This window comes from Myxine glutinosa, chromosome 13 (assembly GCF_964187855.1).
Source record: "Myxine glutinosa chromosome 13, kmMyxGlut1.1, whole genome shotgun sequence".
Taxonomy (NCBI): domain Eukaryota; kingdom Metazoa; phylum Chordata; class Myxini; order Myxiniformes; family Myxinidae; genus Myxine; species Myxine glutinosa.
Genome location: NC_136273.1, coordinates 9,296,435 through 9,440,613, shown reverse-complemented (window position 1 = coordinate 9,440,613; position 144,179 = coordinate 9,296,435). Strand labels below are relative to the sequence as shown.

At 44.5% G+C, this 144,179-nt stretch overlaps 4 protein-coding genes and 1 long non-coding RNA gene across 18 annotated transcripts in view; 2 read left to right on the top strand and 3 right to left on the bottom strand.

Moving 5' to 3' along the window:
* NEXN (nexilin F-actin binding protein) overlaps nucleotides 1-13,701 on the bottom strand; it is a 93,056-nt gene extending 79,355 nt beyond the window's left edge. For 5 of the 7 annotated variants that reach the window (XM_078767056.1, XM_078767062.1, XM_078767064.1 and 2 more), the window contains exon 1: nucleotides 13,312-13,662. The gene's annotated coding sequence lies outside the window, so the exon portion shown is untranslated. Of the gene's footprint in view, nucleotides 1-13,311 lie in introns of all 7 variants that reach the window. The other 2 variants (XM_078767058.1, XM_068133731.2) reach the window with 2 other exon arrangements.
* Nucleotides 13,702-37,633: 23,932 nt separating this feature from the next.
* ASCC2 (activating signal cointegrator 1 complex subunit 2) lies at nucleotides 37,634-91,239 on the bottom strand. 5 transcript variants are annotated; one of them, XM_068133715.2, is made up of 19 exons: nucleotides 90,974-91,239; nucleotides 90,750-90,847; nucleotides 86,949-87,107; nucleotides 76,297-76,464; nucleotides 75,811-75,940; nucleotides 69,694-69,761; nucleotides 65,911-66,024; nucleotides 61,591-61,703; nucleotides 61,402-61,467; nucleotides 61,109-61,216; nucleotides 60,855-60,923; nucleotides 58,752-58,826; nucleotides 50,627-50,810; nucleotides 43,206-43,429; nucleotides 42,772-42,912; nucleotides 42,407-42,664; nucleotides 42,162-42,327; nucleotides 41,865-41,944; nucleotides 37,634-38,044 (listed from the first exon to the last, which is right to left on the bottom strand). In XM_068133715.2, the coding sequence occupies exons 2-19, from the start codon at nucleotides 90,843-90,845 to the stop codon at nucleotides 37,867-37,869; spliced, it is 2,397 nt and encodes a 798-aa protein (XP_067989816.2). In that variant the 5' UTR covers nucleotides 90,846-90,847; nucleotides 90,974-91,239; the 3' UTR covers nucleotides 37,634-37,866. The 5 variants fall into 5 exon arrangements, with proteins under 5 accessions (XP_067989816.2, XP_067989818.2, XP_067989817.2 ...); XM_068133717.2 differs by having other exon boundaries at nucleotides 90,721-90,847; nucleotides 90,974-91,231; XM_068133716.2 differs by having other exon boundaries at nucleotides 91,032-91,231.
* Nucleotides 91,240-91,319: 80 nt separating this feature from the next.
* Nucleotides 91,320-114,745, top strand: DOLK (dolichol kinase). 2 transcript variants are annotated; one of them, XM_078767050.1, is made up of 7 exons: nucleotides 91,322-91,345; nucleotides 91,450-91,476; nucleotides 94,057-94,387; nucleotides 95,648-95,892; nucleotides 98,764-99,005; nucleotides 112,897-113,336; nucleotides 113,607-114,745. In XM_078767050.1, the coding sequence occupies exons 3-7, from the start codon at nucleotides 94,087-94,089 to the stop codon at nucleotides 113,915-113,917; spliced, it is 1,539 nt and encodes a 512-aa protein (XP_078623176.1). In that variant the 5' UTR covers nucleotides 91,322-91,345; nucleotides 91,450-91,476; nucleotides 94,057-94,086; the 3' UTR covers nucleotides 113,918-114,745. The 2 variants fall into 2 exon arrangements, with proteins under 2 accessions (XP_067989833.2, XP_078623176.1); XM_068133732.2 differs by having other exon boundaries at nucleotides 91,320-91,476.
* Nucleotides 114,746-123,511: 8,766 nt separating this feature from the next.
* On the top strand, nucleotides 123,512-134,143 carry GLUL (glutamate-ammonia ligase). Of its 2 annotated transcripts, none has more exons than XM_068133714.2 (8): nucleotides 123,512-123,646; nucleotides 126,236-126,403; nucleotides 126,787-126,948; nucleotides 127,220-127,366; nucleotides 131,351-131,478; nucleotides 131,897-132,096; nucleotides 132,536-132,716; nucleotides 132,853-134,143. In XM_068133714.2, exons 2-8 carry the CDS (start codon nucleotides 126,238-126,240, stop codon nucleotides 132,994-132,996), a joined length of 1,128 nt encoding a protein of 375 aa, XP_067989815.1. In that variant the 5' UTR covers nucleotides 123,512-123,646; nucleotides 126,236-126,237; the 3' UTR covers nucleotides 132,997-134,143. The 2 variants fall into 2 exon arrangements, with proteins under 2 accessions (XP_067989815.1, XP_067989814.1); XM_068133713.2 differs by having other exon boundaries at nucleotides 123,512-123,660.
* Nucleotides 134,144-139,415: 5,272 nt separating this feature from the next.
* Nucleotides 139,416-140,588, bottom strand: LOC137438425 (uncharacterized). Of its 2 annotated transcripts, XR_010986690.2 has the most exons (3): nucleotides 140,372-140,588; nucleotides 140,004-140,189; nucleotides 139,416-139,816 (listed from the first exon to the last, which is right to left on the bottom strand). It is a non-coding gene; the product is annotated as an uncharacterized LOC137438425 (long non-coding RNA). The 2 variants fall into 2 exon arrangements; XR_010986689.2 differs by lacking the exon at nucleotides 140,372-140,588 and having other exon boundaries at nucleotides 140,004-140,216.
* Between the last annotated feature and the right edge of the window lie 3,591 nt (nucleotides 140,589-144,179).

Here is a 144,179-nt window from a genome sequence, read left to right as displayed (position 1 = left end):
TATCCCATGGACGTCGGTTGTCTGACATTGCAAGTGACTAAATGTCATTTTGATGAAATATTTCATGATTTAAATGGATATCACCAAGAATGTGTAAACATCAACTCAACCTGTTATAGTCCTGCCCATCATTTGTACACAATGAGAACAGGTAACGTACCTGCACTACAGACTCTTGTAATGATGTGGAATGTCGTCCTTTCATTTAATCTTTCACAAACACAAAATAAATACTATTCCCTCAGTTACACATCTTGACCACTTTAAGCAATGATTGCCTTCAACATGCAGGATGTTATATTCAACCAACATCCATCCAATTTGCACAATGGGTTTTAACATTTTAAACCAACCAGGACATTCCATTTAATCAACATCTATTCAATTTAAACAATGAGTTAAACATTTTAAACCAACCAGGATATTCTATTTAATCAACATCCATTCAATTTAAACAATGAGTTAAACATTTTAAACCAACCAGGATATTCTATTTAATGAACATCTATTCAATTTAAACAATGGGTTAAACATTTTAAACCAACCAGGATATTCTATTTAATCAACATCCATTCAATTTAAACAATGAGTTAAACATTTTAAACCAACCAGGATATTCTATTTAATGAACATCTATTCAATTTAAACAATGAGTTAAACATTTTAAACCAACCAGGATATTCTATTTAATGAACATCTATTCAATTTAAACAATGAGTTAAACATTTTAAACCAACCAGGATATTCTATTTAATGAACATCTATTCAATTTAAACAATGAGTTAAACATTTTAAACCAACCAGGATATTCTATTTGATCAACATCCATTCAATTTAAACAATGAGTTAAACATTTTAAACCAACCAGGATATTCTATTTAATGAACATCTATTCAATTTAAACAATGGGTTAAACATTTTAAACCAACCAGGATATTCTATTTAATCAACATCCATTCAATTTAAACAATGGGTTTATACATTATAAAACAACCAGGATATTCTATTTAATCAACATCTATTCAATTTAAACAATGGGTTTATACATTATAAAACAATCAGGATATTCTATTTAATCAACATCTATTCAATTTAAACAATGGGTTTATACATTATAAAACAACCAAGATATTCTATTTAATCAACATCTATTCAATTTAAACAATGGGTTTATACATTATAAAACAATCAGGATATTCTATTTAATCAACATCTATTCAATTTAAACAATGGGTTTATACATTATAAAACAACCAGGATATTCTATTTAATCAACATCTATTCAATTTAAACAATGGGTTTATACATTATAAAACAACCAGGATATTCTATTTAATGAACATCCATTCAATTTAAACAATGAGTTAAACATTTTAAACCAACCAGGATATTCTATTTAATGAACATCTATTCAATTTAAACAATGAGTTAAACATTTTAAACCAACCAGGATATTCTATTTAATCAACATCCATTCAATTTAAACAATGAGTTAAACATTTTAAACCAACCAGGATATTCTATTTAATGAACATCTATTCAATTTAAACAATGGGTTAAACATTTTAAACCAACCAGGATATTCTATTTAATGAACATCTATTCAATTTAAACAATGAGTTAAACATTTTAAACCAACCAGGATATTCTATTTAATGAACATCTATTCAATTTAAACAATGGGTTAAACATTTTAAACCAATCAGGATATTCTATTTAATGAACATCTATTCAATTTAAACAATGGGTTAAACATTTTAAACCAACCAGGATATTCTATTTAATCAACATCCATTCAATTTAAACAATGGGTTTATACATTATAAAACAACCAGGATATTCTATTTAATCAACATCTATTCAATTTAAACAATGGGTTTATACATTATAAAACAATCAGGATATTCTATTTAATCAACATCTATTCAATTTAAACAATGGGTTTATACATTATAAAACAACCAGGATATTCTATTTAATCAACATCTATTCAATTTAAACAATGGGTTTATACATTATAAAACAATCAGGATATTCTATTTAATCAACATCTATTCAATTTAAACAATGGGTTTATACATTATAAAACAACCAGGATATTCTATTTAATCAACATCTATTCAATTTAAACAATGGGTTTATACATTATAAAACAACCAGGATATTCTATTTAATGAACATCCATTCAATTTAAACAATGAGTTAAACATTTTAAACCAACCAGGATATTCTATTTAATGAACATCTATTCAATTTAAACAATGAGTTAAACATTTTAAACCAACCAGGATATTCTATTTAATGAACATCTATTCAATTTAAACAATGGGTTAAACATTTTAAACCAACCAGGATATTCTATTTAATGAACATCTATTCAATTTAAACAATGAGTTAAACATTTTAAACCAACCAGGATATTCTATTTAATGAACATCTATTCAATTTAAACAATGGGTTAAACATTTTAAACCAACCAGGATATTCTATTTAATCAACATCCATTCAATTTAAACAATGGGTTTATACATTATAAAACAACCAGGATATTCTATTTAATCAACATCTATTCAATTTAAACAATGGGTTTATACATTATAAAACAATCAGGATATTCTATTTAATCAACATCTATTCAATTTAAACAATGGGTTTATACATTATAAAACAACCAGGATATTCTATTTAATCAACATCTATTCAATTTAAACAATGGGTTTATACATTATAAAACAATCAGGATATTCTATTTAATCAACATCTATTCAATTTAAACAATGGGTTTATACATTATAAAACAACCAGGATATTCTATTTAATCAACATCTATTCAATTTAAACAATGGGTTTATACATTATAAAACAATCAGGATATTCTATTTAATCAACATCTATTCAATTTAAACAATGAGTTAAACATTTTAAACCAACCAGGATATTCTATTTAATGAACATCTATTCAATTTAAACAATGAGTTAAACATTTTAAACCAACCAGGATATTCTATTTAATGAACATCTATTCAATTTAAACAATGAGTTAAACATTTTAAACCAACCAGGATATTCTATTTAATGAACATCTATTCAATTTAAACAATGAGTTAAACATTTTAAACCAACCAGGATATTCTATTTAATCAACATCCATTCAATTTAAACAATGAGTTAAACATTTTAAACCAACCAGGATATTCTATTTAATGAACATCTATTCAATTTAAACAATGGGTTAAACATTTTAAACCAACCAGGATATTCTATTTAATCAACATCCATTCAATTTAAACAATGGGTTTATACATTATAAAACAACCAGGATATTCTATTTAATCAACATCTATTCAATTTAAACAATGGGTTTATACATTATAAAACAATCAGGATATTCTATTTAATCAACATCTATTCAATTTAAACAATGGGTTTATACATTATAAAACAACCAGGATATTCTATTTAATCAACATCTATTCAATTTAAACAATGGGTTTATACATTATAAACCAACCAGGATATTCTATTTAATCAACATCCATTCAATTTAAACAATGAGTTAAACATTTTAAACCGACCAGGATATTCTATTTAATGAACATCTATTCAATTTAAACAATGAGTTAAACATTTTAAACCAACCAGGATATTCTATTTAATGAACATCTATTCAATTTAAACAATGAGTTAAACATTTTAAACCAACCAGGATATTCTATTTAATGAACATCTATTCAATTTAAACAATGAGTTAAACATTTTAAACCAACCAGGATATTCTATTTAATCAACATCCATTCAATTTAAACAATGAGTTAAACATTTTAAACCAACCAGGATATTCTATTTAATGAACATCTATTCAATTTAAACAATGGGTTAAACATTTTAAACCAACCAGGATATTCTATTTAATCAACATCCATTCAATTTAAACAATGGGTTTATACATTATAAAACAACCAGGATATTCTATTTAATCAACATCTATTCAATTTAAACAATGGGTTTATACATTATAAAACAATCAGGATATTCTATTTAATCAACATCTATTCAATTTAAACAATGGGTTTATACATTATAAAACAACCAAGATATTCTATTTAATCAACATCTATTCAATTTAAACAATGGGTTTATACATTATAAAACAATCAGGATATTCTATTTAATCAACATCTATTCAATTTAAACAATGGGTTTATACATTATAAAACAACCAGGATATTCTATTTAATCAACATCTATTCAATTTAAACAATGGGTTTATACATTATAAAACAACCAGGATATTCTATTTAATGAACATCCATTCAATTTAAACAATGAGTTAAACATTTTAAACCAACCAGGATATTCTATTTAATGAACATCTATTCAATTTAAACAATGAGTTAAACATTTTAAACCAACCAGGATATTCTATTTAATCAACATCCATTCAATTTAAACAATGAGTTAAACATTTTAAACCAACCAGGATATTCTATTTAATGAACATCTATTCAATTTAAACAATGGGTTAAACATTTTAAACCAACCAGGATATTCTATTTAATGAACATCTATTCAATTTAAACAATGAGTTAAACATTTTAAACCAACCAGGATATTCTATTTAATGAACATCTATTCAATTTAAACAATGGGTTAAACATTTTAAACCAATCAGGATATTCTATTTAATGAACATCTATTCAATTTAAACAATGGGTTAAACATTTTAAACCAACCAGGATATTCTATTTAATCAACATCCATTCAATTTAAACAATGGGTTTATACATTATAAAACAACCAGGATATTCTATTTAATCAACATCTATTCAATTTAAACAATGGGTTTATACATTATAAAACAACCAGGATATTCTATTTAATCAACATCTATTCAATTTAAACAATGGGTTTATACATTATAAAACAACCAGGATATTCTATTTAATCAACATCTATTCAATTTAAACAATGGGTTTATACATTATAAAACAATCAGGATATTCTATTTAATCAACATCTATTCAATTTAAACAATGGGTTTATACATTATAAAACAACCAGGATATTCTATTTAATCAACATCTATTCAATTTAAACAATGGGTTTATACATTATAAAACAACCAGGATATTCTATTTAATGAACATCCATTCAATTTAAACAATGAGTTAAACATTTTAAACCAACCAGGATATTCTATTTAATGAACATCTATTCAATTTAAACAATGAGTTAAACATTTTAAACCAACCAGGATATTCTATTTAATGAACATCTATTCAATTTAAACAATGGGTTAAACATTTTAAACCAACCAGGATATTCTATTTAATGAACATCTATTCAATTTAAACAATGAGTTAAACATTTTAAACCAACCAGGATATTCTATTTAATGAACATCTATTCAATTTAAACAATGGGTTAAACATTTTAAACCAATCAGGATATTCTATTTAATGAACATCTATTCAATTTAAACAATGGGTTAAACATTTTAAACCAACCAGGATATTCTATTTAATCAACATCCATTCAATTTAAACAATGGGTTTATACATTATAAAACAACCAGGATATTCTATTTAATCAACATCTATTCAATTTAAACAATGGGTTTATACATTATAAAACAATCAGGATATTCTATTTAATCAACATCTATTCAATTTAAACAATGGGTTTATACATTATAAAACAACCAGGATATTCTATTTAATCAACATCTATTCAATTTAAACAATGGGTTTATACATTATAAAACAATCAGGATATTCTATTTAATCAACATCTATTCAATTTAAACAATGGGTTTATACATTATAAAACAACCAGGATATTCTATTTAATCAACATCTATTCAATTTAAACAATGGGTTTATACATTATAAAACAATCAGGATATTCTATTTAATCAACATCTATTCAATTTAAACAATGAGTTAAACATTTTAAACCAACCAGGATATTCTATTTAATGAACATCTATTCAATTTAAACAATGAGTTAAACATTTTAAACCAACCAGGATATTCTATTTAATGAACATCTATTCAATTTAAGCAATGGGTTAAACATTTTAAACCAACCAGGATATTCTATTTAATGAACATCCATTCAATTTAAACAATGAGTTAAACATTTTAAACCAACCAGGATATTCTATTTAATGAACATCTATTCAATTTAAGCAATGGGTTAAACATTTTAAACCAACCAGGATATTCTATTTAATGAACATCTATTCAATTTAAGCAATGAGTTAAACATTTTAAACCAACCAGGATATTCTATTTAATGAACATCTATTCAATTTAAGCAATGGGTTAAACATTTTAAACCAACCAGGATATTCTATTTAATGAACATCTATTCAATTTAAACAATGGGTTTATACATTATAAAACAATCAGGATATTCTATTTAATCAACATCCATTCAATTTAAACAATGAGTTAAACATTTTAAACCAACCAGGATATTCTATTTAATGAACATCTATTCAATTTAAACAATGAGTTAAACATTTTAAACCAACCAGGATATTCTATTTAATGAACATCTATTCAATTTAAGCAATGGGTTAAACATTTTAAACCAACCATGATATTCTATTTAATCAACATCCATTCAATTTAAGCAATGGGTTAAACATTTTAAACCAACCATGATATTCCATTCAAACAACATCTATTCAATTTAAACAATGGGTTAAACATTATAAAACAATCAGGATATTCTATTTAATGAACATCTATTCAATTTAAACAATGGGTTTATACATTATAAAACAACCAGGATATTCTATTTAATCAACATCTATTCAATTTAAACAATGGGTTTATACATTATAAAACAATCAGGATATTCTATTTAATCAACATCTATTCAATTTAAACAATGGGTTTATACATTATAAAACAATCAGGATATTCTATTTAATCAACATCTATTCAATTTAAACAATGGGTTAAACATTATAAAACAATCAGGATATTCTATTTAATGAACATCTATTCAATTTAAACAATGGGTTTATACATTATAAAACAACCAGGATATTCTATTTAATCAACATCTATTCAATTTAAACAATGGGTTTATACATTATAAAACAATCAGGATATTCTATTTAATCAACATCCATTCAATTTAAACAATGGGTTAAACATTATAAAACAACCAGGATATTCTATTTAATCAACATTTATTCAATTTAAACAATGGGTTTATACATTATAAAACAACCAGGATATTCTATTTAATCAACATCCATTCAATTTAAACAATGGGTTAAACATTATAAAACAACCAGGATATTCTATTTAATCAACATCTATTCAATTTAAACAATGGGTTTATACATTATAAAACAATCAGGATATTCTATTTAATCAACATCCATTCAATTTAAACAATGGGTTAAACATTATAAAACAACCAGGATATTCTATTTAATCAACATTTATTCAATTTAAACAATGGGTTTATACATTATAAAACAACCAGGATATTCTATTTAATGAACATCTATTCAATTTAAACAATGAGTTAAACATTTTAAACCAACCAGGATATTCTATTTAATCAACATCCATTCAATTTAAACAATGAGTTAAACATTTTAAACCAACCAGGATATTCTATTTAGTCAACATCTATTCAATTTAAACAATGGGTTAAACATTTTAAACCAACCAGGATATTCTATTTAATCAACATCTATTCAATTTAAACAATGAGTTAAACAAGTACACATACATTCAATGTACACCGCCCCCATGCCAAATAACTAAATATCCTACAGCGCGGCATTGCCGGGGCGCCTCCGGCGCCCGGCAATACCGCAGTGCAGCTCATAGAGGCATGCTTTGGGAGGGAGAGGTGTATGCTAATTCATTGATTAATTGTATAATTAAAATCAATAAAAGATTATCACAAATTATTTTCTTAATCAATTGGCTAATAGCATAACTAAACCACTCATGATTCATCCGAAGATGTATCTTTTAGAAATTTAATTAAATAAGTCATTAATAATAAAAAAAATAATTAATTGATTCACCAATAAATAATTAATCGATTAAATGATTAATCAAGAAATCAAAAATATCCTTGATAGCCACATCACTTGGTCACTGCCATGTCCAAATATTAGCTTCCCAGCTCAAAAGGTGCCTGAGATATTGGCCAAATGAGAAAGAAAATAAATAAATGATTAATAATGAAAATAAATAAATAATAATCATAAGAAAATTAAATTATTAAGCAATTCGGTCAGAGAACACATGAACCACCACCATTTCATCAGAATCTGTAACTGAAAAAAAAAAAAACATTTTAGTCATTAATCAAATAATTAAATAATTAATCGATTAATTGATTAATTAATAAATGAAAAATAGCCTTTGCAGCCAAATCACCTGGTCATTGGCATGTCCAAATATCAGCTTCCTAACTCAAAAGGTGGCTGAGTTAATGGTCAGAAGAGAAATGAAATTTGATTAATTAAATAAGTACTTAATTAATCGCTAATAATTAAATAACTCATCAATTAATTGATTAATCAAAAAACAAAAATAGCGTTTTTGACAAAGGACTTGCTCACTATTGTGCCGAAATTTCAGCTTCCTAGCTCAAAGGATGGCTGAGATATCGCCCGGACAAAGAAACGAACAAACAAACAACCAAGAAAACAAACATCCAGAGTGAAAACTGAGTACTCTCTTTCAGCGTGCGTCACTGCCGAGCCCCCTTCGGTGCCCGGCAATGACGATTTGCAATGCCTGGAGATGGCATAGGAAAGGTGCGGTGTACAACATTTTAAACCAACCAGGATATTCTATTTAATGAACATCTATTCAATTTAAACAATGAGTTAAACATTTTAAACCAACCAGGATATTCTATTTAATGAACATCTATTCAATTTAAACAATGAGTTAAACATTTTAAACCAACCAGGATATTCTATTTAATGAACATCTATTCAATTTAAACAATGGGTTAAACATTTTAAACCAACCAGGATATTCTATTTAATCAACATCCATTCAATTTAAACAATGGGTTAAACATTTTAAACCAACCAGGATATTCTATTTAATGAACATCTATTCAATTTAAACAATGGGTTAAACATTTTAAACCAACCAGGATATTCTATTTAATGAACATCTATTCAATTTAAACAATGGGTTAAACATTTTAAACCAACCAGGATATTCTATTTAATCAACATCTATTCAATTTAAGCAATGGGTTAAACAATTTAAACCAACCAGGATATTCTATTTAATGAACATCTATTCAATTTAAACAATGGGTTAAACAATTTAAACCAACCAGGATATTCTATTTAATGAACATCTATTCAATTTAAACAATGGGTTTATACATTATAAACCAACCAGGATATTCTATTTAATCAACATCCATTCAATTTAAACAATGAGTTAAACATTTTAAACCAACCAGGATATTCTATTTAATGAACATCTATTCAATTTAAGCAATGAGTTAAACAATTTAAACAAACCAGGATATTCTATTTAATGAACATCTATTCAATTTAAGCAATGGGTTAAACATTTTAAACCAACCAGGATATTCTATTTAATGAACATCTATTCAATTTAAGCAATGAGTTAAACAATTTAAACAAACCAGGATATTCTATTTAATGAACATCTATTCAATTTAAGCAATGAGTTAAACATTTTAAACCAACCAGGATATTCTATTTAATGAACATCTATTCAATTTAAGCAATGAGTTAAACAATTTAAACAAACCAGGATATTCTATTTAATCAACATCCATTCAATTTAAACAATGAGTTAAACATTTTAAACCAACCAGGATATTCTATTTAATGAACATCTATTCAATTTAAGCAATGAGTTAAACAATTTAAACCAACCAGGATATTCTATTTAATCAACATCTATTCAATTTAAACAATGAGTTAAACAATTTAAACCAACCAGGATATTCTATTTAATGAACATCTATTCAATTTAAGCAATGGGTTAAACAATTTAAACCAACCAGGATATTCTATTTAATGAACATCTATTCAATTTAAACAATGGGTTTATACATTTTAAACCAACCAGGATATTCTATTTAATCAACATCCATTCAATTTAAACAATGAGTTAAACAATTTAAACCAACCAGGATATTCTATTTAATCAACATCTATTCAATTTAAACAATGAGTTAAACATTTTAAACCAACCAGGATATTCTATTTAATCAACATCTATTCAATTTAAACAATGAGTTAAACATTTTAAACCAACCAGGATATTCCATTCAAACAACATTTATTCAATTTAAGCAATGGGTTAACAATTTAAACCAACAACAATATTCTATTTAATGAACATCTATTCAATTTAAACAATGAGTTAAACATTTTAAACCAACAACAATATTCTATTTAATCAACATCCATTCAATTTAAACAATGGGTTAAACATTTTAAACCAACCAGGATATTCTATTTAATCAACATCTATTCAATTTAAACAATGAGTTAAACATTTTAAACCAACCAGGATATTCTATTTAATCAACATCTATTCAATTTAAACAATGAGTTAAACATTTTAAACCAACCAGGATATTCTATTTAATCAACATCTATTCAATTTAAACAATGAGTTAAACATTTTAAACCAACCAGGATATTCCATTCAAACAACATTTATTCAATTTAAACAATGGGTTAACAATTTCAACCAACAACAATATTCTATTTAATGAACATCTATTCAATTTAAACAATGAGTTAAACATTTTAAACCAACAACAATATTCTATTTAATCAACATCTATTCAATTTAAGCAATGGGTTAAACATTTAAACCAACCAGGATATTCTATTTAATCAACATCTATTCAATTTAAACAATGAGTTAAACAATTTAAACCAACCAGGATATTCTATTTAATCAACATCTATTCAATTTAAACAATGAGTTAAACATTTTAAACCAACCAGGATATTCCATTCAAACAACATTTATTCAATTTAAACAATGGGTTAACAATTTCAACCAACAACAATATTCTATTTAATCAACATCTATTGAATTTAAGCAATGGGTTAAACATTTTAAACCAACCAGGATATTCTATTTAATCAACATCTATTCAATTTAAACAATGGGTTTATACATTATAAACCAACCAGGATATTCTATTTAATCAACATCTATTCAATTTAAACAATGGGTTTATACATTATAAACCAACCAGGATATTCTATTTAATCAACATCTATTCAATTTAAGCAATGGGTTAAACATTTTAAACCAACCAGGATATTCTATTTAATCAACATCTATTCAATTTAAACAATGGGTTTAAACATTTTAAACCAACCAGGATATTCTATTTAATCAACATCTATTCAATTTAAACAATGGGTTTATACATTATAAACCAACCAGGATATTCTATTTAATCAACATCTATTCAATTTAAGCAATGGGTTAAACATTTTAAACCAACCAGGATATTCTATTTAATCAACATCTATTCAATTTAAACAATGGGTTTAAACATTTTAAACCAACCAGGATATTCTATTTAATCAACATCTATTCAATTTAAACAATGGGTTAAACAATTTAAACCAACCAGGATATTCTATTTAATCAACATCTATTCAATTTAAACAATGGGTTTATACATTATAAACCAACCAGGATATTCTATTTAATCAACATCTATTCAATTTAAACAATGGGTTTATACATTATAAACCAACCAGGATATTCTATTTAATCAACATCTATTCAATTTAAGCAATGGGTTAAACATTTTAAACCAACCAGGATATTCTATTTAATCAACATCTATTCAATTTAAACAATGGGTTTATACATTATAAAACAATCAGGATATTCTATTTAATCAACATCTATTCAATTTAAACAATGGGTTAAACATTTTAAACCAACCAGGATATTCTATTTAATCAACATCTATTCAATTTAAACAATGGGTTTAAACATTTTCAAACAACGCTGAAATTATACAAGGTTAAATGTCAAACCTTGTTTTTCATGCTGTACAGGTTTAGTGTTTGTAATTACTGATTTGGAGTTTGTAAATACCGGTTTGGGGTTTGTAAGTACCGGCTTGGGGGGTTTTAAGTACCGGTTTGGAGTAAGTACCTGTTTTGAAGTAAGTACCGGTTTGGAGTTTGTAAGTACCCGTTTAGAGTTTGTAAGTACCGCATTGGAGTTTGTAAGTACTGATCTGGAGTTTCTAAGTACCTCTTTGGGGTTTGTAAGTACCCGTTTAGAGTTTGTAAGTACCGCATTGCAGTTTGTAAGTACCACTTTGGAGTCTGTAAGTACCGGTTTGGATTTTGGAAGTACCACTTTGGAGCTTGTAAGTATACCGGCTTAGAATTGTAAGTACTGGTTTGGAGTTTGTAAGTACTGCTTTGGGGTTTGTAAGTTCCGGCTTAGAGTTTGTAATTATCAGTTTGGAGTTTGTAAGTACTGGTTTGGAGTTTTTATAGTACTGGTTTGGAGTTTGTAAGTATCGGTTTGGAGTTTGTAAGTACCAGTTTAAAGTTTGTAAGTACCACATTGCAGTTTGTAAGTACCACTTTGGAGTCTGTAAGTACCGGTTTGGATTTTGTAAGTACCGGTTTGGAGTTTGTAAGTACCGGTTTGGAGTAAGTACCGGTTTGGAGTTTGTTAGTATCAGTTTAGAGTTTGTAAGTATCGCATTGCAGTTTGTAAGTACCACTTTGGAGTTTGTAAGTACTGGTTTGGATTTTGGAAGTACCGCTTTGGAGTTTGTAAGTATACCAGCTTTGAATTGTAAGTACTGGTTTGGAGTTTGTAAGTACTGCTTTGGAGTTTGTAAGTTCCAGTTTGGAGTTTGGAAGTACCCGTTTGGACTTTGTAAGTACCACTCTGGAGTTTGTCAGCACTGGTTTAGAGTTTGTAAGTTTCGGTTTGGGGTTTGTAAGTAGTGGTTTGGAGTTTTCATAGTACCGGTTTGGAGTTTGTAAGTACCGGTTTGGAGTTTGTAAGTACCGGTTTGGAGTTTGTTAGTACCAGTTTAGAATTTGTAAGTAGTGGTTTGGAGTTTTTATAGTACCGGTTTGGATTTTGTAAGTACCGGTTTGGAGTTTGTTAGTACCAGTTTAGAGTTTGTAAGTACCGCATTGCAGTTTGTAAGTACCACTTTGGAGTCTGTAAGTACCGGATTGGATTTTGTAAGTACCGCTTTGGATTTTGTATAAGCATCGATAAGGAAAGTAAAATGGGTACTCACGCTACTCTCCTGTTGCCCTATTCTGTCTGTGCCGTGTTGATAGACACTGTCTGGGTGACTGGTTGTGACGGCGTTGGATTCGGTGGGTTGCGATGATGATTTTCTGGTGGCGGTTACAAGAGACGTGGCGTGGCGGATCGCAGCAAGCTACTAAAGCTCTTACACAAGGCCACAACCAGCTCCCCCATCCTTTCTGCAACAGCTGTGGCACCACTTTCCATAAAAGTCTTGCTTACTGCTGCTGCCACATTCCTCCAGAGTTAGGCCAACTGCACAGATCCTTCCTTCCCTCTCATTCTCCCTGCTCTCCCTCCCCCTCTCCGCTACCTCCTTTCCCCTGTAGTTCCCCTCCTCCACCCTCCATCCCCTCTGCTTTTCCTTCATCTACTTACTTGTTCTCCCCCTCCCTCCCTTTAATTGGTTCTCCCCCTTCTTCCGTTCTGGTTTTCTACCCCGCCTATAGAATCCTTCCTTCCCTATGGCTATCTCCTCTGGTTTTCCCCTATGGTTATCCCCTCTGGTTTTCCCCTATGGTTATCCCCTCTGGTTTCCCCCTGTGGTTATCCCTATGGTTATCCCCTCTGGTTTTCCCCTATGGTTATCCCCTCTGGTTTCCCCCTGTGGTTATCCCTCTGGTTATCCCCTCTGGGTTTCCCCTCTTGTTATCCCCTATGGTTTTCCCCTATGGTTATCCCCTCTGGCTATTCCCTATAGTTCCCCTCTTGTTATCCCCTATGGTTTTCCCCTCTGGCTGTCACCTATGGTTATCCTCTATATGGTTCTCCCATATGGTTTTACCCTCTGGTTATCTCCTCTAATTATCCCTTCCGGTTATCCCCTCTGGTTATCCCCTCTGGTTTTCCCATATGATTATCCCCTCTGGTTTTCCCATATGGTTATCGCCTCTGGTTATGCCCCTGGTTTTCCTCTCTTGTTATCCCCTAGGGTTTTCCCATATGGTTATCCCTTCTGGTTTTCCCATATGGTTATCTCCTCTGGCTATTCCCTATAGTTCCCCTCTTGTTATCCCCTATGGTTTTCCCCTCTGGCTGTCACCTATGGTTATCCTCTATATGGTTCTCCCATATGGTTTTACCCTCTGGTTATCTCCTCTAATTATCCCTTCCGGTTATCCCCTCTGGTTATCCCCTCTGGTTATGCGCTCTGGTTTTCCCCTCTTCTTATCCCCTATGGTTTTCCCCTCTGGTTATCCCCTCTGGCTGTCACCTATGGTTATCCTCTATATGGTTATCCCCTATGGTTATCCCCTTTGGTTATCCACTATGATTTTCCCCTCTAGTTATCCCCTGTGGTTAACCCCTCTGGTTTTCTCCTATGGTTATCCCCTTTAGTTATCTCCTATGGTTATTCCCTTTTGGTTCTCCACCCTCCCTCCAATGTCTTGCCCCTGCTGTCAAAATCTTTCCTGTGTTTCCCTCCAGACCCTTCGTCATCCATCTTCAGAACAGCCTCAGCTGCTTCCACAAGGCCGCAACCTCGATCCCCCTTTCCCTTTGTCGTCCCAATCCCCTTTCCCATATTACGAGTCATTCGACAAACCACCACAAGGGTAACTTTAAGTAACAATTGTCAAAGTAATTATTTCATCGGCTCAGACTAATCAATTCATATCGAAGTTTGTGGATGAATTTTAACCTCGCAGATTCCAGAATAAGGTGAATGAAGAGAAGAACGAAATCCCCTCTGGTTACTTTGACGTGGAAGATTCGATTCGTTTCGACAGAAAACAATCTTGGTTATAAAAGAGTGATGGGAAAAGTTCACACTTTTCAAATATTAACACAGTTATCCAGCACAGAATTTGATATCGTTTGTAGTGACGGAGAGCAGAACAAATAAGAGAGAGAGTTGAACAATGATAAGTTTAAACATAGGCCGCCATTAAATTACCTGCACCACTGAAGGTGGACGACGTTGTGTTTTCAACTTTTCACCTTTGTCTGTCGTTTGTCTGTCCGAGTAGGATATCTCAAAAAGTTGTGAACGGATTCGGCAGAAACTTGGTGGGTGAGTTGGGTGAGTGACGAGGACGTTCTGTTTCGATTTTGGTGAAGGTTCGAATCCGGATCCGGATGCGAGAATTATTTAATTTTCTAACTGATTCTTCACTATTGAGAGGGCCGAAAATGATCTTTGTCTATCTGAGTAGGATATCTCAAAAAGTTGTGGACGGATTGGGAAGAAACTTGGTGCGTGAGTTGGGTGAGTGACGAGGACGTTCTGTTTCGATTTTGGTGAAGGTTAGAATCCGGATCCGGATACGAGAATTATTTAATTTTCCAACTGATTCTTCACTATTGAGAAAGAGCGGCCCCAAAACGATCTTTAGCACGTTATCTCAAAAAGTTGTGGACGGATTCGGCAGAAACTTGGTGCGTGAGTTGGGTGAGTGACGAGGACGTTCTGTTTCGATTTTGGTGAAGGTTAGAATCCGGATCCGGATACGAGAATTATTTAATTTTCCAACTGATTCTTCACTATTGAGAAAGAGAGGACCCAAAACGATCTTTAGCACGTTATCTCAAAAAGTTGTGGACGGATTCGGCAGAAACTTGGTGCGTGAGTTGGGTGAGTGACGAGGACGTTCTGTTTCGATTTTGGTGAAGGTTCGAATCCGGATCCGGATACGAGAATTATTTAATTTTCCAACTGATTCTTCACTATTGAGAAAGAGAGGACCCAAAACGATCTTTAGCACGTTATCTCAAAAAGTTGTGGACGGATTCGGCAGAAACTTGGTGCGTGAGTTGAGTGAGTGACGAGGACGTTCTGTTTCGATTTTGGTGAAGGTTAGAATCCGGATCCGGATACGAGAATTATTTAATTTTCCAACTGAATCTTCACTATTGAGAAAGAGAGGACCCAAAACGATCTTTAGCACGTTATCTCAAAAAGTTGTGGACGGATTCGGCAGAAACTTGGTGCGTGAGTTGAGTGAGTGACGAGGACGTTCTGTTTCGATTTTGGTGAAGGTTAGAATCCGGATCCGGATACGAGAATTATTTAATTTTCCAACTGAATCTTCACTATTGAGAAAGAGAGGACCCAAAACGATCTTTAGCACGTTATCTCAAAAAGTTGTGGACGGATTCGGCAGAAACTTGGTGTGTGAGTTGGGTGAGTGACGAGGACGTTCTGTTTCGATTTTGGTGAAGGTTAGAATCCGGATCCGGATACGAGAATTATTTAATTTTCCAACTGATTCTTCACTATTGAGAGAGAGAGGGCCGACAACGATCTTTAGCACGATATCTCAAAAAGTTGTGGACGGATTCGGCAGAAACTTGGTGGGTGAGTTGGGTGAGTGACGAGGACGTTCTGTTTCGATTTTGGTGAAGGTTTGAATCCGGATCCGGATACGAGAATTATTTAATTTTCCAACTGATTCTTCACTATTGAGAGAGAGGGCCAAAAACTATCTTTAGCACGTTATCTCAAAAAGTTGTGGACGGATTCGGCAGAAACTTGGTGCATAGGCTGGTTGTGCGACACGGACAAAATGATCCGATTTTGGTGAAGATCCGAATCCAGATCAGAGAATTATTTATTTTTTAAGTGATTCTTCACCATAAAGTAATAGGGCCTTCGCACCATCCCATCATGGGATGATAGACGGTTTAGGGTGATATTTCAAAACCTTGTGGACAGATTATGACAAAACTTGGGGGATGAGTTGGTTTGTCGACAAGAACAAGCCGATTCGATTTTGGTTCAGGTCCGAATCCAGATCCGGCCTATCAGTGGATACAAAACATCAACTTTTCACCAGGTGGAGGTATGTTCTCTATCAGGTGTCGTTCTAGTTTGTGTTGATGGCTTCACAGAGAGGTAACAAACAAGCAACCGGGTCTAGAAAGACAATGTCAATGTGAAAGTAAAGAAAATACTAAACATAAGAAGTTTTTATTATTATCATTATATGAACTCTCCTCTGAACTGTCGCGTCTGGGTTTGAATGTTTCTCATGGAACATTCTGGAACAGGAGTCTGCGCATCATTAGGGGCTGCCCTAGGCCGAGGGGGGCACCGAGCGGGCAGTGAGTGAGCAAATTGTGGGATGGTGAAACGTTCCAGCCATTCCTCGTGGAATCGCAGGCAGTTTATGCACTTACATGGTAAATTCTGCATGTGAAGTGCGCCCTGTAAAATAAATGCACAAATCTTTAGCCGTGCACCATTTGCTTGCAGTAAGCGAATCGTGGGTTTAAAATCCGCACCATGATTAACTGGTGCAGAAGAAGTTTTGAGGTTTTGTTGCTGCTTGCAGGAAGACCAGGAATGTTATCCACTCCATTTCATCCCAATGACAGCAATGAGAGTCTGGCCATGTGGACTAAATAATTACCTCTATCTGGTAAATCCATTGAGGGTTAACGACCACTTAGGAAAGAGAACACCTTTCAAACTTTCACTCCTCCAATACCTCCATCTCTGTCTACCTGGTGTTGTGCCTGAAGTCGGCTTCAATAATCCCAAAGGAGTTCTACAGCCAGGATTCCATTGGGTGGTTTGCCTTTGCCTTCCCAGTAGTAGTCAAGGCAGGAATTTGCAATTTGGCCACATTGATAAGTCACCTACTCTTCGTCAAGGACATCATGGGATCTTCAACATCCAGCAATCAATACTAGCAGGTGAGATATATGGTTTAACGTCCATCTGGTGTATGGCGCACTCACGTAACCATATATGACAATTTATAGTTGGGTTGGGAATCTAACCCAGGTAAGACAGTTCCAAGGTAAGTGCGTTACTTCTGTACCATCCTTTCATATATCATGTCTACGTCTCCTATGCAAACTCATATAATAACATACAGATGGTAAGAGTAACATATCCCCTTAGGTGCTGCTTTACTCGTGCCATTTGAGGGTGTTCAAAAACTTATGGGAACAAAATATGCACGATCGTCCAATAAGCACTTCACACATACGTATATATATATATATATGTTGTTATGGTTTTGCAATAAAAAAAACCCCTCTAGTTAATTACACAACATGTAGCCTGCAGTAGTTAGTTATATCTTATTAAATGTAAACATTAGCTCCCTTCCCATTGTTTTGTAATTAAAGCAAATATGCGTTGAGTTTAGGCAGGCTTCAAACCTTGTTCAAACCCAAACAATTCCGGGGCCCAGACCTGGAGGACATGGTCCGGAGACTTGTGGATATTGACATTACCATGGATATTGACACCTGTGGTGCTGATTGTGAAATGTAGTGTTTTGTGAGGTGCAGGAGGCAGTGGAATGGCTGGGCATGTGGTTTGTTGATAGAAAGTTGACTGAGGCACCCCGCCGGTCACTGGGAGCTCGTCGGCCAGGTAAGGCCGTAGGTAGGCTCAGGGAGCCAGTTAGGTTAGTGTGTGAGTGGGCCCGAGGATCCAGCGAAAGGACTCAGGTTGCCCAAATGCCAAGGTGGGCATCAGGTGGGAAGTGCCAAGGAGGGCCTTCCCCAGATAGGTTAGGGTGAGGAGTAGGCAAGCTCGGGAGACAGCACCGGTGGACGAGGGGCCGCAAGCAGGTAGACCTGCTGGTGAAGCCACACGACCCAGCCCCGAAATTGTGCAAGGGCACGAATAGAAAAAATCGTGGGGTGAGACCCAAATTCAGGAGGGCACCACTGTGTGGGCAATGGGAATTCGGCTTCTTAGAACCACATAGTTTAAAGAAGGCCAATTGGCAGGGTACGAACCTGGGGAGGTTACATGTTTAAATGATGTTAGAGTAGTTAGGATTTGTGAGACCCCTTCGCACCATCCACAAGGGGGTGAATTTGGCACCACGGAACTTGAAGTTTGATTGGTGAGATGCATCACGACGTGGGTACTAAACATTGTGCAAGGGCACGAATAGAAAAAATCGTGGGGTGAGACCCAAATTCAGGAGGGCACGAGCACAAGTGTGTTCATTCCACCTTTCCTTCCTGGGAGAACCTGGAGGGATTTAGGGACGAATTTGGCATTAAAGAGGGGACGTGGGGGACAAGACGTAGAGACGAATTGTAAATACAAGTAGGGCTAGGGTAGTGTTGTATACGGTGGGGTTACGTACGGTTAGGGCCGGGCTCGAGCTCACTCTGCCGGCATTCCTCTCACCCGTTCCGTTACTTTGTTGTGCATGTGCCACCGTGCCCTTTCCTTGTGCTCGTTGCACTTTGTCTTCCTCCCCGATCCAGGACCATCATGAGTACTCACCTTGCCGTCGCAGCATCTTTCTGCCATCCGTCATTCATTATGGACCACTGGCTCTGTGGCTACACCTTTCTGCTGTTGCACCTCCTGGCTGCCCCATCAGCTTGCTGGATGGACCACCTGTTGGGTGGCATTGATGCCACACATTTGGACCGCGTGTCAAGTGGCCCTGCTCATGAAATAAAAATGACCCATGTGTGGAAATGTGAAAAATTAGATGGCCTATGATCTTGCAATGGCCTTTATACCGGTCCACGCCAGCCGGTTTTGTTAGCCAGCTGACCAAGGCAAGAAGCCACAAGATGACGCCAGCAACAAGTCCTCCATTCTTTATTCCTTGAGTCCAGGTCCTGGGTCATAGTTGATGTCAATAAATTGTGTTTAGTGTTAAAATGTAAAAATGATGCCCACTGGATATGTGTTTAGTTTCAAAATTCCGGCAATACGCGAACAGCATAAGGTTGTGGGTGTGAATCTGTAAGGTAGTTTCTCAACGCATTAGGAGGGACATATTTAGTTTAAAATGTCGCACACATTGGGGTTTAGAGTTAAAATGTTAGGGGAATCACATCGACGTGTCACACAAATGGTAATGTTAAATGAATGCCCAGCTCCCCCAGCCGCTCCTCATGTGGACGACTCGGGACGAGTCTGAGTGAGAGGAGGGGGCAGTGTTGTGGTTTTGCAATAAAAAACGAACCCCCCATAGTTAATTACACGACAACATGTAGCCTGCATTAGTCAGTTATTTCTTATTAAATGTAAAGATGAGCTCCCCTCCCATTGTGTAGTAATTAAAGCAGATATGCGTTGAGTTTAGGCAGGATTTCAAACCTTCGTATAGTTGAAGGAAGACGCTGGTTCATGTGCAAGGAGGCGTGGCTACAAACACAGTCTACGTGATCAACCGCGACTGTGGTGGGCGTGGCTAAAAGATCCGCCCACATCACCAGCAGGTAACCAATGAGAGATCGTGGACACGCAAACAACCAATGAGAGATCGTGGACACACAAACAACCAATGAGAGGTCGTGTACACGTAAACAACCGATCAGGTCTGGACTCTTCCCCAGCAAACGTCCCCAGCAAACCTCGGCCAATGAGAGCCTGTGGAACATTCTAGGGAGCTTTTCGACCCGATATAAACCCATGTCCATTATACTTCAAGTCCTCTCTGCTCTCTCTCGCTGCCCTCTCGTCGTGGTCCTTCGAGCTGGTTCGTCCTTCCTGCGCTCGACCTTCGTTCGTCGTGGTGCTTCATCTGAGCTGGGTCGTTGCCTGCGCTGAATCGTTCCTCGACCTGGACAGTCGTTCGTGCTGACTTTGACGGGGCGGCTCATCCTGCGGACCTTCTGCAAGCTGCACGTCCTGAATGGCCCAGGAGCTGCGCACGGAAGCTGGTGAACCCAAGTCCATGGTTGCACGTTGCTCGGTACGAGTTTAACCTGTGCGATTCATTCCCAGTGTGTGTGTGTGCACGGCGCCCGTCGGGATTTAGATAGGTAAGAAATGATAAGTCTGCCTCTCATCCTTTTTCTGTGAATTATAAATAAAAGACGTGTACATTTTTGTTTCATTTCAACCTGTTCGTGTACGTCTTTTCCCCCATTGGCCCAGCATAGTCCGAACCGAATTAGACTCTTTAATTAGGTCCAGAAATCACGCAGCATAACCGTGATTCACACCAGCGCAAAAAAACCGCTCGGCGCACTCGATTGGAATAAAGTGTGAAATCTAGAGAGGGGATTCATTTCCCGGTGGTTCCAACAACGTGGTCTTGAAGGCATTTGGGTAGTAACCAATAACCCTTCACCCGTGGTTGGGGGATTGGCATTTGAAGTTGCTTGGCAACCCTTAGCAACACGGAAGCCTCTCCTCAGTGAAAGACACATGAAAGCCCACAGAATCTTGTTTCTCACAGTCCAAGAGTCCTTTAGGTGCTTTTTTGCAAACTCCAAGCAGGCCTTCATGTGTCTTTCACTGAGGAAAGGCTTCCGTCTGGCCACTTTGCCATAAGGCCCAGATCGGTGGGGTTGATCAGTGATGGTTGTCCTTCTGGAAGTTTCTCCCATCTCTACACAGGATCTCTGGAGCTCAGCCAGAGTGACCATCGGGTTCTTGGTCACCTCTCTTACCAAGGCCCTTCTCCCCCGATTGCTCAGTTTGGCCAGGCGGCCAGCTCTAGGAAGAGTCCTGGTTGTTCCAAACTTCTTCCATTTAAGAATTATGGAGGCCACTGTGCTCTTGGGAACCTTCAATGCTGCAGAAAATTTTTTGTAGGCTTCCCCAGATCTGTTCCTCGACACAATCCTGTCTCTGAGCTCTGCAGGCAGTTCCTTCGACCTCATGGCTTGGTTTTTGCTCGGACATGCATTGTCAGTTGTGAGACCTTATATAGACAGGTGTGTGCCTTTCCAAATCATGTCCAATCAATTGAATTTACCACAGGTGGACTCCAATCAAGGTGCAGAAACATCTCAAAGATGATCAAGAGAAATGGGAGGCACCTGAGCTAAATTTCAAGTGTCATAGCAAAGGGTCTGAATACTTAATATATAAATGTGATATTTCAGTTTTTTCTTTTTAATAAATTTGCAAAACTTTCTAAAATCCTGTTTTCTCTTTGTCATTATGGGGTATTGAGTGTAGATTGATGAGGGAAAAAAAGAATTTAAACGATTTCAGCATAAGGCTGCAACATAACAAAATGTGAAAAAAGTGAAGGGGTCTGAATACTTTCTGAATGCACTGTAAATATATATATATATACATACACATACAGTCACGTGAAAAAGTAAGTACACCCCATGTAAAGTTTTGACTTTTTCAACATATTTCAACATTCAGCTATTTGATCTTCATTTCAACAATATTGATAGATAAAGGTGATATTGAAGGAACTGCGCTCCAACGCGAGTCGAAAGAATTGACGCGACCAAAGACGGAATTCGTCCGAGTTGCTTTATTGAAACAAAACAGCTCAGGTATTCTGACAAGCCCGTTTATCGGGCAGCAATATATATACACATTTATGTCGGGAAGTTTACCCGGCAAAAGCTATACCGGGCATGCCCGGGTGTCAAGGGCGAGCCTTGGAAAGGCGAGTCTGGACCTGCCCGGGCGTGTTTGGCTGCGGCCTGGCAAGTCGAGGCTGGGCGTGCCCGGGCGCTCTGGACGAGCACTGGAAAGGCGAGAGCGGGCATGCCCGGACGCTCTGGGCGAGCCCTGGAAAGGCGATAGCGGGCATGCCCGGACGCTCTGGGCGAGCCCTGAAAAGGCGATAGCGGGCATGCCCGGACGCTCTGGGCGAGCCCTGGAAAGGCGAGAGCGGGCATGCCCGGGAAAGACGAGACCGGGCGTGCCCGGGAGGTTCGGGCGTGCCCGGGAACAGTGAGTCCGGGCATGCCCGGGAGAGGCGCGTCTGGCCGTGTTCTGGCCGGTGCAAGGCGATTGTGTGCATCCAGCGGTAACCGCTACACACGCCCCTCCAGAATGGACCTGCACCGGCAGGGTCAATTTAAGGGGGGTCCGGATGACCCGGCCGAAGCGACCCCTGGAGGGTCGTGGGGAGGGGTCCGACGTGGTGGTGGGTGGTCGAGCGGGGGGAACTGTGGACGGGGGACGGCCTCGCCGTGGAGGAAGGGCCAACCGTGGTGGTCGGTCGACGTCCATGTGCGCCGGTTTGAGGCGGTCCACAGAAATCCGGTCCGGCCAGCCGCCGAAGTCGACGATGAAAGACTTGTCGCCCCGTCGCAGGACCCGGAAGGGCCCATCGTACGGCGGCCGGAGTGGCCCCCGGTGCGCGTCATGACGCACAAAGACGTACTCCGCTGTGCGAAGCGCCGGGGGGACGTAGGACTGGGGGCCACCATGGCGGGACGTCGGCACGGGGGCAAATCGTCGGGCGGCCTCCTGGAGGTCCGAGCGCTGGCGAGCGGCGGACCAGGGACTGGTAGCGTCGGGCACGAATTCGCCCGGGACGCGGAGCGGCTGGCCGTAGACGAGCTCGGCGGCGGACGCCTGGAGGTCTTCCTTGGGGGCCGTGCGAAGGCCCAAAAGGACCCACGGCAGCCGGTCGGCCCAACCGTCTTCCTGAAGGCCGGCCATGAGTGCGGCCTTCATGGAGCGGTGAAACCGCTCGCACAACCCGTTGGCTTGGGGGTGGTAGGCCGTGGTGCGGTGCAGCGTGACCCCCAACGAACGGGCGACCGTGCCCCAAAGCTCAGACGTGAACTGTGGGCCGCGGTCGGACGAGATGTCCGCTGGTGCGCCAAAGCGCGCGACCCAGGTGGCGATGAACGCCTGCGCCACGTCGGCGGTGGTGGTGGAGGTGAGGGGCACGGCCTCCGGCCACCTGGTGGTCCTGTCCACCATGGTGAGCAGGTGGGTGAACCCCCGCGAGGGGGGCAGGGGACCCACCAGGTCCACGTGGACGTGGTCGAAACGCCGTTCAGGCACGGCGAAAGGTGCCAGCGGGGCCTGGGTGTGGCGGTGGACCTTGACCCGCTGGCAGGCCGTGCAGGCGTTGGCCCAGTCGCGGATGTTTCGTCGAAGGCCGTGCCAGACGAAACGCGCCGACACCAGCTTCTGAGAAGCCTTCCGGCTCGGGTGAGAAAGGCCGTGGATGGAGGCGAAGATGCGGCGCTGCCAGGAAACGGGCACGATGGGGCGAGGCTGGCCCTGGGAGACGTCGCAGAGCAGGACGGTGCCCGCGAAGGGAATGTCAGCCAGGCGGAGGCCCGTGTCCGCCGCACGGAGTGCCTGCACCGAGGCGTCGGTGGTCTGGTCGGCCGCCATGAACGCGAAGTCCACGCCGAGGTGGACCGCGTTCGCGCTGGCCCGAGAAAGACAGTCGGCCACGGCGTTGTCTTTGCCGGCGACGTGCCGGATGTCCGTGGTGAACTCCGACACGGCAGAGAGGTGGCGCTGCTGGCGGGCCGACCACGGCTCCGTGACCTTAGCCATTGCGTAGACCAACGGCTTGTGGTCGACGAAAGCCGTGAACGGGCGGCCCTCCAGGAGGTGTCGGAAATGGCGAACGGCCAGGAATAGCCCGAGCAGCTCGCGGTCGAACGTGCTGTAGTTTAACTCGTTCGGCCGGAGTTTCCGGCTGAAAAAAGCGAGTGGCTGCCAAACCCCGTCCACCCATTGCTCATGGACGGCGCCCACCGCGTAGTTGGAGGCGTCCGTAGTGATTGCGATGGGCGCGTTGAGCACCGGGTGAGCCAGCAGCGTTGCGTCGGCGAGGGCCCGTTTGGCGCTGGCGAAGGCCGCGTCCATGGCCGCGGACCAAACAATGTCATGCTTGGCCGGCTTGCCCCGGAGGGCCTCGTAAAGGGGCCGCATGAGCTGAGCAGCGCGGGGCACGAATCGGTGATAAAAATTCACCATGCCGAGGAACTCTTGGAGGGCCTTGATGGAACGGGGACGCGGGAACGTGGTGATGGCCTCGACCTTGGTCGGCAGCGGCACGGCCCCGGTCTTGGTGATGCGGTGGCCCAAAAAGTCAACGGTCGTCGCGCCGAAGTGGCATTTGACCGGGTTGACAATTAAGCCGTGCTCGCTGAGGCGACCGAACAGTGTTCGGAGGTGGAGGAGGTGCTCGGCGCGGGACGTGCTGGCGACGAGGATATCGTCCAGATAGACGAAAAGAAACGGCAGGTCGCGCAGCACGCCGTCCATCAAGCGCTGGAACGCCTGGGCCGCGTTCTTGAGGCCAAACGGCATCCGCAAAAATTCGAACAGGCCGAACGGCGTGATGACGGCCGTCTTCGGGACGTTGGCCGCCCGGACAGGTACCTGGTGGTAGCCCCGTATCAGGTCAATTTTCGAAAAGATGACCCGTCCCGCCAAACGGGCGGAAAAGTCCTGAATATGCGGGATCGGGTACCTGTCGGGGGTGGTAGCGTCGTTGAGACGGCGGTAGTCGCCACACGGGCGCCATCCACCCCCCGGCTTTGGCACGATGTGCAGTGGCGAGGCCCACGCGCTATCGGAGCGCCGCACGATGCCGAGGTGCTCCAACGCGTCGAACTCGGCCTTCGCCACGGCGAGCTTGGCCGGGTCGAGGCGGCGGGCCCTGGCGTAGACCGGCGGGCCCGTAGTGGGTATGTGGTGCTCGATCCCGTGCCGCACCGCGACGGCCGAAAACGTCGGCCGCGTGAGGGCCGGGAATTCCGCGAGCAGGCGAGCGAACTCGTTCGCTGCCGGGAGGGCGCACGCCAGTTCGGTCGGCGCGGAGCTGCTCATTGTGCACGCCAGGGAGCTGAAGGTCTCGGCGTGGACAAGGCGACGTCGTTTGACGTCGACCAGCAGCCCGTGTGCGCAGAGGAAGTCGGCGCCCAGCAAAGCCACGGGGACGCTGGCGGTAACAAAAGTCCATTGAAAACGCTGGCTGCCGAAGCAGAGGGTGATGACGTGTGGGCCGAAAGTGCGTATGGCCGAGCCATTAGCAGCGACCAAAGAGGGGCCGCAAACGGCGTCCCGCCTGTCCTGCTCGGAGGCGGGTATGACGCTCAGTTGGGCGCCGGTGTCACACAGGAAACGCCGCCCAGACGCTTTGTCCCGAATAAACAGCAAGTTGCCCGAGTGGCCGGCGCTCATGGCTGGGCATGAACGCCGGCCCGGCCGTTTCCCGACCTGCCGAAAGTGCACGGGGGCCGGCACGTCCGAGCCTTGTGTCCGAACCTGGCGTGGTAATAACACCACGCCCGGTCAGGTGGAGGCCCCGGCCGTCGTGTCGGAAGCGGGCGGTGCGGCGTGGCGGCCGCCAGTTGCACCGGCAGTTCGGCCTCCAACCGCGCAGGGCGCTCGGGCGTCGCCTCAGACGGCGGCGGGCTCCAGGTAACCGCGCCGATGTGCTGGCCCGCCGAGGAGATCTTATTGGCTTCCCTGGCGAGGGCGCGGGAATCCGTGATCAACGTGCCAGCCAGGGCGTGGCGTACCGGGTGAGGCAGCTGGCGAAGGAACAGCTCGCGGAACAGAAAATCCGGAGAGTGCTCACCGAGCAACGAGAGCATATAGTCCATGCGCTCGGACGGGCGCGTGTCGCCGAGCTCGGGCAGAGCGAGCAGGCGCCGTGCGCGTGCTGCCGGTGAGAGGGCGAAAGCGTCGAGGAGGACTGTCTTCAGCGCGTCGTATTTGTCAGCAGCCGGCGGGTGCTCGAGGAGGCTCAAGGCGCGGGCCGCGGTGGCGGAACCGAGCGCCGCCACAACATGGTGGAAGCTGGTGTCGTCCGCGGTGATGCCTCGCAGGGCGAACTGAGAGTCCGCCTGAGTGAACCAAACAGCCGCGTGAGCCTCCGAGAAGGTAGGCAGTTTAAGCGTCACTGCCATATCCATGTCGGTAGGTCACCAATGAAGGAACTGCGCTCCAACGCGAGTCGAAAGAATTGACGCGACCAAAGACGGAATTCGTCCGAGTTGCTTTATTGAAACAAAACAGCTCAGGTATTCTGACAAGCCCGTTTATCGGGCAGCAATGTATATACACATTTATGTCGGGAAGTTTGCCCGGCAAAAGCTATACCGGGCATGCCCGGGTGTCAAGGGTGAGCCTTGGAAAGGCGAGTCTGGACCTGCCCGAGCGTGTTTGGCTGCGGCCTGGCAAGTCGAGGCTGGGCGTGCCCGGGCGCTCTGGACGAGCACTGGAAAGGCGAGAGCGGGCATGCCCGGATGCTCTGGGCGAGCCCTGGAAAGGCGATAGCAGGCATGCCCGGACGCTCTGGGCGAGCCCTGAAAAGGCGATAGCGGGCATGCCCGGACGCTCTGGGCGAGCCCTGGAAAGGCGAGAGCGGGCATGCCCGGGAAAGACGAGACCGGGCGTGCCCGGGAGGTTCGGGCGTGCCCTGGAACAGTGAGTCCGGGCATGCCCGGGAGAGGCGCGTCTGGCCGTGTTCTGGCCGGTGCAAGGTGATTGTGTGCATCCAGCGGTAACCGCTACAATATAATATAACAAATATCATGAAACATTTACATTTTGTAGTCCATTGTATAATTTAAATAAACATAAATGCAAATTTTGCATGTGGAAAAAGTAAGTACACCCTTGGCTCTAATCGGTGGTATTGCCCCCTTTGGCAGAAACAACGTCAAGTAGGCGTTTCTTATAACTGTCTACCAGTCTCTGACATCGACTGGGAGAAATTTTTGCCCACTCCTCCATGCAGAATTCTTTCAGCTGTGCAATGTTTGAGGGGTTTCTTGCATGCACAGCTCGTTTCAAATCCCCCCACAGCATCTCGATGGGATTTAGATCCGGGCTTTGACTTGGCCATTCCAGAACCCTCTATTTCTTTCTTTTCAGCCATTCCTTGGTGGATTTACTGGTATGTTTAGGGTCATTGTCATGTTGCAAGATCCACCTTCGGTTGAGCTTCAACCTTCCGACAGATGGCCTCACATTATCCTCAAGCACCCTCTGGTACAATGAAGAATTCATAGTGGATTCTATGATGGTGAGCTGCCCAGGCCCTGATGCAGCAAAGCCGCCCCAAACCATAATATTTCCACCACCATGCTTTACAGTTGGTATCAGGTTCTTGTGGTCAAATGCTGTATTTGGTTTTCGCCAAACATGTCTTCTGGTACTGTGGCCAAATAGCTCTACCTTTGACTCGTCTGTCCAGAGCACATTGTTCCAGAAGTGCTGGTCTTTGCCTCGGTGTTCATTGGCAAACTTTAGTCTTGCCCTGATGTTCTTGCTGGACAGCAAAGGTTTCCTCCTGGCACATCTCCCAGGTAGATCAAATTTGTGCAGCCTCTTTCTAATGGTAGACTCGTGCACTTTGACATCAACAGTGGCAAGAGCTACCTGTAGGTCCCGTGATGACATTCTGGGGTTCTTCGAGACTTCTTTCAGCATCTTGCTGTCTGCTCTCGGGCTGAACTTGTTGGGGCGGCCTGGCCTGAACAAGTTGGCAGTTGTTTGGAATCTTCTCCACTTGTAGATGATCTTCCAGACAGTCGAATGATTGATTTCAAATTGTTTGGAGATCCTTTTAAATCCCTTCCCAGACTCGTCGGCATCTATAACCTTCTTTCTGAAGGCCTCAGAGAGCTCTTTTGATCTAGGCATGGTGACGCCGCACACTTCAACAACAAAGAGCAAACCAAACTAAATGTCTGAGGTTTAAATAAGACAGGTTCCTCCAAGATCCTCTCTAACGATGTTCTAATCATTTGCACCTGAGCTGGAGCACCTGATTCTAATTTTAGGTATTTGAAGTAGTGATAAATGTAGGGGTGTACTTTCTTTTTCCACATGCGAAATTTGCATTTGTGTTTATTTAAATGATACAATGGACTACAAAATGTAAATGTTTCATGATATTTGTTATATTATATCACCTTTATCTATCAATATTGTTGAAATGAAGATCAAATCGCTGTATGTTTAAATATGTTGAAAAAGTCAAAACTTTACATGGGGTGTACTTACTTTTTCACGTGACTGTATATGTATGTATATATATATATATATATATATATATATATATATATATATATATATATATATATATATATATATATATATATGTCATTACCTCCTGGGGTTATGGCTCACACTGGTAGATGGTTTGAACAAATCTTGCATGAGCAGCTAAAACAGTGTCCTGATGACACCCTATATCACTGTGAGACTGGAATGATATCGTCATCGTCTCCCACCACGTGGTATAGCTGAACGGCATCGCTAACTTTATTCCGTTTGCACTTCTCCGTGTAATGTCGGTAGCACTGACCAAACTGGAAATCATCTATGATTGTCTTGGATGGTTTCCAGTTGAAGCACTGAGCATCTTGACGAGTGATTGCCTGCCTCGCCAAAATACGGTTAGCGACTGTCGATGCGTGTAATCTGTTTTGACGTTGATGACTTCGACATCACATGAATACATTTTGCCAACCTCGTAAGGATGACAGGCTGTATCAACTCACCTGGTGTTATTTAAACGGCATGGCAGGGGCCCAAACCCAGGACCCTAATATTTCAAGGCATCCACCTATGATGTCCACCACATTAGGAGTCAGAGCGGTCTCATCCACAAAGGAGAACAAATTGTGATTCCCCAGTACATGCAAAGCTGTGTCATCCAGAAGCTCCATAGTGCACATATTGGATATGACAGCATGAAGCACTATGCACACCTGGGCAAAGTCTCCTGGCTCTCACTGAAAAATGGTGTCCGGCAGATGTCTAACAGGTGTGACATGTCCACACTTTAAACCAGAAAAGCAAAAGGAAAGGCTGCAGCCACAGCATCTTACTATGATTCAGCAAATGTCCGTCCGTTCGAAGGTACCGCAAAAACGGCTGAACCGATCGCAATGATATTTTGGGTGGGTAATCCTGGGATCTCCTGGAGTAAAATAGGCTATATTGTTTTTCCAATTTCAGCTTTGGCCTCCAGCATTTTCAGGTTTGGACTCCCACATAACGTTATTTTCCCGGGTGCCGCACAAACGGCTGCACCGATCGCTGCATGGCTGCGCTGCACAGCTGCACCGATCGGACTCGGTGACCTCGGACAAAGACCTTTTATTAAGACATGGGTTGAATCCCCGCTTGAGAGAATGCCAACCCCCTCCCCGCCATCACGGCTGTCTCTCCAACTCACAATCCCATGAGATATGTGGAAAGGACGACCCAAAACCAATTATCTTCTTTTCGATTCGTAAATAAACATCATTAAAAGTAAATAATGACCTCGGCCAAAGTTCAAACGACGTGAGTTTAATCTCTCCATGAGAAAATTCCACATAGCTATTTGGGCGGTGTATAAGCCAACAGATCGCTGTCTCCATCGATCTTGCCGAGGCCGTAACACCTATCGGCTCAAAATCCTTTTAACTGTTGACTCGGTAGTTTTTACAATGAAGGAAACATTAACAATGTTGTTAAATGTTTATTTTGTGATTAATTTGTGATTGGAGTTATATTGTTTGGAATGAAAAAAGATATCGAGTTCAAGTAAATGACGACATGCCGTAATTGTTTCAACTTTCTGAACGTGAACTTCGCGGATCACCATATGCAGATTCACCACGGACCCACGATCGATGTTTCTATACGTGAACGTACCCGTTTGGTTGCGAACGGGTACGCTTTTCATGGAAGTCCTTCACGAACTTGCTGTCCATGTCTGATGTGCAACTGAAGGTGCTACAGGAATGTGGAATTTTTTGGTTTCATTTAGCATTCGCCGTATCTGCATTGCCTGTTTGCTTCTGGCCTCCCACCCGTGTGTAGCACGGGTATCTCACTCGTCCTGGAGAGCTGGATGTTAACATCTTTGACATCTGTGGAGGAACAATATTTAGTCACAGTGGTACAAGTGCCTTCAGAAAGTATTCACACCCCTTGACTTTTTCACATTTTATTGTGTTATAGAATTTAAAATGGATTCGATTGAAATTTTTTGTCACTAATCCACACATAATACGCCATAATGTCAAAGCGGATTTTTTTTTTTAGAAACTTTTACAAAACAAACAAAAATGAAACACATAAATATAGAATTTACAAGCATTTATGTGAGTAAAATATCAACCCCCTGAGTCAATAATCGTAGAAGCGCCTTTGTCAGCAATTACAGCTTTGAGTCTTCTTGGGTATGTCTGTATCAGCGTTGCACATCTGGATTTGTGGAGTTTCTCCCATTCTTCCTCTTGCAGATTTGCTCAAGCTCTGTCAAGTTGTATGGGGAGCGTCCGTGAACAGCAATCTTCAAATCATTCACAGATTCTCAACATGGGATTCAAGTCTGGGCTTTGACTGGGCCACTCAAGGACTTTCACGTTCTTGTTCTGAATCCATTCCAGTGTTGCTTTGGCTTTATGCTTGGGGTCATTGTCCTGCTGGAACGTAAATATTTGCCGCACTCTGAGGTCTTTTGCACTCTGAAGCCAGTTTCTCCTCAAGTATTTGTCTCCATTAATTGTTCCCTCTATCCTTACAAGTCTCCCAGTTCCTGCCACTGAAAAGCATCCCCATAGCATGATGCTGCCACCACCATGTTTAACGGTAGGGATGGTGTTAGATGGATGATGAGCTGTGCTCGTTTTCTGCCAGACGTAGCACTTTGCATTCAGGCCAAAGAGTTTAATTTTCATCTCGTCAGACAACAGAATATTTTGCCTCATGCTTTTAGTATTGGACATGCCTTTGTGCAAACTCCAGGTATGCTGTCATGTGCTATTTTCTCAGGAGTGGCTTCCGTCTGGCCACTCTCCCATAAGCCTAGATTTGTGAAGTGCGGCAGAGACTTGTCCTTCCTACAGGTTCTCCCATCTCAATCAAGTAATTCTGTAGTTCTGTCAGAGTGGCCATTGGGTTCTTGGTCACCTCCCTGACGAAGGTCCTTCTTGCCCGGTTGCTCAGTATGGTCGGAAGGCCAGCTCCAGGAAGAGTCTCGGTATTTCCATATTCTTTCCATCTTCTAATGATGGAGCTCATTGTGCTCTAGGAAACTTTTTGTGTGGTATTTTGTGCAGATCAATGACAAAAATCCCAATTTAATCCATTTTCAAATTAGGCTGTAACACAACAAAATGTGAAAGAAGTCAAGGGGTGTGAATACTTTCTGAATGTGCTGTATCTCACCAAGCCTGGTCTTGGTTTAATGGTTAAGGTGGCTGGTTTGAGATCTTAAGAGTCCTGAGTTTGAGCCCCTGTTGTGACATTAACATGACACTTGGTGGATTTACTCAAGCTGTCATCCTTTTGAGGTTGGCAAAATGAGTACCAGCTTACCGGCTAGAATGAGCCATTAGAGTATCCTGCATCGGTGTGGTGACCCATCCAGGATTGTGCTCCCAAGCCAATGGAAAACCGCTACGGCAGCCATATCCGTCTGGAGACGCAAAAGGAGTCGTTATTCTTTAAAATCTCAACGCCGAGAGTTAGCAAATTTGATTGGGCGTGATGGTTTAAAATGGCGGAATTATCTTTTCCAAATTCTGTTAAACAGGAGGTTTTCGGAAGTGCCATGAAAGCGATGTTTGTTCTAGTCTTCAAATATCTAATTTAATTGAAATAAAATAAAGGTTTTAAAGACTGTAGGAAAAAAAAAAAAATCAGAACTTTTCCGCCAATGATGCACCGTCTCTTACACCACCTTATTTATCACGTTGCATTAATTCTTCGCGCGTGGTGTTTGTATCCTAACGTCCTTAAAAGTAGTAAGCTTCCTGTTTGTAATGATTTCCACTTTTGTTTGACTGGCAAACAGGCACAGAGTAAAAAAAATAGGGGCAATACCCCCGGCGCTCACCTTGTAGAATAAACGGGAAAACTACACTGACTAAAGGTATTTTTCACCAATTTGAATGGTTTCCAGAAGGCAAGGCAGAATGTAGAATCTTACCAACATAATCATAAGACTTTAAACAAACAAACAAAAAAATACCTATTTTGGGGGGCAACCCCTCCCATCCTGTAGGGCTCCTCAGACCCCAAATTTTCTCGTGCCTTGAACAAACATTGGTACATCACAGGTGATGAAGGTTGTGGTTAAGTTTCATCGAAATTGTGTATGTAGTTTCAGAGAAAAAAATCAAATACATATTTTGGGGGACAACCCCCTCCCATGTACCCCCTCAGGGCCCGATTTTTTTAAAATGCCGTGAACAAACTTTAATCACAACACAACGAATATAATTTGTCCCAAGTTTGGTCGCAATCCCATCAGCGGTTTCGGAGAAGAAGTTTCAAGTGTTTACGGACGGACAGACAACGCGCCATTGAACTTCGTTCCAGGTGAGCTAAAAATGACCTTACGACTCAGTGCTCATGCACACTTGGGACGAGACTCCATACAATTTGTCAAATTCAGAGGTAAAGTATTACTACGCTGCAGATTCGTGTTCTTCAGTGTTCAAAATATAAAATTCAGTTTAAATGAATTAGTTCCTCAATCAGACAGACAGAACCAATTGCTTAACCCCACTTTGCACTTTGCGTTTGGGGTAATAATGAAACCACCATCAACCTGTGCAATAATACGTAACTTACACACACGGATTGGTTACAGGAAAGTTTTCCAATGGAAAGACTTGTATATCAGCACGATACAGGGCGTTTCAAAAATACAGAAACATAGACTTATTTATTTTACAATTTTATTACATTAATTGCTCAAATTGCGAGTCACTGACATGCACACGCATATCAATTATTGTATGTAGGTTTCTTTGAACGTTTCTTAAAGACGAGGGTAAGAAGAGGTCAACACTCCCACCTCTGGAACAAATTCCCTCACTCTATTCAATCCCACTCCTCCCTCCAGGTCTTTAAAACAGATGTTCACCACCATCTCTTATCTTTCCCCATCCAAAACCTTGATCTTTTCTACCCCCGCTAATTCACCCCAGATCCCCTTTTTTGAAATTCCCACTTCTTTCCTGGAAGTCCAAGCAGTGTGCATGTGTTTTATACCTCTACCACCTCCACCCCACCCCCTTCCCGTGCCTCCTCCTCCCAAGCCCTCTCCCTCCCACAGCTCTCCTGATGTCCCTGTTCTCTACTGTTGTACTTGTGGGCTTCACTATCTCTCCCCATCTTGTCTCCCGCTCCCTTTATCTTGTGTCAGTTTGTCTTGTTGTGATTAATGTTAGCTCTTACACGAGCCTCGATCTTGTATACAAAAAACAAAAACAAAATAAAAACTCTGGAGCATGATTAAATAGGGTTGATAACTCACAGGTGAATGAGAATCCTGTTGTCACCCACAAGACCTGGTGAGGTCACGAAACCGATCCGGCTTCTTCAAAACGGATATTTCGCCCGATTCCAAGCGTAACCGTTGTGGGTCTAAGTTACTGTCGTTTCCGCTACCGGTGGCCCCGAGAATGTAGCCGGGATGAGGCGTTTCATGGAATTCTGTGAGTTTGACGAAATGTGAGACTCCATTATCCGCGACACATTGGTATGTGGAATTGGAGAAGGCAGACTTCAACTCGGTCTACTTTCAGAGAGGGTCCTGGATTTCAAAATAAAAAAATAAATAATTAAAAAGACTCCAATACATGTTCAAGGGAATGGAAAACTGCTCAAATTCATGCTAAAGAGTTACAGCAAATTCCCATTTCCTCATTAGTTGTACACAAGGTACAACATGGGGGGAAATCCAACTAAAGTGGGATAAAAATAAAAACACAAGATGGGGAAAAAGACTGCAAAAATACTGAGATGTTTTTTTTGTATACATGATCGAGGCTCATGGAAGAGCTCGAGCAGAATGGAAAGGGGGAAACCCCGACAGCAGAGTGGAAGTGCGAGCTCCGAAACCAATGGGTGAAACAAGTTGAAAGGTTGTGGTTGTAGTCTGGATGTGCATGGGAACCTTCCACTAATTTGGGATGGTCACCTCAAATTTACATTTTCACTTCTATATGTTATAGTCACTGGCAAGCCGTTAAAGTCCATGGGTGTGTCGGGTTCGCAGGATGGCCGAGAGGTAGGCACACTCGCCTCCATGCCATCCAGCGTAGGTTCAAACCTCGGCCCAGCTATAAACTGTCAACCTGGTGTTTCCAGAAAATTACAACTCATTCCGTGCAGCGGTTTAGGAGTTCACACAAGTCAAATAAATATCGTGCGCAAGCCAAATTATATATATCCTATCATTTCACACTAACTTTGCGATCAGTTAAATTCGAGAAATACGAGATAGATAGAATATGTTCCTGCAGAAGACGCTCCTCGTGGTAAAATAAAAACAGGGATAGATTGTTTACAAGGTGCGGATATGGAGACATTGGATGGAAAAACAACAAAACAAAAATAGGCAGACTTTAAAAAGATCAACATCAGGGCAGATGATCAATGTGACAGCAGAAGCTCGAGCTGGCTTGATGCCAACTTGAAAGCTCGAGCTGGAAAAGGAGAACCTCAGTTCTGGCTTTCAAATGGAGACAAGACATTTAATCATCCAGTGTGCATACTATTCCCGCCGAAGCTCCAATTACGAGCTCCTCTCAGGGCACGGCATCATGGGTTATGTCATCGTGTCAGATGGGGCATTCGAATGGCAAACTGATCCAGGAGCACTTGTTTGTGGACATTAAGATGCCACATAAGGCCACTGTGTGCTACAAGTCTGCTTCCTGGTCTGTAGCATTGCTCATCCCTGGTTATCAGAAATAGGGGTGCTGGTTATCAGAAATAGGCATGCTGGTTATCAGAAATAGGGGTGCTGGTTATCAGAAATAGGGGTGCTGGTTATCAGAAATAGGGGTGCTGGTTATCAGAAATAGGGGTGCTGGTTATCAGAAATAGGGGTGCTGGTTATCAGAAATAGGCGTGCTGGTTATCAGAAATAGGGGTGCTGGTTATCAGAAAGAGGCGTGCTGGTTATCAGAAATAGGCATGCTGATTATCAGAAATTAAATAGGGGTGCTGGTTATCAGAAATAGGGGTGCTGGTTATCAGAAAGAGGCGTGCTGGTTATCAGAAATAGGCATGCTGGTTATCAGAAATTAAATAGGGGTGCTGGTTATCAGAAATAGGGGTGCTGGTTATCAGAAAGAGGCGTGCTGGTTATCAGAAATAGGCATGCTGGTTATCAGAAATTAAATAGGGGTGCTGGTTATCAGAAATAGGCGTGCTGATTATCAGAAATTAAATAGGGGTGCTGGTTATCAGAAATAGGCATGCTGGTTATCAGAAATCGGGGTGCTGGTTATCAGAAATAGGGGTGCTCGTTATCAGAAATAGGGGTGCTCGTTATCAGAAATAGGGGTGCTGGTTATCAGAAATAGGGGTGCCGGTTATCAGAAATAGGGGTGCCGGTTATCAGAAATAGGGGTGCCGGTTATCAGACATAAGGGTGCCGGTTATCAGAAATGGGGGTGCCGGTTATCAGAAATGGGGGTGCCGGTTATCAGAAATGGGGGTGCCGGTTACCAGAAATACGGGTGCTGGTTATCAGAAATAGGGGTGCCGGTTATCAGAAATATGGGTGCCGGTTATCAGAAATAGGGGTGCCGGTTATCAGAAATAGGGGTGCCGGTTATCAGAAATAGGGGTGCCGGTTATCAGAAATAGGGGTGCCGGTTATCAGAAATAGGGGTGCCGGTTATCAGAAATAAGGGTGCCGGTTATCAGAAATAGGGGTGCTGGTTATCAGAAATAGGGGTGCCGGTTATCAGAAATAGGGGTGCTGGTTATCAGAAATACGGGTGCTGGTTATCAGAAATAGGGGTGCTGGTTATCAGAAATAGGGGTGCTGGTTATCAGAAATAGGGGTGCTGGTTATCAGAAATAGGGGTGCTGGTTATCAGAAATAGGGGTGCTGGTTATCAGAAATAGGGGTGCTGGTTATCAGAAATACGGGTGCTGGTTATCAGAAATAGGGGTGCTGGTTATCAGAAATAGGGGTGCTGGTTATCAGAAATAGGGGTGCTGGTTATCAGAAATAGGGGTGCTGGTTATCAGAAATAGGGGTGCTGGTTATCAGAAATAGGGGTGCTGGTTATCAGAAATAGGGGTGCTGGTTATCAGAAATACGGGTGCTGGTTATCAGAAATACGGGTGCTGGTTATCAGAAATAGGGGTGCTGGTTATCAGAAATAGGGGTGCTGGTTATCAGAAATAGGGGTGCTGGTTATCAGAAATAGGGGTGCTGGTTATCAGAAATACGGGTGCTGGTTATCAGAAATAGGGGTGCTGGTTATCAGAAATAGGGGTGCTGGTTATCAGAAATAGGGGTGCTGGTTATCAGATGCCGATAGGGTGCTTTTGTAACCAACAACCTCAGACACTCGAATTCTTTGAGGCCATGGTTGAGTGTGTACCTGCTGTTGTTGAAATAACACCAGGTGGGTTGACTCGGCCCGACATCCTTCCGAGGTCGGCAAAATTTGTAGCAGCTTCCTGGGGGTAATAGGCCATCCGAGTATCCTGCGTCAGAGTGGCGACCCGTCCAGGATTGTACTCCAGGGCCAATGAAACTGCCTCGGCAACCCTTTGTGCCTCATGGCGCGAAAGGAATGGTTATGGCCGAGTGTCCTCCTTCTCGATAAGTTGAACTCGGACAACAAATGGTTGACACATCATCAAAGCTAAACTTTTGTCAAAGTAAGAAAACAAGTAAATACTCAGATATGCGTCAGTTTTTCAAACCTGTCCCGATATTTATTCGGTAAAGTGCACGTCTGCTCTCTTTACAAATCCTCCATTCCCCTCACATGAAAGCAGCAACGACATCAACCATGTTTTATTCATTTTCTGTTAAATATCAGTGTCTATTGTTGCTCATCAATCCTAAACTCCAGGCATTCCTTGCCCTCACAATCATTCCTCTCACATAACCTCCACTTATTTTGCATCTCCAAATAAGACCTAAAACGGGATCATGCCTCTGCCACGCTTGTGAGCAGCCCTATCTCTGCGCCCGTGGTTGCCCTGGCGGGCCTTGTTTTCCTCTTTACGGCGTCTCGCCACCTCGGTATCCTGGCTCTGGCCCCGCCCTCGTGGGCCGCCACATACTGCCTTGCTGCGTCCTGCTGTGTTTTGTCCTCTGTCACACAAAACAAGGTCATCAACATGTCAAATACCTCCCAAACTTGTGCATTCGGTGTCATTCATTCATATTGTATACATATTGGGAGTCAATTCCAAGTTCGGCCCGCAGGTAGTATTATTTCTGGGTGGAGGTGACGGGCCTGACTATGCCCACTGATGCAGCAGGTTTGGCAGAAATTAGTAATTTGTTCAGGGTACAGGCAATACCTTGCCGACTCAATGTCAAAATACATCTTGGGATCTTTAATATCAACCAAATAATGCCAGCTTACCATCCATAGAAGAAACTGGGAGACAGAAGGAAACTTGATACAGAAGGAAACTCCCAGGAGGAAAACAAAAATGTAAACTTAGAAGATCGGGGTGGGGTGAGGGTGGAAATGACCTGGGATGTTGGTGAACAGCTGTCTTGAAGATCTGGAGGGAATAATGGGTTTGAATAGGACGTGGAAGTTGATTCCGCAGGTGGAAAAAAGGAGGAACGAATGAGTGGAGGTGAGCAGTGTTCCTGGATTTAGGTAGTTTCACCTGAAGGGGATGGATGGTGGACGTGTGCGTCCTGCAGAAACCTGCAGGGGAAAAAGTGTGGAAAAAAGGCTGCAAGACTAGAAAGGAGGTGGTGAAAGGCAGAGAGATCACCGACCAGTCTGCAATGGCAAAGTGATAGGCCAATCGACTCCGCTTCATTGTGGGAGATTCCAATAATCTTAAAGGCCTTTGTTTCCACATGGTCAAGCTCAGCAAGTTGTGCGGCAGGGGAGCCAGCCCAGAGAGGAGAGCAGTACTCCATCAAGCTGAGGATGACGGCCTTGTAGGTCGATGGGAGTGCAGGTGTGCCAAGGAAGGACTTTGTACGACAGAGGATGCCCATTGCCCAGTCAGTGACTGTATTTGGAGGGCAACTTTGAATTGTGGTTTGCCCAAGAAAGATCATGGGTGATATCCATGAGTAAGATCCATGAGTTTCGATGACTGAACTTCCTCAAGAGGATTGTTAAGTAGATGGCCAGGGGGTGAGGGGTGGGGAGGGGGGACAGATGGTAGACATAGGGACCGTCTGAGATTTGTCAGGATTGAAAGACGTATTCCAAGTGTTTGACCAGCTTGTGATTTTTTTCAAGGTCAAAAGAGAGGGACGAGGCTGCAACCTGCCTGTTTGAATGATGAGGGATGCCACGGCAGAGGATGGAGTCATCAGCAAATATATAAAGGGGATTTACAGAGATTCAGAGAGATCATTGATGAAGATCAGGTATAGGACCCAGGCCCAGAACACTGCCTTGGGGCACTCCATCATTGACATGGAGATGAGATGAAAGGATTACGTTGAGAGCCACATGTTGGCTATGGGAGTAGAATAAGTCAGTAAGCATTGTGTGGAGTTGGCCTTGGATGCCATAGGCAGAGAGTTTGAAGAGCAAAGCAGGATGCCAGATTGTATCAAAAGCACAAGGTATGTCCAGAAAGATGTCCCTGATGTCTTGTCCATATTCTCATAATAACGTTTTGTTGAAAATTAATGACAAAAGGTCAAATGGTAAAAAAAAAAAGAAGGTTATGGCGTGGACAGACACAGACACAGACACACACACATAAACCTTAGAAGTCCACCAAAGCAATAGCTCCATGATTTCAGAAAACATGCTCTCCTCTTGTGAAGATGTTTCAAGCCCGTTGATACTCCCAACTTTTGTTGAATTTAATTTTGATAAAGGTAATTTTCCTCTAATCAAAAAAAATAATGGCAGATATAAGAGCTCAAAGGTATCATACCTGCCTTTGAGGTTCCATTCCTGGCCTAACTATAAAGTGTCACACTGGTACTTTGCAGGCAGGCCTTGGAAAGACTGGCAGTCTCATGGACCCAGTCGAGGCACTAAAAACCTCAGAAGTCGCTACGAGAAGCTGGGTGGCGAGCCAATGAGAGTGCAGCTATGCATGGTTGTGAGGTAATAAAAGGCCGAGGGGTAGGGGAAACACAGAGTCGAGAGCTGAGCAAAGTGGTATTAACCGTACAAGTCCAGTTCAGCATAATGTATTGAACCAGACAGTTTGGGTCAAGTCCCGCAGAGCTCAGTGAGTCTGAGCTAGAAAAGTCCAAGGCGGACAACAGAGAGGGCTGCGAGTGAGATAGAAAGAGAGATGAACAATAAACTTTGACGGAAGTGCGAGCGTCAGGCAGTAAGAAGCACAGGTGTGCGTTGGCCCGGAGCCACAAGCCCAGACGTGATCCAGCCTGTCATTTCTCATCCATCGAGACCACAACCGCCAGCCACCACTGCCAGCCACCACCACCAGCCATCGCCAACCAGCCATCGCCAACCAGCCATCGCCAACCAGCCATCGCCAACCAGCCATCGCCAACCAGCCATCGCCAACCAGCCATCGCCAACCAGCCATCGCCAACCAGCCATCGCCAACCATCACCACCAGCCGTCACCACCAGACACCACCGCCAGCCATCGCCAACCAGCCATCGCCAACCAGCCATCGCCAACCAGCCAACACCAACAGACACCACCGCCAGCCACCACCACCGCCAGCAATCACCAACAGACACCACTGCCAGCCACCACCGCCAGCCACCACCGCCAGACACCACCGCCAGACACCACCGCCAGACACCACCGCCAGCCACCACCACCGCCAGCAATCACCAACAGACACCACTGCCAGCCACCACCGCCAGCCACCACCGCCAGACACCACCGCCAGACACCACCGCCAGACACCACCGCCAGACACCACCGCCAGACACCACCGCCAGACACCACCGCCAGACACCACCGCCAGACACCACCGCCAGACACCACCGCCAGACACCACCGCCAGCCACCACCACCACCAATCACCACCACCAGCCATCACCACCAGCCACCACCACCAGCCATCACCACCAGCCATCACCACCAGCCATCACCGCCAGCCATCACCGCCAGCCATCACCGCCAGCCACCACCACCAGCCACCACCACCAGCCACCACCACCAGCCATCACCACCAGCCACCACCACCAGCCATCACCACCAGCCACCACCACCAGCCATCACCACCAGCCACCACCACCAGCCATCACCACCAGCCACCACCACCAGCCATCACCACCAGCCATCACCACCAGCCATTACCACCAGCCATCGCCGCCAACCATCATCAATCAACATTAGAGAGATTATTACTATTGGTGTGTTTTGCTTCTGGTTCTTCCCTCCACTTCATCCTTTAATAAATCCCGTTTTCCCGACTGGTCTGTAAGGCCTGGTGCACGGTTCAAATTGGGAAGGGTCATTACCGCCGTGAGTCAGACCACAGCTGTTATAAATTGGTGCGAAAAACCCTCGATGGGTTTTAAAATGCAGCCGTTCGCCTGGGATTATCGCTCGGCCACCATCGCTTGGACGGCTGAACCGACTGTAGGAGGCAAATGTTGTTGGAGTTTCTGTACGTCAGAAACCGAAGGAAAGATATGTTCCGCTTTCCCGGCAGATGGCGGACGACCTACCAGGACCATCCATCGCTAAATGCTGGCCGTCCGGGTGGAAGATTTGACTACGTGTCCACCCCCGGTCAAGCGTTACATCGGTGGTCAGGATCGGGATTACAACTCTGGTCTGAATCCAACGCGTTACAATATAATCACATGCAGGACAGGGATTAGTAGACATTGCCGTACATTTACATAAATTACAAGGACATCAGTAGCCAATGGACAAATGTATAATATTCCTTATATGATATGTTAGGGTTAGGGTTAGGGTTAGTGTTCCGACTCTGAAATACAGACTCGGCTCATACAAACAACATTTTGCTCATACCTCCGCCAGCCCATGCTTGCTCGTCGCTCCTCAGCTTGTGCCCGTAACTTAGCTGGGTCTTCTAGGAACGTTCTCCGATCCTGAAGAGCAGCAACAATTTTTGTAAGCTGGAGACAAGAAGAGGAACTCGACAGGGAAAGCCAAAGTAGAGCAGAGTTGTACGTTCCGGACAGGGGAAAAAGGACCCAATTTGAGAATGCTGCTCGACGAGTAAGAAATTATTTGAGTTAAAAAGACAGAAGTATTGTGCTAGGACATGTAAAGAGAGGAAACATCGGCGCACAAGCCGCACATCACCTTAACGTCGGCCGCCCTCTCCCCGGCCTCGCCCCTGCCGGCACTCTCCCCGCCGGCGCTCACCCCCGCCGGTGTTCGCCCCCGACCTTGCCCCCGCTCTTCCTCGGACTCGGCGTCATCCTTATTTCGGCGTTTCACCTCCAACACACGGGGCGTTACAAACGGCCTGTAGAACAGAAGGTCGGCGTAAGGAATGCTAAAAGGTCAAAACAAAAATGGACAGGTAAAATGCCATTTTGACCCACCTGAAGTGCAATAAGGATGCATTCGTTTCCTGCTCGCCAATGTCTGCGTCATTGGCTCCGACACGTGCCCCGTCATAAGTGTCGTCGTATTCATCTTCGTAGGTCACACAGCAGTTCGCGTTACTATCTTCCACCGTTAAATTGTTTCCTTCGGTCTCGTTATCCATTGAAGAGACCAAAGAATATGGAGCAAAGCGATGACGGACATCAAAAAGTTCACTGTGGTCATTCATTACTTTTTGGAAAGAGGAATTATTCCTGCAAGAACAAGGCAGTCAGAAACCAGAATGTACAAAGCAAGCGGCAACATCAGATATCAATCGAAAGACAGGTAAAGACAGGTAAAATGAAAACTTTTTGTTTACCTTTTTCCTTTGTATACCCTTTTCCAATCCATGGTTGACTGGCTGAATGCGTCAAATTCATCACCATCAAAAATATTTCTTCGGGAATCCAGCACCTCATCAGTCATTTCCTTCTCCTGTTCCGTGTCGATTGTCGCTTCTCTGTTAGGAAAAAAACAACAACATTTAAGCAGACAATAGTCAACACGGACAAACTGTACGCTACCCGTCATGTGCCCTGCCTTCTACATACCCCTCAGCACAAGCAACCCACGCAACACTAATCACAGAAAAATCCATCATTTTGTCAAACTTTGTGCCTCAAATCCACATGGAAATATCATTTTAGGGCAACATAGCATTCCAGATGGATGGGAATAAGAAAACATTTCGACATTCAGAAGGAATCTCAAGAGCACAAAGGCATTATCAAATCAAAATGTGTGGATACGCACCGAGGCATGCCAGGATCTAAAGAGGCGAGGGAAGTCGGCAACGTATCCTCGAGGACGTGGCGGATTAGGGTGGCAGCGAGGTCTTCCGGGGGTCCTAGGGCTTTGCTGGCAAGGTGGCGAAGACAAGCGGCCACAAAGCCTTCGCCCAAGTGTGGAAGGACGTCACGGACGGCAGACACCAGTGACTCCAGCTGCACTTCCTCCAAAGGCAACGCAGGCATCGCCTGGCAGACAAAAAGCAATTAAAATTACAATTATGAATTAAAAGTTTATTCTGCTACTTTTGTCCCCTTCGCCTTTAGCTCAAATCAACAATGAGCCTTCAATATCCTTCATGGACGACGTCTACGTCTGTTGGATGCCTATAGGATGTAGAAGTACGCAACAACATCTAGAACGCCACTCAGTAGAGCGCGTACTCCCGCCGTGGGTGGCCGCTGCTGAGCCCAATCTTCCAAAGGTAAAAAATCCTTCAAAAAATTCCTGGATCCGGAATAATATCCTGCGCTTCACCAAAAACTAATCAATTCTTCCTTATCCCAAGGGCAATCATCCCACCAACTTTCATCCAAATCCGTCCAGAACTTTTCCAGATATCTTGTTCACGAACACACAAACACACACACGGACGGACACGATCGAATGCATTACTCCCTGGCGGGAGTAATTATTATGATTCGTACGTTTGTGTGAAATCCACATGCACCCTTTGGGTCATTTCTAAAAAAATAAAACTATTACAGGTGAGGTTTCAGGTGAACTATAAATTTCAAACAACTCATCACCAGAAAATTTTATCAGGATACAGTAACACAAGCTCGACAGGTATTTTTATATATATATATATATGTATATATATATATATATACAAGATCGAGGCTCGTGAAAGAGCTAACATTAATCACACGAAAAGTCAAACCGACACATAAAACAAAAAATAAGGCGAGCGGTAGACAAGATGGGCAGAGAGGGGGAAGGACACAAACGCAACATTTGAGAGCAGGGATATCGGGAGAAATGTGGGAGGGGGAGGGCTTGGGGGGAGGTGAGAGAGGTATAAAACACATGAACACTGCAAGGACTTCCAGGAAAGAAGTTGGAATTTCAAAAAAAAAGAAGAAAAAAAAAAGTATGTATTTTGCTCCTCCAATCAAATCCCATTATACAGCACACATTTTGCCAGTGCAATTTCCGAATACCATCTTAATAGGTACTCGGCTTGCCTATCCGTCGCTTCATGACGGGTCTAATCAAAAGGGTTCCTGCTGCCGCAGAACAAAGGATGCTACCGGTGGAACCGCCACATCCAGCTCCAAATCCCGCATCTTCTTCCTCAATACCAGAAAGAGCAGCTTTTAAAACGGGCACCTTTATGATTAAACAGGCACAATTTTTTGTTCCAAGTTAATAGATTATTGGCTTTCCAATCAAGTAAATCGATTATTAATCTCAAAATGTACCACTGCAATTATTCTGCGATTGCAGGAACCTTTTAGAACAAGCGACAAAATATTAACGCACGCGCGCGCGCACACACACACACACACACACACACACACACACACACACACACACACACACACACACACACACACACACACACACACACACACACACACACACACACCTGTAATTATGAAATGCAATGTGTATCAGTCAGTGTGTGTGTGTGTGTGTGTGTGTGTGTGTGTGTGTGTGTGTGTGTGTGTGTGTGTGTGTGTGTGTGTGTGTGTCTCCTCCATAACTCCAAACTATGAAACCCAGTGGCCCCAAACTTTGTCTGCATACTTCTTGAACTTCAAGGGAGCACATGAATGAAAACTAGGCGTTTGTGCATGTTTAAACACACTTCACATCACTGGCTTCTTAAGCCACCATTTTGTTTCGGCCTATTCAAACGTGCCTTGCCTTGAAACCATAATGACCTCTCACTGACTAATTAAAGCATATAATATAAATCTGCATTCGGATTTGAGGATCGGATTATAGACTAATTAAGTATCGAAATCTGGAGTGAAATTTTAAAAATTAATAAATTAGCGATTCTTATAACTAAGTGTATTTATTTAAGAAAGGCTGTCATCCCTCCTTCTGCTTTGTCATCTGAATTCAACCTGTATAGAGTAGGGTGTCAATTGACTGTACTGGGACCTGAAATATTTGTAGGAAACCCAAAGATATTAACTATCTGTTTTTAAAGTTTATCTATATGACGGACCCAGATTGCATCTGGGCATCCTCCGTCGTGCGAAGTCCTTCCTCGGCACACCTGAGCTCCTCACCACATACAAGGCTTTCATCCGCAGCTCAATGGAATACTGTTCTCCCCTATGGGCCGGTGCTCCTGCCTCACACCTAGTTCGGCTTCACGCTGTTGAAACCAAAGCTTTCAGAATCATTGGAATCTCCCGCGATGAAGCTATCTCCGAGGGCCTTTCACTCACTCACCGCAGACAGGTAGGTGGTCTTTCTGTCTTCTACAGACTCCTCTCCGGCCTTGCTCCCTGAGCTCTCTGTGCTTTGTCCCCCAAATATTCCTACAGGTCGCACAAGATCTGCCAGCAACCCTCTTATGGTTAAACTGCCAAAATCTCGGCTCTCTGCTCACCTTCACTCCTTCATTCCTCTTTTCTCCCGACTCTGGAACAAACTCCCACACTCCCTTCAATCCCACTCCTCCCTCCAGGTCTTTAAAATAGCTGTTCACCACCATATATTATCTTCCCCCATCCAAAACCGTGATCTTTTCTACCCCCGCTAATTCACCCCAGATCCACCTTCTTTGAAATTCCAACTTCTTTCCTGGAAGTTCTTGCAGTGTCCATATGTTTTATACCTCTCCCACCCCCCCCCCCCTTCCCATGCCTCCACCCCCAAAGCCCTCTCCCTCCCACAGATCTCTCGATGTCCCTGCTCTCAGATGTTGTGTTTGTGTTCCTGCCCCTCTCTCCCCATCTTGTCTACCGCTCCCCATGTTATATGTTTTATGTGTCGGTTTGTCTTTCTGTGTGATTAATGTTAGCTCTTTCACGAGCCTCGATCTTGTATACAAAAAACAAATATATATATATATATATATTTTTTTTTAAGTATTAAATAAGTGGGGACTGGTAGGTCGGATCTGCCAACCATTTTTGGCCATTTAAACCAGAAGCAATCAGTATTCCATCACTTGCCAAGCCAGCCGTTCCTTATCAACCGTTTGGTTGGAGTGCTTGCTTGAGTGTTTAAGCCGCTTGGCGAGCGCTCTACAATCTGCTTGGTAATGGAACACACTGCGGTTTCACCATTCTCTTACATTTCCATTTGCCTTATTTGTCGTTTTGCTAAAATATTTGTAATGACTTTGTTGCTCAACTTTGAGTAATATTCTTTGATGTTTGTTCGTTTGCACAAGAAGGGATGGGGTGGGATGAGGGATGCGATGGGGAGTGGGAGGGATGAGAGAGGAGTGGGGTGGGAGCCAAGAAGGGGTGTAATCGAGTTTGTTTGTTTTTGGATACAGAGTCAAGGCTCATGTAAGAGCTAACACATTACACACTAAAACATGCACGGACCCATAAAACATACATTACAATAAATAAAGGGAGCAGGAGACAAGAGGGGGAGAGGAAAGCATACAAGCACAACAGTAGAGAACAGGGACGTCGGTAGATCTGTGGAAGAGAGAGGGCCCGTGGGGGCAGGAGGGAGAGGAAGGTGTACACGGTATAAAACAAATGAACACTACTAGAAATTTCAGGAAAAAAGTTGGACATTGAAAGAGGTGGATTTGGGGTGTTTTAACAGGGAGAGAAAAGATCAAGGTTTTGGATGGGGGGGGGGGGGGGGTGATGGTGGTGAAGATAAGAGATGCTGGTGAACAGCTATTTTGAAGACCTGGAGTGAGGAGTGGGATTGAAGAGTGTGGGAATTTTTTTGTCGTTTTTGAAAATAAAGTTACAAATAGTTCATTCAAGACAATGTTAAGGGATAAATTAAACGTGTGTACTGTTGTCTTAGTTAAATCTGACAAAACTTTAAAACGTAACTTTCGCCTTGAGATGTGCAGTTTCACAGTGGGTACACGTCATGGTGGCAGCTGCAGTTCGAGTCACATCCCTCAAAGAAAGCCCATGTTATAGTCTCTTTTAAAATGGCATGTGCTGTTTGAAAACATCAGGTAGTATTGCTATCTGATTTGAACGGGATGTCCAAAGACGCACGGAGCAAGGTATCTATTTATAATTAAATTTATTCTTTATTCATTATTTTGCTCCTGTTGTTTGCCAAACCCTCATTCTATGGCACTGCCTTCCATTCTCCTCATGGTGCCTTCCCTTCCCCTCATGCTGCCTTCCTCCCCACTCACACTGCCTTCCCCTCTCATCACGCTGCCTTCGCTTGTCTTCTCATGCTGCCTTCCCTTCCTCTCCCCTCACGCTGCCCTTCCCCTCCCCTCACACTGCCTTCCTACCCACTCAAGCTGCCTCCCCCCTCTCTTCATGCTGCTTTCCCTTCCCCTCATGCTGCCTTCCTCCCCACTCACACTGCCTTCCCCTCTCATCACGCTGCCTTTGCTTGTCTTCTCACGCTGCCCTTCCCCTCCCCTCACGCTGCCCTTCCCCTCCCCTCACGCTGCCCTTCCCCTCCCCTCACGCTGCCCTTCCCCCTCCCCTCACGCTGCCCTTCCCCTCCCCTCACGCTGCCTTCCTCCCCACTCAAGTTGCCTCCCCCCCTCTCTTCACGCTGCCATCCATTCCCTTCATGCTGCCTTCCCTCCCCAAGCCCCTTAACCCTCAACCCCACATGCACGTCTACGGGCAGTGTCCGGGCATCTCGGGGTGGTGTTTTGTATGACCCGTTTGAACATGTTTTAATTTAACCCGTTTCGTTCAATCTTGCACTAATGCCGGCAGACAGGACCATACCACCCCTCCCCGCTTCCCCTCCCAAATCCAGAACACACCTTTCTCCTCCCTACTCTTCCCCCTCCCCCACACTTCCCTCCCCATATCCTCCTTTTCTCACCCACCCCTCCCATCCTGTCCCTCCCCTTCCTCTCCCACTCCTCCTCCTCCTCCTCCTCTTCCCTTCCTTCCCTCATTCCCTTCCTCTCACCCCCTCCCATCCTCCTTCCCTCTCTTCCTTCCCCTACCTCTCTGACCTCTCCCCTCTACCCCCTCTACTCAATGTCCCCCTCCTCTCTCTCTCTCTCTCTCCCTCCCTCTCCCCTCCTCCTTCTCCTCCCCCCCCCCCCCCCTCTCTCTCTCTTAAAATTCCCATCACAAAGTGACTCTGTGTTGCCCGGCAACGTCAGGTACCTTTCTTAGTATATATTTAAACAGTGAAAGGCAGCTCCAGTAAATTTGTGGAAGGCAATCAATCATGCCTTGTCAAAAATGGCTGTGGAATACAAAAGTGACGCGGCTTGTGTATTTTGGGTCTTTTCCCCCTTTCCCCCCCTTTTTTCTTTTTTAAATCCTTTTTTATAGTAAATGATAATCTAACCTGTGCCTTCATTTAATAATAATGGATGAAATGAGGAATAGTGTTGAATGAAGTGTGCAAGCCACCATGGGAAGCAGGAGGCAGTTACGTTTTTGGTGTGGAGCCTTTGTTGAAGAACCAAAGCTCGCCAGAAACATCTGCTTCTTCTTCTTCCCAAAGCAGCTGGGATATTACAATCAACGTCTCTTTTGTGTCCTTCCCCCTCTCTCCCCATCTTGTCTGCCGCTCCCCTTGTTTTTTGTTTTGTGTGTCGGTTTGTCTTTTTGTGTGATTAATGTTAGCTCTTTCACGAGCCTCGATCTTGTATACAAAAAAAAACAAAAAAAAAAAACAAACAAAAAAAAACGTCTTTTTGATTCCATCCATTGTTATACCTGTCTGCAGACGCAGATTGCCAAAGGCCTTCACTAGCGAGACTAGTTCTTCATTCGACCTTCATGCAAGATATCTCTTTCGAGTTAAATGTTAGCTTAGTGCTTCTGACGTTTTGTCTTTTTTTTTAATGAGTGATGGTTTACATAAGGCCATCGACCTTCTGATAGCCTTTTGGAAAGGTTATGGAAGAATGCAAGAGTGTGTCGCTTCCATTGGGCAGACAGGCTAAGACGTATTGGACTTGGCTTTGAGTTGTACAATCTCAATTTGATGAAAAACTGCCATGCTGGTTCGTCGCATCAACGAGTACACGTGCACTCAGATGGGGCATAAGCCATCTGTCCCGTCCGCCATCATTAGCTTACGGAGGGTAACGATCCACGGTACCCTTTGAAGATTATACTGGTGAAATTGTTTGCTCGATCAAATTATAAATTATTGCCTTAATATATGGCAGGCACTGCATCATCATCATCATGACGCCAATTATTTTAGCAACCAAATTGCTGCTTATGCATGAAAGCACAGATTTCACATCAAATACTTGTGTCGCAAGTAGACGTTTCACATGGCATTCGCCATGTCAGATGACTTTTATAGCAGTGCAGTGGGCAGCACCTAAGACCAGCCATAAATTGTTGTCGCCGTCTCCATTTATTCCATTCATCATGGGATTGTTGGCGTTCCATGGCCCTCCCGTACTACCAAATCCCAAATAGAACGGCACTCGGTAGAGCGCATACCTCCTCCAGGCTGAAAAGTTTACGTTTTGTATCCCACCGATAGGCTGGATCTGCATCCGGATCTTCACCAACATCGAATCAATTCATCCTCGTCACACACCAAATATGTCCACAAAGTTTCATCCAAATCGGTCCACAACGTTTTGAAATATCATGCCATACAATATCGTTTTTGGCCCGAATCTTTAAATGGCGAAGAATCACAAATACAATAAAAACAATTATTGCATCTGGATCTGGATTCTCAGCAAAATCGAATCAATTCTTCCTCGTTACACACCCAACCTGTGTTCCAGGTTTTGTACGAATTCATCCAGAGCATTTTGACATATCGTGCTAAATACCGTTTTTTGGCCTCATCTCTCAATGGTGAGGAATCACTGAAGAAGCTTCTAGTATCCGGATCTTCACCAAAATCTAATCAATTCTTCCTCGTCATACAACCAACCTGTCCACCACTAACCTTTTGAGATATTCTGCTCACAGACAAACAGACAGACAGGGGTGAAAACATAACCTCCGCCCACCTTTGGTGATGGAGGTAATAAAAGGATTTCACTTATTTCTCAATGTGAGAATTATCCAGTTGTATAAAAATACTTGCATCAAATCATGGAGTATTTTTAAACAGGTAGATGAGCTGGTGGTTTCAAAATATTAATTTTTGGTATGGTAAACAACAACAACAACATGCATTTTAAGGCCATTTTCCCTGCTAGAGCGGGGGTTAGCCCCCGCTCGAGCGGGGGTTTGGTCCGGTAAACCAGTACGCATATGAGAAAAACTAGATTTATTAGGAAAAGAAAGCCATACCTCGGTATTCTTGTTCATCACACAGTCTTGTTTATCACCACTGGTGGCTGCACCAACAATGGCCATGTCAGCACCAACATATTTCTTCACAACCGTTCGTGTGTGTTGAGATTCTGGAGCGGTGTCCATAGCAAGGTGAGCTTGTTTCACAGCTTCGCTCACATATCCTGCTCGTATTTCATCCCTGGTACAAAGGTTAAGGACCAAATTCCCACAAACTACTGCATTCCTTTTTTTAATGAACAATATTTTTAGCTCATCTACGATGAAGTCGAGACGAGCTGTTAAAGCCATGACGATGTCCTTCAGTCAGTCCGTGGCTCCATTACCATTTATTTTTCCCTACTCCTCCGAGGCGGCTCAACGGATCGTTTTCAAACTCAGCACGATGATTCATGACGTTGATGCACAAAAAGTAATGGAGACCCTTTTTGTAATTCCTATCCATATGCTGAGATAATTAGCTGACGACATTCCCATCATCTGATGAGATGTTTCGTTGTTCAATTTAAACCTCTTAATTTAATTTGACCTTAATTGTAATTTAATTCAACCTCTTAATGTCATTAATACCCTCTTGCTTTTAAAAATGAGAAGGAAAGGGGGAGAGGAGGACAGAGAGTTGGGGTTAGGGGTAGAGTGGGGGAGGGAGGGGGACAGAGAGTCCTTTCAGTCCTTTTTTTCAGTCCCTTTCAACACTTTACACCCTTTAGGCCCCAACTACTAATGGAATGCACCCTTTGGATCTTTTAGACCCTTGAGACTCATTAGATTCTAACTACCTTTGGAGCATACCCTTTAGGACCTTCGGATCCCTTAGACCCCTTTTAGAGCTTTTAAAAACTTTTAGACCACTGTAGACCCTCTTCGACCTGTGGGACCCTAACAACTTTTGGAATGTACAGTTGAGACCTTTAGACTCATTATGACCCTTTAAAAGCCCTATATCCCTTACACCTGTATACCATTTTGACCTTTATACTGTTTAGACTCTTTAGACCCTTGCAGAACTTTTAAGACCTTTCAGAACCCTTCCGACACTTTAGACCCCGACACCTTTCCGACCTTATAAACCATTTAGACCCCTCAAACTGTTTAGATGCTAACTACTATTGGAATGTACCATTTAATCAGAATCTTGGCATCATCTTTGACCAAACCCTCTCCTTCGACAAACACACTAAACAGATCACCAAGACAGCCTTCTTTCATCTGAAAAACATCACCCGTCTCCGTCCATCCCTCTCCTCCACAGCTGCAGAAACCCTCATCCACGCCTTCATCACTTCCCGTCTGGACTACTGCAACAGCCTCCTCTATGGTTCACCCTCAAATATCATCAATAAACTTCAATACATTCAGAACTCCGCTGCCAGTCTACTCACCCACTCCCGGGCCCGGGACCACATCACCCCCGTCCTTCACAAGCTACACTGGCTCCCCATCTCCCAGGGAATCCAGTACAAAATCCTCCTCCTGACCTACAAAGCCCTCCATAACCTGGCCCCATCCTATCTGACTGACCTCCTCCCCAGACACACTCCCACCCGCACCCTCCGCTCTGCTGCTGCCAACCTCCTGTCCCCCCCCCCCCCCCCCATCCGGACCAAACTCAGATCCTGGGGGGATAGGGCCTTCTCCATCGCCGCTCCCACACTCTGGAACTCACTACCTCAAACCATCAGAGACTCCTCCTCACTCACCACATTCAAATAATCACTCAAGACCCACCTGTTCAACACCACATTCAACCCCTGACCGTCTTCTCCTTCCTTTCTGTTTGGTTATTTAATTATGTATTTTTGTCTTTTTTGTCTTTGTTTTACGTACTATGTCAAAGCGTCTTTGGGTTTCTTGAAAAGCGCTATACAAAATAAATGTATTATTATTATTATTATTATTTAGATCCAATATACCCTTTATGACCCTTAACCCCAAAAGACCATTTAGGCCTTTAGACCCTTTACAACCCTTCGACCCTTTAGACTTTTTATGAACCTTTTAATTATTTTAAGACCCTTTCAACCCTTTAGACCTCTTAGAACCTTAAGGGTCTACAAGGGCCTAAGAGACCTTTCACTGGACAAAAGCTAATGGAAAGTTTTTCTTCAATTCAGGACCTGCTCATCCTACATGGTTTGCACTGAGCAAATACAATCGTGTTATCAGGCCTTTCAGTCCCATGGGCCATAATCAGCCATTAAATTAAACTGAAAATCAACTTTATCATCTTAGGCACCACAACTACGATCGCCCTCTATCAGAAGACGAACTTGGAACTACTAATCACACTTTGTGCTTTGTGTTGCACTTCAATCTGTAGTCTGTCATGGATCCTTCTAAAACACCAGTCAACAATCAAATGAAAAATCACTCCTAGAGCGACACTTGGCAAAACAGAACAAAGTAGAATGGCATTCAGTAAGGCATCCTTTTGACCTCAAAATAATTAGTGATTGAATTCAGTGACCTGATATGCAAATCGACTTCAAAGTTTAAGTTTTTTTTTTTTTTTTTTTTTTTTTTTTTTTGTATACAAGATCGAGGCTCGTGAAAGAGCGAACATTAATCACACAGAAAGACAAACCGACACATAAAACATATAACATCGGGAGCGGTAGACAAGATGGGGAGAGAGGGGGAAGGACACAAACACAACATTTGAGAGCAGGGACCGAGAGACATGGAGACATCGAGAGATCTGAGAGAGGGCGAGGGCTTTGGGGGGGGGGGGCATGGGAAGGGGGCGGTGGGAGAGGTATAAAACATATGGACACTGCCAGGACTTCCAGGAAAGAAGTTGGAATTTCAAACAAGGTGGATCTGGGGTGAATTAGCGGGGGTAGAAAAGATCAAGGTTTTGGATGGGGGAAGATAAGAGATGGTGGTGAACAGCTGTTTTAAAGACCTGGAGGGAGGAGTGGGATTGAAGGGAGTGAGGGAGTTTGTTCCAGAGGCGGGAGAAAAGAGGAATGAAAGAGTGAAGGTGAGCAGAGAGCCGAGATTTCGGCAGTTTAACCATCAGAGGGTTGCTGGCAGATCTTGTGCGACCTGTAGGAATATTTGGGGGACAGAGCACAGAGAGAGCTGGGGGTGCAAGGCCGGAGAGGAGTCGGTAGAAGACAGAAAGACCACCTACCTGCCTGCGGTGAGTGAGTGAAAGGCCCTCAGAGATAGCTTCATCGCGGGAGATTCCAATAATTCTGAAAGCTTTGGTTTCAACAGCGTGAAGCCGAGCTAGGTGTGAGGCAGGAGCACCGGCCCATAGGGGAGAACAGTATTCCATTGAGCTGCAGATGAAAGCCTTGTATGTGGTGAGGAGCTCAGGTGTGCCGAGGAAGGACTTCGCACGACGGAGGATGCCCAGTCGGCGACTGGCTTTGGAGGCCAGCTTGGAAATGTGGTTTTCCCAAGAAAGATCATGGCAGATAGTGAGACCCAAAATCTTGAGCGACAGAACTTCTTGGAGAGGATTGTTGAGAAAGTAGATGGGAGGGTTGTCCAGTCGATCTTTTCGGAGAGACATAGTAAGAGTGTGAGATTTGTCAGGATTGAAAGACATGTTCCACTTGTTTGACCAGTCTGTGATTTTGTCCAGGTCTTCAGAGAGTGAGGAGGCAGCAGACTGCCGATCTGAGGGAAGAGGAATGGAGCGGCAGAGAGTGGAGTCATCAGCAAAGAGATAGAGAGGATTTTCGAGAGAGTCAGAGAGATCATTGATGAAGACCAGAAAAAGCACGGGGCCCAGAACACTGCCTTGGGGAACTCCAGCCTGAACAGGAAGAGGAGATGAGAGAAACCCATTCAGGGCCACACGTTGACGACGACTAGAGAGGAAGTCCGCCAGCCATGCGTGGAGATTTCCATGGATACCAAAGGAGGAGAGTTTGGTGAGCAGAGCGGGGTGCCAGACCGTGTCGAAGGCACGTGATATGTCGAGGGAGACAGCTCTAATTTCTTGTTTGGCATTGAGGACCTCCATCCATTGTTGAGACAGCAGAAGCAGCATGTCCAGAGTAGAGTGACCTGGTCTGAAACCAAATTGATGATCAGAGATCAAGCCATTGGAGAAGAGGAAAGATTTCATATCCGAAGCAATGATGGATTCCATGACTTTGCTGATAATTGGGAGAAGGCTGATTGGTCTGTAGTTGCTAGGATCTGTTTTTGCACCTTTTTTGTGCAAAGCGGTGATGTTGGCTGATTTCCAAGCAGATGGCAGTTGACCTTGAGCAAAAGAGAGGGTGAAGAGAACAGAGAGAGGGTGAGATAGAGCAGCAGAGCAGGATTTTAGGACCCGTGGGCTGATGCCGTCGGGTCCAGTTGCAGAATCAGAGTCGAGGGTTGACAGAAACTTTTCCACCTTGTCAGGAGGAAAGGACACGGAGTCCAGGAGCAGCAGGGTACGACTGGGTATGGTGGGTACAGAGAGGGATGGGTTTGGGACACAAGATTTAGAGGCAAACACAGAGTTGAGGCATTCAGCTTTTTCACGTGCGGAGTCAGCTGTGTAGCCGTTTGAGGTAAGGGAGGGGATGGAGGGGGAACAAACACCAGAAACGGATTTGACCAGACGCCACCAGGATTTGGAAGAGGGAGACAGATAAGAGAGTTCGGTCTTGAGAACGGAGAGATATTGTTTCCTGGCTCTCCTGAGGGTGGACACACACTTGTTTCGGGCTTTGTGAAAGGATATGAGATTTCCTTCCGTTGGATTTGCTTTCCAGGAGACGAAGGCAAGTTGTTTCTGGGCAACAGCCTCACCACAAGATTCCGTGTACCATGGACGGGAGGAAGGGTATGACAACTGAAGACGAGATGGGATAAATCTGTGCATGAGAGAGAGCAATTTACTTTGGAAGAATTCCCAGGATGAGTTGATGTCAGAGGTGGTAGAGATGGGAGACCAGTCCAGATGATTGATGGCTGCTTGAAGACCGTGCCAGTTGGCCTGAGTGAAATGCCAGACTCGTCGACGCTGAGCAGGCTCCCTGAGGATGGTCAGAGAGATGTCCACTTTAACAAGGACATGATCAGATGATCCGATCGGAGAAGAAGAAGAGCAGCAGACATTTTCAGGGAAGTTAGTCATAACCAAGTCCAGAAGAGAAGATGTTCCGTTGACTGAGATCCGGGTCGGGAAATTGACAGATTGTGTCAGTCCCAGTGAGTCGCAGAAGTCCTTTGCTGAGGAGCCATGGCTGGTGAGAGAGGTACCCACACCCAGCCAACTGGCATGATGACAGTTGAAATCACCACATATGAGGAAGAGAGAGATGGGATGAGTAGATAGAAGTTGGTCCATATCATCAGACAGCGAGATGTAAATGGAGTCATCACTGTTTGGTGGACGGTACAACACACATATGAACAAGAGGTGGGAGCGAAGGGGAAGCCGTAGCCAGAGGTATTCCTGGGGGTGAGGTGGAGAGAGTGCAGTGCAGGGCGAGTGAGGAAGAGAGTTTTTGATAAAGATAGCAACCCCGCCTCCAGGACGAGGCTCAGGTCTATCATACCGGAGGAGGGAGTAGCCCGGGAGAGATACTATGGAATCAGAGACATCATAAAGGAGGAAAGTTTCTGTTAGGCAGATCACGTCTGGTTTGACAGAAGCAACCTGTATGGAGAGATCAGTTAAGTTTGAACGAAGGCCCCGGATGTTTGAGGTCCATACCGTTAATGAAGAGGAAGGGGGAGCATCAGATACAGAACAGGGGGGAGGAGGGGTAGGGTAAGATGTGGAAGAGGTGGAAGAGATAGGGAGAGCTGTTGAAGGTGTGTCAGAGATTTCAGAATAGCTCGGAGAAAGGGAAGGATGGGGCGGACAAAAGGTTTGATGGAGATTGGGTGAGCCACAATGAGGTGTTATTTGAGGAGGGGGAAGAGCAAGGCAGAAGGTTGGGGGAGATGGAGGTGAGAGTTTGAAGGGGGAAGAAGCGGGGAGGACGCTTTGAGGAGGGGGAGTGAGAGGGGGGAAATTGAGAAGCAATGAGGGTGGGGAGATTTGAAGGGGAGGGGTGAGGGGGGAGTTTGGGAGGGAAGGGACAAGGGGAGGGATTTGAAAGGGATGGGATATGGGGGAGATTTGGAGGGGAGGGGTGAGGCAGGAGTCTAGGAGGGGAGGGGCGAGGGGGCGTCTTGGCGGGGAGGGGTGAGGGGGTAGTTTAGGAGGGAGGGGGCAAGGGGGGAGATTTGAAAGGGATGGGTGATGGGGAAGATTTGGAGGGGAGGGGTGATGGGGAAGATTTGGAGGGGAGGGGTTATGGGGAAGATTTGGAGGGGAGGGGTGAGATTGGATTTTTGAAAGTGTACGATTTATGGGAAACGAACATTTATTGCAAAATGAGTTTCTTGTGACCTTCGAGTTAAAAATACGTTTAAGGACGCTGGATGGAGGATGGAGTGCAGGAGAGTTTAGGGAATGTAGAAAAAAGGCACTATAGGAGATGGATATTTTTTTTGGGATGAATTGATTTGGTGAGCAAGTCGAAAGCAGCCTTTTAAAGAAGAAGAAGAAAAAGGTGTTATAAAATATGACGGAATACATAACTTGAGGGGAAAGTGTAAACATTGAAGGTTAATGAGTGAAAACTATCTGGGGAAATGGGGGAGAAACACGTGGTCGAAGAACGAACGAACGAATAAGAATGAATAAACGAATGAGAACAGAGAAGGAAATGTTGTTGTTGTTGTTGTTGTTGTTGTTTTTTTTTTTTTTTTTTTTTTTTTTGAGTTGAGATTTACACAAGGAAGTAGGCTATGGGTGAAAAGACTGGGAATACAGAGAACGAAAGTTATTGGATCACAAAAGACGGACCGCTGAGAGAAAAACAAAGCCTCAAGGTTGTACAGTGCACACTGTACAAAGTGTGCACTGTACAAGGGTTAGGGTTAGGGTTACCATTTGGTAACCTCTACGATTAACTCTACCATTTGGTGAAGTTAATCGGTTGAAAATTCACAATTATAGAAATTTGGCCTATGTTGACTTCAAAAATAGTTGGTGGTTGGTTTCAGTAAACTGATATGCAAATCATATTCAGATTTCAAGTCAATCGGATGAAAATTCACAATTATAGAAATTTGGCCTATGTTGACCTCAAAAATAGTTGGTGTTTGAATTCAGTTAGCTGATATGAAAATCTCATTCAAATTTCAAGTGAATCGGATTAAAATTGAGGATTTTAGAAATTCGAAAAAACTGGTTGACCTTTGGCCTATGTTGAGCTTTTCACCTATGTTGACCTCAAAAATAGTTGGTGGTTGGTTTCAGTAAGCTGTTCTGCAAATCCTATTCAGATTTCAAGTCAATCGGATTAAAATTGAGGATTTTAGAAATTCGAAAAAAGTGGTTGACCTTTGGCCTATGCTGATCTCAAAAATAGTTGGTGGTTGAATTCAGTTAGCTGATATGAAAATCTCATTCAAATTTCAAGTGAATCGGATTAAAATTGAGGATTTTAGAAATTCGAAAAAACTGGTTGACCTTTGGCCTATGTTGAGCTTTTCACCTACGTTGACCTCAAAAATAGTTGGTGGCTGGCTTCAGTAAGCTGTTCTGCAAATCCTATTCAGATTTCAAGTCAATCGGATTAAAATTGAGGATTTTAGAAATTCGAAAAAAGTGGTTGATCTTTGGCCTATGTTGACCTTTTGACCTCAAAAATATATAGGATCTTGTCGGACCACGAACTCTACCATTTGGTGAAGTTTCGTGAATATCAGTTTAAAATTGTGACCTGTAGGCAAGTATAAGTGAGCAGACAGACAAACACACACACAAACCGGAGTGATCAACATACTTGAAAAAAATGTTTTGTTTTTTTGCCAAGTAATAATCTTCTGTGTATATATAAACTGCTTAAGTATTTCAACAAAATAATTTTTAAAATTTTTACATGACTGCTATAACCAATCACATGCAACATAGCCCCCCACCCCTCTTCATGACGCACTGTTCCTCTCCTGCTCTGCCACTCCACCCACCGTTACACCTCACTCTACCTCCATCACCCCCTTTAACCTCACCACAACCTATACCGACCCCTTCACCAAATGATATCTACAGTGCTTTCCATGTTATATGTGGAGCTTGTAGTACAGCTCTGGAAGGTTTATCGGATACATTGAGGGGCAAACAACTTGCAGGAGGTGCAGATCATCCCCTACCGGGTGAAGTCGATCCCAATCAGCAAGGAACCTGAGAAAAAGTGGAAGAAACAATAATCGAGTCAATCTGCAATACAACAGCAAGGAAAAAGTGGAATGCGCTTGTATTAAAGGGAGGACATATTCGGAATTTTTTTTTTTTTTTTGTATACAAGATCGAGGCTCGTGAAAGAGCGAACATTACTCACACAGAAAGACAAACCGACACATAAAACAAATAACATCACAATTAGTCAAATAACAATTAGTCAATAACAATTAGTCAAATAATCGGCAGAAAATATAGAATGGTGTTATTGAAAGAGGCTAACCCCCGCTCTTGCAGGGAAAATGGCCTTAAAATGCATGTTGTTGGTGTTATTGAAAGAGTAAACAACAAAATACCCAAGAAATCAAATGTTGGCCTTTGCATCCATCTAAATTCTAAATCATGCTCAGTATAGCCTGACATTAAAAAGTACCACTGTGATCACGATACCAAGTTGCATTTAGAACTTCATGATTTGTATTTGGTAGTAGTGATACTCGATCCTGGGTTCGAATCCCGGTCGATCGCTGAATTAACGCCAGGGGGGTTGACTCAGCCTGTCATCCTTCCGAGGTCGGCTAATTGAGTACCAGTTCACTGGTAATTCCCTGTTTGTCGTTAAAGGCGGCAAAAAGGGTTGGCGTCAGGAAAGGCATCCGGCCGTAAAACATTGCTTCAAAAAGGGGACCGAAAAACAACAACAACCACGGTTCCCAAAAAAGGCCAACCCCCGCTTTGCGGGGAAAAATAGCCTCTAAAGGTGGTTTTTTTAGTAGTGATACTCGAGCTGTCAAAAATTAATGAAGGATAAGGTCTCGGGTCATGCAACATGGACAGGTATGATCTGACACAGGAAACACACATTTAAATGTATCCTAGTAAGATGGCTGAGTGTTTTTGTTTTATACAAAATCTGGGCTCATGGAAGAGCAAAGTGACAGGATAAAAGGCTAACGTACTGAAAGGGAGGCACAATTGGATAGAATAAGGAAGAAAATGAACAAACAGGAAATGAGGAGATAGTCAGGTTCACTATGTCAATAAATTATATTTCGTTCAAAATCATGGTAGATTAGCAAACCTATACATTTTTGGAAAGGTTATAGCATAAGGAAACTAAAAATCAATGTTTACATTTGGAGAGATACCTGTATGGCGGCCATTTTGGATTTTCAAAATGGCCACTGTAAAATACATATTTTGTTCTATTTCTGCCTCCAATTACCCTAAAAACTTTAAAAAATATACTAAACCTATATTTTCAGGGACAAGGAATCCAATGAAAGTATCAAATTAGTGCTATGGGGAATGGTAAGACACGAATCAAAGGTTTTGAATTGCAAAATACTGTCTTTATATTCGCGATAAGTTGCATAATCAAATACATGTTATCATTTTGTACAGGCAGTTAATAACATCAAAATGTGTCACAATAATTCATATCACCAAACATACACAGGCAGTCAGCAAAATCATATATACACATGCGGTCAGTATAACTTCACATCTACACAGGCAGTCAATGACAAAATATACACAGGCAGTCAATGGCGTCAAACATACACGATTACAGAATATGCCATTTAGAGTTCGTCATCACTGTCCTGTGTGTCGTATCCGACAATATAGTCCGCATCGTTTTCACAGTCCGTTCCACACAAGCAAAGGTCGGTCAAATTGATTGGCAAATCGAATTGGTCGAATGGTCGATCGAATCGAATTCGATGAATCGAATCGAATCGATCGAATTGGTCGAATGGTCGATTGGTCGAATGGAATTGGTCGAATGGAATTGGTCGGAATTGGCAAATGTAAACATTGATTTTCAGATTTTCCATGTAATAACGTTTCCAAAAATGTATAGGTTTGCTAATCTACCATGATTTTGAACGAAAAAACATAGTGAACCTGACTAAGAGAGGTGAGGGGTGGAAACACAAAGAACGAGTAAAAGGATTGGGTGAGGTGGCACGTTTAAATGTAGAATGACAAGCACCTTCATATATTGACAACATGCAACAGCTCAGGTACCTCTTCTCATGCAGCAGTGAGAGGAATATCTGCAGGAAGTCTTCCACATGATCAGTGGCTCCCTCCTCCCTGCTCAGAGACCCAGAAAGATCCAGCCAGTGTCAGCAGCATTCCAGAAATTTCCATGAAATCATCTCAACTGTTGCTATAGATCCATTAATAAACAAGGCACGATAAATGTGGGCCCAAACAAAGAAGGTATGTTAAAGGTGACCAAGATTGAGGTTACAGGTAGACAAAGTTGAGACATTCACCCGGTCTCCAACACTGGCTGCAGACAGCAGGCAAAGACAATATCATGGCACGTCTTCAGCAAATAGTGTCGTGCGGTTGCTAGCTGCTGCCAAGCGACTTCTCCCAGCCTGGCGGTCAACAGGTGAAAATAAGAAAGGTCGAGTTGGAAAGAAAGAGCCAAAGAGAAACGAGGAAAAATGATTGTAAATATAAAAAGAGAAAGTTCAGATAACATCAGTGACACGGAAATGTACGTTTTGATTTTTAAAGAGTGGAAAAGGAGTGCTCCCACTCCGTGTAATATTAACTGCACCTCTGTTCATTCCTGCCAATCAGCACTTCCAAGCGAGGAACAGCCTGTTCGTAGAAGCTCGCAATGCTGCAAAGAGGTACCAAAAAAAGAAGAAGAAAACAGCAGGTCGTGGAGAATATCATTATTATGGTTTAAAGTAAACAAAATAATGATTATAACAAACTGCGTACGATAAGGTATGACTATCACTTGGGCAAGAAGTCTTGGCGGAGCAACAAGGGCTGAGCAGTTGTGCAGCAAGCCACGAAGGCTGAGAGAGTCACGGAGATGTCACAAAGGTAGCCCAGAAGGCCTGACAGCTCCTAGAGGTATAAAAAGTCAACACAATAATTGTGAGTCAAGGTTGGTGGTGAAATCCTCAACAGGGCCTGTCATACAATTTTGTGAGTCTGCATTAGCAGAAATTTGGTCTACAAAAACCAATTTTAGATTTTCAGATAAGTGCTGTTTAAACGTTTCCACGGTGAAATAACAATAAAGTAAAAGGTTTACAGTTTGCACCATGGGTATTTTAAACCAACTTTTAAATCAACTGGTAGAATAAACAGTATACTACACTGACTGAAGGTATTTTAAACCGGATCATGGCATTTTGAACCAATTTCAATGGTTGCTAGAAGACAGGGCAGCATGTACAAGCGTACTAACGTAATCATAAGACTTTAAATAAACAAACAAACAAAAAAAACATTGTTGGGGGGAAACACTACCCCCCATAGACGACCAAAGAGCCCAATATATTTTTAATGCCATCAACAAACTTTGGTACATCATGGGTGGGGAAGGTTGTGGTGAAGTTTCATTGTAATTGCTTGTGTAGTTTCTGAGAAAAAAGCAAATACCTATTTTTGGTATTGGCCCCCCAAATTTGGGGGGCAACCCACCCCCCCCCCCCCCCACCCCTATAGACCCCAATTTTTTAAATGCCGGGAACAAACGTTGGCACATCATGGGTGATGAACAGAATGTTGTGGTCAAGTATAATTGAAATTGTATGTGTAGTTTCTGAGAAAAAAGCAAATACCTATTGTGGGGGTGGGTGTGGTAATGGGGGGGAAACCCCACCCCAGTAGACCCCTCAGGGCCCAATATTTTTTAATTCCATGAACAAACTTTGGTACATCATGGGTGGTGAAGGTTGTGCTAATGTTTCATCGAAATAGTGTGTGTAGTTTCAGAGGAAAAAGCAAATTCCTATTTTTGGGGGGAGGGAGCGGAGGTCAAACCTGGATCCACTTTGACCCCCGGTAGACCCCCTTAGACCCCGATTTTTTTTTAATGCAGTGAGCAAAATTTAGTCATAACACAACAAATATAATTTGTGCCAAATTTGGTCACAATCCCATCAGCGGTTTCGGAGGAGAAGTTGCAAGTGTTTACAGACCGACTGACGGACTGACGATGCGCCTTCGCACAAGTTCCCAGGAACTTCATTCCAGGTGAGCGAAAAAGTGTGGAAGGATAAATTAACCAAAAAGTGCATATCTAACCCTGAATGTGACATGACGCTGACGTCATGCGCAAACGTAAACAAACACATCGCCTCCAAACTAGGATGGCTTCTTGATGTACTCAAGGCTTTAAAGGCCGCCATCTATGGGTACAAATAAATGAGTGTGGAGATGTTGACTCGCCACCATTATTATGGGCTCGGCAGGACGAAATATTGCAAAATCGTTTATTTGTGACCATGCCAGGTAGATTAAAATTGATCCTTCTCCTTCACCTCCTCCTCCTCCTCCTCCTCCTCCTCCTCCTCCTCCTCCTCCTCGTCCTCCTACTCTTAATCACCCTCCCCATAAAAAAAAATTTAAATCCCCATGTCACTCCTCTATCAAAGAGTTTCCGGAGAAAAAGACAGAAAATGTGGAACTCGAACAACAACAACAACAACACCAACAACAACAACACCAACAACACCAACTTTGGATTATCAAGATGGCGACATTCAGGATCTGAAAGAGATATATTTTGCCTTTAAAAAAGGCAAAAACAACCAAAATAAAGTTGGAGGGAGTTTGGACGAGTCGATGCAAAAAAGAACGATGCCATGAGGCCTATTGCACCACAGAAGGGAGTGTACACACCAGCACACCAAGGAGGTAGGTGCACAAAATTAACCCCTCGGCATATTTTATAATTACAGACGTTTACTAACCACCCTTTGTTGCTATGGTGACAAATTTGTGCCCCGCCGTGGCTATCGCTTTGCAAATTTTAACAAGCACGTGTCGTGAGTGCAGGAGTGACCCAAAAATGAACGCGTTTCTGCAGCACACGGACACCACTCACACCCAATCTACATTCAAATTGACATCGAGAGAGACATTATGATTCTGCACTCCATTGATTTTCTGCATAAAGCCAACATTTAACAAAAACAGATTTTTATTGATATAAAACGCAACAAATGAATGGAACAAAATCTTCACAAAACGAGCCAACAATTCTGTATTTGGGGGCTAGGATAACATGTTTATTTTTTTTCTTTAACTGCAGTAAAGTGTTTTCGTTTTTTTATGCTCCGACGAAGGGTTAACTCCCAAAACTTCAGCTTCTCCTCACTTGCCACGGCGGTTAACATACCTGAATCAACCTCCTGCTGATTGCTTTAAAGTATCCCTAACCTCTTGCAACTCCATTAAAAGTGGTGATACATACTTGCTAAAATTTTATGCAATCTCACATAATTTACGCAATCTCACATAATTTACGCAATCTCATATAACTTACGCAATCTCATATAATTTACGCAATATCACATAATTTACGCAATCTCACAATTTACGCAATCACAAAATTTATGCAATCTCACATAATTTATGCAATCTCATATAACTTACGCAATCTCACATAATTTACGCAATATCACAAAATTTATGCAATCTCACATAATTTACGAAATCTCACATAGAGTAAAAACTCTCAAATCGGAATTCCTTGGGACCGAACAGTATTCGGATTACAGAAAGTTTTGGATTTAAAGATTCCTTTTCATAACTTTTTTAAGTGGTATTTTGTGTGCCCGATGTACTTTTAAAATGTTATTTGTAAGTATAGAAGTAGAACCTTATTGAGGTCGGCCTATCAAGCTCCGTGTGAGGTTTTCCATTGAGCCATTCCCTTATTTGAATCACTATTAACATAAAACTTTAACAGATTATCACGTTGCCTTTTTATATCATAAGTGGTGGTGTTACTGGTGTTACCAACACCATAGCGCTCCCTCAGGTTCCGCACCAATACCTTCATCTAATTTCCGCATAATTTCAACTTTGTCTTTAATTAAGTGCGGGATAAATTAAAGAGAATGACGACCTACAAGGTCTTCTATCCACAATGTGATGGAGTACCTATCTGTATATCTCTATATATATCTCTTCTCTTCTCTTCTCTTCTCTCTGACACCTTGCTTAGCTTGACGCTGTGGAAACTAAGGCCTTCACAATAATTGGAATTTACCGCGATGAAGCTGAGTCTAGGGGCCTTTCACTTCACTATCGCAGACAGATTGTTGGTGTCTGTCCTGAACAGCCTCCTTCCTGGTCTTGCACCCTCTACTCTTTCCATGCTTTGTCCCCCTAATCCCCCAGGTTTCTGCAGGTCTTACACGGTCCACAATCAACCCCCTTTTGGAAAAGTACCCAAATCCAGGATCACTGCTCACCTCCACTCAATCGTTCCTCTTTTTCCCACCTGTGGAACTTGTACATTATGTACATCTTCTTCAGTCTCATTCTTCCCTCCAGAGCAGCTGTTCATCACCATCTCAGATCATCCTAGGTCCAAAACCATGATATTTTCTACCCTCGTTAGCACCCCACCCTACCTTTGGCTGCTATGGTGACACACCACCTCAACTTCTCCTCTATACAAATTTCCAGTTTTCTTCTGTATCCATCTTGTCTATCCAATGCATCATCTCCTGCCTCCAATTCCTCCCCACACCCTTTGCTTGTCCAAGTCTCCCTCTATGTTGACCTCCTATCCTGCTGTTGGCCACTCCCCCCTCCCCCCACCCTATCTTCATTGTTCCTTTTGCATCCTATTATATCCTGATCTGCTCCATGTACTAGTTCTTCCATGATCCTTGACTATGCATACAAAAGAAAAAGAAAAAGTGTAACATGCTTCCTCTTCGCACCACGGGACTCGCATGGATGCTTGTTGGACGACATTATGAGGGCAGATTAAGGGAAAAATAACAGAAATACCTTGCGACAAAGTCCGGAGTAACACCGCCAACAGGTTCAAATGAGGAAGATAAGGATGCAAAGGATGCGTCCCGTCATGGGCTATGGCAGCGCACCGTACTACAAAGCGGCAGCCCTCGCAAACCCGGACACCATTTTGCCAGGAAGTTTTAATCTACGGATGTGCTGAAGTTCGAGGTTTGTTCAGATTTTGGGATATTTCGGATTTCAAAATTTCGGATTTGAGAGTTTTCACTGTAATATAATTTTTTCAGCAATTACTCAAGAACATATACGATGCAAGGTCCAGTCATACCTCAATGGCTATTGCACCAGTAACAGGCAGGTCCAAGGATTCGAGTTTGGGCGGTGCGGACCTGGCCGACGCCTCAATGTTAGCACCACACTGTGCAGCGATTGCCGTGAACGCCTGCACACCATGGAAAATGCATACATGTACTGTACACACGTCTTCAACAAATAATGTTATACGTGACTCCAAGTTCAATATTAAATGCAACTGCACAACACAATATTACAATGCATGAATAATATGTCTTTTGTGCTTATTTTACCTAATGCAAAGTTAACAAGTCTCAGATAAAGTTTTTTGAAAGTAGAAAATCAGTAGAAAAATCATTTTCAATTTCAGTAAATTTCGGAAAGAAAGCTGACCAAATAATCAGCTGAGAACCATTGCATTATCGGCGTTTCAAATACACTGGAAAATGGCACGTGCACAACAAACTAAAGGTTGTGAATGAGCTTGATCTCAGGTTTCCTGGCCGAACATGTCCGGAAACGACATCTGAAGTATGGCTGCACCTCCCAGAAATTATTATACGAGCATATCTCGGCTCATAATCGACTCTCGGCTCAATATGCATACAATATGGAACGAGCTTTTTTTAATGTTTCTGGATTGCCTGCTTATCTTTTCTATTGATTTGCCCAGCACCCACTCAAGAGCTGGAGCACAGCAATGTTTGTTGTTTTTCGTGGGCAATGTACGTTGTTGCCACGTCAGAGTTGTCGTTATGTTCCTGAATCTTATCCTGGGCATTTCAGACTTTGCCCTGCACCATTGGTCCATACTGGGTGAGGGGAGTCAAAGGCGAAACATATGCGTTGAACGTTGTAGAGCTACTTACCTCCACCACCAAAGGTGGTTGGAGGTTATGTTTTCATCCCTGTTTGTCTGTATGTCAGTCGCCTACAGGTCACAAATTTCAACCCGATCTTCACGAAACTTAAACAAATGGTAGAGTTGGTCATAAGCAAGAAGCCCATTGTTTTTGGGGTCAAAAGGTCATTAGGTCAACATAGGCCAAAGGTCACCAACTTTGGCAAATTTCTAAAATGCCCAATTCTCATCCGATTGACTTGAAATTTGAAGAGGATTTTCATACAAGGTCGCTGAATTCAATCAACAATTATATTTTAGGTCATCATATTGAGGTCATACTTGCGAAATCCCTAAAATAAGTTGATACAACATAATAATATAAAATATATATAAAATATAATAATATAATATATATAAAATATATAAAATATAATAATAAATATAATATATAAATATAATAATATATAAAATAATTTATAATAATACAACTTATTTTAGGGATTTCGCAAGTATTGTGCTATGCTTGTTTGTTTGTTTGTCTGTGAACAAGATATCTCAAAAAGTTGTGGACAGATTCAGACGAAATTTGGCAGAGTTGTAGCGTATGTGACAAGGACAAAATTATTAGATTTTGGTGAAGATCCGGATTCGGCTATTAGAATTTTTAAAGTGATTCTTCACCATAGGGAGATCGAGTCAAAAACGATACATATCAGAATATCTCAAAAAGTTATGGATGGATTTGGACGAAACTTGGTGGACAGGTTGTGTGTGTGACAAGGAAGAATCGATTTAATTTTGGTGAAGATCCGGATCCGGCTAGTATAATTTTTTAACTAATTCTTCACCATTGAGTGATAGTGCTAAAACCGACATATAGCAGGATATCTCAAAAGTTATGTACGAAACTTGGTGAATAGATTGGGCGTGTGACAAGGACTAATTGATTCGATTTTTGTAAAGATCCAAACACGGATACGTGTTTGATTTTGATTTGACGGATGATTTTGATTAAATGTGATCTGTATTGTGATTTTCTGGTCTACTCTGGGATACAAAACGTAAACTGTTCACATGGCGTAGGTATGCTCTCTACTGAGTGCCATTTTAGTTAGGGCAAGAATTTCAAGCTTGCCCAGGGTGCCGGCATCAATGACTTACTCTTTCCAGAGACACCGTGGGAACTTTAACGTCTACCAGCTATTTATGCTGCCAGATGAGTACCCCAGATCAACGTCCCATCCGATGTCTGTCTGACATTTCATCGTGGAATCGAGTATCAAACACGTACGTGACAGCTCATGGGCAAGTGCACTTCCTCTGTACCAATATGTCGACTATACGTCAGCATACAAGTCATCGATGATGTTAAATCAACCATTATCATTATGGCAGAGAGCATATTCACCTGGACAACAGGTGGAAAACAATCTGATCAATTAATCTTCTGGCAAGTTTAACGCCTATATCAAAATAATGTGGAAATTAAAAACTCTGTTCAAGGAAATAAAAGCATGCCACTCATACAACAAAGTAGGCCAATACAATAGTAAGTATATTAAGTAGGTACTAGTGATTGGATACCCAATGACTATTAATAAATTAATAATCTAAACAAAGTATTAGATCTAAACAAATTTTTGAAACAAAGATCTAAACAAATATTAGATCTAATAAACTAAACAAAACTGCTCTCCCCTCTGGGCTGGTGCTCCTGCCTCACACCTATCTCAGCTTCATGCTGTTGAAACCAAAGCTTTCAGAATCATTGGAATCTACCGCGATTAAGCTAACTCCGAGGGCCTTTCACTCACTCACCGCAGGCAGGTTGGTGGTCATTCTGTCTTCTACCGACTCCTTTCTGGCCTAGACCCCCCCCCCCCCCCCGCCACCCCCCAGTCCTGTCTGTGATCTGTCCCCCAAATATTCCTACAGGTCGCACAAGATCTGCCAGCAACCCTCTTCTGGTGAAATGGCAAAATAAAGACTCTCTATTCACCTTCACGCTTTCATTCCTCTTTTCTCCCACCTCTGGAACAAACTCCCTCACTCTATTCAATCCCACTCCTCCCTCCAGGTCTTTAAAACAGCTGTTCACCACCATATATTATCTTCCCCCATCCAAAACCTTGATCTTTTCTACCCCTGTTAATTCACCCCAGATCCACTTTTCTGAAATACCGACTTCTTTCCTGGAAGTCCTGGCTGTGTCCATGTGTTTTTTTACCTCTCCCACCGCCCACCCCCCTTCCCACGCCTTCTCCCCCCAAGCCCTCTCCCTCCCACAGATCTCCTGATGTCCCTGCTCACAAATGTTGTACTTGTGTGCTTTCCCCTCTCTCCCCATCTTGTCTCCCGCCCCCTTTATTATGTCTTATGTGTCCGTTTTTTTATTTATTAATGTTAGCTCTTACACAAGCCTCAATCTTGTATCCCAAAAAAAAAGAAAAAAAAAGTAACAAACTTTGTTAATTGGCGGTTGATATTAGGAACATAAAGTCAACATAACGTTCATGTGATGTCAACATAACATTCATGTGATGTCAACATAACGTTCATGTGATGTCAACATAACATTCATGTGATGTCAACAAAACATTCATGTGATGTCAACATAACGTTCGTGTGATGTCAACATAACGTTCATGTGATGTCAACATAACGTTCATGTGATGTCAACATAACGTTCATGTGATGTCAACATAACGTTCATGTGATGTCAACATAACGTTCATGTGATGTCAACATAACGTTCATGTGACGTCACAGATCGACAGAGCGATTGCGAGTGCTCAGGAAATAACTTATTGACTGGCTCCTGGTCCAACATCGTAATCACATCAGCGAGATTTGTAGAGAGACGTGCGTATATGAGAGTTTGGTATTCCTCGTTCCAAGGACAGCTTTGTATTGCTCAGCATGTGGGTGGTGTCGATAGGAGTATAAAAAAAAACATTGTAAAAAACATTGTACCTGGAGAATTGTGGAAATCACGTCCTTAAAATCTTCTTTATACTCTGGTTTGTTGGTAAATACATTTCCTACAAAAAGGAAAAAGGGAATGCAAAATCTGTCAATGTAGACAACAGCACAGCTCACAATGCGAGTTAAAATCATCATTATTCTGATCTATAATTAATCATTGGAATCTACCGATATTTGATGTTACATGCCCCTGTGTTAGTGGCTTCTTGCTGTCACAATAAAACAGAACATACCAAACTGCTGGTCTCAGTATTAAATAATCAAATATATTAAAGTGAATTTGTACATATATTTGTTTGTTTGTTCATATTATTGTGGTTATGAGTTCCATATAAACCCTCCCATAATTAAGCAGCTATTTCATCATTATGTTGTTTAGTTTAACTGTTTAAAGTCCGTTTTGATAGATCTGTGTTGCGATTGTATAGTACGAGCCCCCAAATATCATTTTTATTCTCCTCAGTGAGGAAGGCATATTCCCACAGTACCACCCGCCCCCCCTCACTAAGTGAAAACCAAGGAATCCAACACGGACCTTCGCAGCGAAGAGGAAGCGATTTTTGCTCACATTACATATTAGGTGTACCGGAAAGTAATGTCGGTTTTTTTCAAAGATGAATACACAGTTTTTAAAAACGACGTTACTTTCCGGTACACCTAATATAAGCTGCAAGGATGGAGGTGATGTTCGCTGACTTCCAAGCAGATGGAAGATGACCTCAGAAAAAATTATAGAGTGAATGGAGTGAAATGTGAAATGAATCTTTGAGTGAGAATACTTCCTTTGCCAAATTTTCAATGCTCGAGTCTTATTTACCCCATCTACAATCGACATCACTTAAATCTTAATTTCTCTAATATTGTGAGATTAAGAGGTTCCCAACTCATCTTAAATATCTTTCTAATGGAGTCTCTTGCCATGGGTCTCTCGGTCTATAGGCCTTTCTCTCTCCACCAGTCTGTCTGTTTGGGTCTATGTCTGTTTGGGTCTATGTCTGTTTGGGTCTCTCTCTTTCTGTCTCTCTCTCGTGTGTCTCTCTCTTGCTCTATCCAACTGTTCTTTGTTTCTCTGATCCTCTCTCGACCACTCCCCCTCTCTCTCTATCGCTCTCTCTCGTGTGTCTCTCTCTGTGTGTGTCTCTCTCTCGTGTGTTTGTCTGTCTGTCTGTCTGTCTCTCTCTCTCTCTCTCCATCTTTTGATATGAAGGGACACTGAATCAGTAAGTCAACTAAAAAGGCCAATTAATTGTTTTCATTGCAGATGAAATGTTTGTGAAGAACAACATTGTGTCTTTTGATTAAATCGCTCAGCAAAGCGACTGGTACCTTTGCTAGTTTGGTGTTTTTTTTTTGTTTTTTTTTTGTTGTTGGTTTTTTTTTTGTTTTTTTTTGTATACAAGATCGAGGCTCGTGAAAGAGCGAACATTAATCACACAGAAAGACAAACAGACACACAAAACAAATAACATCGGGAGCGGTAGACAAGATGGGGAGAGAGGGGGAAGGACACAAACACAACATTTGAGAGCAGGGACCGAGAGACATGGAGACATCGAGAGAACTGTGGGAGGGAGAGGGCTTTGGTGGGGAGGCATGGGAAGGGGGGGGGGGGTGGGAGAGGTATAAAACATATGGACACTGCCAAGACTTCCAGGAAAGAAGTTGGAATTTCAAACAAGGTGGATCTGGGGTGAATTAGTGGGGGTAGAAAAGATCAAGGTTTTGGATGGGGGAAGATAAGAGATGGTGGTGAACAGCTGTTTTGAAGACCTGGAGGGAGGAGTGTGATTGAAGTGAGTGTGGGAGTTTGTTCCAGAGGCGGGAGAAAAGAGGAATGAAAGAGTGAAGGTGAGCAGAGAGCCGAGATTTCGGCAGTTTAACCATCAGAGGGTGGCTGGCAGATCTTGTGCGACCTGTAGGAGTATTTGGGGGACAGAGCACAGAGAGAGCTGGGGGAGCAAGGCCGGAGAGGAGTCGGTAGAAGACAGAAAGACCACCTACCTGCCTGCGGTGAGTGAGTGAAAGGCCCTCAGAGATAGCTTCATCGCGGGAGATTCCAATGATTCTGAAAGCTTTGGATTCAACAGCGTGAAGCCGAGCCAGGTGAGGCAGGAGCACCAGCCCATAGGGGAGAACAGTATTCCATTGAGCTGCGGATGAAAGCCTTGTATGTGGTGAGGAGCTCAGGTGTGCCTAGGAAGGACTTCGCACGACGGAGGATGCCCAGTCGGCGACTGGCTTTGGAGGCCAGCTTGGAAATGTGGTTTTCCCAAGAAAGATCATGGCAGATGGTGAGACCCAAAAGCTTGAGCGACAGAACTTCTTGGAGAGGATTGTTGAGAAAGTAGATGGGAGGGTTGTCCAGTCGATCTTTTCGGAGAGACATAGTAAGAGTGTGAGATTTGTCAGGATTGAAAGACATGTTCCACATGTTTGACCAGTCTGTGATTTTGTCCAGGTCTTCAGAGAGTGAGGAGGCTGCAGACTGCCGATCTGAGGGAAGAGGAATGGAGCGGCAGAGAGTGGAGTCATCAGCAAAGAGATACAGAGGATTTTCCAGAGAGTCGGAGAGATCATTGATAAAGACCAGAAAAAGCACAGGGCCCAGCACACTGCCTTGGGGAACTCCAGCCTGAACGGGAAGGGGAGATGAGAGAAATCCATTCAGGGCCACACGTTGACTACGACCAGAGAGGAAGTCCGCAAGCCATGCATGGAGATTTCCATGGATACCATAGGAGGAGAGTTTGGTGAGCAGAGCTGGGTGCCAGACCGTATCGAAGGCACGTGATATGTCAAGGGAGACAGCTCTGATTTCCTGTTTGGCATTGAGGACCTCCATCCATTGTTTAGACAGCAGAAGCAGCATGTCCAGAGTAGAGTGACCTGGTCTGAAACCAAATTGATGATCAGAGATCAAGCCATTGGAGAAGAGGAAAGATTTCATATCCGAAGCAATGATGGATTCCATGACTTTGCTGATAATTGGGAGCAGGCTGATTGGTCTGTAGTTGCAAGGATCTGTTTTTGCACCTTTTTTGTGTAAAGCGGTAATGTTTGCTGATTTCCAGGATGCTGGCAGATGACCTTGAGCAAAGGATAGGGTGAAAAGAACAGAGAGAGGGTGAGATAGAGCGGCAGAGCAGGATTTTAGGACCCGTGGGCTGATGCCATCTGGTCCAGTTGCAGAATCAGAGTCGAGGTTTGACAAAAACTCCTCCACCTTGTCAGGAGAGAAGGTCACAGAGTCCAGGAGCAGTTTGGTTCGACTGGGAAAGGTGGGAACAGAGAGAGATGGGTTTGGGACTAAGGATTTTGAGGCAAACACAGAGTTGAGGCATTCGGCTTTGTCACGTGCGATGTCAACTGTGTGGCCATTTGAGGTAAGGGAGGGGATGGAGGGGGAACAAACACCAGAAACGGATTTGACCAGACGCCACCAGGATTTGGAGGAAGGAGACAGGTTTGAGAGTTCATTCTTGAGTGAGGAGAGATAGTGCTTCCTGGCACTCCTGAGGGTAGACACACACTTGTTCCGAGCTTGGTGGAAGGAACTGAGATTTCCTTCAGTTGGATTAGCCTTCCAAGAGGCAAAGGCAAGTTGTTTCAGGGCAACTGCCTCACCACAAGATTCAGTGTACCATGGACGGGAGGAAGGGTAAGACAACTGAAGGCGAGATGGGATAAATCTGTGCATGAGAGAGATCAGTTTGCTTTGGAAGAATTCCCAGGAAGAATTGATGTCAGAGGCAGTGGAGATGGGAGACCAATCCAGACGATTGATGGCTGCTTGAAGACCGTCCCAGTCGGCCTGAGTGAAATGCCAGACTCGTCGACGCTGAGGAGGCTCTCTGAGAATGGCCAGAGAGATGTCCACTTTGACAAGCACATGATCAGAAGAACCGATTGGAGCAGAAGAAGAGCAGCAGACATTAGCAGGGAAGTTAGTCATAACCAAGTCTAGAAGAGAAGATACTCCATTGGCTGAGATCCGGGTCGGGAAATTGACAGATTGTGTCAATCCCAGTGAGTCACAGAAGTCCTTTGCTGAGGTGCCATGACTGGTGAGAGAGGAACCCACACCCAACCAGGTAGCATGATGACAATTGAAGTCACCACATATGAGGAAGAGAGAGTTGGGATGAGTGGATAGAAGTTGGTCCATGTTGTCAGACAGTGAAATGTAGATGGAGTCATCACTGTTTGGGGGACGGTACAGAACACATATGAACAAAAGGTGGGAGCGGAGAGGAAGCCGTAGCCAGAGGTACTCTTGGGGGTGAGGAGGAGAGAGGGCAGTGCAAGGAGAGTGAGGAAGAGAGTTTTTGATAAAGATAGCCACCCCACCACCAGGCCGAGGCTCAGGTCTATCATACCGGAGGAGGGAGTAACCAGGAAGAGATATTAAGGAATCAGAGACATCTTGAAGGAGGAAAGTCTCTGTTAAGCAGATCAAGTCTGGATTGTCAGAAGCAACCTGTATGGAGAGATCAGTCAGGTTTGAGCGAAGGCCCCGGATGTTTGAGGTCCATACCGTTAATGAAGAGAGAGGGGGAGCATCGGGTACAGGACAGGGGAGGGGAGGAGTAGGGTAAGATGAAGGATGAGAGGGGGAGGTAGGGAGAGCAGTTGTTAGTGTGTCAGCGATTGCAGAAGAGTTCCAAGAAAGGGAAGGATGAGGAGGATGAAAGGTTTGAAGGTGAAGGGATGAGGCACAGAGAGGGGTTGTTTGAGGGGGGGCAGAGGAAAGAAGAAGGTTGGGGGGGGTGGAGGTATGAGATAGAAGGGAGACGAAGTGGGGAGGAGGCAGCTTTGAGGAGGAGGGGGGAGGAGGGAGAATTGGAGAGGAATGGTATGGGGGGAGATTTGAATGGGAGGGGTTGGGGGGGAGTTTTGAAGGGGAGGAGTGAGGGGGGAGTTTAGGAGGGGAAGGGCAAGGGGGGAGTTCAGGAGTGGAAGGGCAAGGGGGGAGTTCAGGAGTGGAGGGGTAGGGGGGGAGTTTAAGAGTGGCGGGGCAAGGGGGGAGTTTAGGAGTGTAGGTGCAAGGGGAGGGATTTGGATGGGAGGGGCAAGAGGGGAGTTTAGAAAGTGGATGATTAATGAAAGACGAACATTGAAAACAAATTGGGTTTGTTGTGATTTTCAAGTTAGCAATCCGGTTCAGAATGATGGAGGAGGGATGGAATGAATGTGAATTTAGACCATGTAGTGAGGGAGACGTATCAGATTTTGAATTTCTTTTTTTTGAGGTGGAATGAGTTGGAGAGGAAATTGAGAAAAGCCTTTTAAATAGGAAGAAAAACAGCGTGTTGTAAAATACCACTGAGTAAAACACTGAAGGGGAAAGGTTATACATATTTAAATAATATTTAAACAGAACCGTGAACAATCTTATGTGCACAAAAATACCAACGGGGGGGAGAGCCGAGAGGGACCACCACGAGTCACGTGAAGGGCAAACGGTGGATGATTTACAAGCAGACTTGGTTTACAAGCAGACTGACAAAATCTCTGCTTTGTATGGACAGGTATCAAATACTAAGGTAAATATGGATGGTTTGTGAATCTATCTATAATTCCAGTAATCTCTGTGTGTGTGTGTGTGTTTGTCTGTTTGTCTGTGACCGCTGTTTCTCGACAACCACGGGTCCGATATACTTTAAACTTGCCAGGTATATTGCTGGGGACCTGAGGATGTGCCTTTTCAAGGTTTCATATTAATCGGAGAAGTAGTTACCGAGCTATGGCGATTTCTTTACCAAACTCCGCAAGCCGTTCGCTTTGGACCAAACCATTTCATGTAAATAGAGGGGGGGGATTGTCACCGTACTCGCAAGCCGTTCGCTTTGGACCAAACCATTTCATGTAAATAGAGGGGGGGGATTGTCACCGTACTCGCAAGCCGTTCGCTTTGGCTTTGCGAATGGACCAAACCATTTCATGTAAATAGAGGGGGGGGATTGTCACCGTACTCGCAAGCCGTTCGCTTTGGCTTTGCGAATGGACCAAACCATTTCATGTAAATAGAGGGGGGGGATATAATTTTCGATATATATATAGTACGGGCATGCCCTAGTATATTCAAATACGAGTGTGTATGGTTACCAAGAATACGCATCACTATGGCCTGATTCCCTTGACCATACAGAGCACAGAGATCCAACATCCTGGGCAAGTCGAACAGGTAGTTCTCGTAGATTATTTCTCCATAGACAGATGGCGTGATAAAGTGTTCCTGCAAGAGTGATGGAGAGGATACGTCAAAATTAAAATCGTAACTAGAAAGCAACTCAAAGGGCAAAGCCCGTCCACATCTGCTTTGTACACAAACGGAACTTGACGAAAACAGCAGACAACACAACAACAACAGGCATTTTAAGGCCATTTTCTCTGCAAGAGCGGGGGTTCGCCCTATTAGAAAACAGCAGAAAAAAGAAAAAAGTAGGATTTATCAAGCAGTGTTCTTCATATTCTCGTAATAAAGTTTTTTTTGAAAATTTGATGACGGGCTTTGCATTTTGAGATGTTTTTCAGTTGGATTTTAATTGAATAATGAACGGACAAACAAATGAGGTGAAAGTGGCGGCTCACCTCGTCTTCACGAAGAGTGCCCACCCGCAGAAACACGAGGAAGACAAGACGGTGCAGTGCACCGTGCAGCTTGCTCGCGGCAGCAGGGATACGAGTCCCATCGTAGGGTCGAGGAGCTAACTGCAGGTACGAGTCCAGGCTTCCCTGTAGCCTGTCATCGAATACGACCTGTAATGGAAAGCCACGTCATCGACCAATCACTACAACCCGTAATACATCGCAAACATCCACGACACAAGAGACCATCCGCCATTGGTAGGAGGCCTCGCAAGGTTTGGACTCTTCATTAATTTAATGCAAGTACCAAGTTGAATGGTTTGATCTTTCTCAGCTTCCCAAAGCACCTTGTGAAGCAACACAGTTACCTTGTTACTCCACAAGGTGCCTCAACCTGCTGATCTGGAAATCTCTGCAAATATTGCTTCATAACGCTGCACAGCTCATTTGCTGCAAATCGTCGAATGCTCTGGATGATATTGTATCGATGGCCTTGTTATAGATTTAAAAACAACGAAACAGGAGAAAGTTAAGCGGTGAAAGATCAGGTCAATTGTAGTCATCACCACATCTTCCGCAACCCCCAATGTAAAAATGCATTGTAGGTAAATGTTTGTTTTTTTGTTATTTACCATTTATTGCGACCAACTGGAATCTCCCACGATGACGCTATCTCCGAGGGCCTTTCACTTAATCACCGCAGGTAGGTTGGTGGTCTTTCCGTCTTCTACCGACTCCTCTCCGGCCTTGCTCCCCCAGCTCTCTCTGGGCTCTGTCCCCCAAATATTCCTGCAGGTCGCACAAGATCTGCCTGCAACTGCAACCCTCTTATGGTTAAACTGCCAAAATCAAGACTCTCTGCTCACCTTCACTCCTTCATTCCTATTTTCTCCCGCCTCTGGAACAAACTCCCTCACTATCTTCAATCCCACTCCTCCCTCCAGGTCTTTAAAACGGCTGTTCACCACCATCTCTTATCTTTCCCAATCCAAAACCTTGATCTTTTCTACCCCCGCTAATTTCACCCCAAATCCACTTTTTTGAGGTGACTTTTGACTTCTTTCCTGGAAGTCCTTGGTGTCCTTGCGTTTTATACCTATCCTGCCTCCCCCCAGGCCCTCTCCCTCCAAAAACATCTCCCGATGTCCCTGCTCTCAAATGTTGCGTTTGTGTGCTTCCTCCCCTTCTCTCCCCATCCTATCGACCGCTCCCCTTTTTATATACTTTGTTTGCTTGTTTGTTTGATTTGTTTGTTTGATAAATGTTAGCTCTTTCACGAGCCTCGACTCTGTACACAAAAAAAAAAAAAAACTTTCCGAGAGTGCATTTGACTTGACCTCATTGACTGAGGTACGTCAATTTAAATAATGCTGATTAACAGAACAACTCCATGGAGTCAACTATCAACATACAACGGGCTTGACGATGGTCTCTTTGCAGGACTTGTCCTGCATGCCACTCAAATCATTGGGAGAAAAGGGATTGTCTTTATAGATATTTCCTCTCATTATTTTTTTTCATTATTAACTTTGGTGCTCTTCCGAGTTTGACACACAACTTGTTTTTATACACGAGTCGGCCTGCACAGTGTGGACACTTTGTGACAAAAGAGCAAAGCACACTTTGGTGTAATGAGCGACAACTCTAGACGTGGACATCTTAACTAGAAAATAACTAATTATCTCCAACTGTGCAAAACCACCTCTTTCACATACACTTGGTGATACAGATTTTCCAGAAACAGTATGACCACGAATTATAGTGGCAGTACTGGAAACTGTGACGTTCTAATATGTATGTGCACTGCAGAGTGCATTCAGAAAGTATTCAGACCCCTTCACTTTTTTCACATTTTGTTATGTTGCAGCCTTCTGCTGAAATCGTTTAAATTCATTTTTTCCCTCATCAATCTACACTCAATACCCCATAATGACAAAGAGAAAACAGGATTTTAGAAAGTTTTGCAAATTTATTAAAAAGAAAAAACTGAAATATCACATTGACATAAGTATTCATACCCTTTGCTATGACACTTCAAATTTAGCTCAGGTGCCTCCCATTTCTCTTGATCATCTTTCAGATGTTTCTACACCTTGATTGGAGTCCACCTGTGGTAAATTCAATTGATTGGACACGATTTGGAAAGGCACACACCTGTCTATATAAGGTCTCACAGCTGACAATGCATATCAGAGCAAAAACCAAGCCATGAGGTCGAAGGAACTGCCTGCAGAGCTCAGAGACAGGATTGTGTCGAGGCACAGATCTGGGGAAGCCTACAAAAAAATCTCTGCTGCATTGAAGGTTCCCAAGAGCACAGTGGCCTCCATAATTCTTAAATGGAAGAAGTTTGGAACAACCAGGACTCTTCCTAAAGTTGGCCGCCCGGCCAAACTGAGCAATCGGGGGACAAGGGCCTTGGTATGAGACGTGACCAAGAACCCGATGGTCACTCTGGCTGAGCTCCAGAGATCCTGTGTGGAAAAGGGAGAAACTTCCAGAAGGACAACCATCACTGCAACACTCCACCGATCTTGGCTTTATGGCAGAGTGGCCAGACGGAAGCCAAACAGTTCAATCTAGGTTTCATCAGACCACAGAATCTTGTTTCCCCCAGTCTGAGTCCTTTAGGTGCTTTTTTGCAAGCTCCAAGCGGGCTTTCATGTGTCTTTCACTGAGAAGACGCTTCCTCAGTGAAAGACATTTCTGCGTTGTTTAGGCCAAAATCGCTGGGCAAAATCACTGATACCTCATTTTTAAAGTCCTGGTACTTGGTCATTTTCTTGATTTCTGCGTTGTTTAGGCCAAAATCGCTGGGCAAAATCACTGATATCTCATCATCAATGCTGTCTTTTCCTTTTTGTTCCCGAGTACAATGTCCAGACGCAATGCTTTGTTTTCTATATTCACGCTTGATGGAATTATGAAGTCGTACGTGAGCATGACATCCTCATTTTCAATCATTTCAATTCGTCCTCATTACTGGGATGTTTACATTTTTCCAGATCTGCCAATGAATCACCTTGCATACTTTGTTGTGCGTTGTGTGTAAAGTTGTTCTGATAATAGGTTTTTGCATTCTGAGAGCAGGTGATGAGTACTCTGTTTCTGTCTTGCAGAATCTACACTTATCCATCTGGCTCAGTCCCGCCATCTTTTTTAATCAATTGGTGTAGTGTCCTTTATCTCGGACATTTATTATGATTTTGTTAACTTAAGTGTGTTTTGCTTGGCTCTTGGTTTTTTCCCTTCTACCCCGAACATAATACTGTCTAACGTTCTAATTCCCCACCCCCCCCCCCCCCAAAAAAAAACAAAAAAAAACAAAAACATTTATTTTATTTTCTCCACGTGTACTGTTGTCTCATCCTGTATTTTCTGTCCAGGTGCTGTTCGCCCCACCCCCATTATCTCCTTGCCATCCACCGTTTGCCCTGTTCACGTGACTCGTGGTGGTCCCTCTCGGCTCTCCCCCCGTTGGTATTTTTGTGCATATAAGATTGTTCATAGTTCTGTTTAAATATTTTTAAATATGTTTAACCTTTCCCCTTCTGTTTTTTATTCAGTGGTATATTACAACACGCTGTTTTTCTTCCTATTTAAAAGGCTTTTCTCAATTTCCTCTCCAACTCATTCCACTTCAAAAAAAAGAAATTCAATATCTTATACGTCTCCCTCACTACATGGTCTAAATTCACATTCATTCCATCCCTCCTCCATCATCCTGAACCGGATTGCTAACTTGAAAATCACAACAAACCCAATTTGTTATCAATGTTCGTCTTTCATTAATCATCCACTTTCTAAACTCCCCTCTTGCCCCTCCCATCCAAATCCCCCCCCTTGCACCTACACTCCGAAACATCCCCCTTGCCCCTCCACTCTTAAACTCCCCCCTTGCCCCTCCACTCCTGAACTCCCCCCTTGCCCTTCCCCTCCTAAAATTCCCCTTTGCCCCTCCCCTCCTAATCCCCCCCCTTGCCCCTCCACTCCTGATCTCCCCCCTTTCCCCTTCCCTCCAAAACTCCCCCCTTGCCCCTCCCCTCCTAAACTCCCCCCTCACTCCTCCCCTTCAAAACTCCCTCCCAATCCCTCCCATTCAATTCTCCCCCCATACCATTCCTCTCCAATTCTCTCTCCTCCACCCTCCTCCTCCAAGCTGCCTCCTCCCCACTTCGTCTCCCTTCTATCTCATACCTCCACCCCCCCAAACCTTCTACTTTCCTCTGCCCCCCCTCAAACAACCCCTCACTGTGCCGCATCCCTTCACCAGCAAACCTTTCATCCTCCTCATCCTTCCCTTTCTTGGAACTCTTCTGCAACATCTGAAACACTATCAACTGCTCTCCCTACCTCCCCCTCTCATCCTTCATCTTACCCTACTCCTCCCCTCCCCTGTCCTGTACCCGATGCTCCCCCTCTCTCTTCATTAACGGTATGGACCTCAAACATCCGGGGCCTTCGCTCAAACCTGACTGATCTCTCCATACAGGTTGCTTCTGACAATCCAGACTTGATCTGCTTAACAGAGACTTTCCTCCTTCAAGATGTCTCTGATTCCTTAATATCTCTTCCTGGTTACTCCCTCCTCCGGTATGATAGACCTGAGCCTCGGCCTGGTGGTGGGGTGGCTATCTTTGTCAAAAACTCTTCCTCACTCTCCTTGCACTGCTCTCTTTCCTCCTCACCCGCAGGAGTACCTCTGGTTACGGCTTCCTCTCCGCTCCCACCTTTTGTTCATATGTGTTCTGTACCGTCCCCCAAACAGTGATGACTCCATCTACATTTCAATGTCTGACAACATGGACCAACTTCTATCCACTCATCCCAACTCTCTCTTCCTCATATGTGGTGACTTCAACTGTCATCATGCCACCTGGTTGGGTGTGGGTTCCTCTCTCACTAGTCATGGCACCTCAGCAAAGGACTTCTGTGACTCACTGGGATTGACACAATCTGTCAATTTCCCGACCCGGATCTCAGCCAATGGAGTATCTTCTCTTCTAGACTTGGTTATGACAAACTTCCCTGCTAATGTCTGCTGCTCTTCTTCTGCTCCAATCGGTTCTTCTGATCATGTGCTTGTCAAAGTGGACATCTCTCTGGCCATTCTCAGAGAGCCTCCTCAGCGTCGACGAGTCTGGCATTTCACTCAGGCTGACTGGGACGGTCTTCAAGGAGCCATCAATCGTCTGGATTGGTCTCCCATCTCCACTGCCTCTGACATCAATTCTTCCTGGGAATTCTTCCAAAGCAAACTGATCTCTCTCATGCACAGATTTATCCCATCTCGCCTTCAATTGTCTTACCCTTCCTCCCGTCCATGGTACACTGAATCTTGTGGTGAGGCAGTTGCCCTGAAACAACTTGCCTTTGCCTCTTGGAAGGCTAATCCAACTGAAGGAAATCTCAGTTCCTTCCACCAAGCTCGGAACAAGTGTGTGTCTACCCTCAGGAGTGCCAGGAAGCACTATCTCTCCTCACTCAAGAATGAACTCTCAAACCTGTCTCCTTCCTCCAAATCCTGGTGGCGTCTGGTCAAATCCGTTTCTGGTGTTTGTTCCCCCTCCACCCCCTCCCTTACCTCAAATGGCCACACAGTTGACATCGCACGTGACAAAGCCGAATGCCTCAACTCTGTGTTCGCCTCGAAATCCTTAGTCCCAAACCCATCTCTCTCTGTTCCCACCTTTCCCAGTCGAACCCAAATGCTCCTGGACTCTGTGTCCTTCTCTCCTGACAAGGTGGAGGAGTTTTTGTCAAACCTCGACTCTGATTCTGCAACTGGACCAGACGGCATCAGCCCACGGGTCCTAAAATCCTGCTCTGCCGCTCTATCTCACCCTCTCTCTGTTCTTTTCACCCTATCTTTTGCTCAAGGTCATCTGCCAGCATCCTGGAAATCAGCTAACATTACCGCTTTACACAAAAAAGGTGCAAAAACAGATCCTTGCAACTACAGACCAATCAGCCTGCTCCCAATTATCAGCAAAGTCATGGAATCCATCATTGCTTCGGATATGAAATCTTTCCTCTTCTCCAATGGCTTGATCTCTGATCATCAATTTGGTTTCAGACCAGGTCACTCTACTCTGGACATGCTGCTTCTGCTGTCTCAACAATGGATGGAGGTCCTGAATGCCAAACAGGAAATCAGAGCTGTCTCCCTTGACATATCAAGGGCCTTTGATACGGTCTGGCACCCAGCTCTGCTCACCAAACTCTCCTCCTATGGTATCCATGGAAATCTCCATGCATGGCTTGCGGACTTCCTCTCTGGTCGTAGTCAACGTGTGGCCCTGAATGGATTTCTCTCATCTCCCCTTCCTGTTCAGGCTGGAGTTCCCCAAGGAAGTGTGCTGGGCCCTGTGCTTTTTCTGGTCTTTATCAATGATCTCTCTGACTCTCTGGAAAATCCTCTCTATCTCTTTGCTGATGACTCCACTCTCTGCCGCTCCATTCCTCTTCCCTCAGATAGGCAGTCTGCAGCCTCCTCACTCTCTGAAGACCTGGACAAAATCACAGACTGGTCAAACAAGTGGAACATGTCTTTCAATCCTGCCAAATCTCACTCTCTTACTATGTCTCTCCGAAAAGATCGACTGGACAACCCTCCCATCTACTTTCTCAACAATCCTCTCCAAGAAGTTCTGTCACTCAAGCTTTTGGGTCTCACTATCTGCCATGATCTTTCTTGGGAAAACCACATTTCCAAGCTGGCCTCCAAAGCCAGTCGCCGACTGGGCATCCTCCGTCGTGCGAAGTCCATCCTCGGCACACCTGAGCTCCTCACCACATACAAGGCTTTCATCCGCAGCTCAATGGAATACTGTTCTCCCCTATGGGCTGGTGCTCCTGCCTCACACCTGGCTCGGCTTCACGCTGTTGAATCCAAAGCTTTCAAAATCATTGGAATCTCCCGCGATGAAGCTATCTCTGAGGGCCTTTCACTCACTCACCGCAGGCAGGTAGGTGGTCTTTCTGTCTTCTACCGACTCCTCTCCGGCCTTGCTCCCCCAGCTCTCTCCGTGCTCTGTCCCCCAAATATTCCTACAGGTCGCACAAGATCTGCCAGCCACCCTCTGATGGTTAAACTGCCGAAATCTCGGCTCTCTGCTCACCTTCACTCTTTCATTCCTCTTTTCTCCCGCCTGTGGAACAAACTCCCACACTCCCTTCAATCCCTCTCCTCCCTCCAGGTCTTTAAAACAGCTGTTCACCACCATCTCTTATCTTCCCCCATCCATAACCTTGATCTTTTCTACCCCCACTAATTCACCCCAGATCCACCTTGTTTGAAATTCCAACTTATTTCCTGGAAATCCTGGCAGTGTCCATATGTTTATACCTCTCCCACCCCCCCCCCCCTTCACATGCCTCCCCCCCTTCACATGCCTCCCCCCTTCACATGCCTCCCCCCCAAAGCCCTCTCCCTCCCACAGATCTCTCGATGTCTCCATGTCTCTCGGTCCCTGCTCTCAAATGTTGTGTTTGTGTCCTTCCCCCTCTCTCCCCATCTTGTCTACCGCTCCCGATGTTATTTGTTTTATGTGTCTGTTTGTCTTTCTGTGTGATTAATTTTCGCTCTTTCACGAGCCTCGATCTTGTATACAAAAAAAAAAAAAAAAAAAAAAAAAAAAAATTCATTCTCCATCCCAGTTGAGCTGACCTCTTCTTAGCCATTCCAATGAGACTTCTTTGTCTATCACACTCTGTCCAATTCATTTTTGTATTTTCCTGTTCTTTTGTCATTCTCCTAGTTGTTGGTGAATATTTCTTGATATTTATTTTTACCTCAGCCACCAGAGGTGGATGGAGGTTATGTTTTCACCCCTGTTTGTCTGTGTTTGTTTGTTACTTGCTGGAAAAGATAGCAAGTATGTTGATCGGTTGGTTTGTCTGTTTGTCTGTCTGTTTGTCTGTCTGTTTGTTCGCAGTACTACGTCTACACCGTTGCACGTAGAATCGCCAAACTTTACACACATATTTGTCTTGCCCTGGAATAGACTGTGCCCAATTTTTAACTCTCTCGGCCCAAGGCCTCCATTATGACGTCATAATTCTATAATTCGACAAGTACAAAACTTCATCCAATCAAGATGCAATTTCTTGAGCAACATGTCGGCATAAACTGGTGGAGGAAAAAAAATTAGTGATGACGTCATCGGTCACGTGGTTCGGCCGCCATCTTGGAAAAACCGAAAAACTTTGCACCTCTATATCTTCGAAAATGCTGTATAGAAAAAATTGAGACATGGCTCATTGTAAAGAACTCTCCATGGGGAATAAAATATGTTAATGATGATGTCATAGGTGCCTCCATTATGACGTCATAATTCGACAAGTACAAAACTTCATCCGATCAGGATGAAATTTCTTGAGCATCATCAAGGAATAAATTAGTTTAGAAAACAAATAATGATGACGTCATCGGTCAAGTGGTTTGGCCGCCATATTTGTCCAAAATGGCCGATAAAAAAGGACATTCCGGCAAGTCCTCGGTCTCTGACCGATTTTTCATTTGTCTGTTTGTCCGTTTGTGAGCAAAATATCTCAAAAAGTTGTTGACGGATTTGGACGAAATTTGTATGTGACGTAGTCGAAATTATTCGATTTTGGTGAAGATCCGGATCCGGCTAGTATAATTTTTAAAGTGATTCTTCACCATTGGGAGATAGGGCCAAAAACGATACATAGCAGGATATCTCAAAAAGTTATAGATGGATTTGGACGAAACTTATTGGACAGGTCGTGTGTGTGACGAGGAAGAATCGATTTTATTTTGGTGAAGATTGGGATTCAGGATCCAGCTAGACTAATTTTTTTAAGTGATTCTTCACCATTGAGTGATATGGCCAACCAGGCAGAGGTATGCTCTCTAATGAGTGCCGTTCTAGTTATATATTTATTTCCTCTTTTTTGCAATTGTTGGGGCTGTATTTGTTGCCGTTTAATTTTCCTGTGTGGAGCGTGTGTGTCCTCTATTGTTGTCACTATGTCAAGACAATATACCAGTCCAAATATTTTTTACCTCCGCCACCGAAGGTGGATGGAAGTTATGTTTTCACCCCTGTCTGTCTATTTGTCTGTGAACAAGATATCTCAAAAAGTTGTTGACGGATTTGGATGAAATTTGGTGGAGAGGTAGCATATGCGACAAGGACAAAATGATTAGATTTTGGTGAAGATCCAGATCCGGATAGTATAATTTTTCAAGTGATTCTTCACCATTGGGAGATAGGGCCAAAAACGACATATAGCAGGATATCTCAAAAGGTTATGGACGGCTTTGGACGAAACTTGGTGTGTGTGACAAAGACGAATCGATTCGATTTTGGTGAAGATCTCAATATGGATTGGGATACGAGAATAATTTAATATTTAAAGTGATTTTCACCATTGAGAGATTGGGCGAAAAGCGATATACAACATGATATTTTAAAAAGTTATGGACGAGTTATGACGAAACTAGGTGGTGGAGTTGGTTCGGTGACAAGAACAAGCCGATTCGATTTTGGTTCAGGTCCGAATCCAGATCCAGCCTATCATTGGGATTCAAAACATTAACTGCTCAGCCTGGCGGAGGTATGCGCTCTACTGAGTGCCATTCTAATTCAATTGTGTGCCAGTACCGTAGCAATATTCTAAAATCCTCCCCCGATCTATGGAGGTACTGTATCAGTGGCTACCAGAAATGATGTAGCAAGGAGCTAAATACAGGGTGTTTCAAAAAGATTGATAAAACTTTGAATTTGACTTCCTGCCATTTCTTTGTTTTTTGACCAACACCGTTTTCCTTTTCAGGGTTTGGTGGTGTTATCGTGCTATTTGTTCCCTGGGATTTCTAGCTCCGTAGCTCAACTATGCAATTGACAGTGGAGCAGAAGACAAAAGTGGTGGCTCTGTGGTATGAGACTAAATCAACAACCACAACAACATTTTCTGTGGGGCAGAACCACCTGAGGAGATCACTGAGAGGTACCTGAAAGTGCCTAAGGTCACATACTTGTGCGCCTTCAATGCCAGATGGGTAATGCTAGGGCCTTACTGGTTTGAGAATGACAACAGCAGGATGGTGACAATCAACAGTGAGCGCTACCGGGCCTTGCGCCAGAAGTTCCATAATGATCTAGCCAAAAAGGTCACCCCAAACCAGCTAGCTCAGCATGACCTGGTTTATGCAGGATGGTGCACCCCCACATACAGCTGGTGACACCATCACTTTCCTGCAGCAGCTCTTCGGAAACCGCCTTGTTGCCCTGGGTACCGCTCTGTCTACGTCAACCACTCTGCCACACTGGATGATTTGAAGCAGGAGGTGTCAGACTACCCCCAGGCAGTGCCACATGAGACCTACAGGAAAGTTGGACAGAACTTTGGAGTCAGGATCAATGCCTGTCTGAACCGCAGAGAGGCACACATCGAGAACGTCAATTACAAGGATCTTGCGCAAATGCCAATTTCAGACCTTGGGCTCTCACTAACTCTAGCAGTGACTTTACTGCAATATCAATCATTGATAGAAAATACCATGTCATAACCTTTCAAGAAATGTTTGGTTCACGTTGCTGAGGTTTCTGTTTCTTTGTAAATAAACGTTTGAAGTTATATCACTCTTTTTGAAGTTCAAAGGTATCCAATGCTGTTGCACTTACTTGTGACCAGAAATGGGCATGAGGCAGACACAGTAGCCAATGAAGGTCTCGGGCAAGGTAACGCGCTCTTTCGCACCACAATTCCATATCTCCTTGGTCATCGCCGGCTGGCGGAGGCTTGTAGCGAACAAACACTCGGTTTGTGCACCAGCGGTGGTGCTGGTGAAAAGATTTGAGACAGACACATCTGCAACGTAAATATCTGTTCAAGCTTCAAGTCTGCCCCACATAATAGGACAGGACACCAACAACAACACAACAACAGGCATTTTAAGGCCATTTTCCCTGCTAGAGCAGGGGTTAGCCCCACATAATAGGATACCGTGGTAATGAAAGTAGTGGTGGCGAACAAAGACAACAATGATCTTAAATCAGTCGCCTAGTGTAGAAGTACAAAGATGAATAGGGAAATTCATCCGTTAAGTTTAATCTACAATTTCAATCTATGATAAATAAATTAAAGTTTCAGGCTCCGAACATCATGATCAGCGCTCCTGTTCTCGGCAAATACAATCATACTACTTACTGTATATGTTAGGTGTTCAGAGTAGGTATGTGCTTAAAAAAAAAAAATTCTCAACTAGAACTCAACATTGATGTGTCTAAACTTGTCTTTAGGACCAGAGTAGGTCTGCGTCGATGAAAGAATAAGGACAACACATTTCCTCAACAAAGTCTTGGCACTACCGAGAGCTGAAACACACAAGGAACAAAGTATAGTTTTCAAACTCGATCCACTTGCACCAAATGGAGTAAACGAGAATTATTCTCTTTCTTTTCTGTCTCCGCCATTTGTTTCTCTTTTCCTGCATTCATTTGTCTTTCCTCTTCTTATTAATATTTTCTCCTAAGTCGTTGATTTTTTTTTACCTCCATTACTGGGGGTAGACAAAGGTTATGTTTTCACCACTGTCTGTCTGCTTGTCTGTGAACAACATATCTCAAAAAGTTGTGGACGGATTTGGACGAAACCTGGTGGACAGGTAGCGTATGTGACGAGGAAGAGTTTATTCAGTTTTGGTGAAGATTCGAATCCAGATCTGGATCAGAGAATTTTTAAGTGAATCTTCACCATTGAGTGATAGGGTCAAAACCCGATACATAGCACGATATCTCAAGAAGTTATGGACAAATTTGGACAAACATGGTGGACAGGTTGGGTGTGTGATAAGACCGAATCTATTCGATTTTTGTGAAGATCTGAATGTGGATTAGGATACAAGAATTTTTTTTTTTTTTTTTACTAATTCGTCACCATTGAGAGATCGGGCGAAAAGCGATGTATAACATGATATTTTTAAAACGTCATGGACAAGTTATGACAAAACTTGGTCGATGAGTTGGTTTGGTGACAAGAACAAGTTGATTCGATTTTGGTTCAGGTCCGAATCCAGATCCGGCCTATCAGAGGGATACAAAACATAAACTGTTCAGCTCCACCGTATGCGCTCTGCCGAGTGCCGTTCTAGTTTTTGTATACCAAGTCGCGGCTCATGTAAGAGCTAACACATTGAACATATAATAAAGGGAGCGGAAGACAAGAGGGGGAGAGAGAGTGAAGCATAACAACAGTAGAAAACAGGGACATCGGGAGATCTGTTGAAGGCAAAAGTCTGGGGCGGGGTACACGGGATAAACAAGATGGACACAACTCGGACTTTCAGGAAATAAAACAGAATTTGAAGGAGGTGGATTTGGGGTGGATTAGCGGGGGAAGAAAAGATCAAGGTTTTGGATGGGGGAAGATCAGAGATGGTGGTGAACAGCTGTTTTAAAGATCAACAGCTGTGCTTCCGGATAAAAAAAAAGAAAAAAAAAAGCTGTGCTTCCGGATGAAGGAATAAAATGATTCTTTGTGTAAAATTCATAAGATTGTCATTGAGCAATTTTTTGTAAATGTGTTTATGTGCGCCGTAAATGTCAGGAAACTTTCCGAGAATGGTGAAAGTGTGAGATGATGAAAGGGGAATCCGAGAGTAAAACAACAAACAGAATAATCTGGATGTCATGAAAGAGAGGAAATGTTATCCGGGTCTCTGTGCCACCGCTGAGAGCGCGTTTCGCAATGTACAATCATTTCTCAATCGTGGAAGTGTTTTTCTATCAGCTTCTGGCATCGCGCTGCGATAATCGTCCTCTTCATGACCAATTTCCATGAAGGGCGACATTTTGAAACTCAAAGGTGTTTAAGGACGTGGGGATGGTGGGAGTGCTCCCTTGCGTTTAAGAAAAAAAACTTGAGGCAAATCCGTATATGCAACCACCTCAAATTAAGGGTGTCTTTAAGGGGAAAGTTATGCATCCTTTGGCTGCTGGTTGCATCATTGCTGGGAGTGCCGCTGATGCAGTGCTCCCTGTTCCCAGGAACTCGGTACTCCGAATACCCATAAGCCAACTTAACCCGTAAGCCACCTTAACCCTGAAGCCACCTTAACCCTGAAGCCACCTTAACCCTGAAGCCACCTTAACCCTGAAGCCACCTTAACCCTGAAGCCACCTTAACCCTGAAGCCACCTTAACCCTGAAGCCACCTTAACCCTGAAGCCACCTTAACCCTGAAGCCACCTTAACCCTGAAGCCACCTTAACCCTGAAGCCACCTTAACCCTGAAGCCACCTTAACCCTGAAGCCACCTTAACCCTGAAGCCACCTTAACCCTGAAGCCACCTTAACCCTGAAGCCACCTTAACCCTGAAGCCACCTTAACCCTGAAGCCACCTTAACCCTGAAGCCACCTTAACCCTGAAGCCACCTTAACCCTGAAGCCACCTTTACCCTGAAGCCACCTTTACCCTGAAGCCACCTTTACCCTGAATCCACCTTTACCCTGAATCCACCTTAACCCTGAAGCCACCTTAACCCTGAAGCCACCTTAACCCTGAAGCCACCTTAACCCTGAAGCCACTTTAACCCTGAAGCCACCTTAACCCTGAAGCCACCTTAACCCTGAAGCCACCTTAACCCTGAAGCCACCTTAACCCTGAAGCCACCTTAACCCTGAAGCCACCTTAACCCTGAAGCCACCTTTACCCTGAAGCCACCTTTACCCTGAAGCCACCTTTACCCTGAAGCCACCTTTACCCTGAAGCCACCTTTACCCTGAAGCCACCTTTACCCTGAAGCCACCTTTACCCTGAAGCCACCTTTACCCTGAAGCCACCTTAACCCTGAAGCCACCTTAACCCTGAAGCCACCTTAACCCTGAAGCCACCTTTACCCTGAAGCCACCTTTACCCTGAAGCCACCTTTACCCTGAAGCCACCTTAACCCTGAAGCCACCTTAACCCTGAAGCCACCTTAACCCTGAAGCCACCTTAACCCTGAAGCCACCTTAACCCTGAAGCCACCTTAACCCTGAAGCCACCTTAACCCTGAAGCCACCTTTACCCTGAAGCCACCGTAACCCTGAAGCCACCGTAACCCTGAAGCCACCTTTACCCTGAAGCCACCTTTACCCTGAAGCCACCTTAACCCTGAAGCCACCTTAACCCTGAAGCCACCTTAACCCTGAAGCCACCTTAACCCTGAAGCCACCTTAACCCTGAAGCTACCTTAACCCTGAAGCCACCTTAACCCTGAAGCCACCTTAACCCTGAAGCCACCTTAACCCTGAAGCCACCTCAACCCTGAAGCCACCTTAACCCTGAAGCCACCTTAACCCTGAAGCCACCTCAACCCTGAAGCCACCTTAACCCTGAAGCCACCTTAACCCTGAAGCCACCACCAGGTAATGATGATAAACCTGAGATATTAAGCATTCAGTGTTCTTCACCAAACGTGCTGTTTCTGTCGTTTTCATACCAAAGCAGGATACTTCCGGTTCGTCCCCATTTCATTTACCGTCACCCTCTGCTCGTCGAGGGCCTCAGACCTGCCCTGAAAGTGAAAGGTAGACATACCTGTGGGGACAAGAGAATGCAAGAGATTTATGCAAACACGATTAAACTTAAAGGTCCACATTCAACTTTATCGGACAAGCACGACATAGACACAGACAAACTGCACATGCCATGGCAAGACCCAACCTGTGGACTTCGCACGGATCGTCCCAACACAAACAAACGCTCCCAGCCACGTCCTCACTTCACAGCGCAGGCACCACCAGTCTCAACAAGCAACCGGTGCCGAAACCTGTTCAAACACTTCCGCAATCGGTTTAATTCCCTCTTTATCGTTTAATCGCCGAGTTTCGATATTTAAAACCTTTCGATTTATTGATTCTGTTCTACTGATTTCTATTAATTAGCGCAAATAAAAAGTGGGGTATGACGGGCCTCCGTGATAGTTCGATGAAAACGAAAAATGACTGCAGGGCGTGTATCTTCACAAAGCTGACAAACATTGTCAGCACGAATCGCCCTGAGGGTAGCTGTACTATATAAAAATATACCACACGGGTCGGAATCTTGTTGCATTTCGCAAGTGATGCGTGACATTTACATTTTTATAATTCTTGCAACACGAAATGTCCTTGTATTTATTTCCTCACTTTCTGTTCCAGCACGTGATGAAGAAGACATGTTTGTGTGTAAGAAGCCACCATCTCCATTCTCTCTTTTATTTACCATAAACGCATATTCCGCATTACAGTTTACTTTAATGCGAGCAACGTATACCGGTACTGTACGTAAGTACTTAGCAACGTACGGATTTACCTTTCGTCATCGCGATCACATCTGTTGCTTTTACACGACCGAACTGTGTTTTTCACTGTTCTGTGCACGGGAACGGCATTTCGACCTGCATGTCGGGTCTGGTGTAGGCCATTTTGAGGGTTTGTATGAAAGCCATGGTGGTGCCTCCATTAGGGTCCACTCACTGACTAGTCCATTGGTGGTGCCTCCATTAGTGTCCACTAGCTGACTAGTCCATTGGTGGTGCCTCCATTAGTGTCCACTAGCTGACTAGTCCATTGGTGGTGCCTCCATTAGTGTCCAATAGCTGACTAGCTCATTGGTGGTGCCTCCATTAGTGTCCACAAGCTGACTAGTCCATTGGTGGTGCCTCCATTAGGGTCCACTAGCTGACTAGTGCATTGGTGGTGCCTCCATTGGTGTCCACTAGCTGACTAGTCCATGGTGGTGCCTCCATTAGTGTCCAATAGCTGACTAGCTCATTGGTGGTGCCTCCATTAGGTCCACTAGCTGACTAGTCCATTGGTGGTGCCTCGATTAGTGTCCACTAGCTGACTAGCTCATTGGTGGTGCCTCATTTATGGTCCACTAGCTGACTAGCTCATTGGTGGTGCCTCCATTAGGGTCCACTAGTTGCCTGGCCCATTGGTGGTGACTCATTTATGGTCCACTAGCTGACTAGCTCATTGGTGGTGCCTCCATTAGTGTCCACTAGCTGACTAGTCCATGGTGGTGCCTCCATTAGTGTCTAATAGCTGACTAGCTCATTGTTGGTGCCTCCATTAGGTCCATTAGCTGACTAGTCCATTGGTGGTGCCTCAATTAGTGTCCACTCGCTGACTATCTCATTGGTGGTGCCTCGATTAGTGTCCACTAGCTGACTAGCTCATTGGTGGTGCCTCATTTATGGTCCACTAGCTGACTAGCCCATTGGTGGTGACTCATTTCTGGTCCACGAGCTGACTAGCTCATTGGTGGTGCCTCCATTAGGGTCCACTAGCTGCCTAGCCCATTGGTGGTGACTCATTTATGGTCCACTAGCTGACTAGCTCATTGGTGGTGCCTCCATTAGTGTCCACTAGCTGACTAGTCCATGGTGGTGCCTCCATTAGTGTCCAATAGCTGACTAGCTCATTGGTGGTGCCTCCATTAGGTCCACTAGCTGACTAGTCCATTGGTGGTGCCTCAATTAGTGTCCACTCGCTGACTATCTCATTGGTGGTGCCTCGATTAGTGTCCACTAGCTGACTAGCTCATTGGTGGTGCCTCATTTATGGTCCACTAGCTGACTAGCCCATTGGTGGTGACTCATTTCTGGTCCACGAGCTGACTAGCTCATTGGTGGTGCCTCCATTAGGGTCCACTAGCTGGCTAGCCCATTGGTGGTGATTCATTTATGGTCCACTAGCTGACTAGCTCATGGGTGGTGCCTCCATTAGTGTCCACTAGCTGACTAGCTCATTGGTGGTGCCTCCATTAGGGTCCACTAGCTGACTAGCCCATTGGTAGTGCCTCCATTAGTGTCCACTAGCTGACTAGCTCATTGGTGGTGCCTCCATTATTGTCCACCAGCTGACTAGCTCATTGGTGGTGCCTCCATTAGTGTCCACTAGCTGACTAGGTCATTGGTGGTACCTCCATTAGGGTCCACTAGCTGACTACCTCTTTGGCCGTACCTCCATTAGGGTCCACTAGCTGACTAGCTTATTGGTGGTGCATCCATTAGGGTCCACTAGCTGATTAGCCCATTGATGGTGTTTCCATTAGTGTCCACTAGCTGACTATCTCATTGGTGGTGCCTCCATTAGTGTCCACTAGCTGACTCGCTCATTTGTGGTGCCTCATTTATGGTCCACTAGCTGACTAGCCCATTGGTGGTGACTCATTTGTGATCCACTAGCTGACTAGCTCATTGGTGGTGGTCATTTATGGTCCACCAGCTGACTTGCCCATTGATTTTTATGCAGAAGTTGGGATGTTCATGAGTCAAGACGTTCATACAAGCCCTTGTAATTGTATGTTCCGTCTCAGACAGGTTGGTGTAGAGGGTGTTGCATCATAAAGATCCCTGTTGCTGGGATGGACATTTTGTGTGTTCGTCCCGTCAGCCATAAATAATTGTTGGTGGACGTTAAAGATCCCTCGGTGCCTTTCGATGAAGAGTGGGCGAGTTATCTCTAACTCCATCCGAGGATTGCATCCTCCGAGATGCAGGTTGATGCACTGTCATTTCACCAGGACACCAGTTTTAGTTGGATGTGGCCATGCCAGGGATGTAGGCCAGAATAAATGGCTCAAAGGCAGGCACGTTATCACATGACTGTCATAAAAGCCTGCATTGTATATTTTCTTCCTGACTGCTTACGTATTTACCCCATACATCCATTCCTCTCACACCTTTATTTACTGGGTTTACTTCATCATTGAAATCTTGGCATGACGAGCTGTTGACAAATACTGATGGTGTGCTGCAGATTTGAGGAGGTCTCATTGTGCCGAGAACGATGGCTCCCGTGAAACCCCACGCAGTCCTGGAGTGTGCCGTGCTGGCAGCCATTTTGGTATGGTTACATGTAGCCAAGAACAGCCCTTTGACCCTCTCGATGCTCGTGTCCCTGCCGAGTGTCTTTATGGGCCAGGCCGCATGGGACGCACATGGCCATCTCGGTCTTCGCTGGCGTAGTGGTGCAAGCTGCGGATTGGTGGCAGGTGGATTCCTCGGGCCTGTGGTCATCTCGTCCGCTTCTCTGTCACCCATTGACGGCATAGCCGCTCTTGTAGCGGTCTGGGTCTCTGCACTTGGTGGTAAGCCGATATGCCTCCGCCCACATTATTACATCATTAAACATATACCAAGTTGGACTTAAATTCCTTCAGCTGTTCTATCACATTTTTACCTGCCATGACCTCTGACCTTTAATGCGGAAATCTAATCAGTTCATCTTTTCATCATTATATATACTTGTAAAAAAAAAAAAAACACCTTTAGAGGCCATTTTTCCCCGCAAGCGGGGGTAGGCCTTTTTCGGGGACCGTGGTTGTTGTTGTTTTTTGGTCCCCTTTTTGAAGCAATGTTTTACGGCTGGATGCCCTTCCTGCCGCCAACCCTTTTTGTCGCCTTTTTACGACAAACAGGGAATTACCAGTTAACTGGTACTCAATTTGCCGACCTCGGAAGGATGACAGGCTGAGTCAACCCCCCTGGCGTTAATTCAGCGATCGACCGGGATTCGAACCCAGGATCCTAGGATCCTAGGATCCTAAGCTGGCAACCTAGCCGCTAGCCCAACACCAGGCTTATTATATATACTTGTACCAAGGTCAAAATCCCATCACTGGTTAACAAGCAAGCACAAGAACAGAATTTTTTTTTTTACCTCAAAGGACCTCTGACCTTTGACCTCTTGAACCCAAAATATAATAAATTTATCTTTACATCATTATACATATTTTACCAAGTTTGACTTGGTTCACTTCGGTCTTTCTTAAGTCATCGCAGTAACAAAAGCCTATTACAGAAACTGACCTCTGACCACTTGACCCCATAGTCTAATCGGTCCATTTTTGCGTCATTACACATACTTCTACCAAGTTTGATTTAGGCCCCTTCAACCGTTCTTAAGTTATCGCAGTAACGAAAACCTATTACAGACTCTGACATTTTACCTTTGACCTCTTGACCCCCCCAAAAAAGTTCATCATTGCATCATAATACATACTTCTACCAACAATGGTCAAAATCCCGGCACTGGTTCACAAGTTATTGCAGTAACAGAATTTTTACCAAACATGACCTCTGACCTTTGACCTCATGACCCCAAATCTAATCTTTACATCATTATACATACCTGGACCAAATTTGACCTGGATCTCTTCAGCTGTACTCAAGTTATCGCAGTAATGAAAACCTATAACGGACGGCCGCATCGACAGCCAGACAGATAACCGAAAAACATAATGTCTCCAGCAACTTTGTTGGTGGAGGCATAAAAAAATTTTGTTCACCTCGGCAAACACGGTAAGTTTTTTCGGTTCTTTGATGAGCCTATGTTCCTGTCTTTGCAGCATTGCAGTCCCGAGTGGCATTCTTTACGGCGCTGCTGTTCATCATGTTGTCTGCGGCCATACTTGCTCCAGTAGCAATGGCAACTCCATGGGAGACAGTGGGACACACGTTACTGTGGCTTATGTTTGGACCTGCGTTACCTTGTCTACTCCCCCACGGAATGACACCAGGCGAGGCGCTGGCAGCAGGCACGGGCCTTGTCCTCCTTGCTGGAGAGTGGGCAGTGGCCATCGCTGCACCAGGGGTGGGGTGCAGGGCAGGGCAGGGGGATGGACCTTACTTTTTACCTTGAACATGGTAAAGATCAAGTTAATGGATTAATGTATGTGTCTTGCAGCTTTAACATGGCATGCCTATGTCGACATGTTCATCCCGCAAACAGTCCAACTCGAGATGACTATATAATCCGGTTAATTGAATTTTTTTATGAGATTGAGGCTCATGGAAGAGTCAATGATATATACAATGCCTTCAGAAAGTATTCACACCCCTTGACTTTTTTTCATATTTTGTGTTTTTCAGCCTGAATTTAAAATGGATTGAATTGAGATTTTTGTCACTGACCTACACATAATACCCCATAAGTTCAAAGTGGAATTTTATTTTTTAGAAATTCTTACAAAGTAATTATTAGAAATGAAATACAGAATTATCTAATTTACATGAATTTCCATGAGTAAAATATCAACCCCCTGAGTCAATACTTCGTAGAAGCGCCATTGGCAGTGATTACAGCTTTGAGTCTCCTTGGGTATGTCTATCAGCTTTGCACATCTGGATTTGGGGAGTTTCTCACATTCGCCCTTGTAGATTTGCTCAAGCTCTGTCAAGTTGGATGGGGAGCGTCGATGAACAGAAATCTTCAAGTCTTTCTACAGCTACTCAATGGGATTCAAGTCTGGGCTTTGGCTGGGCCATTCAAGGACTTTCACTTTCTTGTTCTGAAGCCATTCCAGTGTTGCTTTAGCTATATGATTGGTGTCATTGTCCTGTTGGAACGTAAATCTTCGCCACAATCTAAGGTGTTTTCCACTCTGAAGCAGGTTCTCCTCAAGGATTTGCCCATATTTGGCCCCATTCATTGTTCCCTCCATCCTTACAAATCTCACAGTCCCTGTCGCTGAAAGGCATCCCCATAGCATGATGTCACCACCATGCTACATGTTAGGGATGGTGTTAATTGGGTGATGAGACGTAGCGCTTTGTATTCCGGTCAAAGAGTTCACTTCTCATCTCATTAGACCACAGAATATTTTGCCTCATGCTCTCAGTCTTTCACATACATTTTTGCAAACTCCAGGTGTGCTGTCATGTGCCGTTTTCTCAGGGTTGGCTTCTGTCTGGCCAATCTCCCATAAAGTCTGGATTTGTGAAGTGCTGTCGTGACTGTTGTCATTCCGGAAAGTTCTCCCATATCAGCCAAGGAACTCTGTAGTTCTATCAAAGTGGTTATTGGGTTCTTGGTCATCTCCCTGCCCAAGGTCCTTCTTGCCCGGTTGCTCAGTTTGGTCGGCCGGCCAGCATAATGTCTGGGTAGTTCCACATTTTTTCATTTCCTAATGACAGAGTTCACTGTGCTCTTGGGAACTTTCAACACTCTAGAAATTGTTTTATACCCTTCTGCAGATCGATGCCTCCTCACAATTCTATCTCGGAGTTCTATGGACAGTTTATTGGACTTCATGGTCGAGTTTCTGCTCTGACATGCATTGTCAACTGTAGGACCTTGTGTAGCAAGGTGTGTTTCTTTCTAAAACATGTCCAATCAATGGAATTGGTCACAGGTGGACTCCAATCAAGTTGGAGAGACATCTCAAGGATGATCAAAGGAAATCGGATGCACCTGAGCTCAATTTGGAGTGTCATAGCAAAGGGGTTGAATACTTATGTCGATGTGATATTTCAGCATTTTCTTTTTCATAAATTTGCAAAACTTTCTAAAATCCTGTTTTCTCTTTGTCATTATGAGGTATTGAGTGTGGATTGATGAGGGAAAAAATGAATTTAAACTATTTCAGCAAAAGGCTGCAACATAACAAAATGTGAAAAAGTGAAGGGGTCTGAATACTTTCTGTATGCACTGTATGTGTGAGGGGGAAGGTGGGGTGACTTTAGAGAGCAGACAAAAAAAAATTCAATTGTTCTTAGCCCCTCTATGGTATATGTTAGATACTTCCATCATATTAACTTTATATGTGGGTGGCTCAAATCTGACTTGGAGTTTTGGTTATAATTAACCTTGACAGGTAATCACCAAGCAATCGTTTTTTATGTTTTTTTTTTGTTTTTTTTTTGTTTGTCATCTTTCTCAGAATTTATTGTTTATTTTTCATTGTTCCGCTCTTTATTACCCACTAACTGCCACCTTGATTTTCTGCCCCTGAATGAAAGCAGGAAATACATGATTCCCAACACGATAAACAAAATTTCCCTCAAATAATTACCTCCGTCTCCCATGTTTTTCACCCCTGTCTGTTTGTTTGTCTGTGAGCAGGATATCAAAAAGTTGTGGATGGATTTGGACGAAACTTGATCAGGTTGGGTGTGTGATAAGGACAAATTGAGTCGATTTTGGTGAATATCCAGATCCGGATATGGGAATTTTTTTATTTTTCAAGTGATTCTTCACCATTGAGTGATAGGGCCAAAAATGATATATAGCACAATATTTCAAAAAGTTGTGGACGGATTATGACAAAACGAGGTGGATGAGTTGGGTAAGTGACAAGAACAAGCCCATTACCTTTTGATTCAGGTCCGAATCCAGATCCGACTTAGCAGTGGGATACAAAACGTGAACTGTTCAGCCTGGCGGAGGTACGTGCTCTACCAAGTGCCGTTCTAGTTATAAATGTCATCACATTGCTTTGCTTCTTGTAAACAAATGTCCAGGACAAATTGGAACCACCTCAATTTCTCATATAGAATAATCATATCGGTCGGATACACCAATAAGAAAGGTTGCCAATTATAGAAATGTTATTTTCTTGCTATAAGTCACATGACTGATATGGGTGCAAAATTTTAAGTCCTGTCTTTAAGTATTTTCTTCTGTGCAGACAGGGTCCAGTCTCGAGGTAGTCGTTGTACTTTTCGTCTCTTTTCTTTTCGGCAGACAATACAGCCCATCACTGCCTTCTGCCTCATTGCGTCTGGTGGAGCAGGAATCATCGGTTTCACTCTCGGCATCTTGAGCAATTATTTAGCCTTCAAACCACCAGGGGTCCGTGCGATGGTTTTCTTTGGCCTTTGCCTTGTCTATGGTCTTGGAATCTGCTGGCCTCTTCTCTCGTACATGAGCCAACAACCTAACCCCATGCGTTGGTTTATGGAATTCTTCACAGGGACGCCTGCGAGGTTAGTACACATGCCATCACATGAAACCGCATGAATATCACCTGCAACATAGTCATTGGAACTCGACCCTTTTCATGTACAGCTTTGCATGCCAGATTTCTGCAAATTGATGCATTATTAATTTTTTTTCTTTTACTTTTATTGAGCTCTGAGGCTCATCCTGGAGCTTGTAAATACAATGAAAGACATCAGTAGACATCATTGTATTTTTGCATGAATTACAAGGTCGTTGGTAAGCAAAGCACAAACATGTATACGGAAGCCTGGGTTCAAATGATATCTGAATTTGGGTTTCTCTCATCATGACCCAATGGTTCATATGGGAATAATAAACATGCGAACCCATTTCTGATCATTTGCCTTGAAATTATTTTATATTAGCAGTGGCTACCTGGCACTGCCTGGGGAGGGGTGGAGGGAGTCTGGGTGTGGGTGAGCTTTTCCCAGTTGTCATCTCACCCATGAAAGAGTAACAAACAAACACACACAGACGAAACTTTTTATAAGATTTCAACGTTTTCAATGCACATGTGTCAGAACCCCAAAGCAGTTTTTCCTGTGCAGCACCTTGGGGGTGTTGGGGGAGAGGGAGGGGGTTGTATGCAAAAGCTGACCCTGGGTACCCCCAGTACGTTTGCAAAATTTGGAGATTAGCCCAGCCGTTTTTTGTTTTTTTTCGATGATTTTTCAGAACTACACAAATATACACACAGAAAATTTTCTTGAGGGGGGGATTTTTTGGGGGTATGGGTAGGTTAAAACTTTGCCCAGATTCTGAAGTTCCGACACCCAAAATTTGAGGCCAATGCTTCGGTCGTGAAAGAATAACACACCAACACACAAACAAAGACTAGAAAATACACGACATGACCAAAAGTATGTGGACACCCGAACATCACACATTTCATTCCAAAATTGTGGGCATTAATATGGAGTTGGTCCCCCCCTTTGCTGCTATAACAGCCTCCACTCTTCTGGGAAGGCTTTCCACTAGATGTCGGAACATTGCTGTGGGGATTTGCTTCCATTCAGCCACAAGAGCATTAGTGAGGTCGGGCACTGATGATGGGCGATAAGGCCTGGCTCGCATCCAGCATTCCAATTCATCCCAAAGGTGTTCGATGGGGTTGAGGTCAGGGCTCTGTGCAGACCAGTCAAGTTCTTCCACACCGAACTCGACAAACCATTTCTGTATGGACCTCGCTTTGTGCACGGGAGCATTGTCATGCTGAAACAGGAAAGGGCCTCCCCCAAACTGTTGCCACAAAGTTGGAAGCACACAATCATCTAGAATGTCATTGTATGCTGTAGCGTTAAGATTTCCCTTCAATGGAACTAAGGGGCCTTGCCCGAACCATGAAAAACAGCCCCAGACCATTATTCCTCCTCCACCAAACTTTACAGGTGGCACTATGCATTCGGGCAGGTAGCGTTCTCCTGGCATCCGCCAAACCCAGATTCATCTGTCGGACTGCCAGATGGTGAAGCATGATGTATCACTCCAGAGAACGTGTTTCCACTGCTCCAGAGTCCAATGGCTGCGAGCTGTACACCACTCCAGCCAACGCTTGGCATAGCGCATGGTGATCTTAGGCTTGTGTGCGGCTGCTCGGCCATGGAAACCCATTTCATGAAGCTCCCGACGAACAGTTGTTGTGCTGACGTTGCTTCCAGTGGCAGTTTTGAACTCGGTAGTGAGAGTTGGAACCGAGGACAGACGATTATTACGTGCTACGCGCTTCAGCACTAGGCGGTCCCATTCGGTGAGCTTGTGTTGCTACCACTTTGCGGCTGAGCTGTTGTTGCTCCTCGACGTTTCCACTTCACAATAACAACACTTAAGTTGACCGGGGCAGCTCTCCAGGGCAGAAATTGGATGAACGTGGTGTTGGAAATTTGGAAAGGTGGCATCCTATGACGGTGCCACGTTGAAAGTCACTGAGCTCTTCAGTACGGCCCATTCTACTGCCAATGTTTGTCTATGGAGATTGAATGGCTGTGTGCTTGATTATATATACCTGTCAGCAATGGGTGTGGCTGAAACAGCCGAATACACTAATATGAAGGGGTGTCCGCATACTTTTGGTCATGTAGTGTATGTATATCGATGCAAAAGAAAATTCCACCTATGCCATTCTAATAGCAAATGCGTGGTTAACTTTGATTGGTCATTATGAAGAAAAGGTTTTTTATTTTTTGTTCATGTATTTTAGGTTTTTTATGTTAGTTTTTATTTTGTTTTTAGGGTTTTTTTTAGAGCTAAAAACATTAGTTTTTTTTTTAATGATTTATTAATATTCACGTACAGGTATGTATATTTTTACATGTGCATATGTGTACAGTTTATTTTTCACCATTGACATGTCTACAAAATATTTACAAATTTTCATGCATAATCTTTTCTACAACTCAGCAACCTTTTCTGCCCTTGTCAGCTCATGCTGACCTGTTCTCTTCCACTCTCATCATTACATTAACCTTTTATTCTAAGGAGAGGGGTGAGGGTGCGAGGAAAGTGGAGAGAGTTACACCTCAACACTCGTCACTTCCAGGATGGAGGGGTGCGAGAAGTTGGATGGGGGCAAGAGAAGGAGAGAGAGAGAAGGAGAGAGAGAACGAGAGAGAGAGAGAAGGAGAGAGAGAGAAGGAGAGAGAGAGAAGGAGAGAGAGAGAGAAGGAGAGAGAGAGAGAAGGAGAGAGAGAGAGAGAAGGAGAGAGAGAGAGAGAAGGAGAGAGAGAAGGAGAGAGAGAGAGAGAAGGAGAGAGAGAGAAGGAGAGAGAGAAAAGGAGAGAGAGAAAAGGAGAGAGAGAAAAGGAGAGAGAGAAAAGGAGAGAGAGAAAAGGAGAGAGAAGAGAGAGAAGAGAGAGACATCTGGGAAAGAGAGGAACGAGAGGAGAGAGAGACAGACAGAGACATGTGGGAGGAGAGTGCTGCCATTTATCAGGAGGGGGAGGGAGAATGGAACATAGAGGGTGAGGGGGAGGGGGAGTTTGCAAAGAGAATGTTATGTCATAGTGAGAAGATAATGAAAGCAGCACACAAAGAGGGAAACAATGCGAACAAATCCATTCAGCTATTCTCAAGTATCACATTTGTACCTGACATGACCTCTGTCTGACCTTTGCTGCAGAAATCTAATCAGTTCATCTTTTCATAATAATAAATACTTGTACCAAGTTTTGTCAAAATCCCATCAAGTTAGCTTGGTAACAGAAATTTTACCTAACGGGGCCTCTAGCCTCTAGCCTTTGACCTCTTGACCCCATGTTCTAATTGGTTTATCTTTGCTTCATTCTTCATATTTGTACCAAGTTTGACTTCGTTCCCTTCAGCCGTTCTTAGGTTATCAACAACAACAAAACAACAGGCATTTTAAGGCCATTTTCCCTGCAAGAGCGGGGGTTAGCCTTGCGGTCCCCATGACAATCTTCTCCATTTTGCCCTATTTTCTGCATCTCCCCTTGTTAACCCCCTTGCCCGCATTTCTTCTTCCACCATCTTTAGCCAAGTCTTTCTCGGTCTTCCCCGTCCTCTACTTCCTTCTACATTCATTTCCATCACTCTTCTCAACCAGTCACTTTCATCCTTCCTCAACACATGACCAAACCATCTCAACCTGTGGCTCTTCACAGCATCCATCACAGGCTCTATTCCCATCATATTTCGCAATTCATCATTTGTCTTCCTCTCTCTCAACGATACTCCGCACATCCGTCGAACCATTCGCATTTCCACCCTTTCCAACCTTCGTTGCTGCTCTACGTTCATTACCCATGTCTCGCTCCCATAAATCATAACACTTCTCACACATGCAGCATACACCTTTCCCTTCAGCTTCAACGACACTCCCCTCCTCATCAGCACGCCACTCAGTTCCCGAAACTTCTTCCATGCACATCTCACTCGAGCAACCGTTGCCGAATCTGATCCACCTTCTCCATTCAGCATGTCTCCTTGGTAACAAAATGTTTTCACACCTTCCAGCTTCACGCCGCCTCCAAGATCCAACTCAACATTTCCTCCATCTGCAGCTCCCTCTGTGCACACCTTACACTTGAATGTAGCTGCCACACTGGTTAATGACCCTCTCAAACCACTACATTTTTGATGAACCCACTCAGTGCACATTGGGCATTGAATGGAATTCACTCCGACACCCTTCCTGCACACAGCACACGGCCACTTCCCAGTTCTTTCCACCTCACCACATGCTTTACCACTTGCCATCACCTTCGTTTTTCCGATATTCACCTTCAGACCTTTTGTCTCCATACATTCCTTCCACTTGTTCATCTTCTCCTTCAGTCCATCCATACTTTTTGCAATTAACACCAGATCATCGACATACAACAACTCCCATGGGTAAACCCTCCTTTACGTTCTGAGCCCGCACCTCCATGACAGCTACAAATAGTAGTGGACTTAGTACCGACCCCTGATGCACTCCCACCTTCACCTCAAACTCACCACTGTTCCCGTCCTTCATCCTTACAGCTGTGCGCGCTCTTTTGTACATTGCCATCACTACTCTGATCAACCATTCCTCCACTTCTAACTTCCTCAATGCCCATGTCACTACTTCACGTGGAACCCTATCGAATGCTTTCTCCAGATCAACAAACCCAAGAAACAACTTCCTCTTCTCCATATACTTCTCCTGCAACTGCCTCACAATAAACAGCACGTCTGTCGTTCCTCTTCCTGGCATAAATCGAAACTGCATTTCGTCAATCTTCACTTTCTTCCTTATCCTCCTTTCCAACACCCTTTCCAATACCTTCATTCCATGCTCCAATAACTTTATCGCTCGATACGAGCCACAGTCCAGAGGGTCACCTTTCCCCTTCTATAGAGGGACGAGGGTACTCAGTTCCCAATCCACTGGAATGCGGCCTTCTTTCACCACCAGATTGCAGATCTCTGTCATTCTCTTCACACCCCAATTTCCTGCTGCCTTCAACATATCTCCTACAACTCCCGTCGGCCCTCCCGCTTTTCTACTCTTCATTGCTTTTATGGCTTCCTCAACGTCCTTCTCGGTTATCTTCTCTGCTGGTCCTAAAACTGGGTTACTCTCTATGTTGCCATCCCATTCATTCTCTGCATTCAACAGTATTTCCATATATCTCTTCCATCGTCCTTTAATTCCATCTGGGTCCACAACGATTTGTCCCACTTCATCCTTCAAGCAACTCACCCCCATCACATCACACCTCTCTTTCGCTATCTGCTTTGCAATCCTGAATACCACCTCTGACCCTCTTCCAAATCCAAGTGTTCGCCGAACTTTTTCCTACATGCCTCCTGTGCCTTTGCTACCTCTTTCTTTGCAGCCTTCTTGGCTGCCTTATAGCTTTCATGCTCTGCCTTTTCTGCCCCCATACCCTTCGCCTTCTGCCACTCCTTGAACTTCTTCCTCTTCTCATCAATCTTCTTTCCAACTTCATCATCCCACCACCATGTTTCCGAGTGCCTCGGTGGTCCTTTTGTCCATCCACATACCTCACCAACGGCTCCCAACAGACTAGCTTTCATTGACATCCAACCACTTTCAAGCTCAACCACATCATCCTCTACCATATTCAGCCTCTCTTTTAATGCCTCCCTCACTGTCACCTCTTTCAACCTCCACACCTTCATTCTCGGTTCGTACTTCACCCGCCGAGCTCTCCTCGCACCTTTCACCCTTATGTCGCAGACAACCAAGTGGTGCTGTGAAACAGCCTCCTCCCCCGGGATCACCTTTGTGTCCCGGAGGTGGTCCCTATCTCGCCTACGCACCAGCAGGTCGTCAATGGGGGTCGTCGACCCACCTGACGTATATGTGTTACGTGGTCCCCTCGGTGAATACCTGGTCTCGGTGACCCCCGGACCGTGAGAGGAACTTCGCCAGAAAGCTGTATTATATATGCGCTTTCGCCACGCAATCCATATGAATTTCACCCAAGAGACAACTGATGTTCAAGGATATATTTCAATGGTAATGATACCATACAATTTCAATGACACAACCACGGAGATTTTCCCCGAGCAATCAACAATACACAACCATCAACAATTCCCAATCCACAGTCAATTCCCTATGATTAAGATGGCCATCTTATATATGTGTGTCCCGGTGAGTACTCACGACCCCCTTTTGGTCTCGGTCCCGCACAATGTCTCTGGGCCCCTCCTGACCAAGATGATGGTCGGCGTCGCCGCACTCGGGCGGTTGAACGAACCCCGGGTGGACGTGTTTCCACCGGGCAGGTATCGTACCGCTACCAGGCACCCCGGCTGCAGCCCCTCGTGGCCACGCGAAGCGGGTACGGGAAAGCAAGCCAAAAGCCCCACGCCGCTTGCAAGGCGTGTTAGGCCCCCACGGGTGACCCGTACGCGTCTTTTAGACGGTGTCGCGAACGGCGCCAAACGCTGGGTTGGTGCACGGCCACACGACAGTTTGACGTCCACCGGGCAGGTATCCGTCCCGGTAACTCCTCTCGCCAGACAGGCTCGGGAACGCCGCTTTTCCACACGGCTCAATCAATCCCCCCTTTCGTCGGAGCGGGGCGAGGAAGAAGAATACCCGTCCTTTTTCCTCGTGTCTTTTCCTCTTCCGTTTCCGGTCACTTCCGTTTCCGGCCACTATTTCAGAAGGGCTCCTGACCCTCCAACCACAACAACCCTTAATATACTACACATGGATAAGCAAAGACCTGAATGGTAATTCACATACATTCACATAAATATGTAACACTCCCCCCCTTCAAGAAAGAAAGTTTGAACCCAGCGAAAACTTTCTTTGCCGGCCAATTTGGAGAAACAAACCAGAGAACTCAACCCCCCCACATTATCAGTTCCCCCCGGGCACAGTTATCACTTAAAAATAAAGCAACCAAAATTTCACCACAACCCCTCCAGATTACTCACTCTGGACTAAGCACCAGCAACGACATTGTCCCTGCCAAATCAAACTCCATCTCATGACCCTCTGACTTTGACCGTCAGTTTCTTGTGAATGAAGGTTAAGGGGTTGATCAAAGATCCAAAGTTAAGCCACTCGATAGCACTTTTTCCGGGAGGCCAAGCCGAGTATTCACTACCTGGACGCCTTGAGGAACGTGGCGTTCACGGTTAATCCGTGTAGGAATCTCGGCGGCTCCGCCGCATTCAGTGCTTCCGCTTTTCAGAACTTCCCTAATAATTATGGGGGGACCGCTTGTCACTGTAGTCCCATGAATAGCGATCTCCTTCTCGGCCACTACTTTGACAATCCTTCCTTCGGGAGCTGCCGTAACTCAGGGAGCCTCCATAATAATATTGATTGCGGCCACCACCAAAACTACCGCCCAGTTGTACTCTCCTGTAGACCCCTCGACGCCTACGAAATGCCTTCCCTACTGTTATGGTCCGACCCTCCAAATCCTTGCCATTCCAATTCTTCTCTGCCTCTCTGGCGTCTTTTGTGCTGGCAAACGTGACAAAGCCGAACCCTCTTGACTGTTGCGTTTCCCAGTCTCTTACCAACCGCACTTCCACCAGCGGCCCATATCTGTTGAAGACAGAGGTCAGAACTTCTTCCTCTGTTTTGAAGTTCAGTCCCCCTACAAATAATTTGGCCCTTTTGTCGCCATCCCGAGCTGGTGTGGCGTTATTTTCCCTGCTGGGCTCTTTACCAACCCTCAGGTTACCATAAACTTGACCCCCGGCCAAATCATTCCCGATAACCACAGATACACCCTCTACAGGAAGCGTGGCTTGTAAACCGACGGTGACCGGTCCTGACACCAAATCGGACTCCAAATGGATGACATGAAGGGGAGCACTAACACCGCCCCCGATCCCCTGTAAACGAACACTATCCCCCGTTGCCGTCTCCTCGGACCATGGCAAAATGCCTTCAAGCATTAAAGATTGATGTGCCCCTGTGTCCCTCAATATCCTAACCGGTTTCCGGTTAGTCGAGGCTCCATCCCGTGACACAAACCCCTCTGAAATAAATGGTTGGTAACCCTTTTGATGGCGATTTCTCACAATGGCCATTGCGTTTGGAGTCGTAGTAGTCGGACTCCGCTCTGGGTCTTCGCTTTTCATGCGGTAACAACTGGACATCAAGTGTCCAGGTTTCTTGCAAAAAGCGCAAGTAGGCCCGGAGGAAAAACTCGTGGTCTGCCTCGGGCCCCCCGAACTATAAGTTTGTCTTGGGCCCGCATCCCTCTGATTTCGAACAGGTGGGGTATCATAGTTGTCCCCATAATCATCTCGAGGCCGCCGCCATGTATGGTCGTTCTCCGCACCTGCTGTTCCCCACCTCCCCTGCGGAGATCTAGGCGAGGAGTTAGGTTCGTGGACCCCTATTCGGTGGGTTAAGGCATAATCATCTGCCATGGTGGCTGCGTCCCACAACTTTGGCACTTTCTTTTCCTGCAGGTACACTTTGATGTCCTCGTGGACACACTGCTGGAATTCCTCCACCAGGATCAAGTCCCGCAATGTTTCGAAGTCTTTCCCGACTCCTTTTGACTCACACCACCGATCAAACATGTTTTCTTTCACTCTGGCAAACTCCACATGGGTCTCACTCTCCCTCTTCCTGGCATTCCTGAATTTTTGCCTGTAAGCTTCCGGAACCAACTCATACGCTTTGAGGATGTGCGTCTTCAGTACCTCATAATCTGCACATTGGTCCATTGGTAGCGCCGAATAAATTTCCTGAGCTTTCCCCACCAGCACACTTTGCACGAGTATGGTCCAGGCCTCCTCCGGCCAGTTTAATTGTCGAGCCACTTTCTCAAAGTGTGGAAAAAATTTCGCGACTTCTTTTTCACTGAACGGTGGAACCAGCCTCACATGTCTGCCCACATCCCAGGTTTTCTGGTTAGGTGTCGACCCCGTCAGCAAGGGTGGTGCCTCTCCCCGTTCTCTCATTAACTCCAGCTCCTTGAATTTGATTTCTTGCTGAAGCTCCATGTCACGTTCCTTTAATTCCCTTTCCGCTTTTCTCTCCTCTGCTTCGAGGTCCCTTGCAGCTCTCCTCTCCTCTGCTTTTCTCCCTTCTAACCTTTCCTGGAGTTCTCGTTCCACTCTCCTTTCCTCTGCTTGTTTCTCTTCTCTCCTCTCTTCTGCTTTCCTTTCCTCTTCTGATCTTTCCTTTTCTGCTTTCCTTTCTTCTTCTGCTCTTTCCTTTTCTGCTTTCCTATCTTCTTCTGCTCTTTCCTTTTCTGCTTTCCTTTCTTCTTCTGCTCTTTCCTTTTCTGCTTTCCTTTCTTCTTCTGCTCTTTCCTTTTCTGCTTTCCTTTCATCTTCTGCTCTTTCCTTTTCTGCTTTCCTTTCTTCTTCTTTGATCCGTTCCTGGCTCCGTAATTGCAACTCCAGTTTCCGGAGCTCAACGTCTTCTGGTTCTTCGGGTAGCCACTCCCAGGCTAACTCGTCCCATGTTCCTAATCCCACCATAGATTGTATCACCGTGGCCTGCAACTCTGCCTTCCTCAAATTAGTTCGGACCTCCAAGTTAAAATGTTTGGCCAATTTCAAGAGGTCCGACTTTAGCAACGCTCGGAACTGTGCCTCACTCGGGGTTACCACAAAGTTCTGTGCCACAAACGCCATGGTGCCTATCGTTAACACCTGTTAACCTTCACCCAAGACTTTACCCCAATTTCTCAAAAAAATATTTACCAAGTAATAATTAATTAATAAATTTTAATTAATAAAAAATTATTATTTTATTATGTTATACAATTTTAGATCCCGGACGTAGACCCAATTGCGAAACCGCAAATCGTAATTTGGACGAGCCCCCAATTCTGTTACGTGGTCCCCTCGGTGAATACCTGGTCTCGGTGACCCCCGGACCGTGAGAGGAACTTCGCCAGAAAGCTGTATTATATATGCGCTTTCGCCACGCAATCCATATGAATTTCACCCAAGAGACAACTGATGTTCAAGGATATATTTCAATGGTAATGATACCATACAATTTCAATGACACAACCACGGAGATTTTCCCCGAGCAATCAACAATACACAACCATCAACAATTCCCAATCCACAGTCAATTCCCTATGATTAAGATGGCCATCTTATATATGTGTGTCCCGGTGAGTACTCACGACCCCCTTTTGGTCTCGGTCCCGCACAATGTCTCTGGGCCCCTCCTGACCAAGATGATGGTCGGCGTCGCCGCACTCGGGCGGTTGAACGAACCCCGGGTGGACGTGTTTCCACCGGGCAGGTATCGTACCGCTACCAGGCACCCCGGCTGCAGCCCCTCGTGGCCACGCGAAGCGGGTACGGGAAAGCAAGCCAAAAGCCCCACGCCGCTTGCAAGGCGTGTTAGGCCCCCACGGGCGACCCGTACGCGTCTTTTAGACGGTGTCGCGAACGGCGCCAAACGCTGGGTCGGTGCACGGCCACACGACAGTTTGACGTCCACCGGGCAGGTATCCGTCCCGGTAACTCCTCTCGCCAGACAGGCTCGGGAACGCCGCTTTTCCACACGGCTCAATCAATCCCCCCTTTCGTCGGAGCGGGGCGAGGAAGAAGAATACCCGTCCTTTTTCCTCGTGTCTTTTCCTCTTCCGTTTCCGGTCACTTCCGTTTCCGGCCACTATTTCAGAAGGGCTCCTGACCCTCCAACCACAACAACCCTTAATATACTACACACGGATAAGCAAAGACCTGAATGGTAATTCACATACATTCACATAAATATGTAACATATGTAACAAGCTTATTATCCTCTTTCTGGAACTGAGTATTACAAATCAACAAATCAGCTCCATCAGCAAACTCCAAAATCCTTTCACCTTCTCCATTTCTCACACCATATCCGTAACCCCCATGAACTCCCTCAAAACCATCCATACTCCTTCCCACATGTCCATTCAGGTCTCCTACCACAGCAACTACCTCATCTTTCACGTTTTCCATCAGCTTCTCTATAGCACACCAGAACTTGTCCTTCTCTTCATCGCCCCGACCAACCTGCGGAGCATATCCCGAGATGACGTTCACCAAGAGCTTTCCAATCATCATTTTCACCATCATCAACCTTTCACTCACTCTAGTCACACTCACTACACTGTCTACAAACTCCTCAGAAAACAGGACACCAACACCATTCACACCTTCTGGGCACCCTTGCCACACAAACTTGTATTTCTGTCCCTGCCTACCCTTCACCATTCTCACACCACTTCCCTTCCATCTCGTCTCCTGCACGCAACATATGTCCACTCTTCTTCTGACCAATACTTCCACCACTTCTCCTGATCTCCCTGTCATTGTCCCTACATTCCATGTCCCAAACCTCAGAAACCGATCTCCACATCGGGCATCAGACGTTTCGTCGTCATAAATGGAATGATTTCTACCCTTGCTTCGATTGGGTTCCCCACCTTGAGTTTTGACGAGAGGGAGTGGGGTCCCCCACGGGGTACTTCGGGCTGTACCCTGCCCATATGTGGTTGTAATTGTCATGGTTCTCTTTTTGAGGCAATGTTTTTATGGCCGGATGCCCTTCCTGACGCCAACCCTTTCAGTCGCCTCTTACGACACGCAGGGTTACGGTGTACCTATTCTAAACCGGGGTACACACCGTTCTTAAGTTATCACAGTAACGAAAACTTATTACAGACTGACCTTTGACCTATTGACGCTGAAATCAAATCGGTTAATCTTTGCAGCATAATATATACTTGTACAAACTTTGGTCAAAATCACTGGTTCACAAGTTATCGTGGTAACAGGATTTTCACCTAACATGACCTCTGCCCTCAGACCTTTGATCTCGTGACCCCAAAATGTAATTGGTTCATCTTTACCTCATTATACATACATGCAACAAGTTTGACTTGGATCTGTTGAAGAACAATTTTGTGTACATAAACAAAGTCATGAACACTTGTAAATATTTTAATAACACTGGGAAAAATACTCATTTGATTACAACAGAAATACATTATAGAACTCGCAGCACAGAATTTACAGCACAGGATTCACAGCACAGGACCTGGGTCGGAAATGAGCATTCTTCCTTGATTGAGCGAACTTAGCTTCATTTTATATCATTCAGAACAATAGGGGAATTGATGATTGGGTCTTCACAGTAGGAGGGGGTAGGGGGGGGAGGAGATCGGGGGCCGAGGGATTCCGATAAGGGGTTTAGGGAGGGGTAGATCTGGGGGACGGGGTCGTCTTTTTGCCGCCATGAGGATTTGCTTTCCATTGTACTCGAGGTTGCCCCGAGAGCAAAAAGGGCCTAATGCATACCAACTCAGGGTGTGTTCACATTCTGTCTCCATGCGCACTTGCCAGTTTGATAAAGATCGAACTCACAGATGTCCAGTGGTTGCTCAGTCTTCCTACTCAAGCTGCACGTTTTGAGAACCCATTTGATCTCAAAATAAATACGATTTAACTTTTGGCTATACAGATGGGATGCCGGTGATAACTCACCGACCCTAACAAATATAGAGGTCTTCTATAGATCTCTTCAGCCGTTCTCAAGTTATCGCAGGAACAAAAACCTATCACTGGCGGACAGATGGATGGGAGCACGGACGGAGGGACGACAAGCCAAAAACATAATGCCTCCAGCGACTTTGTCGGTGGAGACATTTAAAAAAAAATTATACATCTAAATCTAGCAAATATGGCCTGTTCCACCCAATCCGAAAAAAGAACTATCGCCAAGGCTTGCAAACAAAGAAACATCCAAGAATACCACATAAAGTTGAGCAATAAAGTCGTTTCAGGTATATTAGCAAAAAAGACAAATAAAGAAAATGGAAAGGTAAGGGAATGGTGAAACGGGGGTGTGTTCCATTACCAGCAGTTTGTAGAGAGAGCACTTGCCAAGTGGATTAAGCACTCACACAAGCACTCCAGCAAAATGGTTGATAAGAAACAGCTGGCTCAAACGGCTTAATAAGAAATTCGTGATTTGTACAGAGATCTGTAGGTATGAAGATCAGGCATTCGATGATTGAGGAAAGTGAAAAAATAAATTTTGAGCGCTTTGTCGTACAGAAACCGTTGTGGCCTGTTCCAAGACATGCATTGTTGAGCAGGCTGAAACAAAATGGCTGCTTAAGACTCCTGTGAGGTGTCAGCAGGCAGAGCAAGATGGCGCGCCGCCACAATGGTAAGGTTTATTTTGGTTTTTATGATGAGCACTACCGAAATTATCTTTAAAAGTGGTATTTAAATTTACCCAAACACCCAGTCTTTATTCATGCAATCCCTTGGAGTTCTTTTAGTATGCATGCAAAGTTTTGGGCTGCTAGGTTCCATGGTTTTGGAGTTATGGAGGAGACACACACACATACAAACACACACACACACTGATATTATTATAGATTATTTTGTGTCATTTGTTTTTTGTGCCTTTATGCTTATTATAAATTATTTGTTTTCATCAAGGTGGTGTTACTCGTTCGCTTCTCTGTGGTGCAATTAGATTCTAAATTAAACCATTTTTGAAGTTATAAGAACTGTTTTTTGCTTGAACGGACTGTTTTTGCTTGCTGTATCAAAGGCGGCATTGCAAAGTTACACCCAGATGTGCCTGACAATGTGTTTGCTTTTGACTGACCTTTCTTCCCTCTACCAATGTAGTGACGTAATGTGTCATGCTTTGCCAATCCTATTTCACATCTTCTCTTCTACACAATGTTAACGAATTGATATCGTCATTGTAACTGGACCCTTTTCAATTGCGAGCTTGTAAATAACATAGTGCTCCTCAGATTCACCTTTTGCTCCTTAAATATTATGAAACCTAATATATATGGTGTTACCAAACAGACAAATATCATTCCGATCCTTCAATAGCCACAGTTTGCTTGCTTTATTCAAAATTACATACTATGACGGCCTCATAATTAAATATCCACTTGTCTTTAGGCCATTTTTGGTACTCTACTGGGTCGTCCTCTTTCTCATCGCTGTCGGTGTCGTCGTGATGACAGCATCAGAGCGTCGAAAGAACAACATTCCATGTCGTGGCCGTGTGGTGGCCATGAGCCACCCTGGGAGTGTGCATCACCGCATAAAGATCATCCGCATTCGTAAAGCCTTCCATGCACTGGCTGTTGCAGCCTACGTACCCGGCCTCGTCTGTGAACCGGGCCTCTTAAGATTAGCATCTGCTGGCGCTTTGGCACTGTTTGTTCTACTGGAGTGCTGTCGTGCGTTGAATGTTCCACCACTAGCAAGATCTCTGGAGGCTGGACTCCGACCTTTTGTGGATTCGCGTGATTCTGGTCGGCTCATCCTCACCCACATCTACCTTCTCCTTGGCCTTTCTGCTCCCATCTGGCTGGCAGCAAGGCAAAGTGATACGGGTGATTATTTTATTCGAACATGAAAAATACTAATTCTTTCTTCTGCTTCTCTTTCACTTTACCTCCTCTTGTTTTCCATTTTCAAATGCATTTTTAAAAACTCAGTGTTTTTGTTAACTGTTGTTCGCCGTTGCGTTTTTATTGCACATTTTCTGCCTTTTTCGTTTCTCTTTTAGAATATTTGTCTTCTCCTCGTCTGCTTCCAACCATAAGAAGTATTTGCACTGTTTTTGTCACTATTATTTGTTGTACTGTCACTATTTTTACCAGCTCATGGACGCCTAGCCAGCCTTGCCCCTTATGCGGGCGTCCTTTCCGTGGGCCTCGGTGATGCGGTTGCAGCATTGGCGGGCAGCTCCTTGGGCCGAATACACTGGCCCGGCACGTCTAAGACGTTGGAGGGAACGACTTTCTCTCTGCTCACTCAGCTTGCGCTTGCCCTCGTCATTCTCGGCCCCAGCTTGGACGTTGTTCTTCCCCTTGCTGCCAGTCTTGGCCTGGTCTGCTTGTTGGAGGCCTTCACTGAACAAATTGATAACATGCTGCTGCCACTCTATCTCTTTGCACTTTTCACGGTCTGATACCTACCACATGGCATTTCCATGGAAAGAATCGCAAACGAGTTGTTGTTTGGTCTCATAAAAATCAGTTGCTGCCAGGTTATGGAAATGTGAAGCGGTCTTGACTTTTCACATGGCTGTCTTGCACAAAATGGCTTTTGAAAAAAAAAATCTAGTTTTGTTTTCCTATTGCATTCTGATTTGTGACCAAAAACCTGGAATTATTTGCGCAGACTGATAAAAAATTTTAAAGTGTTATGGGGGGGGGGGGGTGGGGGCAAGAGGACTTCTCCAAAAGATTTTCATGATTTTTTTATTATTTTAATATCCCTCACATGATTGTGATGTTATTTTGAAGCAACATGCTTGGGTTGTGAGGCCTAGCTTTGGTTGTCCAAGTCCTCGGACTTGGTCATGGCATCTGATTATTTGTGCAGGCTTTCTTCGTGCCATCTATAAATTATTGTTAGGAAATCCAAAGTGAAATGCATTCTTTTTTTTACTGTGATGTATTTACCGACTGTTTCCACCCTTTGCTCTTATACACCAAAAATACCTTGATTAATCATCAGTGTTTGTGGATGAATCTGTTGTTTGCCAAACTCGGACTCTTGATGTATAACTTGATGGCGATTTATATTTGCTTCAATTCATAACATTCATTTTTATTTTTTTTGATGTTAGTATGTGGTGAGACAGACATTGCTGCTGCTGATGTATTTGATATTGATCTTTGCACATGTTACCAGTGAAACGGCTCATTTGAGAGCTAACACTTGTGCTGCTTCAAAAATGAAAACCTTATGGATACAGCAAATTGTACAACACTGGTAAAGTGCTTGTGTAAGACTGGGTTGTCATGACATTGTGCTGTTATTCACATTTGGTTGTCTCCACCATCCTGTACCATGGTTCGCCCTGGTTATCGACACACGAGTTGTGGTTCGGGCTGTAGAAAATTTGGTTGGGAGTCATGGTCAGGGGTGCACAAGTTCCCTGCTGAGAGAGTCGGGTCCACGAGAGCATGAGCTGGGCAGAAAAATCGAGAGTTGGGGCACAAAGCATGGAAGCTGGAGCATGAAGATCGAGAGCTAAGGCCCCCAACCAATGTCCCACCTCCAACAAACCAAATCTCACCACTATCCCCATCTCAAAGCAGATTGGTTTGCTCCACCATCCTGGTGGAAGCTTGTTAAGTCATTTTCCAGTAGAAACAAATAGGAAATAAAATACCTTAACTGGTGTTGATTTGCCATGGAGGGAAGAGAAGTGGACGTTTTGGGCCTAACCCTTCATCAGAGCAAGAGATGAAGGGTTGGGCCCGATACATCCTCTCCACACCAGATTAATCGCCATTTAAGATATTTTATTTCCTATTTGTTCTGACAAATTGTGCTAAGATTAGCGATCACATTCTTTCTTGCATTCTCCTGTGGTGGTTATCCGAAAGTGGAAAAAGGTCCTCAAGTCGAAACCAAGTTTGTTTAGGTTTCCAGGTGTAGGTTGGGATGTTTTCAAGGTTGAGCAGTAGGGTGGTCCATAATTTTTTTTTTTTTTTTTTTAAATGTCATGTTCTCACCCTCCAGAACTGTTCCAATACCTAAAGAAACACTGCTGGTGAAATACAAATGAAATTGAATAATATTTATCTGTAGCTCATGGTCATCAAGGTTTCCCCATATGGTCTTACACTAACGTCTTACATTACCGGGGTATTCAGGGTATTCATAACTGCATTGCAGGGTATTCATAACTCAACTTAGAATTCCTGTAAAAGTATGCATCAATCAGAAACTGCTTCAGTGTCCATGGTAATGTAAGACGTTAGTGTAAGACCATATGGGGAAACTTTGATGACCATGAGCTACCCATAAATATTATTCAATTTCATTTTTATTTCACCAGCAGTTTTTTTAGGTATTGGAACAGTTCTGGAGGGTGAGAACATGACATTTCAAAAAAAACAAAATGTGGACCACCCTATTGAGCACAGCAACATTTTCAGGTGTTCCGTTTCATAGAATATCATCGACAAGAACAACGGTCCTTTTTGTATCATCACTGAACCTCCAAGTTTCCAGATTGAAGATCATCGTTGTTGCTCACAGTAAGTCTCACAAATACAACATGAGGTTTGTTTTCTGACATCCACAGGATATAGCAATGATATTACAGATATGTTGTTGATTCTCTTTAGTTCCCAAATACTCTTCATTTAATTATTTTCGATTTCTTCACTTACCGAAGATGGATTCATAATAAATATTGCTAAGTTAAGTTCTTTAACTTTTGTGGTCTCAAAAGTTTGCTTCTGGAACCATCTGTACCAGTATTTTGTGGATCAATGGATGCAGTTCTTCGAACATGATTTGTTCAACTAACTTCCCTGTTCTTCTCTAGGCTCATCACCTTCTTAGATGATAGCCAGTGTTATTCCATTCTACAATAAGCGCAGAGAAACAATGACCATCGACAACAGATTAATCAGCCTTCCAATTATTATAAGCGAATTGATTATTGGGGCAAACAGTGTTATTAGCCCCCGTTCGTCGAAAACGCGGGCTTGGGATTGGGTCTCGTGCGTCTGCAACCTTATCTTGGAGATGTATGGACCGATTTTGTTAATACTTGGCAAAAAGACAATACAGGATGGTATACATATGCACGCCATTTTGTTTCGCGATGCGATCAAAGATGGCCGACTGGCGGCCATTTAAGTTGTAAAAATACCTGATGTTGAACACATCTCCAACCATTTCTTGAACATGCATGGTTCGATTTTGTTCAAGCTTGACACGAGCAGAGTACACGGTGGCATAGATGTGCACCTCACTTTATTTTGTGATCTGATCCAAGATGGCTGACTGGTAGACTGCCAGACATTTTAGTTGTATGAAACCCGATGTTGAATACGTCCCCAACCATTGCCCAGACATGCATTTACCGATGTTCAAACTTTGCACACAGATAAATGAATGATGGCTTACATTTGGATGGCATTTTCCTTCGAGATTAGATCCAAGATGGGTGACTGGCAACCATCTATATATCTCTATATATGAAGGAGGTGTGTCTGTCTGTCTGTCTTGATGTCCGCTTATAACTCAAGTACTACACATTGGAGAAAAGTTTTAGACAGATTCGGAATCAGCATAAAATCCCGGTGGTTATTGGCGACTTTTTATTTTAATATCAATGGTTTAAAAAACCGCGCCAGCTGCAATTCCGTGGTGTAGTTTGTGGCGGCGCTATTGCCCCTTTCCGATCCCATGATGCATTGCGGTTCCGATTCGCGATAAGGTCTATGCGCTATCACCGACACTTTTCCACCTTTTCCATACCTTTTAATCAGATTTACCTTATCGTCCATCGTAACCACATTACGCTTGGAAACACTAGCATTATCCTTCTTCGGACCCATGGCTAACACAGACAGAGTAAAGGAATACTGTACGTCCCCTCTGTTGTGAATGCGAAGCAGCGGTTGCGCGTACGTACAGTATACTGTACGTACATATTTATATATTTTTAATGTGCTTTTTATTGTATTTTAAATTGTTTTTTTAGCTTCTTTTATTGTTAATTTATGTACTATTTTATTTATTTTAAATATATCTTTAAGGAAAACAAATGTTTTCACGTCCGTAGGAGTGACGTAAAGTCGCACATAATGACAAAATGCGCGCCATTTTTTCGCGCCAAGAACGAATAAACGGTTGTTTTTTTTAGTTGAGATTTTATTCGAATTCAAATTTCATTAAATTCCAACTGTTGGAAACAATAATTATTTCAACTGTTGGAAATATTTTTTTGGTTAACCAACGACGGTTGATTTAATCTCGACCTTCCCCAAATGCGGAAGAGTGCGGCGCTGCAGGAGCGCAGATGAAACCCAGAAAATGCACGTTGGTGTTCACAGTGGAAATGCCCATGGACGGCATCGTGGTTAATGGCATCGTGGTTAATGGCATCGTGGTTAACGGCATCGTGGTTAACGGCATCGTGGTTAACGGCATTGCTACGAATTCCTTCTGGGAATCTGACCCAAGCCACAATCTCCCAAACCCATATCCGTGCAAGTCCTCTCCCAGACACGGTAATCTAATGACTAACGTACCCTCCGACCTCCCCTCATCCTGCTTCCAGGCCCTGGGCTCTGGCTTTGCCGATTGTGAGAGTCCAAAGCTTTTTAGCTCCAGTCAGAGCTGACTCGGTGCTGCAAAGTCTGCCATTTCAATCGTTGTGGGACGGGTCGGGTGTTGTGGGATGGGTCGGGTGTTGTTGGACGGGTCGGGTGTTGTGGGACGGGTCGGGTGTTGTGGGACGGGTCGGGTGTTGTGGGACGGGTCGGGTGTTGTGGGACTGGTCGGGTATTGTGGGACGGGTCGGGTATTGTGGGACGGGTCGGGTATTGTGGGACGGGTCGGGTATTGTGGGACGGGTCGGGTACTGTGGGACGGGTCGGGTACGTGGGACGGGTCGGGTGTTGTGGGACGGGTCGGGTGTTGTGGGACGGGTCGGGTGTTGTGGGACGGGTCGGGTGTTGTGGGACGGGTCGGGTGTTGTGGGACGGGTCGGGTGTTGTGGGACGGGTCGGGTGTTGTGGGACTGGTCGGGTGTTGTGGGACGGGTCGGGTGTTGTGGGACGGGTCGGGTGTTGTGGGACGGGTCGGGTGTTGTGGGACGGGTCGGGTGTTGTGGGACGGGTCGGGTGTTGTGGGACTGGTCGGGTACTGTGGGACGGGTCGGGTACTGTGGGACGGGTCGGGTACTGTGGGACGGGTCGGGTACTGTGGGACGGGTCGGGTACTGTGGGACGGGTCGGGTACTGTGGGACGGCTCGGGTACTGTGGGACGGCTCGGGTACTGTGGGATAGGTGATGTTGAAGCGATCGTCAGAACGATGTATCGAGACCAGAATCCCGCTCGGTTGACAGTCACACTGCCAAAGATAGGCAAAAGTGTCCTCAAGAGGCGGCTGGGAAATCACACCTTCGGGTATGGACGTTCAACGGCTCCCAATCGACGAACCGCAAATTCCCACTCAAAATCCACGTTACACACACACACCAGATTAACGTCTGGGTGGTTGTGAAAATGGTTGAAGCGAGGTGAAGAACCTGGAGCGATGTGAAATCAGGCGCGAGACAAAACGGCCAACGGTCCGTTCTCGAGACGTAACGGCACTCTAATGATTCTCTTCGGAATCAACCGCAAAACCTGTCACGCAGGTTTATCTGTCACAGCGATAACAACTCTGTCGCAGGAATCCCTTTCCCAGGAAACCCCAAAGTTAACCAGAAATGAATACCAAGAGGTTTTGAGAAATTGAAAATTGACAAAACGTCATGTAGGCAATGTACTGTGATATTACTCTAAAATATACATGTTCTTTTCATCATATATTTGTCTTATTCTTATTCAACCCGGGCGAAGCCGGGTACCTCAGCTAGTATATATATATATATATATGCCAGTTGTCTATAAATGTGTGTGTGTGTCCAGTTTTTGTGTGTTCGCGTTTTATTCAGAGATGGCTGAACGGATCTTCATCAAACTTTCAGAGGTTAATCAGTGAGTGCCTGGGAGTGTTTTAGGCAAAAAAGTTCGTTTTTTTTGGAGTAAAAAAAAAATCGCTCGATAGTGCCGACGCCTTTTTAAATTAATGACAGTTATATACAAGTACACATTCGCATAAATAAATACAAAACAATCACCAGACATTTGAATACAAATAAATCAAACAATTCCGGAAGTGTACGAAGTTGGTAGTACAGCTTCTTCTTCTTCCTGATCGTCAACACACTTAACTCAGAAACGTGATGAACGCCACATTCACCCACCAGCATATACACTACTCACAATAAGTTAGGGATATTGGCAGTTTCTTAGGTGTGGTTGATTTTGTGTATTAATTATGTTGAAAAAAGTTGTTGGTCCTAATTCTATGGTTATTAATGAGTGAAAAAACACAGCATTCTTGATTTCAATACCATAACCCTAACCCCGAAAAAAAAAATAAACTCACTCCCACAATAACCCTAACTTGGCCTCCAAAACCAGTCGCCGGCTGGGCATCCTCCATCGTGTGAAGTCCTTCCTTGGCACACCTGAGCTCCTCACCACATACAAGGCTTTCATCTGCAGCTCAATGGAATACTGCTCTCCCCTCTGGGCTGGTGCTCCTGCCTCACACCTAGCTCGTCTTCACGCTGTTGAAACCAAAGCGTTCAGAATCATTGGAATCTCCCGCGATTACGCTATCTCCGAGGGCCTTTCACTTACTCACTGCAGGCAGGTTGGTGGTCTTTCCGTCTTCTACCGACTCCTCTCCGGACTTGCTCTCCCAGCTCTCTCTGGGCTCTGTCCCCCAAATATTCCTACAGGTCGCACAAGACCTGCCTGCAACCCTCTTATGGTTAAACTGCCAAAATCAAGACTCGCTGCTCACCTTCACTCCTTCATTCCTCTTTTCTCCCGCCTCTGGAACAAACTCCCTCACTCTCTTCAATCCCACTCCTCCCTCCAGGTCTTTAAAACGGCTGTTCACCACCATCTCTTGTCTTCCCCAATCCAAAACCTTGATCTTTTCTACCCCCGCTAATTTCACCCCAAATCCACTTTTTTGAGGTGACTTTTGTCTTCTTTCCTGGAAGTCCTTGGTGTCCTTGCGTTTTATACCTGTCCTGCCTCCCCCCAGGCCCTCTCCCTCCCACACATCTCCCGATGTCCCTGCTCTCAAATGTTGTGTTTGTGTGCTTCCTCCCCTTCTCTCCCCATCTTGTCGACTGCTCCCCTTTTTATATACTTTGTTTGCTTGTTTGTTTGATTTGTTTGTTTGATAAATGTTAGCTCTTTCACAAGCCTCGACTCTGTATACAAAAAAAACAAAAAAAAAACATTGTGTGTAGTGCATGTGAACCCCCTTCCTCTCCTGCCTCCCCTCCCCTTCTCCCCTCCACCCTTCCTCCTCCCCCTCCCTCCTTACCTCCCTCCTCCGCTTCCTCCTCCCCCCCTTCCCTCACTCTTCCCCCCTCCACTCCCCCTTCCCCCCTCCCTGCCCCTTCCCCACCTCCCTCCACCTTCCCCCCCTTCAACCCCTTCCCCCTCCCTCCTCCCTCCCCTCCCACCCCCTCCTTTCCCCTTCCGCTCCCTCCCCCACTCCCTTCCCCTCCCCCCTCCTCCCTCCCCACCCCTTCCCCCCCTCGCCTCTCCCCTTCCCCTCCCCTCCCCTTCCCCTCCCTCTCCCACTCTCCTCCCCTCCCCCTCTCCCCTCCCCTCCCCCTTTCCCCTCCCCACCCCTGATACCGCTACACCCTTGTCGGCCATCAGGGGGCGAGCTTAACGACTGATACCGCAACACCCTCGTCAGCCATCAGGGGACGAGCTTAACCACTGATACCCCTACACCCTCGTCAGCCATCAGGGGGCGAGCTTAACCACTGATACCGCTACACCCTTGTCGGCCATCAGGAGGCGAGCTTAACCACTGATACCCCTTCACCCTCGTCAGCCATCAGGGGGCGAGCTTAACCACTAATACCGCTACACCCTTGTCGGCCAACAGGGGGCGAGCTTAACCACTGATACCGCTACACCCTTGTCGGCCATCAGGAGGCGAGCTTAACCACTGATACCCCTTCACCCTCGTCAGCCATCAGGGGGCGAGCTTAACCACTAATACCGCTACACCCTTGTCGGCCAACAGGGGGCGCGCTTAACCACTGATACCACTACATCCTCGTCAGCCATCAGGGGGCGAGCTTAACCACTGATACCGCTACACCCTTGTCGGCCATCAGGGGACGAGCTTAACCGCTGATACCGCTACACCCTCGTCAGCCATCAGGGGGCGAGCTTAACCACTGATACCCCTTCACCCTCGTCAGCCATCAGGGGGCGAGCTTAACCACTGATACCGCTGCACCCTCGTCGGCCGACAGGGGGCGCGCTTAACCACTGATACCGCAACACCCTCGTCAGCCATCAAGGGGCGACCTTAACCACTGATACCGCTGCACCCTCGTCGGACGACAGGGGGCAAACTTAACCACTGATACCGCAACACCCTCGTCAGCCATCAGGGGGCGCGCTTAGCCACTGATACCCCTACACCCTCGTCAGCCATCAGGGGGCGACCTTAACCACTGATACCTCTACACCCTCGTCAGCCATCAGGGGGCGAGCTTAACCACTGATACCCCTACACCCTTGTCGGCCATCAGGGGGCGAGCTTAACCACTGATACCACTGCACCCTCGTCGGCCGACAGGGAGCGAGCTTAACCACTGATACCGCTACACCCTCGTCGGCCATCAGGGGGCGAGCTTAACCACTGATACCGCAACACCCTCGTCCGCCATCAGGGGGCGAGCTTAACCACTGTTACCGCAACACCCGCGTAAGCCATCAGGGGGCGAGCTTAACCACTGATACCACTATACCCTTGTCAGCCAACAGGGGGCGAGCTTAACCACTGATACCGCTTTACCCTTGTCCGCCAACAGGGGGCGCGCTTAACCACTGATACCGCTTTACCCTTGTCAGCCATCAGGGGGCGCGCTTAACCACTGATACCGCTTTACCCTTGTCCGCCAACAGGGGGCGCGCTTAACCACTGATACCGCTTTACCCTTGTCCGCCAACAGGGGGCGCGCTTAACCACTGATACCGCTTTACCCTTGTCAGCCATCAGGGGGCGCGCTTAACCACTGATACCGCTTTACCCTTGTCCGCCAACAGGGGGCGCACTTAACCACTGACCCCGCAACACCCTTGTCAGCCATCAGGGGGTGCGCCACGTTGTGTGTGGTGAGTTGATGTGTTTTTCATGTCTAGTTTAGCAAACTCGTCATCGAAGTTAACAATTAGCAGAGAAACCAATGGGGATTATTAACTGCAAACACTTTTCAGGCTGGAACTTTCCTATAAACGGTCGATATACACACACACACACACACACACACACACACACACACACACACACACACACACACACACACACACACACACACACACACACACACACACATCCATAGATGTGGTAAAATTGCAGTACAGCATGTATATTGTGCCCTCCTTTCCTATATTCTGAACTAACCTATTGATATCATCGCCACGTTGGACGATATGTTGTTTCGTTTCGAGCACCTTCAATTTGAAAAACGTATTTCCCGGTGTAGGCGAGCTATCTCCGGCATTATGGCCAAATTCCAAATTCCTGCCATAACTACACGATTTCCTGCCCCAACTACACAAATGTTAGGCCTGGGCAGCCCCACAAGAAAGGTGGGATAATGGTGGCCGTAAAAGAGGAAGATTGAAGCTTTATTTCAACATTACTGGAATGACTCGCGAAGAAGAAGAAGCACAAGGGTTGTTGTGGTGTCACGTGGAGTGTAGGCACGTCGGTGACTCGGTGGTTAACTGTGGATAACGGTGGCACGTCGGTGGTTAACTGTGGCTAACGGTGGCACGTCGGTGGTTGACTGTGGTTGTTTAACCTTTCATACCTGCTTTCTTATTCATCGCCTCACACACGGACGCTATTCATTGCTCGTCGTCGGTCACGTGATGTCCGCCAGCCAATCACAACCGAGCAGGCGCTATAAATGAGGCAAAGCGGCGCAAGTTGTTTTTGGAAAGCAGTCCATGGCTCGCTGGAGCAGCTCAGCTATCTTAGGTCTCAGGTAACCTGGTAACCTTTCCTATTTGTACCTGCCGTACACACAGCTACATCAGGTGTAACAGGTGAGAGAGAAAAGGTACGTTGAGTTTTTTTTTTTTTTTTTTTCCTGAATGTGTTTGTTTCGTTTTATTAAACCATTTGCTATTTGTGTTTAAATTATTTCGCTTCTCGCTGATGTTTTTATTTTATTATTTATACCTGATGAGTTTTCTGAGGTAATGCGAACGTTGCCGTGTCCGGTGAATGGATCCTGTTAACTGCGAACATTCTGTATGAATTCTGTGCTTTATTTATGTTGTGAATAAAAGAGGAGATTGAATGAATCAAACGGTGTTTTCTCCTTATTTTCTTTGCTCCTTCGTGCACGGAGTGTCCGTTGGCGCCATTTTGATTTGTATTCCGCTCTCATCCTCGTCCTGTTCCATTTCTGGCGTTTGGTTACATTTCCTGGGTTCTAGTGGAAGCCGGAGGGACACGTCGCTCGGTTATTACCTGTACGATATCACGAGACGTGTACGGGAAGCAGCCGCACCATGTTTCGTGCTGTTTGGGGTTTTCCTCCTTTGACGAGGTACAAGAGCGAGACGTGGCGACATCGTCATGAAGAAAAGCTCCGAAATTGATGAATTGTGTCGGTCACGTGCGCTGGGATAAAGCGCACTTGGTATGTACGTGGGGGACGAAGGAGAGGTGTACGTCGTACGTGCTGCTTTGTGATTGGGGGGAGGGGGATACGTACATGGAGGCTTCTACTTCTAGGAGTGGGGGGAGATTTGTACGTGCTGCTATGTGATTGGGCGATGGGGATACGTACATGGAGGCTTGGGGGGGAGGGGGTGATGTACGTGGGGAGAGGGGGATACGTACATGGAGGCTTGGGGGGAGGGGGTGATGTACGTGGGGAGAGGGGTACTTTGTGGTTTGTTTTTGCGGTACATAGATGTAGACTTTTATTTGTCTTTTTAGGGGGAAGGGAGGATCCGGAGGGGGTCTCACTAAAATCTGAAATGGAGCGAAATGGACCTCAAAATCCTAACCCGAACAACCCGAACCCTAACCGGCGAAGATTAGCCGACCTCGGAAGGATGACAGGCTGAGTCAACCCCCCTGGCTCCATTTCGGATGATTTTGAAGGTCCATTTCGCTCCATTTCGGATTTTAGTGAGACCGATCCGGAGGGGGAAGCTTTGTCCGGAGGGGTCTCTCGGCCCATCACCCCCATGTGTCTTGCACGGAGTCGGAGATCAGTGGGTAGAAGCCTTCCTGGGGCGTTGTGTTGAGGGGGGGGGGGGGGGGGGGGGATGAAACTTTGCTCCACAGGGTGTGCAGGTGTACCTACATGGAAGGTTCGTCTATGGGCGCGGGGGAGGAGGAGGTGTTCGTGGAGCCTTTTGGCAATGGGTGAGGGGAGAGAGTTGTATAGGTGTAGGCTTTGTCTGTGGGAGAGAAGAGGAGAGAAGGGTGGGGTTATGTATGTGGATGTTGATGGGGAGTGATGTATCGGAAGGCTTTATGGTAAAGCATGAGGTGTTCGTACATGGAGTCTAATTTGTCCCTCAGTTGGGTTGGCTGGGCCTCATAGTCTAGTTTGTCCCTCAGTTGGGTTGGCTGGGCCTCATAGTCTAGTTTGTCCCTCAGTTGGGTTGGCTGGGCCTCATAGTCTAGTTTGTCCCTCAGTTGGGTTGGCTGGGCCTCGTGGAGTCTAATTTGTCCCTCAGTTGGGTTGGCTGGGCCTCGTGGAGTCTAATTTGTCCCTCAGTTGGGTTGGCTGGGCCTCATAGTCTAATTTGTCCCTCAGTTGGGTTGGCTGGGCCTCATAGTCTAGTTTGTCCCTCATTTGGGTTGGCTGGGCCTCATAGTCTAGTTTGTCCCTCAGTTGGGTTGGCTGGGCCTCAGTCTAGTTTGTCCCTCAGTTGGGTTGGCTGGGCCTCATAGTCTAATTTGTCCCTCAGTTGGGTTGGCTGGGCCTCATAGTCTAGTTTGTCCCTCATTTGGGTTGGCTGGGCCTCATAGTCTAGTTTGTCCCTCAGTTGGGTTGGCTGGGCCTCATAGTCTAGTTTGTCCCTCAGTTGGGTTGGCTGGGCCTCATAGTCTAATTTGTCCCTCAGTTGGGTTGGCTGGACCTCATAGTCTAATTTGTCCCTCAGTTGGGTTGGCTGGGCCTCATAGTCTAATTTGTCCCTCAGTTGGGTTGGCTGGGCCTCGTGGTGCAATGTTTGTGGCCTAAAGTTGGGACACTGGAGGTGTTTGTTTGCCCCTTGTTGTTGAGTGGTGTTTATAAGTAATGGGGAGTAGATTCTCTTCATACCTGGTATTCGCACACACCTGGAGTGACGGCGCAGGATGCTCTTAGTGACTCACCTGGGACAGGTAGTTTGAGGAGGTTTGATTTCACCGGCTCTAGTGTCTCGCACAATGGGGCTCACCACGTCCCCCTAACACCAATGTGGGGTTTTGTTTGCAAACCTGTTGACGCAGCACGTTTTTCATCCCACGCATTGTAGAGGAAATGAACAACTGCCCTTTGGATATGGGATGAGACTTTCCCAATGAGCTCCTTGTAGCCTGAGTAAAGCGGATTGGAAATCGGTGTCATTCAGTATTATGGAGATGGTCAGAACCTTCTTTTTTTTTTTTTTTTTGTCTTCCAGCCATGGCGTTGTCTGCAAGTTCTCGGTTGGACAAGTCCATAAAGACCGCATACATGAATCTGGATCAGAACAAGCAGGTCCAGGCGATGTACATCTGGATCGATGGTACCGGCGAGAGCCTCCGGTGTAAAACTCGCACACTCGACTTCGAGCCAAAGGCCGTCTCGGGTACGATCTGTGCGATCATGTACGTCATCCTGACGTCATGTATAGTTCACTTTCGAAACGCCTTTTCTACTGTCGAGTCGAGACGCACGAGGGTGGGGTAAAACGTGGGGGAGAATGAGGGTGGGGTAAAATGTGGAGGGTGGGGTAAAACGTGGTGGAGCATGAGGTTGGGGTAATACGTGGTGGAGTACGAGGGTGGGGTAAAACATTGTGCAGTATATTGTTACATGACATTTTACCAGTAAAACAGAGTTGGGAGAGAATGGGGAAATGTTGATTGTAAGGTTTTTATTATTATTATTATTATTATTATTATTATTTTCTGGTTTATTATCTCCCTCCTTCCCCTTTTCTGTTCCTTTATCTTTGGCGCGTCTAAACAGAATTACCAGAGTGGAATTTTGATGGCTCAAGCACAAAGCAAGCGGAGGGTTCAAACAGCGACATGTACCTCATACCAGTGGCTATGTTCCGTGATCCTTTCCGACTGGACCCAAACAAACTGGTCTTTTGTGAAGTTCTCAAATACAATCGCAAACCTGCAGGTACTTTATGGTTAATTTTTCCCAATTATTTCTCCATTTATTTATTTTTGACGGTTGAATCTATTATGTTATTACAATGGTTATGTATACACAACAACAACATGCATTTTAAAGGCCATTTTCCCTACTAGAGCGGGGGTTAGCCAAAAAAAAAAAGGTTATGTATGATGTCTGATACATACTTCGTCAGATTTGGCTATTTTGTGGTTGGTTTTATTGGAGAAGTGATTCAATTTTTGCCCCTGATATTGAACCTTGAACGTCTCCACAGAGACAAACCTGCGGATAACCTGCAAAAAGGTGATGGAGAAGGCCTCCCATTGTCATCCCTGGTTTGGAATGGAGCAGGAGTATACACTGCTCGGAGTAGATGGACACCCCTTTGGCTGGCCATCAAATGGTTTTCCTGGTCCGCAAGGTACACGACCATTCGTGCTGCTTTTGAAAAGCTTTCCAGAATGTCGTCCCCGTACTTTTTTGAAAAATAAAATAATAATAATAATAATAAAATATACATATATATAAATAACGGGGGGGGGGGGGATATTGTGACCTGCTCAGCCTGTCTGTCTGTCCGTCCGTCATTCTATCTCCTAGACGGTTTCGCACAAATTAGACAAACTTTGTGGTTCTGATCACCTGGCTATAAGGTACAAGAGCAGTATCATTTTAACCCCCCCCCCCCCCCCCACTCCCGCCGGGGCCCAATCAAAAGGTCAAATACTGAAAAATGCAATAACAGGAACTTTGTTTTTAAACTTTTGTGATACTCGCAGGCAGGACACCCATTTTCTGATCTCCCATTGTTACCTGTCTGTGAACTTGGGTGGGAGAGGGGAGTTGCAACATCATGCATGAAGCATTATGTGCACATGTCCAGGCCCTTATTCCATGATAGTGGTAAACAGTCATTTTGAAGAACCTGTAGTTGCCACGACGAATTTGAACTTTGATCTGACGATGACCTTTCGCTGTCGGGTAGGAAAATGCGCTGAACATTCCCGGAAAGTGCTTGGATGGGATCACCAACTTTTGTTTAATTTCTTCAATTCGCATCCGAGGCTCACTGTCGCCTCTCTTCACATCCGAGGCTCACTGTCACCTCTCTTCACACCCGAGGCTCACTGTCGCCTCTCTTCACATCCGAGGCTCACTGTCACCTCTCTTCACATCCGAGGCTCACTGTCGCCTCTCTTCACATCCGAGGCTCACTGTCACCTCTCTTCACATCCGAGGCTCACTGTCGCCTCTCTTCACATCCGAGGCTCACTGTCACCTCTCTTCACACCCGAGGCTCACTGTCACCTCTCTTCACATCCGAGGCTCACTGTCGCCTCTCTTCACATCCGAGGCTCACTGTCGCCTCTCTTCACATCCGAGGCTCACTGTCACCTCTCTTCACATCCGAGGCTCACTGTCACCTCTCTTCACATCCGAGGCTCACTGTCACCTCTCTTCACATCCGAGGCTCACTGTCACCTCTCTTCACATCCGAGGCTCACTGTCACCTCTCTTCACATCCGAGGCTCACTGTCACCTCTCTTCACATCCGAGGCTCACTGTCACCTCTCTTCACATCCGAGGCTCACTGTCACCTCTCTTCACATCCGAGGCTCACTGTCACCTCTCTTCACATCCGAGGCTCACTGTCACCTCTCTTCACATCCGAGGCTCACTGTCACCTCTCTTCACATCCGAGGCTCACTGTCACCTCTCTTCACATCCGAGGCTCACTGTCACCTCTCTTCACATCCGAGGCTCACTGTCACCTCTCTTCACATCCGAGGCTCACTGTCGCCTCTTCACATCCGAGGCTCACTGTCGCCTCTTCACATCCGAGGCTCACTGTCGCCTCTTCACATCCGAGGCTCACTGTCACCTCTCTTCACATCCGAGGCTCACTGTCACCTCTTCACATCCGAGGCTCACTGTCACCTCTCTTCACATCCGAGGCTCACTGTCACCTCTCTTCACATCCGAGGCTCACTGTCACCTCTCTTCACATCCGAGGCTCACTGTCACCTCTCTTCACATCCGAGGCTCACTGTCACCTCTCTTCACATCCGAGGCTCACTGTCACCTCTCTTCACATCCGAGGCTCACTGTCACCTCTCTTCACATCCGAGGCTCACTGTCACCTCTCTTCACATCCGAGGCTCACTGTCACCTCTCTTCACATCCGAGGCTCACTGTCACCTCTCTTCACATCCGAGGCTCACTGTCGCCTCTTCACATCCGAGGCTCACTGTCGCCTCTTCACATCCGAGGCTCACTGTCGCCTCTCTTCACATCCGAGGCTCACTGTCGCCTCTTCACATCCGAGGCTCACTGTCGCCTCTTCACATCCGAGGCTCACTGTCGCCTCTCTTCACATCCGAGGCTCACTGTCGCCTCTCTTCACATCCGAGGCTCACTGTCGCCTCTTCACATCCGAGGCTCACTGTCGCCTCTTCACATCCGAGGCTCACTGTCGCCTCTCTTCACATCCGAGGCTCACTGTCACCTCTTCACATCCGAGGCTCACTGTCACCTCTCTTCACATCCGAGGCTCATTGTCACCTCCCTTTATTTATTTATCCTATTTATTATTCCTTTTCTTCAATCTTCGGGCAATTCCCCTTAATAACTAGGGCATGCCCGTACTATATCTATATCTAAAATTATATCCCCCCCCCCCTCTATTTACATGAAATGGTTTGGTCCAAAGCGAACGGCTTGCGAGTACGGTGACAATCCCCCCCCTCTATTTACATGCAATGGTTTGGTCCAAAGCGAACGGCTTCCGGAGTTTGGTAAAGAAATCGCCATCGCGTGCACAAACGCGCAGGAAAGCGAATGAATCGCAAATTCGTTTTTATTAGTTGTAAAACATAGTTTAACGCCAACATAGTTTGCAAACGTGAAATAAATGAATACGCTCTCAAATGTGCCATCCGAGGCAGAGTGTGCCCGCCACGTTCGGCACACGCGATCGTTCGCTGCTCTCTGATTGGTTGAATCGTTTTTTGGACATAGCTCGGTAAGTAATTGTCCGATTAATATGAAACCTTGAAAAGGCACATCCTCGGGTCCCCAGCAATATACCTGGCAAGTTAAAAGTATATCGGACCCGTGGTTGTCGAGAAACAGCGGTCACAGACAAACGTACAGACGTACAGACAGACAGACAGAGATTACTGGAATTATAGATAGATTTGTCAGCTGATTTCCACACACTCGTTTTTGCAATGATTGGTGTTTTCCTCTCCTACACTCTCCATTCCTACACTCTCCATTCCTACACTCTCCATTCCTACACTCTCCATTCCTACACTCTCCATTCTCCTACTCTCCATTCTCTCCATTCCAAGGCATATGGGCCGGTGCTCCTGCCTCACACCTAGCTCGTCTTCACGCTGTTGAAACCAAAGCGTTCAGAATCATTGGAATCTCCCGCGATGACGCTATCTCCGAGGGCGTTTCACTCGCTCACTCACTGCAGGCAGGTTGGTGGTCTTTCCGTCTTCTACCGACTCCTCTCCGGCCTTGCTCCTCCAGCTCTCTCTGGGCTCTGTCCCCCAAAATATTCCTACAGGTCGCACAAGATCTGCCTGCAACCCTCTTATGGTTAAACTGCCAAAATCAAGACTCTCTGCTCACCTTCACTCCTTCATTCCTCTTTTCTCCCGCCTCTGGAACAAACTCCCTCACTCTCTTCAATCCCACTCGTCCCTCCAGGTGTTTAAAACAGCTGTTCACCACCATCTCTTATCTTCCCCCATCCAAAACCTTGATCTTGTCTATCCCCGCTAATTTCACCCCAAATCCTCTTTTTTGAAATACCAACTTCTGTCCTGGAAGTCCTTGGTGTCCTTGTGTTTGTACTTCTCCCACCCCCCCCCCCCCCTCCTTCCCATGCCGCCTCCCCCCTAGCCCTCCCTCCCACAGATCTCCCGATGTCCCTGCTCACAAATGTTGTGTTTATGTGCTTCCCCTTCTCTCCCCATCTTGTCTACCGCTCCCCTTTTTATATATTTTGTTTGTTTGTCTGTTTTGTTTCTGTGATAAATGCTAGCTCTTTCACGAGAATCGATTATTTATACAAAAAAAAGAGGAATTCTAATCCTCACTGATTTTTGTCAAATGTTGTCCAACTTGTCTTGCTCTCCTCCTTGTTGTTACAGAATTGAGCTGTTTCCCAATCTGTTTTCTATTCCCTTTTGTGTTTCCCCTCCCCCTCCTCCTTTGGGACCCTCGCATCTGTGCAATGTCGATGTTTGTTCTCCCATGTGATGTGAATCATTGCTGCGTAGTCAGATGGGTAATGGGCATCGAGGGCTTGTGCCTTTTCCAGCAGGCGATGCCAATCTGTTGATGCACCAATTGCACGGCGTTTCCAATGATTCTCGGCTGTGATCTGCAGGTCCATATTACTGTGGCGTAGGTGCCGACAAGGCATATGGGAGAGACATCGTGGAATCGCACTACCGTGCGTGCCTCTTTTCCGGTGTGACCATTTGTGGGACAAATGCAGAGGTGATGCCTTCACAGGTGAGTTTGAGTTGAGGTTTTGTTTTGAAATTTTTTGATGAAGTGGGATTTCTTTGGCTTTTTGGTGAGACTGTAGACTCAAACTCCACCGTTTGTGAGCATTGTAGCATCATCCAGACCAAGTTTGCAAACTACCTTTTAGTTTGTTTTTTTTAGTATACTTTCCTTTGGGTGGTTACCTGCAAAAATTAACCACTTTGTGTAATATCCTTTATTAAATGGATATATCTGTACCTGAGCTTGTCTTGGGAGATCTCACAATTTGTAGATTACTGCGTTTAATTTTGATGGCCACGTGTTGGCAAAGAGACAAGTTTGTAGTTTGTATATGAACCTCATGCGGACAGTCGTGGCAAAATAAATGGGTCACTTGTCTTTTTATTACGCCCCTGTCTTCCTGGGACATCCGCTTTTACAGTGGGAGTTTCAGGTGGGACCATGTGAGGGTGTGGACATGGGTGACCACCTGTGGCTTGCCCGGTTTCTTCTACATCGTGTGTGTGAGGACTTTGGTGTAGTGGTCAGCTTTGATCCCAAACCCATCCCTGGGAATTGGAACGGAGCTGGCTGTCACACCAACTTCAGTACTTTGGCCATGCGGCAGCCTGGCGGTTTACAGTGCGTTTGCCCATTTGGCATCACCTTTCTCTGTCTCTGTCTCTCTGTCTCTCTGTCTCCCTCTCTCTGTCTCTCTCTCTCTCTGTCTCTCTCTGTCTCTCTCTCTCTCTGTCTCTCTCTCTCTCTCCCTGTCTCTGTCTCTCCCTGTCTCTGTCTCTCTCTGTCTCTGTCTCTGTCTCTCTCTCTGTCTCTCTCTCTGTGTCTCTCTCTCTGTGTCTCTCTCTCTGTGTCTCTCTCTCTGTGTCTCTCTCTCTGTGTCTCTCTCTCTGTGTCTCTCTCTCTGTGTCTCTCTCTCTTTCCTTTGTAATCTCATGTCCGTCTTTGTCTGCTTGTGCTAACCAAGAGGCTTTTTGTTTGTGCTTTTGTACGTTTCCCTTTGGTATATTTGGTAGAGGTGCGTATTGTAAGCTGTCCTCCACCCTTCTTTCTCCCTCATTAGGCATATTGAGTATGCGATAGAGAAGCTGGCACGACGACATGCATATCACATCCGAATGTACGATCCAAGCGGAGGACAGGACAATGCACGTCGTCTCACCGGAGCCCACGAAACCTCCAGTATTCACGAGTTCTCTGCAGGCGTGGCAAACCGCGGAGCTTCGATTCGTATACCGCGACAGGTTCGTCGGCCGCATAATGTAGACAAAGTAATACGCTTGTTCAGGGTTTTGTCAAAGTATGTTGGTGGCTGCTTGTTTGCGAGGCAGTTTATTTGTGCAGGCCGATGAACTAGGTGTTTGTACTTGTGTCCCCAAGGTGGGCCGTGATGGTTTTGGCTACATGGAGGACCGACGTCCTTCGGCAAACTGTGACCCCTACAGGGTAACCGAGGCGATCGTGCGCACCTGTATCCTCGATGAGACGGGCGAAGACCCATCCAGTGGCAAGGACTCCGAGTAGTGGGAGTCGAGACTTGTGCAATGTTTTGAAGTTTAAGGAAGATATGGTGGAGGTTGTTTAGTTGATTGGTTTCAGAGGCATATTATTACTCTTCCTCTTCTGTGGATAGCACGATGAAACGATTCCTACTTTCTAAATGCATTTTGAAATAACTGATTTTTGCCTTTTACTTCCTGCTATTAGCATAGTTTAATTATTTTTTCTGTGTTGGGGCTCGTTTCCCATTCCAGTCTAGGAGGACTGATATGATTGTAATAATGCGCTATAACTGTGGTTCGTGCCTTAAATGGCGTGCTGTAAATCGATGTTCCGGTACTGTGGATATTGTACGTAACAGAGTAGCTTACATGATGTCCCAGCTTGCTTGGTGAATGTCAAGTTGTTGTTAAGCATCACTTTTGGTTTTCTGGCAACCTTTATTTAACGAGGCTTAAATTTGGCTTTTCGTTTGGCAATGGAGGTTTTATGAAAGTTTTAATAGGCCAATAATAAAATGAAAATGTTTCCAGGTTTAAAACGATCTCTCTGCCCCTCTGAGTCATGCTTCTGCTTTTTCTGCAAACTTTTGCTTCCTACCTCACCCATGCAACTCTTTTGTTTTGGCTTTCTCTTTCCGTTTAACCTCAATTTTATTATCTAATTATTTAAAGGAAATTGTTTTCTTGGCACTTTTTGACTTTAAAGGGCTAGTTGGTAAATATATATATATATATATATATATATAATGTATATATATATATAATTTTTCCTCAACACGTCAATTGTCCGACCATCATAAAACAAATGTCTGCACAGGGTAAGATTACGATGCTTATCTCTGGCCTTTGCCATTATTTGGCTGAACTTTGGTGATTGCGATCATTGACCTTTACCCCTTCTGCTTATTATTATTATTTTTTTTTATTAATGAATCCCAGCAAAACAATCGTTTTGAATAAGAATAACATGTTTGGCTTTGTGAGAACGATGCCCGCTGCTGTCATATTTGTTCTAAACTGTGTATTCCTTTGAGTTTTCAACCAATCTGTGGTCTTGAGCTACTAATTAATAGTGATGTGGTTTATTATTCAACAAATGTTAGCAATCTGAGTGAGTTTGTTTGAAATGTCATTTTGAAACAGTTTACAATAAATCATGGTTGATGTTCGATCTGTCCAAGTACTGATTTAAAGTGAATGAAGAGCTGCGGATGAGCGAAGTTTGGATTTCCACTATCGAGCTGACTGCTGTTCAAAGTCCGTTGGCTTTTGCGTAACGCAGCCTTCATGACGTGATAAGCTCATAACCAGTTACGAATGGGGAGTGGCTTTACCTTGCTATTCAAATTATTTGATTTATTAAGAGGTTTTTGAGGCACTTGCACCAGAAACTATAAACTAAGCCATGTACACCTGGCCACCAGATCTTTGCATCTTGCTTTTTTTGCTCTTTTCAACATGATCGAAGGCTCGTGGTGGAGCTGCCATATATGGACATCACTACCTGAGGCACTCGGTACCAACAACGCCACAACAATGGTGCCGTATTTCCTCACTGCCTGCAGTCGTGCATTTCCTTCTCTCCATGGATGCCAACCTATGAGGATTGTCCATGCTCTTGACCTTTTAAATGCTGAACATCAAGCACGAAGAACCACGATGTACTAGTGTAATTATTTTGTATGAAATGACCAGAGCTTAAACCGCAGACCTCCCAGACTCGAAGCAGATGCTCTAACCATTAGAGTCTGGTTGCTCTCCTTTGGATTTGCCAATAGTTAAGGTCATGTGATTTATTGAAGGTGAGATAGTAAATACTGCCGTGTGATCCCCCTTGGTGAATACCGGGGAATCACGGATAGCAAGCGAGCGTTACTTCGAGGCGTTGTTCAATGGCGGATATTTCTCCGCGTGGGAAGAAGACGAAGCTGGAAGCTTTTACCTGTTGGGCCTGCATGGCAGCTCCAGTCCTGCAGGAAATGAACTCACACGAAAAACGGAATTGAAATGTACAAAAATAGACGTTTATTAACCGTAACCTGAGAACAATGAAAACGCGACGCTCAAGTAAATGTCCTAAAATGGAGCGCTCCCACACCAGACGTATAAAACACAAGGGAGAATATATGAAAATAAAGGGGTGTGTATGTGGGCTTGGCTCAATCGGATGATGTATCTCGCCAAGACCCCTCTCAGGCTCATTGGCGGGAAGAAGGCCTCGACCGCGCCCTTGTTCACTAGGCCTCTAAGGCCTCCCACACGAAGCGAACGGGCGGGCATGTAACCCGCTTCCTCAGCTGTGCAATGTCCTCGGATTCGGCATGCAACTGCGATGCACCCAACGTTCGTATCAGAAGGGAGAGAGGGTCGAGGGTGAAGGAAGGCTTGAGGGTAAGAGGTCGGAGTCGAGGAGCCGCGAGGGCACCAGCGAACGAGGTCCAGGCACCAAGGGATCCAAAAACGAGAAAAGCAAAATTCCGGCTAGCCAGTTCTTTTATCGCCCGTGGTGTGACGTCATCGGTCCTCCCTTCCAATCAGTCCGTCGGCTTCTTGCCCCTGCCTTGACCAATCACGTGTCCCTCCTTACCCTGGCTTTCCCGTTGGTCGACTCCTGGCCCAATAGCGCGTCCTTTCTTACACTGGCCTTTCATTGGTCAACTCCCACCCATTGGTGTGATCTCCCCATCAACCCCTCGACCAATCCATCGCGAGGTGGGCATGGCCTCAGCCGGCCTGAACAATGTTTTATCGCCATGTTGGCGCAATGCGTGGGCGCTTCCTGCCTGCACTTCCGGTGAGTTTTATTGTGGGGGGGAATTTAATTAGTATGTGTGTGTGTTGCTAATGGGCCTTTCCTGCTCTACGTGTCTAGTGCGTTGCCATACGGGACGAAGGATAAATCACCAGGTCTCCCACACAGGGGAATTAGCATAATCCCTACGATAATTAGCACAAGGACATTCTCGTATGACCACAAATATACAAGCTTAAACCGACATCCGGGCTAAACAGGTCCTCTACTTATTGCACGGGGTGATTCTTCTTTTTCACGACAGTCGGAGCATGATACCTGCACAGATCTACCTGATCTATTTATCACTCTACCCTAAAATTCATAACAATACTAATTAGTCACAATGTAACATTCGCCAGCTTAACCATGTGCAGGATATCCTTGAGCTGCCTCTGAGTTGTCTAGCTTGAGTTTGAATCTTGACTCGGCGATACTTGTCCTTACGCAAGCATGGCGAGGCATCAGTGTGTGCTGTCCCTCAGATGGATGTTAAACTGGGCGTCCCATCTGCTGGCATCCTTTGGCGGACATTGAAGATCCCACAGTGTACTCCGAGTAGTAGGCGAGCTTTCACCGGCACACTGAACAAACTCCAATTTCTTGTACCCTAAGTCGAGTAGCTTGCATCAGAGTGGCAACCCATGTGATGGAGTATGAGTACCTCCACCACAATACTCAACTCGCAGCCGTTTACTTCACTTTTGTTTGAATAGCACTCGTAGATGGCCATCACTGTCGAATATTGACATTTACTTCAGTCTAACGATGGAAACTTGTAAACTTAAGACTTGTAGTGTTCCATATGCTTTACCCATGACGTAGACTGTCCAAGATTTTTGTCTTTGATAAGTTCATGACATTGTGAGAGCTCTGACCAGCTGTCTGGTTCTCATATCTATCCTGGCCTCCACTGCCACCTATTAGGTCACATGGTCATTAATTCAAATGCTCTTTACAAACAATTGTTACCTCTGCCACGAAAGGTGGATGGAGGTTATGTTTTCACCCCCTGTCTGTCTTTTAGTGTGTCTGTTTGTGAACCGGATATCTCAAAGTTGTCGAAGAAGTTGGACGAATCGATTCGGCATATAACCACAAAGAATTGATTCAACTTTGGTGAAGTTTCGAATATGGATCTGGAACAAATGCATTTTGTTCGTATATAAAATGCATCTTGTGAAAAATTCCAGGAGCATAGAAAAGGCTCCTTTATATATGGTATGTGGCAAAGTATAGAAAAGAAGAGACTTTCCATCGTTTATAGAATATGCCAAACAGAAAAAAAGGGATGTTCAAAACAAATATCCTGATCATGCTGGACTACCCTTGTGTTCTTAGGAGGAACCAAGTAATGCCCTAGTAAAGTTTATGTAAAGGAGCGCCAATTTGATTCATACAGTTACATGAAGAAGTAAATGTATTTTCGATGCAGTTACAGTCTCTTGATTTCAAAGTGACCTCTTCGCGGTCCTTCATTTTTCTGTAAAATATTAAAATGCCAAACATAATATTAGTTTTCTATTCTATTGCAGAAGTAGGTGTACTTATACAATTCATCCATCATCTCTAATTATCATCAGTATTCATCATGTACAGATCACGTTTGTCCAACATGTCTGCAAGGTCAACACTTGCAGGTTTATGTAATGTGCAATTATGGTTCAAAAGCGACTGGTAAAATAGGCCGCACTTCACATGTGTAAAATTCCTTTCAACTAATCCAATTGTTGCCGGTAATGTGGACACGCATGGCACTCGTCCCGAAGAATACATCACACCCAACATGTCTGCAATTGGTTGGTACACCGTACATACTAACTTTATTATTTTTTAAACAAATTTGATTTCACACACATGCACATTATCTTATGTGTTTTCGTTTTTAAGTAACACAGAAAACTTTACGTACTGATGGGTTTTAACTTGTATATGTAGGGCGCCCCTTTATATGAACTTTTCTAGAGCATTACTTGGTTCCTCCTAAGAACACAAGGGTAGTACAGCATGCACACGAGATTTGTTTTAAATGTCCCTTGTTTTCTATACTTTGCCACATCGCAATATAAAGGAGCCTTTTCTATGCCCCTGGAATTTTTGTCCCCCGTCGCACCGCGGAGCGAAAGGGGGATTATGGTTTTCCCCTCCGTCTGTGCGTCCGTCCATCTGTGCGTCGTTGTGAGCGGAATATCTTGAAAAATAAGCGAAGTACCAACTTCTAATCTGGCGTGTGGGTGTGTCTAGGCATAAGGAAGAACGCTATTGAAAATTGGGTCGCCACGTCAAAATCCAAGATGGCCGCCTTGCGTCTTCCACTTTGTCAACTCACATCACTTCACTGACGGGGAACCGAGGCGTAACGCTTGTTGTCCCCCGTCGCACAGTGGAGCGAAAGGGGGACTATGGTTTTCCCCTCCGTCCGTGTGTCCGTCCGTCCTTCCGTCCGTCCATGCGTGCGTGCGTGCGTGCGTAAGCGAAGGACCGCATTCGAATTTGGTGTGTGGGTGCAACCCACGTCAAAATCCAAGATGGCCGCCGCCATGTATGTCTGAACCTTGTGAGATGAATATCTTGAAAAATAAGCGAAGTACCAACTTCTAATAAATTAGAAGTACCAACTTCTAATAATAAATTAGAAGTTGGTACTTCGCTTATTTTTCAAGATATTCATCTCACAAGGTTCAGACATACATGGCGGCGGCCATCTTGGATTTTGACGTGGGTTGCACCCACACACCAAATTCGAATGCGGTCCTTCGCTTACGCACGCACGCACGCATGCATGGACGGACGGAAGGACGGACGGACACACGGACGGAGGGGAAAACCATAGTCCCCCTTTCGCTCCACTGTGCGACGGGGGACAACAAGCGTTACGCCTCGGTTCCCCGTCAGTGAAGTGATGTGAGTTGACAAAGTGGAAGACGCAAGGCGGCCATCTTGGATTTTGACGTGGCGACCCAATTTTCAAGAGAGTTCTTCCTTATGCCGAGATACACCCACACACCAAATTTGGTGTGTGGGTGTATCTCGGCATAAGGAAGAACTCTCTTGAAAATTGGGTCGCCACGTCAAAATCCAAGATGGCCGCCACCATATATATGTCTGAACCTTGTGAGCGAAATATCTCGAAAAATAAGCGAAGTACCAACTTCTAATCTGGTGTGTGGGTGTATCTCGGCACAAGGATGAACGCTATTGAAAATTGGGTCGCCACGTCAAAATCCAAGATGGCCGCCGCCATGTATGTCTGAACCTTGTGAGCGAAATATCATATCATAGCATGTTTTCTGCGTCTTCCACTTTGTCAACTCACATCACTTCCCCGACGGGGGACCGAGGCGTAACGCTTGATCACAAGAATAACCCTTGTGAAGAAACTGCTTCTGCAGCACCGACACTCTGCACCAGAGCATGCTACTCGCTCATGTGCATCAGAATGAATCGATGCACATTCATCTTACTATAATTCACCAAATGTCTGTCCGTCCGTCCGTTCCCAGGTACCGCAAAAACGGCTGAACCGATCGCAATGAAATTTTGGGTGGGTAATCCTGGGACCCTCTGGAATAAAATAGGCTTTATTGTTTTTCCAATTTTTCAAATTTTCCAGTTTTTCCAAACACGATGGAATAATATTTACCGATATAAACAGTGACGTGGCTTTTATTGAAATTCTTCAAATAATGTTTAGATTTTGATGATTTGCGTGTGATATGATTATATAAATCGTTTAAAATTTAAAAAAGCCTTAAATTTCTGATATTTTGCATTTTCATTTGGGCCTTAGAATTGAAGCTCCGCCCGTAGGGCAGGTACCGTTGCTAGTTTATTTAATTCATTCATTTCATGGATTAATTAAATACATTTATTTATTTATTTATATGTGAAATGTCTGAATCAAAGCCGTTTATAAACCGTCATTATCTGTAGTTTATGTCATCGCAGGAATTTTAACCTTCATCATCAATCTCAACAGTAGTAAGGAGGTAGTCGTAAGGAGGTAGTTGTTGTCGCCGAGCCAGGAGGAGCGCACCTGCACGTGCTCGTTCTGTGGGATTTGCACAGGCACATCACGTACAAGCCTTGGCCGAAGCCAAAGGGAGAAAGAAACCGACCGGATGGCCGAGCTTTGTGTCCAATGGGCGTAAACAAGCTCCACGGTGAATGCGAAACCACGGGAACCGTGGAGCGAGTACAAGGGAACACAAAAGCGGCCATTGTCTGGTCGGGCCTACCTTGCTCTCCACAAGACCCCCGCGTCCGGTGAGGCGTGCACGACCACTTTTCCCAGCCCTCATTCCAAACATTAGTCGTGGTTTCCCTTCTCACAGCAGCTTCGCTTTTGTATCACGTTCGTGTTTCACTGCCAGGGGTCGATATTCGATCTGCTCGACGTAAATCGAGGCCATTATGAGGAGAATCTGGTGAAGGACGACGTTAAAAGTAAAAAATAAATAAATAATAATTACAATGCAACGTTGCACGAAAAAGTAATTAAATAATACGTGGGTTCAATGGGCAAGGGTCATGAAGTGATTCTAATTATGTTGAGGTGGATATTCTCCAGTGAGTTGTGAAGGAGGTTGAAAGTACCGGCACCGACCTGGTGCGTTTGAAGCTGTTTTTGTGGGTTCGATTCCCGACCCGGCTGTAAACTGTAAGATTGCTTCTCCGCAGGCATTGCGTTCCATCACAGCACCAAGGTAGCATTCCTTGTTGTAGATCCCACGGTATCATTTTCACACACAGTGCAAAGGGATGATCAGGTATCACAGGTAGCCACCGTAATCGGACAAATTCCCAATTCATTTCCACAACCCGAAGACATGAGACAGGGGAGTGGCGATCCAATATTTGACTTTGGATTTGGACCCCACGGTGCCGTGCCTCAATAAAGGGTGGGAAGAGAATAACAAGAATGGCCGCTCTGCGGTCACAACCTGCGTCAAAATCTGCTAACGGGCCGATTGGGTAACGCTCATTTTAATGCATGATAAAAAACATTAACTCGACACCTCTCATCCATGTGACCCTCCACCACGGTTATATCAGAACGAGCTTATTCGTCACACTGTTATATCAGAACGAACTGATTCGTCAAACGGTTATATCAGAACGAGCTGATTCGTCACACGGTTATATCAGAATGAGCTGTTTCGTCAAATGGTTATATCAGAACGAGCTGATTCGTCACACGGTTATTTCAGAACGAGCTGATTCGGCACATGATTATATCAGAACGAGCTGATTCGTCACATGGTTATATCAGAACGAACTGATTCGTCACACGGTTATATCAGAACGAGCTGATTCGTCACACGGTTATATCAGAACGAGCTGATTCGTCACACGGTTATATCAGAACGAGCTCATTCATCACACGGTTATATCAGAACGAGCATATTTGTCACACTGTTATATCAGAACGAACTGATTCGTCACACGGTTATATCAGAACGAGCTTATTCGTCAAACTGTTATATCAGAACGAACTGATTCGTCAAACTGTTATATCAGAACCAGCCGATTCGTCACACGGTTATATCAAAACGAGCTTATTCATCACACGGTTATATCAGAACGAGCATATTTGTCACACTGTTATATCAGAACAAGCTGATTCGTCACACGGTTATATCAAAACGAGCTTATTCATCACACGGTTATATCAGAACGAACTGATTCGTCACATGGTTATATCAGAATGAGCTTATTCATCACACGGTTATATCAGAATGAGCTGATTCGTCAAACGGTTATATCAGAACGAGCTGATTCGTCACACGGTTATATCAGAACGAGCTGATTTGTCACACACTTATATCAGAACGAACTGATTCATCACACGGTTATATCAGAACGAGCTGATTCCTCACACAGTTATATCAGAACGAGCTGATTCGTCACATGGTTATATCAGAACGAGCTTATTTGTCACACAGTTATATCAGAACGAGCTGATTCCTCACATGGTTATATCAGAACAAGCTGATTCTTCACGCGGTTACATCAGAATGAGCTTATTAGTCACACGGTTATATCAGAACGAGCTGATTCGTCACACGGTTATATCAGAACAAGCTGATTTGTCACGCGGTTACATCAGAATGAGCTTATTCGTCACACAGTTATATCAGAACAAGCTGATTCGTCAAATGGTTATATCAGAACGGGCTGATTCATCACACGCTTATATCAGAATGAGCTGATTCATCACCCGGTTATATCAGAATGAGCTGATTCATCACACTGTTATATCAGAACGAGCTGATTCGTCAAACGGTTATATCAGAACGAGCTTATTCATCACACGGTTATATCAGAATGAGCTTATTCATCACACTGTTATATCAGAACGAGCTGATTCGTCAAACGGTTATGTCAGAACGAGCTGATTCGTCACACGGTTATATCAGAACGAGCTGATTTGTCACACGGTTATATCAGAACGAGCTGATTCGTCACACGGTTATATCAGAACGAGCTGATTCATCACACGGTTATATCAGAATGAGCTGATTCGTCACACGGTTATATCAGAACAAGTTGATTCGTCACACGGTTATATCAGTACAAGTTGATTCGTCACGCGGTTACATCAGAATGAGCTTATTTGTCACACGGTTATATCAGAACGAGCTGATTCGTCACACAGTTATATCAGAACGAGCTGATTCCTCACATGGTTATATCAGAACAAGCTGATTCGTCACACGCTTATATCAGAACGAGCTGATTCGTCATACGTTTATATCAGAACGAGCTGATTCATCACACGGTTATATCAGAACGAGCTGATTCATCACACGGTTATATCAGAATGAGCTTATTCATCACACTGTTGTATCAGAAGGAGCTGATTCGTCACACGGTTATATCAGAACAAACTGATTCGTCACATGGTTATATCAGAATGAGCTGATTCATCACACGGTTATACCAGAACGAGCTGATTCGTCACACGGTTATATCAGAACGATCTGATTCATCACACAGTTATATCAGAACAAGCGGATTCATCACACGGTTATATCAGAATGAGCCGATTCGTCACACGGTTATATCAGAACGAGCCAATTCTTCACACGGTTATATCAGAACGAGCTGATTCGTCACACGGTTATATCAGAACGAGCTGATTCATCACATGGTTATATCAGAACGAACTGATTCGTCACATGGTTATATCAGAATGAGCTGATTCGTCACACGGTTATATCAGAAGGAACTGATTAGTCACACGGTTATATCAGAACGAGCTGATTCATCTCCCGGTTATATCAGAATGAGCTGATTCATCTCACGGTTATATCAGAATGAGCTGATTCATCACACGGTTATGGATTGTTTAACCCCGTTATGGGGCTGTTCAAAAATTACATCATGGCTAATGCTATTTGTTAAGGAGGTGCTTACCGTGCATGCTGACAGCCTTGTTTAAACCTTACTTTTATTTTTTATTCGACATCGATTCGATTTTTCAGCGCCCCCTCATCGTAAGCAACACATGACCCAAACAAAGCCAATGGAAATCTGACACACCAAATCTGGGCGGTGTTTAATCAGCAAAGGCCGACAGACCTGATGTGTTCGGACCACCATAAAACTAAGATGGTGGCCATATTATTTTGTCTGGGTGTTATGGTGGATGGAGTCAAGCAACAAATGTGGATGTGTTCCCGCAGCTGTCCAACAAATGGGTGCTCATTTCAAAAATCAACCCACAACAAGAACCACAACAACAACCCTGCAGAGCACTTTTTGACCTGCAACACGGTGCAGGTAAAAGGTCGAGTCTGAAGAAATAGAAGACAACTTCAGTCACGCATGAACATTATATAATGGCACAAAACGTCCTGTCATCTTTATTAGCCAGTCCCGTGCACAGCAGGAGACGAGGTTTTGTAATCACTTCTGTGTGTCTGTCTGTGTGTCTGCCTGTGTGTATGTCTGTCTGTGTGTGTGTCTGTCCGGTCCATAACTTGTTTAGCATTTGATCTATTGTCATAAAATTTCACCAAAGCAATATTATGATAATACGGAGAAGGAAAATTAATAATTTGGTGAAAAGGCCAAAGGTCAGCATCACCTAAAATCATCAATTTTCATACAATTGAGCTGAAATTTCAATTTAACATTTAAGTTTTGTCATCAAATTTTCGACAAAGCTTTATTATGATAATATGGAGAAGGGAAATTAATAATTTGGTCAAAAGGTCAAAGTGCAAGGTTGCATAAAATCATCTATTTTCGTCCAATTGACCTGAAATTTTAAGAATTTGCATATTGGGTCACATAATTGGTTCACCAATCAAAAGATAGTAGCTGATTTTTAGCCGCGTCGCAGACGCTGCTCATAGAGTGCCCTCTGCTGTTGTTGTTGTTGTTCTTCTTCTTGTTCTTCTTGTTCT

Coding starts and splice junctions, on each gene's coding strand:
- ASCC2 (XM_068133715.2), bottom strand. CDS start 90,845: ATGTCTACCTTTCACTTTCAGGGCAGGTCTGAGGCCCTCGACGAGCAG. Junction 42,913..43,205: donor TTAGATCCTGGCATGCCTCG/GTGCGTATCCAC, acceptor TTTTCCTAACAG/AGAAGCGACAATCGACACGG. Junction 41,945..42,161: donor AGAGGGCGGCCGACGTTAAG/GTGATGTGCGGC, acceptor GCTGCTCTTCAG/GATCGGAGAACGTTCCTAGA.
- DOLK (XM_068133732.2), top strand. CDS start 94,087: ATGGCTCCCGTGAAACCCCACGCAGTCCTGGAGTGTGCCGTGCTGGCA. Junction 95,893..98,763: donor TGGCCATCGCTGCACCAGGG/GTGGGGTGCAGG, acceptor TCTTTTCGGCAG/ACAATACAGCCCATCACTGC. Junction 99,006..112,896: donor TTCACAGGGACGCCTGCGAG/GTTAGTACACAT, acceptor ACTTGTCTTTAG/GCCATTTTTGGTACTCTACT.
- GLUL (XM_068133714.2), top strand. CDS start 126,238: ATGGCGTTGTCTGCAAGTTCTCGGTTGGACAAGTCCATAAAGACCGCA. Junction 126,949..127,219: donor ATACAATCGCAAACCTGCAG/GTACTTTATGGT, acceptor ACGTCTCCACAG/AGACAAACCTGCGGATAACC. Junction 132,097..132,535: donor CGGCAGCCTGGCGGTTTACA/GTGCGTTTGCCC, acceptor CTCCCTCATTAG/GCATATTGAGTATGCGATAG.